This window comes from Homalodisca vitripennis, chromosome 2, assembly GCF_021130785.1.
Source record: "Homalodisca vitripennis isolate AUS2020 chromosome 2, UT_GWSS_2.1, whole genome shotgun sequence".
NCBI classification, from domain to species: Eukaryota; Metazoa; Arthropoda; class Insecta; order Hemiptera; family Cicadellidae; genus Homalodisca; species Homalodisca vitripennis.
The window spans coordinates 53,077,824-53,208,677 of NC_060208.1; the positions used below are offsets into that span (position 1 = coordinate 53,077,824).

The 130,854-nt window shown below is 32.6% G+C and overlaps 4 protein-coding genes across 10 annotated transcripts; 2 read left to right on the forward strand and 2 right to left on the reverse strand.

The window, feature by feature from the left end:
• Positions 1–8,009: 8,009 nt before the first annotated feature.
• LOC124353941 lies at positions 8,010–21,131 on the reverse strand. 3 transcript variants are annotated; one of them, XM_046804015.1, is made up of 2 exons: positions 21,065–21,131; positions 8,010–13,619 (listed from the first exon to the last, which is right to left on the reverse strand). In XM_046804015.1, the coding sequence occupies exon 2, from the start codon at positions 13,610–13,612 to the stop codon at positions 12,158–12,160; it is 1,455 nt and encodes a 484-aa protein (XP_046659971.1). In that variant the 5' UTR covers positions 13,613–13,619; positions 21,065–21,131; the 3' UTR covers positions 8,010–12,157. The 3 variants fall into 3 exon arrangements, with proteins under 3 accessions (XP_046659971.1, XP_046659969.1, XP_046659970.1); XM_046804013.1 differs by lacking the exon at positions 21,065–21,131 and adding an exon at positions 20,647–20,710; XM_046804014.1 differs by lacking the exon at positions 21,065–21,131 and adding an exon at positions 20,294–20,633.
• A 6,569-nt stretch (positions 21,132–27,700) lies between these two features.
• LOC124353942 (splicing factor U2AF 50 kDa subunit) lies at positions 27,701–69,272 on the forward strand. Its single transcript, XM_046804016.1, has 10 exons — positions 27,701–27,861; positions 41,683–41,985; positions 43,003–43,130; positions 46,571–46,687; positions 48,094–48,232; positions 52,732–52,814; positions 56,595–56,717; positions 64,170–64,328; positions 66,898–67,062; positions 68,932–69,272. The coding sequence occupies exons 1-10, from the start codon at positions 27,837–27,839 to the stop codon at positions 69,061–69,063; spliced, it is 1,374 nt and encodes a 457-aa protein (XP_046659972.1). The 5' UTR covers positions 27,701–27,836; the 3' UTR covers positions 69,064–69,272.
• A 7,814-nt stretch (positions 69,273–77,086) lies between these two features.
• On the reverse strand, positions 77,087–106,887 carry LOC124353944. 3 transcript variants are annotated; one of them, XR_006921648.1, is made up of 4 exons: positions 105,624–106,877; positions 94,574–94,737; positions 93,404–93,647; positions 77,087–79,732 (listed from the first exon to the last, which is right to left on the reverse strand). XR_006921648.1 is itself a non-coding variant. In XM_046804017.1 (3 exons), exon 3 carries the CDS (start codon positions 93,630–93,632, stop codon positions 92,280–92,282), a length of 1,353 nt encoding a protein of 450 aa, XP_046659973.1. In that variant the 5' UTR covers positions 93,633–93,647; positions 94,574–94,737; positions 105,624–106,887; the 3' UTR covers positions 90,099–92,279. The 3 variants fall into 3 exon arrangements, 2 of the variants coding, with proteins under 2 accessions (XP_046659973.1, XP_046659974.1); XM_046804017.1 differs by lacking the exon at positions 77,087–79,732 and having other exon boundaries at positions 90,099–93,647; positions 105,624–106,887; XM_046804018.1 differs by lacking the exons at positions 77,087–79,732; positions 105,624–106,877 and having other exon boundaries at positions 90,099–93,647; positions 94,574–98,448.
• LOC124353945 lies at positions 99,587–119,631 on the forward strand. 3 transcript variants are annotated; one of them, XM_046804021.1, is made up of 2 exons: positions 99,587–99,715; positions 117,318–119,631. In XM_046804021.1, the coding sequence occupies exon 2, from the start codon at positions 117,364–117,366 to the stop codon at positions 118,492–118,494; it is 1,131 nt and encodes a 376-aa protein (XP_046659977.1). In that variant the 5' UTR covers positions 99,587–99,715; positions 117,318–117,363; the 3' UTR covers positions 118,495–119,631. The 3 variants fall into 3 exon arrangements, with proteins under 3 accessions (XP_046659977.1, XP_046659978.1, XP_046659975.1); XM_046804022.1 differs by lacking the exon at positions 99,587–99,715 and adding an exon at positions 99,751–99,770; XM_046804019.1 differs by lacking the exon at positions 99,587–99,715 and adding an exon at positions 109,341–109,671.
• The last annotated feature ends 11,223 nt before the right edge of the window (positions 119,632–130,854 follow it).

A 130,854-nucleotide genomic window follows, 5' to 3' on the forward strand; every position in this document is an offset into this window, starting at 1 on the left:
AATTCCCGCTCAAGCCCCCTCCCTCCCAAAGATTAATTGTGATAACACGCGAATTACTATAAAGATACTACTAGTGCAAAAAAGTATTCCCCATCCCCCCAACGCCAACTTCGTTGCTCCCAGAGGGTATATTTCGAGACACATAACAATAAAGTCTTGACCAACTGTTATTTATTGAGGGTTTTTTATAGTTATAGGTTTTTATAGTTGTGGAACACTCCAAATAAAATATTGAAACGCTAGTCAAACCGAGTTCAAGAGCTCTCGCTAGTACTGAGCATCCATGTTGTCTTATTGTCAGATTGAAAGGAATAATTCTTAAGAACTTCTTAGGAACAATAATATTATACAAGTTTTACGTATTGATCAAAGGCGTGCAGAGCTAGTTTCTCCTAAAAACGAGAGAAAGTAAACTTTACTGTAAGGCTGGGTTATAGAGAGTTACTGCTATTCCAGAATAAGTTATACCTTAATTCATGTTTTTTAATTTACTCCTTGATTTAGGATCGTAGAAATATTAGATTGTGTAACTGCATGCTTGGAAAGGAACTGTTCTGACTAAACTATATAAAAGAAATGGGTACTATCTTTTTAGAATAAAATAGATTAAAATTGGATTTTAGCTTTTTCATAATTGACTTAAGGAACTTACAATTAATTAATTTAAATAAATTTTAGTTTCATGTGAAATATCATATGTTCTGATACATTAAATACAGTGAACCTTAAATTTACTTTATTTTTAATAATTATAATTTCTATTAATTGTAGTTCAGATATAATTTGTATACTAAACTTGAAAGATCTGTATAAGGTGAAATTGTTAGAGCGGTCGCTGTGCAGGCGCACACTGCCACTACAATCGTCGAATCGTCGTTATATTACCGTCGCTGTCCAGGCAGTGAACTGTTGATATAAAATTGATATACTCACAATCTTTTAAATCTATAGTTTATTATTAGTTAATACATATCAGGTTTCGTGAAAAGGTTGTTAGAGTAATATTAACTATTTTACGTGCTTAATTCAACGAATACGCCAATTTCGCAGCGTGAAAAGAACCTAGATTACCCTCAATGAATACATATAATATTGTATTCGGAATACCTGTTCTTAATTCTTTGTTAGTTCCGACAAATCTTTTATTAATTCAACGATAATAAACATTTTACAGCAATTTTAAACATTTTAATTCAATGTGCGAAACCTAAACCCATAGCATGACATGAAGCTTACCTACCAAGTTTTGTTCTGCCCGTTCCGATGGATCATTGTCCTGTTTGAGGAACTTATAAAACAGAATAAGGGGGAGAGACGATTCAGTACAAGGTGGATAATACTGATACAAAGTACGGTCAGAGACAGGATTTGAACCTGCACTATGCCTCACTCAAATAGAGATAGCGATGTCTTAGACCGCTCGCCATCGGCTCTATGATACAATGTGATAATAAGGTTTATGAAGTTGGTTAGGTGAGGGTGACATGCAGATTACATAAGGGAAGAACGTAATTACGTCAGGGCACAGGAAAAACCAGCTGGTCGTCATGCCACCGCCAATCAGGTCTACTGTTCCTAACAACATCACTAACAATATAACAAATCACTAATTTATTTAGGCCTATAGACCAGAAACTTCATTTGTTGTTAAATGACGTAGCTAGTATAACGAATACAATACATAATTTAAGGAAAATATAAATTAAATAAAAGAAAAATAAACCAATTTCAAGATTGAAATGAATCCATCCTTGAAATGGTGCCTTAATGAACTGTAAATATACTAAGCGGAATGGAAATTATATAGAAATCTAGTAGTGAGTTTGAAGGTCTAATTTCAGAAAATATTCTTAAAAATGACGTGAACAAACTCCAAACTGCAGTGAGTGCGGGTGAACAGTATTCACGTAGTAATCGTTTGGAAATCAAAGGGGTGTCAGAGATAAAGAACGAAATAATTATGTATTTTGTAAAATACATCGCAAACTCAATTAATTTCAATCTTAATGAGGGGAAGATAGATAGATTCTGTCTATCAGTAAGCGAAAACTAATATCCAACAAGCTTCCCATGTATAGTTATCAAATTCTGTAGAAGACTGTAGCTAGAGTATAAATATGAGGAAGAAAACGGGTGAAGACCGGGTTTAAACAGCTAAGCTGGGGTACGAAAGTGAGAACCGAATCTTCATAGCTTTGTCCATGGCGAGGGACACGCCATCGTTGTATAATCACATTCGGGACTTCAAAAGAGGTCATTGCTATAAATACGCATGTATTACCAGTATAGGCAAAATATTCATCAGGAAGGATGAAGGAATGAGAGCTGTTACATTACTGCGAAGTCCTGAAATAGGACCTATGTAGTTTATTCTTTTTTTTAACTGTCGTATGTTGACATACAGTTTTTATTTTCATGTAGAAAATGTATAATGTTAGTACCACTGATTAGCAAATAAACCAACTTTGGCCGACCAACCTCCTTTCTCCGTTATTCCCTCTCCTTTTTACATTCGTCTTATGGGTGACCTCGTTGGCAACGTGAAAATTGAAGAGCAAACAGATTTGTACACAAACTTTTTTTTCTTATTTAAGCCTCAGCGTCTTAGCTATTCCGGCTTCGATGTTCTCTGGTTTTTATTGTCAAAGTACATGATTGAACCTCTAGTAGGAGGAGGACTAAACAAACTTAGTACAACCATTTGATATTCTAACATGTGACATAGAAACATATGTAATGAGATTATTTTGTTAAATTGGTTGGTTTTGTTACATTTTTGGGTCTTTCAATACTTTGTTGAATCGGTAGACAAAATATAGTTCGATATTGATTCATTTCCCTCTATGGGATTTCGCTTAGCATTGGCAAAACCAGGGTGATATCGTGATAAAGAAATTATTGTATATATGGATTTTAAATTGTGTATCCTGTTACGTGACATTGTCTGGCATAATCCTAGACCTTGTTAGCGAAGCCACTCAGGGTGCTGGACAAATTCTTTTTCTTTCTGTCTGCATAATTTGTTCATCATAGATTTTCCCTCCTTCTAAGCATAATTGATTGATATGAAGCCTTTAATTTCAAAATTCTACAGATTAGTATTAAATATAACAATTTGCATTGCTTGAAGTATTTATTTTTCAAAGGAACACACTTGTGTATGGGATGATGTGATTATGTAAACAGTTGGCAGATTGATAACATCTGTCACTACTCGAGTGATAGTGACTCATCGTTTCTCCTTGACATTGACAGAGTGTTTGTTCAGTCAGGTGAGTGTCGTTAGATGATACTGGTGCAACTGGCGCAGGTTTTGCTTTTATAACGCATCATCAGAACGAACGAGGTTAAAGTATGTGTAGTTGTAATCGAATTGAAATTTAATTCTTTCTTACAGAACAATTTGTCTTTCAGTGAAAATGTTAAAGAATCTACCAGTGGAAGTTTTAGAATATATATTCCAGTACCTCAATGTAGAAGACTTGATGATCGCTTGTGAGGCCATGGGTATGGATTTCAATGAGACATTCTGGTCTACAATTTGCAAGAGGGAAGGACTCACCAAACTGGAAGGTGTAGACGACAGCTGGAAAAATGTCATCCATCGGGAATCAAACTGGAGATTGGGACATTTTGAGAAGCGTGAGTACATCGTAGACTGTAATGATATACCTCATCCTCTCTCGCCTCGTCCATGCAAGATATCACATGAGGTACATGGCGAAAATATACTATTATGTGACGAAACTACATCTACGTTAGAAGTCTTCAATGTGTGCGGCACACCAACTTTACTCACCACAATGTATGATGTAGATTGGTTTGAAGCGTTTGGTTCCAAGTTGCTGGTCTGTACTAAATCTGCGCACACAATTTATGAGATAAGGCAACGTCAATACCATGAGATTTTTCGAGCAAAGCATAAAGGAATTGCTATTAATGAACTCTATCTGTCTAATGAGTTCTTCACTTTTGTGAGCACTACGCCAGGGCGTATCACAGTTGCAGATTTAGTAAAACGTGACCAATTTCATTGGACTGTGCTACAATATGATAACATTTATTCATTGTCAATATCTGGGGCCGTATTGAATATGATTTATGGTGGAGGGATAAACTTTTATTTGAATCTAGGAAGATATGATTTGCATAAGAGAGAACCCATAAACAATGTAGTCTTATCTGAAGGTGCGCTACAGTCAATAATTCTACAGCTGGAACTTAGAACCACTTCCCAGCTTTTGGTGTATAAGATATTCAATGCATCAGGTAACTTGCCTGTCTATGTCAGAGGAGCCAATGGAGAATTGGTCAAAACTTTTCCGGATTGTAATTTTTTGGCTGTGGAAGGAGAGTATGTAATTTATTTCAAATCCGGGAACCAAAATGAATTGTGCATTTGGACAAACAAGAACCCAGATGATGATTCAGTCAAATTAGAGCTTGACGGGAACTTAAGCAGATGTAGCAAAAGATGTATATCTAGTTCACTGCTGGTTCTGACGTTTGGTAATAACTGTTTCAAAATAATTGATTTTCAGAAAGCAACTTTTCTGAATGAAATCAAGTTTGACGTTATGGAGGCATATGGTGAACCTATTCAGATTTTGGTAACCCAGTACTATTTTGTATTGCTTAAAGTGATTCCAAAGAAGCAACAGAAGGAACGTAAGGGTAGAACAAAACAGGCACCAAGTGGAAATTATCAGCTGGGTTGGATTATTTACGATTTTAAGGCTAAAGTTGACTCAGCTGCCCTCCAGTAGTCAAGATTGGTAAAAAATTAATATGGTATTTGTGTAGTATATAATATGGCTTATTGTTGAAGTGTACAGTGTAGATCAAATTATTTGATTAACTTTGCTGTTATGTTAACTAGGTTTTGACTGGGCTACAGTTGACTAATAACTAAACAAATAACATAGTTACTGATTTACAGTCTGTTGCAGAACTATTGATATGTTTTGATTTGCATAGAACTGAATAATAAAATCACATACATAATTCTGGTGCTTTCTTTTGCTTTACCCTCAGTTAAGTTAATGGAAACCTTTTCAAAACTCTACCTTGCATTCATGCCTAACTACTGCCAATCGAGAAATACTTTTAGTTCAATATAATTGACTTATATAAAAGTAAATCAAGAAGTAAATGTATACACTTGTTTTATGCTGTTTTACAAAAAATGGTCGAATCGATATATGTATCGATTAGTTTACAATATGTTGAAGATATAATAAATCATATCTCAATAAGGGATTAAAAATTGAAAAAAATGAATAGAAAGTTTGATTTATAAATTTTGTACAGCAAAGAGATTTTTGTTTGTGCTAGCAATTAGCAAAGTTCAATATAAACAGTTCGTCAAAATAAATAATTATTAAAATAGTAATAAAGATGATTGAAAAGGATTCCAGAACACTTTTTACTTTTCTCTAGGTTAATAAATGACGAAGTTGTGAAGAAAATAATATTTAAGTCTTCTAGGGGTTACAGCCCATTTCAACTCCTGCAGGTTGTTGATCTTCATAAAAAAATTTTTACTTTGTAAGTTCATAGCACAAGGAACGTGTGTAATATTTATAATCTTTATAGGACATCGCGAATTTGAATATACATAGTTTTTATAGGGTTGCAACCCTCTTTCAGTCCCTATGGATAATTGACAAATCATGAAGCATGAGCGCGCCAAATTTCAACTTTCTGAGATATTGGGGAGAATTAGTGATGAGTGAGAGGGTACCAAAGCTCCAAAACTCCTTTATACATACACAAAGTGTATGTGAAATAATTAAAACACAACCCTTTACCATTAAAATCCTTCACAATAACAAGTGAGCCATATTTCCAAAAAATCTACTAAATATTTTAATGAATATTAATCCTCAATCCCAGTTATGATTTTTATCTATTATCCTTACATAAAGTCCTAAAAACTGAAATATCATTCAGTCGTCCTATAATCAACTCATTATCATGTCCCACAGAAAAAAACATTAACGTTTGTAGATGTGAGCCTACAGGAGTTTGTCAAAAAAAAATAACTTGCTATTTGAAAAACAGAATGTTTTATTAAAAAGTTGACAAAGGAATTCCCTAACCTAGTAGAACAAATGTAACGTTAGTACTATATTCATGTATAATTTTAAAAGGTTAATACTACGAAAATAATAACCACCATAGCAGTCAACTAAGTTAAGTCACATGGCTTTATGCTTTTTTGGACCATTGAAGATGAGGCGTTAAAACTTAACTCATAAATACTATATATAAATATTTATTTTGTGATGCAAATATATTGTTTTCCACCGTACTGGAGGATGGGGCACAAGAAGTCAGAAGAAAATTTTAAATGAGAGCATAGGACGAATAGTATATCAAATTAAAGGTGTCTAGACTCTCAGCAGAATACAATACCGCAATTCTGACCTCACACGGTTTGTTGATTTATGGCCCGATTTCAATTAAATATAACAAAGAGGCCGAAGAATTAGGAGGGAAGCTGTCAGACATTGATAGCTTACTCTGTTCCGGGTTGACAAACATTACATTTAGAGCCAAGGGAACCGAGCCTCAATGTGAGGTGAAGATTATTTCAACTAAAATTTTCTGGAAGCTTTGTTTTTTGAAGGACCCTTTATGTAACTTGAGTAAGATTGGATTTCAAATTAAAGATCCGATTTCAAAGGATCACTGAGAGGACTAATGCATATGATGGATAAGTTTTTGTCTCTCTGAAGTTAACAAGGTAGGATTACGCCACACCAAGTGTTATTCGCTGAGGTTACATGCACAATATCAAGTCTATAGCTCATTTTATTCTCAAGGTGTCCTGCGAACAGATCTGATCATCATTTAGAAAAGAAATGTTTAAATCCCCCGGCACACAAAAAAAAATTAAATCATTTTTATCCTAAATTTCAAAGTCTACAGATGAAATCTTTCTCAAGATATCTAGGCACATAATACGTTCACATTTATGTTAATTGAGTTTGGTATCATAGCAGTTTTTAAATAATATAAGCTCATGTAAGGTAGGGATAGTAGAACAACGCAAAAGCGCACCAATATCAAATCTTGTTACCAACTTTAAACATTGACTTACCACTCTATTTCTTCTTACTGCTGAATGAATACGCTGAATGTCACATGTCATTATCTCATATGGTGGCACTCAGCTTGTTTAAAAATTTATTTATTCTGATATTTTGTTGTTGTAATCATGATTAACCATAAACACAATGTAAAAATTAGTTAATACTCAGCCAAATTAATGAACTGATAGATATATTATGATTTACATGCCAACCTTGTCAAAAAAACTCCAACTTTCACATTTCATAACTCCGATCCGATAAATACCAAACTTATATACAAGATAAGTACAAGTGCACTGTTTTTGAGTAGTAATTTTAGAATTATATGACAAAATTGTCATCTTCTATCTTGTCAGGTTGATTAAAGATTTGGTATTGGTCTCATTATGGATCTCTTAGTCATTATCTTTGGCATGTAATTTTGTTACCCACAATTCAAAATATATAATTTTTAACACAGATTTTGTTGAGCACATTTTGTTTATTTACTGCAGCAAATTGAAGTTTGAACATGCAAACCCCCAGACCTGAGCATCTTGACCTTTAATAATAACTTCTATATGCATTTTAAATATATTTAGGAATTTTTATTTTTTTTTTTTTGTAATGAGTTGCAAAATGTGACATGAAAAAGGTAGTCTGGAAAAAAGTGGTGATTATATACTTTAGGCACAATCTTAGGATTGAGAGAATCATATATACACACACATATAATATATATATATATATATATATATATATATATATATATATATATACCCTGTAAGTAAAAAGTTAATACTCATCACTTATTAATTACTATAGCTGTTGTGTCATAGCTAAATTACTACATACACCACCTTTTCACAAAATTTAATAATAAAAAAAGTTACATCACGGTATATGGTCTGGATCACAAATAATAATAGATTGTGTTGTTTAAAGCAGATTTTTAATAAAGAACACAGTGTGATGAAGTAAATTTAAATTAATTAAGAGCTATTTAATACATTAGGGGGTGTTCCAAGCTTTAAAAAGACTTTAAGAAATGCACACATAAATAAGAACAGCTTTTAAAAAAACCTCTGGCAATCAGCTGAGGTAACTTTAATTTCCTAGAAGTACTATAACATAACTATCGAAAATAATATTATTAATTCCAATTGTTTTTCTGCTTTTAAATATATTTATGTATACAAATCAGAAAAATATGTATTGATACAGTACACAGATAGATATATCTTTATCTCTCCATTTATACATTTTACGATATAGTTGTTTTCTAACTAAAAATGTCATGAACACATGCTTTTTAGTGATGGAAGCGGTTTGGAAGTATGTAATACGAGTTCAACCATATTCATAAAAATTATTTTCTAAATTAATAGACATTCACTTTAACATTCAAGATGTTATATAATTTCTTTATTTTCGTGCATTTAACGAATTTAATGTAATGTCTTCATGATGTTTGGTATCCTGTTTTATTCACTAATTTAAATTTAGTAATTGAGAATTTCATGCATAACTGTGTAACAGGTCTGAATAAAATGGGAACAAAATTATTTATTTATTTTTTGTATGGTTCCACACTTTGTGTATTAAAACACTTATGGTAAAAATTTAGCATATTTATATATATATAAAGCTTTTATACAGGTTGAGGTATTGGTGAAATTTAAAATTAACGTCTCTAACTGTTCACCATTTTGAACCTTGACGTGAAAATTTCTATTATATTTTAAGTTATAGTACCTGTATAGCATATGTATAAGTTTAACAGTTGTACATAAAACCTCTATAAGGTAAAAAACAGACAAAATATAAAATTGTAAAACTTTTATTTATAAAAACGTTTTCCTAGTTTTAATATTTTTTAACTAATTTACGAAATTTGCCGACATACTTTTAAACGATTTTGAATATACAGGGTGTCTATCTCATTATGATTGACCAATATTTCAGAAATCAGTTCAGGATATTTAAACAAGAAAATGTTTTTTGAACAAATGTCCAAAAATGTTTTATATTCCATCTGTCTAATATTTTATAGAAATGTACTTTTTATTTAAAAAACTGTTTAATTTACTGTACTAAGACTTAACATTACTGTGAGTGTCATTAAGTATAACACAAACAATGGTTATGTGTGTGACCAATCAAATTATTGTGTTGCAGTTTTAAAATTTTAATACCAAATTTCCTGTATACTGAACCTTATACTAGTACATAATATTTAATAAAATATGTACAATGTTCTACATAACCTTACTATTTAGGAATACAATAAAGTAGGTAGGTTTAAACATTTATCAAGTTTGTCAATAATGTAATCCAATGACATCATACTGTACTATAATCAATAATTAGAATTTGCTTTGGTATAAGCAAATATTTGGTACAACAATGCTTATTTTTAAATTGACTAAAGTCATAAACTTATCCCCAAGATAAATTTGCACATATGAGAGAGGCTTGAAAGCTATATGGAGGGTCGAAGAAATACAATCAAAACTTCTCCCAGTTCTAAGGTGCCCCAAGGATCTTTGCTTGGACTAGCATTCTTAATTATATTTGTTAACGACTCCCCATAATGTATGCCAATGATATAACTATACTACTAAACAGACCATCATCAGACGACATACCAATGTCATTTTATGTTATCAATACTGCAATGGAACAACCTGGTCACAAATCCAACTAAAACCAGTCGGACAGCATTTTGAAAACAAGTATCTGAAGTTCAAATCATTCATGATGTACAAATGGAGTTACAAGTTAAGTTCCTGGATCTGACTATAGATAATAATAGGATGTAGACACCACACACAGATACTCTTAACAAAAATTGAATACTAGTCTGTATATGATAAAACAAATCGCATCCCTCAGCAACAGTGACATAGCTAGATTGGCCTAATTCTCTTTTATTGAAATCCATCTAAGATACAGCATTGCTGCATGGAGAAGTACATCAGCAACAAATCTAAAAAGAGTTCTGATTATCCAGAAAAAATCTGTCAGAGTTCTAAAAAGGCTACACCACCTGGAAAGTTGCAGATTCATCCAAATCTTTGAAAAGTATGACAAAGAATTATGCATCCTAGAAGTTGTAATGTAGCCTATGCTGATGGAGAAGATCTGCTAAGAAACAGGAATATCCACCATTACGATACCAGAAATAGTAAATTATAAAATCTTCCAGTACACCATCTGAAGAAGAAATCTAAGCCATCCTAGATTAGCAGAAAATGTCCCCTATTTTTGTTTATAGAATTAACAATGGTGAAGCATCTACAGCTACTGCAGAGTACACAATGAGGTATTCAAACCATTGTCAACAATCAATAAATAAGTGTATAGTAGAACATTTTTGAATGTTAAGTGAAACTGGATCAACTACTATTGTAAATATAACATCCCACGCTAAATTACTGAAGTGGAGGAGACCCTGATTAGACTGTATGACAGATGTAGATTTCCAATAATAATACTATATTAATTTATCATTTTGTAATTTGATTTGTTATCATTATTGACTTTTTTACATGTTATATTATTGTTGGTTTATAAAGTGAGTGAACATAACAAAATATTTTTTACATTGTTTTTTTTTGGTTAGATATCTATTATATTATTGAAGACTGCTGATACTATACTAAAACTTTGTAAAATTATCTTCTTCTATTTGAAAATGGCAGCCACTAAAATACTGAAGTCCAGATATCAAGGAAACTATTTTCATTTTTTTGTTTTTTAATAATTCAAAACAGCAACATTTTAAAGTTTTGTTCAGACTAGCTGTTACCTGCCATTACATACTTTTTACTAATGAAATGTTATGTCTTGAATAAGATACAACCAAACTTTGTTAACTCATTGTTGTAGGTAATATAATTTACATAATTTACATTGTAATGAAACTAATCAAAACTAGTTATAATCAAAAAATATGAAATACTTTATGAAAAAACCATTGATACCAAAAACAATAAATCAGAATTTTATTGAGGGAGATAAATGATACAAGAAAAAGATATGATGGCATATTATGAACATTTGTATGTTTACTTACACATTTAAATAAGCTAAACTCAAGTATTTGCACCAGCATTCTTCTTGTCAATGTGACAATTGTTAGTTAATAGCTCATATCTCCTTTAATAATGATCTAATTTCAATGTTTTAAATGTATAATTTTTTTGTAAAATATATATATGTATATATATTATTAAATACCAATATTTATATTTTTATCCGTCTAAAGAGATTTAAATTTGAACATTTTCAACTTTACCATTTTGAAATGAGTACACAAAGTGTAATACAAATATGGTGCCTATGGAATTCAACAAATTTAAATCAACATTTCTTCATTAAAATTAGGTACAAAATCGTAAAGTTTCAGAGTTTTAAAAATATTAGTATTAATATTACTGATATATTATAGCAATGCCTTATAGAAAGAAATTTTAGCAACACATTTAATTGTGCAGTTATTTATTTCTTTGATACGTTTACTACTAATATTTTGCATATATGTTTTTGTTACAGTATTAATAAATATCTATTAGATATATTATTGTTGTTATTGAGTGGTTTATAATACCAGTTGTGGTACATCTACTGAAATGTTATTTATTTCTTAGTTAATACAATTTTGGATTTCTTGTCTGTTAAATCATGTTGAGTTAACATGTGAAAAATTATTAATTTTTCCTCTTGGCTGTAGAAAAATCCATTTCATAGCAATTTAAGGAAAATTCTGCTATTTATTATTTTGTTGCATAATGCAAAATTATGCTTATTTTTAGAAAATCTACAGACAAATCCTGTGTGCGCATTTTGCAGCTAATAATGTATTGCAATTTGTTATAAAATAAAAGCTCATAGTCATTCTGAGTGGTTGCACATCTATATGTATATGCTATTTTCTATTTTCGCCATAAATGAGTGATAGTTATGTAAATAATTTTTGATTAGTTGATTGATAGTTGCTTTGCTATTAGTTTTTAGCTACAGAATTAATCATGTCTAAAAATAAAATATCAAACAATATAGAAATCATGTACATCTACTCACCAAAAATTGAGTATTATGCCCATTATTCTGTGTACTTGTAAATAATATCTTGTTGATGACTGATTAATACATAACCCAGCATTTTGGAAGTCAGCAAGATAGGTAAAACTTTCTCCTAAAGACTTTAAATCTCTAATTCTAAATACGTGATTCTGAAAATTGATTTCATATATTTTAAGACCTCCATTATGGATGATGACCTGGACAAACTTCTTTGAAATAGCTCTAAACCATTTAATGCCTTCCAAACATGGATGAACAGATTTGGTCACAGGGTTAAACAGTTTCAAAACTGTGTCACTAACAAAGAGGAGGTTATCACCAAGAAATTGAGGATGGATTGCATGGTTCTGAAATTGAATATCATTAGTGGGATAACTGATAAGTAACACTGAGGTTAGGTAATCATAGACCTCAATGAAATCATAACTGTGTATTCCAATGTGTTCCTTGTGAACGACAAATTGAAATAGACCTTCTTTTACAATTCTGAATGGAAGAAAAGATAAGCTAGTTAAACTGTAAGCTACAAAGGTAGTTGAGTCTGTATCTGACCTTCTAATTGACATGATCAAATTGTTTGTACCAGAACCCTTAACACTATCGGTGACATGTAGTGTTGGACAATCCTCTACTTTTAACTTTATCCCTGTTTCTAAATTCCATATATGCAATGTTGATTCCCTAAGCAGTGCTCCAACAAAGAATTTTCCCTCAACAATTCGAAATCCTCTAAACAATGGCATTATATGCCTTGCTTCAAATTCTCTTTTCAATACAGTGACATCTTTAATGTTCAGTTTTTCTGATTCCTCAAAGAAAAACGTATGTTCAAGAGAATGAAGTCCCGTGGTGTAGTCTAAATCATAGATTTGAACATTGGATAAGGCGATCGCTACTATTTTATTGTCCATTACTTCTATTTTCCATCCACATGATGATGCATTAACTGGGAGAGATATTGGTTGAACCACTTCTTTAAAAGGGAATTCTTTTACATCAAAGATTTCCAAAACATCTGAAGAAAGGGAAAGAACAGAATCATTTGTTATAAACCGCCTTATGGGGAAAGTTGTGGGGACATTTTTCAATCCAGACAACATCTGCATCTTTTCTTTCTTGTACTTTCCTTGTCTCCAGTTGTTCCAAAGGTGGTTCTCTCTCATGAAAGCTAACCTCCAGCATCCGATAGGACTTAGTGTGCAGTCCTCAGTCTCTGGGCTGACAAATGGTGGCTCTACACTGCAAGGGGTGGTCCTTAAATACTCTGCCAGTTCTGGGTCACAGTGTTTTTTCCATAGGTTGTCACTACCAAACACTTCTCTTATTCTGCGACTGATACCACAACAAGCTACCAAATCTTCGACAGATAGAGTAGCTGCGATGATTTCTATAACTTCTTGTGGAATACACTCCAAGGAAGCAGCACATTCAAACTGTGAAGTTTCCATTATTTCCCTGAAAATAAAGAGATCAAGGTTAACCTATAATAAAAAAACATATTATTACCAGTTCTTGTTTAAAATAATACCTTTTTAGAAGAAGGCTAGCCATAAATATCAAAATCGCCCAAAATAGGAAAATTTAATTAAATAAGTAAAATATTTCCTGAAACAAATACTGGCATTCGAAATATTACGCTATGACTACCTAGTACAGCCATTTAGATAGCCTATTTGGACTGCATGTACATTAAACAGAACTCAGTATTTTGAATTAATTCATCTTAATTGTTCATGAAGACATTACTTGACAAATAGCATCTGAAAGCTTGTTCTCATCAATCTTACTATCCAGGGCCGCATTTACAAATTCGGCGCCCCTAGGCCTACAGACCAAAGAGCTCCCCCCCCCAGAGGACTCTGATTACACTGACGTAGAAATCCAGTAAATTTCTTAATTACGTAATTTTGATGAAAGATAATTACAATAGTATAAATAAATAAATAATATATATATATATATATATATATATATATATATAGGAGTGTTTTGAATAAATAAAAGCAATGAACCAATGAATGAGTCAACGTCGCACCCCGGACCTAGTTGACCTTGGCCACCCGCCCCGCCGAGCGCCAACACCACCCGCCGCCGCAACTTTCTTCTTTTGTGTACTTTAAAATTTATGCGCCCCCTAAAATTTTGCGCTCTAGGCCTGGGCCTAGTGGGCCTATAGGGAAATGCGGCACTGTTACTATCTAGATTTCAAAATCTACTGCACTAAACAGCATGCCGTCTCCCGCAATACACATTCAATTCTTTTCCTAATGTATGGTAGTTTAAATTACTTAAAACCAGCAGAGAAGTAGTAAATTATGTGTATTTCTAATGAAAACGTTTAAAATAACGCATAAACATTTTTTTGGAAATTTAATAATATTAAGAAGTCATCTTTATGGTATTTTGTCAATCATTATATATTTACATTTATTTTGTTCCATACCATACATTACACAAAAAACTTTCAGGTACTCACAGAGACAGACCCATACTTAGACTGTTTATATATATGACCGTATTAGATCATGTGATGAGGTAAGGCATCTGTTTAATGATACTTTTCCCAGATAAGGAAGGTAATAACCTAACCATGCGTCAACTGTTTTACGTCAGATTTTCGCCAAAATGTTTCAATTAAAAAGAGCTTTAATTTGATGTACGACTCGACCTATGCTTCTATTTAAGAATTTTCACCAACCCCTAGCGGGACGTCCCCCATAAGCAGGATATCATGGTGAAATACATAAAATAATAGTTTTATATGAGCAAAAGCTTGATGTAAATTTTGGTTCTTATATTGTAATTAGTTCAAAAGTTATTAGACCGTCCCGGGACTTTTCAGCACCCCTGTACATATATATATATATATATATATATATATATACTACCCATATATATACTAGAAAACTGATAAGAATGTTAAAAGAATGAGAAAAAACTAAAATTTAAAAAATGTATTAGGAAAAACATCTTAAATCGTAGTGGAATATAGAACTAGAAAAGCTTTGCAAATATACTTTCTAGAATAAAAAAGAGACTCTCGCTATGGTTTACATCCTTCTGTTGGCTACTGTATATTATAGTACAATATATACATTGTGCCACTAATGAAAATGAATCAACTCGATACCCATAAATACTTGTACAGTACAAATTTTATGAAAATTTCATAGTAAAGAAGAGATTGACATGTTTCAGCCATCTAATATCTGTACTTTCATTATAATCCCCTACACGCCAAGCGATTGCGGCAAAGATTCCATAATTTTTCTTAATCTGTGTAACAATATCAACGATGATTGCGTAGTATGTAGGAACTTTGTTTAGTTTTGTAACTAATACAATCAACTGTGGAGGAGTCCTTATTGATGTCACCAATTATTGATTGTTGTGATCATACTGATCACAGTTGTGAAAAACAATGCTTTAGCTATATTTTATGACAATAAACTTTTATATCCTGAATAATTAATATAATTTCTTTTTAAATCAGTATGGTGGCTTACATAGAATATTAAAGGAGTTATCAAAATGGTGAACTGTGCTAGAATGGGGACTATTTTAATTGTAAGCTGTTTTTTTAGTCTTGCCGGCATTGTTTACTTTTACTCGTAGTTTTATTCGTATTTTAGTGTTGTTTAAAAGTTTAGAGTGTTGTTGGATATTGTAATAGTGCAAATAAATATATTTTAGATTAAAGAAATATATTTTTACTGAAATCTGATAAATTATCGGCTTTGAGTAATATATTGTAGTTTGTTTAGCAAAAATTCATTTCAAATAGTTTTTTATTGTTTTTTCACTTTTATATTATCCACGATTATATCATTATCCATTCTAATTCAGCAGTGTTCATGCCAATGTAAATAAAGATTAGCTAATTTAGTAACACAGTGTATGTTGTGGATTTGAATTTTTGTCTAACTGGTAGGCATTATTGCATTTCATTTTACAAATTTGGTATTATTTCATACACTTAGATATAGTTTATGGTTTTCTAAAACTACAAAACATCAGTAATAAACCATACATTTTTATATAGTTCAAACTTTTAAAAATATCTTATACTTTGCCATATGAACATTTTTTTGTACAATTTTTGAATACCGTACTGAAAAAAAGTAACTTTTTTATACTTTAAAAAAAAAGAGAGTATGGAATTTATTTAATTGTTGCTGTATAGTTCATTTGATATTGAGTAAGAAAATATACGTATAACATACATTCATGTAGAATCGTAATAGCAAACTGTTACATATAAAACCGATTTTCATAATTTATGTGTATAACCGCTTTTTGTTTTATAGCTTTATAATGGTTTCATATGTGTATAAAGTTTATGTTTTCTGAAACTAGATGAATTTGACACAAAATGGCTATCTCACATTTACATTTTTCTCACAATAACTTGATTTCATACGTATGATCCTCTCCAAATTTGAAAAATTCTTTTAGCAAAATTTGCATTTTATTAAAAAATTTTTATAAAATATTCTTTGTTTAATTCTGATATATATATATATATATATATATATATATATATATATATATATATATATATATATATAGTATAAAAAAGTTACTTTTTTTCAGTACGGTATTCAAAAATTGTACAAAAAATGTTCATATGGCAAAGTATAAGATATTTTTAAAAGTTTGAACTATATAAAAATGTATGGTTTATATATATATATCAGAAATATATATATAGTAGAACAAATACAAAAACATTTATAGAATCTACTTAACAGGCATTCTAAAACTAAAAATACCGGTTTTCATGAACAAAGTGTACTTAATTTCACAAACCAAATGCAGAAAAAACAAATCTATGAATAACCGTTCCTCAAAAACATAGGTATATATATATCAAGAATACTGGTAGGAATGAAAAACACAGCTACTGTCCATCTTGTACATGTTTGAGGTACGGCCATCCATGTTTTTCTAGTATTTGACATGTAAAATCAATATATCTCCAAATAAAGAATGATGGCTGTATTGTATCATAGTAGACCATGTATTGAATGTGTAAATAAATTTTTATCAAAATCGGCTCGTACGTTTTTGAGGTACGGCCATCCATAGATTTGATTTTTTAGCACATAGCCTGTAAAATCGGTGTGGCTCCAAGAATAGTATTTCTCCAAGTATTTCTGTGTTGTTCTGTGTAAGGAAATTCTTGAAGAATGAGGCTTGTATTGTAGTATAGTAGACTGTATCTCAAATGTGTATATAAAGTTTTATCAAAATCGGCTCATACGTTTTTGAGGTATGGGACCATCTATAGGTTTCTCAGAACTTCGTCTTGTTAAAAGAGTAGCCCAGAAAAGGGCCGCTGTAAATGGTGATTATTATCATAAAAGTAGTCTTTGTTCATTTAAAATCTTTATTTGTAGTGTTTATCTTCACGTTATTACATTAATATATATTTTGTATTGGTTAAGTTGATGAACTATGTTAGGATTCAGTTGGGAACTAGGTCCGGGTACTCGTTCTTTCTATGGATAGAATCTATGGCCAGTTTCATGTCAGCGTCTAAGCACTAGATTTTGTTTGAATTTTGTAACCCTTTTAGTGCCAAGCATAATTTTTTAGTTACTGAAAGTGCCAGGCCTTTTCACCCACATCTGTACAAAGATTGCCAGCCACTTTTGGCCGCAAATTACTCATTTTCTTAAAATAAAAGCTGTAACTGAACTATTTTTTTAATAGTATAACATAAATTTCTATTTCTTTCTTTATATTACCCATAGATACTTTTATTTTTTTAATATAGTCAATTATACAACCAAAATTGTTTATTTTATAGTTAAAACACTTAGATAAAACAGAAAAATATATTTTTTAGTTGGTACTTTGGGATTATACCGACCACACCCAGACATGAATCGTTATTTCACATTTCGTTTCTACTGATTACTAGATTAGCGTAGAACAATATTTCGTCAATATAAAACAGGAATTGTCTTATCGCAAACCCCTCCCCATCCTCAGACAGAGGTCAAAGTCGAGCGTCTAGTAGATAACGTGATTGCAGAGTCTCGCCGCCGCCCGTTCAGCTGGTGCATCGCTTTGTTGTACTTCCGTGTTTTACCTCTACATTTCTCCAAACACAAAAATTCAACAAAAACAAACATTACCAAACTAAAACTAAACTCTTTATTGAAAAAACACTCAAAACTTGTTTTTATTCTTGATCACACAATGCGAGTGCCTCCGGCCATCAGCGCGGGCTTCGGCATGCCCCGTGCTGATGTCGACGAAAGAAAAACATCCCTCGAGATAGTACCTATCAGTAAAATATCAAATTCTAGAGGGGCTAATCAGAAATATAAATTGAATTGTAATGGAAAGGCAATTATGTACCGTGCAAATCACGTGATGCCGCGCGGTCTGCCGTAATCAGGATTCTCGAGAAAGATAAGATAACAGCGACAACAATAACGATCACAATACCTGGAAATGCTTGTAAGTTTGTAATTTTGTAATTGAAGAGTTGTTTTTTTTCGTTCTATCATGTTTGTTTCTATAAATTTCTATTTTTGTGTTCTTCATACTAGTGTGGTCGGTATAATCCCAAAGTACCTTTTAGTTTTACTTGAAATATAGTTGGGGAAAACCACATTGGGACATTAGGAACATGACTCAATTACTCTTTTTAATTCTGTACAAAACCTCTAAATTTCAAAATGCTATCTTAAAAAACATAAGAATTAATTTTACTTACCAGGAAAACATGACCATTTTATAAAATGAATGTCTACTGTGTTTATGCTGGTTACTATAAAAATATTAATGACCCATGTGACTCATCATATCTTTTTTATAATGAATAAAAATTTATTGTTCACTGGTTATAAACTAAAATAATAATTCAATAAAAATAACAAGTAATTATTTCCATATAATATGTATACACAATAAAAGAAAAAGACTTCACATATAATCCTTTAATATTTCAAAAAAATGTAGTTCACAAGAAGGATTAAAAAATGTGTATACAAACAAAGAATTAAGAGTAAACATAATATAATGAATTTTTAGAATCAGCTGAAATGTTCTAATCTGACTTATAGTTTAATTTTTAAACTCCTTGGTATATTATAAGAAAAGGGCTTTAGATATTAAAAATAAGATTAAAAATATAAAAACGTGTTCCAACAGCTTACAATTAAATTGAATATTAACAATTTTGTTGTTTTGCAGTTGTACATTCATACAAAAATAAATAAAATATAGATAATACATTTAGTTTTAGATTTGCTAAACTAATTTAGACTATTTTAACATATCGTTTCTTATGTAAACCAAAAGGTTATTTTGACTTAGAGAATACTATATGCAGAGTTTGTGACTATATGCAGAAAATAAATGCGCAGAGGATTCTTTAAACAATATATATATTATTATATTCTTTAAACAATATATATATTATTATATATATTGTTTAAAGAAGCCTCTGCGCATGCGCATTTATTTTCTAACTAAACATACACATATAACTAAATAAACATATATATATATATACGGGTAGGGTACGATAAACGGACCCGGTTTTTTATATCGAAGAACGTAATCATCGATACCTAATATTCGCATCTCAAATCCTAGACTATCAACTGATATAAAAGTATCTATAATAGTCCTCAATAACAATCATATGTTTTAAATTAAAATATGGATTTAATATTTACAGTGATGAAACAAATTATTATAAGCAAAATTAGGAAAACTGAAGATGACCATATTTGCTCCTCTCACAGTTACAGTTGTTTCTTTCCCACAAATTTCACATAATGGATTTTTCGGTACGAGTCCAACATGTTGAAGCCACGTAAAACACGTCTTATCATCTTTCAAAGGAATGTCTTGTAGCTTTCTAAAATTGACTGCCATTTTTAATAATCAAATGTTACTTATATGTAAAATTGAAATATTACCTTACGTGTATTATTTGAAAGTGTTTAAAGCTGTTGATATAGATTATTTAAGTTATTTGTTCAAAATAATTAATCAGTATCAATTGATTATACCGGTGGTTACGATTAAGTAATATCGTTTGCCAATCTCAATATAAAAAAACCGGGACCGCTTATTGTACCCTACCCATAAACACACACACGCACCTAGAAAAATCAAAATATAATCACTTGAGAAGTTCAGAAGATTATTTTATTGTGATTCCAAAACACTATTGATGTTTATTTTAAATACTGTAAATATTTGTAATCGTTTAAATACAAAACAACCTAAAAATAGGACGCTGGAAATCCTCATACAACTGTCCAGCGTCCTATTTTAGGATTTGGGCACTAAAAGGGATACTCCTAGTTCTAGGGTTAATTTCGTTGACAGCTAAATATAAGTTATGCATTACTTCATCACGCTAAATGATAAGTGAAGTAGTTAACTGATATAATTTTACAGTGTTTTCCAATTCATGAATATTATTCTTATTATATAATAAAGAATAACTCACAAAAATAGAATGACTATTCTACATAACCTATTATGTGCAACATACACTGTTTAGTGTTTTCCCCTTCTTTTTGTTTGTTTTGCACTTCAGCAAAATTGAAACAGGCTTTGGAATAACCCATGTAACTTTAAGGTCCGAGAGAATTTATTGTTGTTGCCCTGTTAGTTACATTAAAAGTACAAATAAAATGTTTAAACTGAATATAATTGAAGAATCTTGAAACATTTAATATCACTATTAAATAAATACACATTTTCCAAGATTAATTTTATTCTTGCAAGGTCTTTCAGGAAAAATGATTTCATCACCATGCAACTTCACAAAAAATGTGTATTCATTTACCAGTGATATTAAATTGAATATAATAAAATTGGTAATATTCATTAGTGGATATTATAAATATCTCCAAAACACTGACCTGATCTGTGATGTATTGTTATGTACTTAATAGGAAGAGAATATTTGGCGAGAATTAGGATTCCTTCTCGCCAAGAACCCATCAGGCATTCCTGTCCCAAAACATGGACCACGTTTAAAGTACCTTTTCTAGGATACATACATGTATTCCTATGAAATCAATGTTTTCCTAGTGCTGTGGCCATGCAAACCTCAAAAAAACCGGTGTGCCTATTTCAGACAGTTTACATGCCTTCACTTTAAAAGTCTTAAAAAATACAAGCTAAAACTTGTTTTTACATGTTGTTTTGTAATATGTATGAATACTGTTTCTCTATATGTAACACTTTGGCCAAAATAAACAACTATAACAAAATTTTAAATCCTTCAAAAATAACCGAGCGATGAAAAAATATGTAAATGCATATACATTGAATAAATTTCGTTTTAAATAAAAATGTATATATTGTAAAATAAAAATAAATTATTAAAACATTTGAGGAATCTTTAGATCTAATATTATGGTGCATCGTAATATTATGTAAAAGTACATATTTATTGATATTGGGCGAAATATAAATACATACAAAGAGGTTATGTGAAGTGTTACACGAACAAATTTTGGTAAAAAAAATAAAAACCCTTATTATAATTTCAGTTACTATACTAAAAGTTTTAGGATTTTTAGATATAATCTTATTTTATTATATTTATCTAACATCAAAACCAACTTGTATTACGTCAAACTGGTGAATAGCTATGATCGGTTGAAAATTACGTATTTTGTGGGCTCCGCTACACAGTGGAGTATTTTAGACAAAGCCCTGGCCAAAACGTTAACATTTTTGTTATTGTTTAATGATTATTTACTTTTATTAACATTCGAACTATTATAGCTAATAAGACTGTCTGTCATGCAAATAGAATCCCCACATCCAGATGATTCAGGTTTATTTCTAGCTTCAGCTGTTCCTTCCGACAGCTGTCCAATACGCAATAATGCATGACTAATAAAAACTGGCCCATGAATTAGTAATTTATGTACCCTGGGTGTTGTGGTACAATCCATACAAATTCACATACGCTTTGCTGTTCCATAAAATATTTCTTAAACGAGATACACTTTACTTAAGACTAATCTGAATATTGCCTATTCTTACACAAAAACCTACAGGAAACCAAATGCAACACAGAAATGCTGGAACAATGAGTGCAAAAACCTGAAGAGTGATTATATCAAAGAATTAGGACGCGAATTCTGCTCAGGCCTAACATAAGACAAAAGGATCACAGCTGAAAGGAAAAAATGACTATAACAAACTACAATTTTTACGAAAGCAACAAAATGCTAACATAAAAAAGCAGACAATAAGAAAAAAACAGTCTGGCAATTAGTTAATTAAAAAACGACAGCCACAGCTATTATTAAAAATTCTTCTTCGACTTCTTGTAAATGTAACCACTATTAATGATCCAGTAGGAATAGCTGACTATTTCAACAGTTTATTCACCTCAACAAAAGAAAAGCACTTCAAGACAACAACACCAATCCCAATATTATCAACCACCGTACAACATCAATACCAGTGAATAGATTCCAGTTTCGATTATAAACTGAAAAGGATGTACTTAAAGCAATAGACACTCCGAAACTTAAATCAACGACAGGGATATATCACATATCTGCCAAGCTTACAAACACCTTTAAAAAAGAATTGACTGCTCCACTAACAAATATTATAAATAAATCATTACAACAAGGAGTTTTCTCAGCTCACCTTAAAATCGCTCAAGTATATCCAAAGTACAAAATAGGGCCAGCTACGGAAACAAATAGTTACCGACCTATTTCTCTTATACCTATTTTCTCAAAAGTTATTGAAAAGATTGTTTTCGAACAGTTTATCTTAAGCTGCATAGCCTTCTTACTCGTCAATAGCATGAATTCTTAAAATGCAGATCAACTGCAACTGCTCTAGTACATCTTTGTAGAGCACATCATAAACAAAATAGAAGAGTGCTGTGTTGTTACCGGTCTGTTTTTAGACTTCAGTAAAGCATTTGACTGCCTCATCACAGATGTGTAATAGAATAATAATTGAAAGTACTAGGTAAGTAGGAGAATCAGCAAAGTGATTCCATAGCTATTTGGGTGTTAGAGAACAATTCATAGAACTACGGCACACACCCAATAACATAACAGAAGAAGTACAATAAAAGCCACTCTATGTAAAACGAGGAGTATCACAAGGATCAGTGTTGGGACCACTACTATTTCTTCTACTAACTAATGACCTGCCAACTTATCTATAAGGAATCTGTCAAACAATAATTTATGCAGATGACACTGTCATTATAACCACAGTTCATTTTTTAATTATAACCACAGTAAAATATAAAGAGCAAACATTAATTAACACAGACAGAGCATTTACTGCTACTAAAGAATACTGTGTTTCTAATCACTTGATCCTTAACCAAAAAAAGTCCAAGTAGTCTTTAACTCTCCGAGCGTCCACCATATTTTGTAAAATGCATACGCTTTTGCAAAATGAGTGAGGATTTGCAGACAGCCCTTGTAAAATGTATGATAAATCTAAATAGTAACTTAAATGTACAACACCTTTTTTCAAATAATTGTTTTTTTCAGACTGTGTAACTGTGAAGTTAGAAAAAACAATTTCTTAGTTTGGAAAATAAAAAAAGTTAAACAAAAAATAAAAAAATTTGCAATAAAGTATGTATGTATTTAAATATTACACAAATTCAAAATTCAGCCAAAATGTAGGAAATGTTGTACTGAAGACAGGAATGTATAATGTTAGAATGTTCATATTAATAATTTAAAAAATAAATATATATTTTTATGACTAATTGCACATTTGAAATATTTTCTTACTAGCGGTAGTTAACACGTTGATATAACAATGTTCTTACTTTTTATATTATACTGAATATCGTAGCAACAATTATAATAGCCTAGTTGTAACAAATTTTGCCATTGACACAGAAATATACATTATTTTAAGTTTTCATTTGGAAATTCACAATATTTATGTATATAAAGGAAAGTGAAAATAGTAACTATCTTTTCTGAAAAACATTAACAATATTTACATGCAATAATAACATTTCGAACATATACTGTAAACAGCATAATCCACACGTTCGTATCTGAGCAACAACAAACTATGCATAGTCCTCCCCCGTAGACTAATATTTATAGTCTCGGTTCTCTGACCGAGAGATCACGGGTTCAAATCCCGGGGAGGTCCAATCATGTACTTTGTCAATAAAAACCAGTGCACATCGAAGCCGGCATAGCTGACGTTGAGGCTAAAAGAGTTAAAAAAAAATGCATAAGTTGGAAACAACAGCTGATGAAAATGATGTAGAAATTTTTTTTATAGAATACAAGAAATCAAAAGACCGCTAAACATAAAGGAAAACTCACGGGCTTTCGAACGGTATAATTATAATGCGGTTTGATCAGTATTAGCGTCAGCAAAATGAGTTTAAAGACATGAATAAATGTTTATCATCAACATTTTTTATGATGACGTTTAGTAAAATACCGAGTCGTCAAAAATATTGATGATGGTTGCTTGGAGGGTTAAAACCAAAGGCAAGTATGTAGATATAGGAATAACTGGTAGTGACCTTAAAACTAATACAAGGCACCTTGGTATTGTGATTTACTCCAATATATCTTAGAAGCCACATGTAGACCAGCTGTGCAGAAAACTCTGCGTGGGAACCTAACTTTTCCATAGATTCAATCAAGTATGTATTCCTGACGTTCAAGAACTGACTACTTCGCCTTTTTGAGTCTCACATAAGATATGGTATAGCATCTTGGGGTAGAACAAGTTCTGAAATTTTAGAAAAATTCCTCATATGAAAAAAGCGAGACTTACCCGGATGTCTTGCAAGTCTTGAATACAGAGAAAGCGTTTGCTGAACTTAACATTCTAATGGTGGTGGTACTTTATATACAAGAAGTTATCTTACACACAATCTCTACTCGTCTGCAACCAAGATATCAACATATATACCACTATAACACGAGAAATGCCTCCAACTTCCAACTTTGTCCTACAACTCATCACTTAAGTCTGTTCAGCAAAAAAACAACGTATGCTGGAGCAACGTTGTTCAACCTGCTGCCAGAAGAACTGGAGAATACACCTGCACAACAACTAAAGAAGCGACTGACTAATAAAGTTTTTTACTAAATGGATGAGTACACGTAAAACACATAATGTTTAATAATTAACAATTATTGTAACCACATGACACATTACTAATCTCCAAGATTATGTAAATGAAGAACTTACATATTGTCTACCCCATGTCCACTGGAAATTGTTTATAAATTAACATTGAACCTTATTAATAGTCTCAAATCAATAAATGTAACTCGTGACCTATTTTCAGGGTTTGCGAAAAACACCTTAATATATTGCCGTTTTTTGTATTACACAAGCTTTTTTATATATCAACGTTTTTGTTTGTTTCAAGAACTACATCCTTTTCTTCTTCACTTCTTGCTTACCATTTTGTAATTGGTAGTTTATATGGTAGATGAAGGAGAAACTTAAATAATCTAATTCTAGTATGCAGAATTGATAGGCCACATTCTAAAGAATCCGTGTTCTCCGGAAATCTTTGCTCAAAACTATTGAATATTCTGACCATGTATTAATAATTAAACACCTTGTAGTTTAGCTCACGTATGTTAGTGCATTACACACTTTTCCGTCACATGTAGTGGGAACCAATGTGTACTTGACTTTGACTAAATAATGGTATGTTTGTATTTCAGTACGTTTAAGTTCCTTGATCTTAAAAAACAATGTATTTTCATTTGTAACGTCCACGCTTTTTTTTGATTAATCTTATTCTAATAGGTCACCAGAATCTTGTAGATGAAGGGATTGGATTTTGCCAAATGACTTTTCAATTTCGCAAAACAGCTGTAAAGGCATTAGTGAGCTATTAAATGTGTCAGAATCATTATCATCAGAACGTGTAAACGTTTTAAACTAAATTCTTGGATACCATCACAGCCCAATTAACACATAAGTTCCATATTAATTTGTTCTTCGGATGGCAGACACTCAAAAACATCATGTAAATACTTAGTAAACCTAGATGACGTGTAATCTAATAAATCTGGAAGGACAACTTCAGCCATTTTCTCTGTTATAGATATAGAGTCTTCGATCGAGTTGCATTCTTTTTTGGCTTCTTTACTCAACGTGTAACATGGATAAATAATTTTTATTTACAGAGTGTTATTTCATACTTTTTCTATTTAAATCACCATTAACAAATATGGATAATGCTTCAGGTGGACGATGCTGCTGTATTTTTATGCTGCTGTTGATATCTGTATGCTGGACATTTTCAACTTTGAAGAAAAGAGCATAATCTCCTTTGCACTAGTTGGAGTTTCTGTGATTCTTAAATAATATTAGCACCTTCCAGGATTGCCTGCTGCTCTTTGGGTCATTGAAGCAGTATAGGTTAATTCGTCAGAAGATGCTAGTTTCCTTATACGCTTTGACCTTTCACTTGATCCTGATAACGTGTTCTATGGACGATCACTAAGAGGTGGAATGCAGTTAACAATATTTACAGTTCTCTCAAGGTATTTGTTATTTTGATTAATAAAACTATCATTCATATTGTGATAATGAGGAATATCGGCTACTCTTTTTATGAAGTGCAATTTGCTATCCAAATGATTCTCAGAGAATTCCCTTATAATATCATAATAAAGTCAATTTGGAAATTGCTTCTCCATTTTTCTGCTTAGAACAAATAAAATCTTAAATAGGTAATAAATAATAGTCATTTTTGCGTAGGATGAAAAATTGTCATGTCAAAATATTATTCATATGCTTTCTCTTTCTAAAAAACTGACCTTTAATCAACCCCAAAATTAGTAAACGATACTAATTACGATAACTCGACAGTTTAACCAGATATTTAACAGGGATAAAAAGCGTTTGAGACCAGGAGACAGGGTACAAGCTAACAATTACAGTAGTAAACAAAATAATAGGAACTTTGGATAAACGAGTCAAGGGTGGACAAACAATTTAGATTACTTTGTTAGAACTGACAATGGTCAAATATAAAAAAGACACGTAGACTAACTGATCAAAACTAAGGTACAATACTTCAGTAAGAGAGTATACTTACAGTATATATTTCAATTGATATCCCAGTTTTCTCCCGGAAAATGCAACAAAATCATTTCGTTATGTTTATTTTTTATAAAGTTATACATTATTCAGTGTAACACTACATAAACACCAAAATAGTAGTTGGCACTGGCAGCGCCACTCCGTCAAAGACGCTTGGCATTCAAAGGGTTAATTGAAATAGCACATTCCTAATAGAATATATATACTACTACTACTACTACTACAGGAAACATTATAATTTAAAATAAACTATTTGTCAAGGTGCATTTTAAATAAATTAATATTAAATTATCGACTTATAGTATAGTTAATCTAACAAATAACTACCATATTGGAATGGCACTTTAATGTGTATGAAAAATTAAGAAAATATACCACCGAATGGCGTTACCTTTTCATTTTAGAGAGCGGTGGCCGGCTGGAGCGGCTTGGCTCACACCCCACTCTCCTCCAACGCCAGCTTGAGTCTCGTTTCGTCTCCTCTCGTTTCCAGTCTCCGCCATCTTTGAATTTGCGTTACAAGTATTGTCAATTCCATTTCGTTGCATTTATTCGAAGAAAACTTTATTTTGTGTGGGTATGGGCGAAGAGAATAATAAAAACGGTATGTAAAGTACATTTATGTTATAATAAGTTTTTACATTATGGAGTAGTTTTTAAAATAATGTAACAAGCTATTCAGTAGTCTATGGTTTTTGAAGTTGCATAAGGCCACTACATAGTTATAGGTGTTGCTCTTTTATAAATTAACACCCTTTAATGTCACTGAAGAATCGTTGGTCTATACCCAGCTAAAATCATTTGGTTTACCATATAAAACCAAGCCATTTTTTTACAAATTTGAAGTGGTTTAGAGAAAAACAATAACTTAAATAATTTAGGCTATACACACCCAATCTCAAATCATAATTCATACTACATTGTCCTATCATAAAAAAAGCTTTTTCAACAAAAATTTCAGATTTTTACTTGATCCCCAACAGAGATATTAATGTTAAAATAATCTTAAACCCCGAAATTTCTATTTTTAAACCCTTTTAGCCCCGGCGTCCGCTATATCGGACAGAGGTGGTCTAGCTAAAATGCCCAACGTCCGATATACTGGACGTCTCGAGAATTTAATGTAGCTGGCTAATAATATGTCCAAATGCCATCAGTTTCGGTATAGTAGTCGGTGAAGAAACGGGCTACATGCAAAAACAATAAACCTTCCAATTGGCATCGTATTTCGTCGTCATTGAGCGTAGTTTATTTGTCGATGTCAGTTGTCAGACGACTTCAGTTGCATTGTTGTTGTATGCTGACTTATAACCTCAATTAGTTTGCGTAATTGAAAGCGGTTGTTTTTCGTGTGATTTATTGTATTATTAGTAAAAAAACATGAGTAAACGTCGTAGAGAAAAGTTACCAGTGAGTGAAAACACTTTGATAAACACTGGTACTTTGGGATTATACCGACCACACCCATACATGAATCGTTATTTGACATTTTGCTTCTACTGATTACTAGATTAGCGTAGAACAATATTTCGTCAATATAAAACAGGAATTGTCTTATCGCAAACCCCTCCCCATCCTCAGACAGAGGTCAAAGTCGAGCGGTCTAGTAGATAAGTGATTGCAGAGTCCCGCCGCGCGGCCTGCCGTAATCGGGATTCTCGAGAAAGTTAAGATAACAGCGACAAAAATACTGATCACAATACCTGGAAATGCTTGTTGATTAATGGAATGTTAGTTCTGTTACTCAACTACATCGTTTTATAACGTTCTAAGTTCATTGAAAAAGGTTTAAGCGTTGGGGGCATATAACGGAATCTGACCCCATTCCCAAAGTACCATAAAATGTATATATTGTAAATATTATTTCTTTTACTTTTTTGAAAAATTAAACAAGTTTTAGTCTTACAAACCATTACAATTAGTTTGTGTTATTTTACAATTGTTATTATTTCAAAAGTGCAAAAACAAGTAAACATATCTGTATACTTCTACTGACGTGTATGTGGAAATATATGAAGAAGTGCTTATGCAGCAATACAATTAATTGGATATATCTCCTGCATTTATCAAGGAAAGTTCTTAAAATTTTGTGTGTGTAGTAAGAAATATGTGTACAACCAAATTGCTTCATTTTTCAGGGGCAACAATTTTTTTTTCTACCGTTTATGTATGTCCAAACTATAAAAAATTTAAAAAATTTTATGTATAAATACGCTAAAAAAAACTAATCATTCTGTAAAAGTACTTTTTAACTATTACATCTAATAGTACACTTATTTGTGAACAATTTAAAACAAAAACCTAAAAATTATCTTCAAAAATAAGAAAACTAGATGAATTTTCCCTCAATTCTGCACTACGGTCCCTTATCGCCATGGGCTTTCTGGCAAGTCCATGGAAAAATGGCTGGGGTTAAAAGGGTTAATACATTGAACCCTGAGCCTATAACATCGAATTTGCTCAGTATTTTTTTTGAATTTTGAAGACATTGTTTTAACCTAACATATTATATATCAAATTAAAGAGGAGAACACACAGTTTTAAAAAATGTGCATTTTTATGATAAAATAATTAGCCTATTTCAATAAAATTATTTAAAGTAAACAATATAATGGAAAAAAATAAAATTTGAAAAATTGTAACTTTGTATAGGCTAAACGTTTTATTTTTCAACCACCTAATGTTCTATAAAAGTTTTTTTTAACCACCTAATGTTCTATAAATGTGTTTTTGATATAAAATTAACATAAAAGAAAGTATTCATGTTAGTAGGTACTAATCATAATCATACTCAGCATCATTCACGTCTTGATCATTAGGCCTAACCTCAAAATCTGGATCACAGCCATTCTTTTATAACAGACACCTCAGTGTTAAAAAATGAAATAAATTTAAAGTTAGTTTTTAAGACATATTTATGTTGTAAAATACTTTAAATTTACCAAATCCAAAGAAAATAGTTTAATAGAAGATGTACATTTATTTTTATTCTAGGTTAAAGTTGCCTGTTGATGAGACAGTCTACTAATAACAATAATCTAGTTTTTTAAAAACGACTGATTTTACCTAGTGTATAAGTGTTTCTCAGATTTGAGGTTAGAGAGAGGAAGCTTGGACATTTTACATAAACTTGAGCTGAATTTAAAATAAACTTGGTAAGTAAACAAGTCCTTACTTCCAAATAATTCTGACGTAAGTCACAGTGTCACATACGTAACAAGAAACATGAAAAAGTTTAAACTGCATCTCATCTAGAATGTTGACATGGATAACATTTTGTAAAAGTAAGGTTAAGTTAATGATTGTTAATATGATATTTTTTATTTTATTTTAAATATTATTCTTTGGCAAGTAAACTGTGTTACGTATGTGACACATCAAAATGTTACGTATGTGACACATTAAGTTATGATACAAAAACTGTCAATTTGAAGAAGAATTAACTTAGGGAAGTTAGTTAACCTAGCCTATCTACCAAGTTAATCTATTTATTTGTTTATTTTAAAGCCTCCCAGACTGATTTATGTACAAAAAATAAAAGGTTGGCATAATGATAAAGTTTATAGTTTTGCTTGTGTTAGTGATGATTTGAAGCATTGTAAGAACTCTGTTTGGACATTTATAAAAGTTCTTGTAAAAGAAATTAATCAAATAGCTCCAGAAGTAAACATTTACATATATTTTCTGATAACTGTGCCGGCCAATTTTAAAAGCCGGTACACTATGTCAAATATTTGTTTTGCAGAGGAAGACTTAGGTATTGCAGTGAACTGGGATTTTTTGCTTCCAGCCATGGGAAGGGGTTGTAGATGGTATCGGAGGGATGGTAAAGAGGATTGTATGGAGAGCAGTAAAGGGTCGGAAAGCTTTTGTTAATACCCCAGAAGATTTCTACAGAGTGGCATTGGAAAAATGCAAAGAAATTCGGCTATTGTTTGTTTCAAAGGAAGAAATAGATCATAATAGAAAACATCTTGAGGAGAGATGGGGTAAAATTCATCAAATAACTGGTATTCAAGCAATGCACCACTTTCAAGCATTGATCACGAGATACTGATTAGCAGGACATCAAAATCACTCATACTTAAAGTTGACATTAAGAATGAAGAATATGACGCTAGAAAACTGTCAACCCGACGATGGCTACACTATGAAGATGGTTACAGTGATGAATCTGATGATGATAATTATGAGAGTACTGGAAAAGATGATGCACAGAAGGAGAAAAGATGAAGAGCCCATTATCAAACACTGATAGAAATGTCCAACACCCAAATCCTGGTGACTTTGTATTAGTGAAATTATTAAGTAATAAAATGAAAGAATTTCGCTACGTAGCAGTTGGCCAGAGCAAAGTAAATGAAGATATTGTAGTCACTTTCTTGAGAAAGTATGTGGAGGATACTACACTGTTTAAAATTGATGAAAATGATGAAAGGCTCGTGGCTACTAAAGACATTATTCGGGTGTTGGAACAACCTAAAATTAAAAACCGTTAAGTTTGTGTACTTTATCAGTTTTCCAAAAACTGTACATGTTAAAGAAGTGTGACTGTGTTCTGTTAGTTTTACTTAGAACAAAAGTGCACCCAACTTATTTAAAAATTGATATTGTAGAAATAGTTATAAGGAACCCTTAATATACAGTATGTGTGAATTTAGTACCTAAGTTTTATTGTAACGTTTTTCTATGTGAATTGATAACAGTTACCTATTTTGTTGGTTCAGTTCAGTTGTAAGGATATCTCTATTTAGATAGAATAAGTTGTTATTTTTATCATAAATAGTGTTCTTGTACTCTAGTTATACTTGTCACATACGTAACAAACAACCTGTCACATACGTAACAACAAATCACAATTTTTAACAAGTATTCCAAACATGTTGGTTACATTGATTAATTAAGAGTTGTACGTAAATATTAATTAGGAATGCAATTAATTTTATTTTAAATTTTATTGAAGGAAAAATTAACAGAATTTTACCATTATGTACCTAACATTCTAAGGATGAGTGCCTTTCATGTCACAAACGCAACAGCCATAAAAACATGTATTGCTTGGAAAATAATAAAAATTCTTTGTGCCCAATTTGTATACTTTTGAATTAAATCACCTTCTATACACTGAACTGTGATAAATGTATTTATATAATTTTACTTTATTTATATTTCACCATAAATGTGTCTAAGTGTCACATACGTAACAAAAGAATGGCTGATCAGGATCATTGTCGTTGAAAAACTCACCCTACGATCCAGAGTCATAAATTTGACCCAAGATTCTTTCAAACTGAATCGCAGATGATCTTTTATTTTCATTAAAAACACGATTATCCTCCTCCAAATCATGCTCAGAATCTGACATCATATCACGTATAAACGTATATCACGCAGCGTTATTTTGTCTAAATGATTACTCATTTTACACAATGATCAAGAAAAATAAAACTTATATCACTAAGAAACCAAATAAAATATATTAAACCATCACTAAACCAACATTTATCACTTTATTGAGTAACAGTGGAACTTTGTTTATAAATAACTATGCTCGCATCACTGCGTCGTCAGTCGGTTACGTAACTAAGCAGTTGTGCATAGTTGAAAATACTATTTTTACAGTTGCAAAACTGTTACTTGTCGTATAAAGACGTATAAATATAAACAATATAACATAGGAAATAGTCTGAAACAACTAGCTAAACCCGATTTTTTACCGAAAACCTAAACGTATTGAATTAAATACCGGAGCCCGAGTATAGGTCGGGTTCCGTATACAACAGCGTGCGTGCTAGCCCGACCTATACTCGGGCTCCGTATTCATTGTGTTAAAAGGTGAGTATCTCGTCATTGATACTTAGTATATAGTAACAACAGGCCTACAATGTGATGTAATAGCACAACAAATATAAATTAGGCCTACCATCTGAAATTTTAATTTTGATTTATAGGCCTAGGACGAACCATTAAACTTACTTGAACAATTATAAAAACCGTAGATGCTTGTGGACACCAAAAATAGTGGTGATTACACAGAAATGACCACCATTTCTAAGTGGTGATTAACCCTTCGACGCACCGCGACGTACGCCGTACGTCTAGTGTTTACCGCTGAACTTGGCCTGCGACGTACGCATCGCGCAGTCCGATCTTATAACGAATACATTTAGGTTATTTTCTGTGTAATACATTTGAGTTATACATCGTTGGAAAGACGATGAAATGAACTATCGGTGTATCGATACCTATGTATCGAAAGCCGTTCAACATGTAGTTTATAGTAGACGAAAAACATTGATCAAGGTGGCGCTTGCTGTCAGCTGTTTCTAACTACGCAATTGACTGTGAAACTACTTTGTCTGCTGGCATGACGATGTTATCGTTTGTGTTTAGCTGTTTATTTGTTTGGTTATGTTTGGTATTGTAGTAGAATATAATAAGAATATCGGGGGTGTGGACCTTAGAGATCAAATGCTAGAGAACTATCTACTGGAAAGGAAAAGAGGTACTAAATGGTACATGAAAGTCTTCAAGCGTATGCTAAACATTACAATTCTGAACTCATACACCATTTGGAAGTCAAAACACAACAATATTGATCACTTAACATTTAGATTAGGCCTAGTAAAAGAAATGTTGGAAAGATTTCAACAAGAGGTACCAAGAACAGTTCAAGGCAGACCATTCACTGAGCCTCCACCAATGCGCTTAACTGAAAGACATTTTATTGAAAAGATTCCACCAACTGGGAAAAAAGCAAAGCCTCAAAGGAGATGTGTGGTTTGCTACAAACATGGCAGACAAAGGGACACAATCTACTGGTGTCCCCAATGTGAGGCTGGCCTATGCCTAGTGGACTGCTTCAAAACATATCACACAGTTGCAAATTTCTAATATAAGTACAGCAAATAACTTCCAGTAAACATGTCTTAACAAATTTTGTAATGGTATTTTGTACATGTTTGTATGGGTATACTTATATTTTAGCAATTATAATTACTTTTACAAGTATAGGCTTAACAGAAAATCATTTAATGTATGTATAGGTAATGTTGTCACAAAACTGTGAAAAACAAGAAATTAAGTGGGCCACTTAGGGGGTGTTCAGTTCAAATTAAATAGTGCGTTGAAGGGTTAATACAATTTTTGGTACTTTGGGATTATACCGACCACACCAGTATGAAGAACACAAAAATATAAATTTATAGAAACAAACATGATAGAACGAAAAAACAACTGAATTACAAACTTACAAGCATTTCCAGGTATTGTGATCGGTATTGTTGTCACTGTTATCTTATCTTTCTCGAGAATCCCGATTATGGCAGGCCGCGTGGCATCACATGATTTGCACGGTACATAATTGCCTTTCCATTACAATTCAATTTATATTTCTGATCAGCCCCTCTAGAATTTGATATTTTACTGATAGGTACTATCTCGAGGGATGTTTTTCTTTCGTCGACATCAGCACGGGGCATGCCGAAGCCCGCGCTGATGGCCGGAGGCACTCGCATTGTGTGATCAAGAATAAAAACAAGTTTTGAGTGTTTTTTCAATAAAGAGTTTAGTTTTAGTTTGGTAATGTTTGTTTTTGTTGAATTTTTGTGTTTGGAGAAATGTAGAGGTAAAACACGGAAGTACAACAAAGCGACGCACCAGCTGAACGGGCGGCAAGACTCTGCAATCACGTTATCTACTAGACCGCTCGACTTTGACCTCTGTCTGAGGATGGGGAGGGGTTTGCGATAAGACAAATCCTGTTTTATATTGACGAAATACTATTCTACGCTAATCTAGTAATCAGTAGGCCTAGAAGCAAAATGTCAAATAACGATTCATGTCTGGGTGTGGTCGGTATAATCCCAAAGTACCCAATTTTTAATATTACATGACCTAAAGCAATCTACTTAAGTTATAATAAATAAATTATTATTTTTAAATGGTCAACCAACCAATTAGTTTTTTGTATGGACGCCTTGGTATGGATTGACCCATAAGGTATTCTATTATCAAACTGCACCAACACAATCAAATTATAATTGATTATAAGTATAGGTACTATCAAATACAACATTTTTTTATCTATAGATATTCATAATTAATCATTGCCAGCTGTTTTTATTTCATTTAAGTACTGTGGAGGCTAGTGAGATCGGCAAGAACAATGGCGATGAACATGCAATTATTGTCTCAAAATGTGTTTTTAAACATACAGCAATGTTTTAAATGGTTACAAGATAATAATCTTGCTCCTTTAAATTATGAACATAGTCATCAATTGTATTACATCAAAAATTTACAAGGTACCAACTATTTTGAAATTTTTATAACTATTCCAACGGTACTTTTCTTAATAAAATTTGCTAACGTATAAGCAAGCACGACCACTTTAAAGATACGCTTATATAAGGCGGTAGCTCCAAAAATGTCAACAGTTAAGAATTGTCAGTTTGTTGCTCCCTGCTTGTGCAAGCGTACTTTTAAAGTGATTGTGCTCGGTTATGCAATCACGAATGTTGTTGAAACAAGTACCGTTGGAATTGTAAAGAAATTGTTAAAATAGTTGGTGTTTAGTAAGTATTTTATAACTATACTGGTTTTTTTATTTGAATTTAAAAATTTCCAACAGTCACCATTTTGATAATATTAAAGAAAATAACACAATATTTTTCTACATTTTCTACGTATCTATTGAAACCTATGTGCCAAATTTGGTTTCTCTAGCTTAACTAGTTTTAGAGATAATGAATTTATAATAAAAAATTCAAAATGGCAGCTAGCGTCTAAACTAGACACTTGACCTATGTTTATATGTCATTTTTGTTTGAAATAATGAATACTATCAGCTAGAAAAGTTTGAGACCATTTGTGAACATCCTGAATGTATTTAACTACTTGCTTATATTGCCTAGTAATAAATAGAACAGTCATAGAGGCCTCTTTCTCTCTGGCATCGCTTCCTTTTGGTAGGCAGAAAACAGGAACCAATTTTCATAATGATATGTAATTTTCACAATAATTCAAATAAAGTCTGTTCTTTCTAAAAATCTAGTTTGTTTAGGTCATCTCTAAGAAAAACTCTTCCAATAACAGTGGCCTTTGGATAATACAAAAGTACCTTTTTTTGTCCATTCTCTTATAAATTAGTGCATTTGTTCATTTTCGTAAATGTACATGTAAAATGTGTAAATATGTATTGTTAAAGTGCTATACATTTCTGAAAAATCATCTCGAATTTTTTTATCAAATGTATATTTTAGAATTGTTTCTTTATGCACTTGAAATCAAGTACAAAACTGAATTTGAGAATTGTTCCCATTTTTTGGTCCATCATAAACTTAAAATTCCTTTGCACTTCTCTATAAAATATCGTTTTGTGTTATTTTATGAATAAAATGTTATGTGTTAGATTTGAAGCATTGATTGAGGTTGTAATATGCTTTAGAAAATTACTAAAACACTCTAGAGAAATAAATATTGGCAGGCCACAACAGAAAATTTAAATTGTCACCTTTAAGGTTACAGCAAAGCCATAGGTAGTCTAGTAAAATTTGAGGGTTTATATTATAACATGTAGTCTTGTAGTGGTTTAACTTATAAATATAAATACAGTTTAAACTTTTTTTTTTTTCTTTTTTTTTTTGTAAAAATGGGGGAAGAATGATTGTCTAAATACGGGGAAATAATTGCCTATTAACTTGAATTTTTTAATATTAAAATAGGCTGTATTACAAAATGAGTTATTACTATTCACATTTAAGACGATCATTGGTGCCAGAAAGACTAAATAAACTAAAAATATCAAGTCAGTTAACTTAGTAATCCACTGACTATATATACTATTTCTTGTTACGTGATATAGGTTGGTAAGTATTTGTGTTCGTATTATAGATAGAAATATGTTAAAGTGCTTTTAGTCCTATTTTTGCCTTAGCTTGAATTTAGGTACTATCTACAGGGGTATTTTTCTTTTTTCTTGACTCTGATGGTCAGGGGCTAATTTGCACTTTGCAATGCTAGATTTTCCAACCTAATCATGAATTCACAAAACTAACTTTTACATTGATAATTTGGAAAAATATTCACTCACTAGCATCACAAAAGAGAATGAATGTCTGTTTCTTTAAATTAACTGTGCAACCAAGCACGAAATGCCTGAAGAAGTTGCCCAATGGAAACAGGACTGAAGTAACAAAGTAAAAACTATAAATGGAGGTAGAAACTATGACTATAATCTATGACTTATCACTCAAATTCACTGCCCCTTTCTTGTGTGAATGTTGATAAATCTGGTATTCCCTCATCTTATACCTACTCTTCCTTAATTTATTTCTCCACCCAGAAACCATAATTATCCACTGTCTCCTAGATCGATGGACTAATTGAGATATAACCCAAAGATGTTGATAATTTTGTACAAATATATCATGGTTGGTCAGCACCTAACATTATTTTTTGGAAATGAAAGTATGCTATTTGAAGAACTTGTTTAAAGTGGTTTTAAATTGTTCAGGTAACGTGGCTCAAGTAAATATTATCTATAAATCGAATGATAGATGAGTTCTTAATTGTATTCTAGAACATAATGTAATAGGTTCAGAAGTGGTGTGCAAGAATTACTGTGTGCCTTGTTGTATTAAACTGCAAATCACTTAATTATAGATGCAATCATATCTTCTGTTGGGAAACAGAAAAAGAAAACATGTTATTTTAAATTGTCTGCTTAAGTAGGTACCTTCTTAAATGAAAATTTTAAATGTTGTAAGCAACACTGTTGTTGATTGGCATTCCTTTGTTTAATGAGCCTTGTAGATGATGAACACTTCAAAGCAAATTTGTGGCCAACTTACTGTGGTGCAGGTGGATGAGGCTATATTTGGCTGAAGAAGATTTAGAAAGGATGCTGTATTGAGGATAATGGGTGCTTGGAGTAAATTTTACAGTTTTTTACCTAACCTGCTTCATGAACTACTCCTGACCTAGTTCCTGAACTACCACTAACCTAGTTTCTGAACCAGTTCAATTAATACAAGTAATTTTATTTTATTATTTAAAAACAAATACCAAAAAAGAAGTCTATAGAATCAGGCATTCTAAAACAAAAAAAAAAAACCGGTTTTCATGAACAAAGTGTACTCAATTTCACAGGCCAAATGCAGAAAAAACGTAACTATAAATGACCATACCTCAAAAACGTAGGTGATGATTTCGATAAAACTGCCTATACACATTGAATACATGGTCTACTGTATTATATTACAACCCTCACTCTTAGGGATAACTTATTTTAGAAGATTTATCGATTTTACGTATCAAACACTGAAAAACTAAATATTTGGATAGCAGTATCTTAAGACTCATTCTTAGGCTACACCTATTTTTAAAGCCATACCTATTCTACAGGTTATGTGCTAAAAAATAAAATCAATGGACGGCCGTACCTCAAAAACGTATAAGGCGATTTTGATAAAACTTTCTATACACATTCATTATTAATATTGTATTATAAATTACGTGGATCATGAAATTTTTAATGGAGATCGACATGTGTTCGCAAGCTTCATCTGAGGGTTGCCTCCACTCTACTCCTGTGTCCCGGCAAGACCCCTCCCCCCAAAAGACATGTAAGAATGTATTGGATAATTTAAAATCGGCCAACTGTTCTGGACTTCGGCACAAAATGAGTGGTAAAGCAGTAGAGTGGTAGTGACCGCGATACAAATGGGTTTGATGTATTTAAATATTATTCAGTCGTCGAAGTGGGGATATAAACAGGCTTAATAGTTTGGTTCATTGAGTAATATATGTTTGAAGGTTTAACATACCCGGTTATTTTGGTACACCAGAATTTCAGTTAGATTTTTACAAGGCCTGATAGCATACCTTTTTGAAGAAGAAAATAGTGGGTAAGCTATAACAAATAACGCCAAGAAAGGCGCGTTTGCGTCCGACATGTTGTACAGCAATGACAGAATGAACTGTGGGCTGCGCGGCAAGAGAAACATTTATTGTCAAGAATTGGCAGCAGATAAGTGGCATCGTGTGGTACCGCCCTGCCGCTCACTTCTGTCGTGAGTGTTCTAGCGCTCACCGCCCACCACTCATCGCGGCCGAGACCTTGGTTGGTCTACGAATGATTGCTCCTCGCTCATGTTCCGTTTACATAGGTTTAAACAAAGAAAGTGATGTTATGATTTGATATCACAGTAACATCCAAACCTCGACTGAAGTGCATTTACACTGGCAAAAAATGCAAATGTAAAAATAATGTCTCAACGGGTGCAAGAGCTCTCGCGAGCACTGTCGCAACCAGTGTCGGTCAGTTGTTTGGAAGAACTGGAGATCAGTCTCGACCATTACAATTTCAATTATAAACATTGCTGAGACATCACTGCCGTGTGTAACAGACTTCATATTGACTTCCGGCACAACCAGCGATACAACTGTAGCTTATGACAGTTCTCGTGAGTAAAATTGTTTATCTTGTTCACATTATGTGACAGTAGTGGTGCAAATTCTCTCGCAACTTTACTTACTAGTGTAAATGCAGCTTGGCCAGCCGCCCGAATCAAACAGGCACGTTGGATGACGGCTAGAAATCGCGCAAGTTCTCCCATTAACTATTTACCTGAACGACTTCCCCCGCACATGTGACGATTCCAATACTAATAAAAGTGTTAAATATGCTTGATAAATCACAATATACTACTCATATGGGGAATATGAATCTCGAATCAAAAAAAATTCTCTTCCCGAATGACTACTGATCAGCAGTAAATTAATAATTGCTTTGAAGTTCGCCCACTACTCAATCTCTGACCAGCAATGCTGGACTGCAGTCTGTCCCACTGTAGCGCTATGTTGGTATTTATTTGTTATCTTTACTTATTTTGTATTAGATATATTTATTTTCCAAACGTCCCAGAAAGGAAGTTATTAGGTATACACGATGATTCGTTGACACAAGGATAAAAACTAAGGAGCTTGAAATAGGTGATAGCGATAAATCGTCACCAAATTTCTCGCATATCGCTAGTGACAAAATGCTAGAGCACCGTAGCTTTGTGGTATTACTTACAAATACAACTGGTGACAATAAACTGTCACCGTTGAACTCAGCGTAAGGGTTAAATACAATATTACAGTTGTTTATTTTGTTTTCAAATATACTAGAGAATCGGAAATTTTTGACAGGAAACCGAGAATTTGAAAAGGGATTTTGAGTGGCCACCCGGTTTCAACATTGGCAAGATATTCATAATGAGTAGCAGCTTTTGTAGGATTGGCCTAGTACAGATTGTATACATTTAGTAGCATCAACTAATAGGCTTAGGCCTACATCAAGTTTGTCAAGATAGGTTTTTGCTACTTTATTTATGTTCAAAGACTAAAATTTATTAATTAAAACCTTGATTGCTTCTCTCTTGCAAACTATTCATGTAAATCATATGATAAAAATATTTGTAAATGGCCTAAAAGCGGTTTCTGGTTTCTTGGCATCATTCTTGCCAAATATATATATATATATTTTAAGTTTATAGCTTTATTTTCTGATTTATAATAATAATAATGATATACAGCATTTTAATATACTACATACAACAATTTTGTATGACATTTATAAAAGGACCATGCAAAACCTACAACATTCAGTGCACACTGCACACTTTATAATTTCTGAGGCGCTTGCTTCCAGGATCAAAATATGCTTTATAAGTCATGATTTAATAGTATTACTATCAGTGATGTGCCAAAACTGAATCTCAAATCCAAATTAGCCTATGCTAGGACAATAGCTAGTCAACTATACACAATTACTAACAGCATTACTAATACGTGTTTTTGCTGTACTTTCTTTATGACAAATGTGGATAGATAACCAAATTACCATAGTTTATTAAATAGTATTGTACTTCAAGTTTGTCTATATTTGTCAATGCTTTCAATTCTTTGCTGTGTATATTGCTTTCTACATGTGAATGTCAGTTGCTCAGTTGTAAACAGACAATTGCAATTTTTTATTTTACCTTTATGTTGTACTCTTTGTAGTTGTACATAAATAGATTTTCTAAGTTATAAATTTATCTTAGTTATTTATTAAATTCATTTATTTATAGTTAAGTTGAAATAATGGTACTATAATTAATACAAATATGTACTCATTCATTTTCATATAAATGAGTTATATTGTAGAAGCTCCTTTCATAACCTCCCATTTTTATTACAGTATTTGGAAAAGTAGAAGCTAGAGGATATAATTGTGTATATATATATATATATATATATATATATATATATATATATATATATATATACATATATATTTTTAATATATATGTTTCCTTGAACCTCTGCAAATTCCTTTACGTATTCTACAATTTTTTAGAATGTGTAAATTAAATTAATAACTTATTTTTTCCAGACCATGACTCCAAAGATCGGGATCGAGATAGAGACCGTGACCGAGATAAGGATAAGGAAAGGGACCGGGATAAGGATCGCAGGCACCGCTCAAGGTCCAGAGATCGTAGGAAACGAACCAGGTCCCGCAGCAGGGATAAACGGTCGCGGTCTCGTAGTCGGGATAAGCATAGGAAACGTTCTAGGTCAGCCTCCAGGGACAAGAAACCCCCTAAGTCTCGCAGAAGGAAGGCATCACTCTACTGGGATGTCCCTCCTCCAGGCTTTGAGCACATTTCCCCACTTCAGTACAAAGCTATGCAAGGTATTTAACAATTTTTTATCACATAATGACAATATAAGTATGTTTAAAAAATACCAAAGTAGCACTATGCTGTATCAAAAAGAGGCAGGCCAAACTATTTTTTTACAGCCCTTCATGTTAAATGTTACAAATTTGTTTTGTTTGGACCAAAACTCTTGTTTAATTTGAAATTCTTATGTAAATTATATTTTAAACTAATTAAAAACTTATTTTATTGTGCATGCATTAAAAAATTATACATATATTAATACCATAGTAAACAATTATATATTAGTACTATAGTAAGGTATGACTTACGCAAAGATATAATACTTTGGCATTAATAACTCAGGGTAAATACTCAATGATAATAATAATGAAAGCAAGTAAAAAAGAATACATAATATGCCATTTTTACAAAAATGTGTAAACGCCATTTCATTAATTATTATTTAACTATGAATCCATTAGCCTCCTATTTAGAAATGTTTAGAATCACTTGCCAAAAATAATTATAGGATTTTTTCAAAAATGCACTTTTTTGAGACAATCAAAATTTTGAATTTGATTTTTTACAAAAACCTTTTATGATAAAGTATTTTGTGTTGTACATCAAAAGAATTAGTTTTTTTAAACTGAGTAAATTACTCCACTCCCATCTCTAGCTTGGTTAGGAGTAAAGCTATGGTATTTAAAAATATGTTGGTTCCGGATTTTTTATGGATTTTGTGAAACTTTGCATTCCCTCTCAATTTTGAAACCGTTGGAAATATTTTGGGGGAAATTAGCAATTACTAATCTACCTGAGGACTACCTTTGTACCAAATTTCATCAAATTCTGAGATGATTACGTAATTTTTTTTATTTTAGTTTGTTGATTTCATACAGAATGAACCACATTAAAAAAATGTTGGTGTTGCAAATTTAAATAATCATTATAATAAATACTTTATTGTTCTTGGTGATAACCAGGTTAATATTTAGTTTTCAACAATAGTGAATATTTTTCTGTTATGTAATGAAGGCTTGTTATTCCAGCTGCAGGACAAATTCCAGCCAACATAGTGGCCGACACCCCACAAGCCGCTGTGCCAGTCGTCGGATCCACTATCACTCGCCAAGCACGCCGTCTTTATGTTGGCAACATACCATTTGGCGTCACTGAGGTACTGACAAGACAATATAGAAAAGAGCCTTGGGTTAAATGTAAATCAGAAAAAGCTGAAGTCCTTTATCTATTGTTCAAATTTTAAGTGAAACCCAGTACTCAAGGACCTGGAAAATTTTATTTTCATTTATATGCATGATATCTCAAGAATAAACTAATCTATAGACTTTAAATTTTGCTTGAAGCTTTATTTCTATATAAACAATATACACAATATACAACATGGATTTTGTTGATGGTACATAACTTAATGTTGATTCAGCTGAGCATTAGTGAACATTTTTACATGGGTTTTATGGTAACCAAGATAGCAATGATGAAATCATAATATAAACAAATGTTTAAACAATCATATGACAAAAGTTGCTGAGCATGTTAGCAAAATATATATAATTCAGGGAAATATTTCAAGATTAAATAGAGCCATAAATTTCATTTTGTACATTTTGCGTAGTTATTATTAAGAGTTCTGGTAAAATTCATCTCTGTGTCTTTTTCTGCTGGATACCTCAAGAAAAAGTTGAGCCGTTGACTTGAAGATATGTTTGTAATGACATGCATACATGCAGCTGAGAAACAAGAAGGTATCACACCGTCCTTTTATCTTCAAAATAGGCTTGTGTAATATACAAGCCTTCTTAACCCTCTCCCGCTCGCATTGTTTCCAGGCACTCACGGTGCTTCTAACCTCAATTAATTCGCTCTGCCGGTCGCGCTCGGTAAAAATACACGGCGCCTCAACTTACACACGTTCTGTCATTGTAATTAACTATATTTATATATATTAATTATTTTACTATATATTGGTTCAATGAAGTTGACTGTACGAGACCAGGGAGGGGGCACACGGACAGCTGGGCGCCGGTGGCGCGGGATTGTTTGTTGCACATTTACTTGGTGAAGGTCATTGTCTGGCTCGCCGTCACTGCCACTGTGATCACACGAACTACATTCTCAATACCACCAACCATTTCACAAGGCTCTGGTACATCACTACACTCACTTGAATCGTCGCAATCACTACTAATAACGAGATCGATTTCACTATCACGAAGTGTACGACTACAACCCGCCATTGTTTCCGCACAACTAATACAAATAGCAAAATAATGGAATAAATCTACTGTAAAAGTAAAGTGAATAGCAAACAACCCGTAGTAGTACAACATATTGCTACTCAAGAGCAGCACTTATCGGCTCTAGTAGATAAAGCAGTGCGTGCCGATCTGTGCCGTTTAAGCTGCAGTGGCTATGTGGTGGCCGTGCCGATTCATGCCTTGCGAGCGGGAGAGGGTTAAAAGAAATTTGAATAACATACTGAACTTTTCCTCTTTTTATTGCCCCCACCAAACCAAAACATACAGCTTTCCCTCTTATTCGTTTTTTTGCATACACATTTTCCTGAAATAAACAGAATTTTCAAACATGAGGTATAACTTTTCAACCTTAGCATGTTTGTTGAAAATTTGAGTAAAAAGTATGCATAAATCACAATTTGTGAATTCTTCAGAAAAGGAAAATTAACTTAACTTTTTAAACAATTAAAAAACTACTAGAGCAGCACTGTTTTTAATTATGTTCTCGGAAAATCAAACATTGATGATAAAGATGACGTCAGAGATGAACATTTACAAGAAATAAAAGGCATTGTAGAAGTTTTTATTTTCAGGATTCAAGCTAAATAGATGTCACTCCAGGATGTTAAAAATCTCTTTAAATAATGAAGATGGCCAGTCAAAGTGAGAAATTATGTTTCCAGGAAAGAATATAGCATCAAATGCAACTGAAAAAAACATCAGTCACCCAGAGAAGGATTTCGAAGAAATCTCATGTTCGGCTAAAAGACCTATAGATATAACTCCATCACTGCATAATACAAGTGTGGAAGAATGAACTTTTGATGCTAGTAGCAGTCTTTATATAGTGACAAAAGAGATGCCGCTCACTTCGTTCGGAATATATCTGATTCAAAAACAGTTTTAGCTGTAAAAAACACCATGAAAACACCCAGTTCAGAACCCATAAAATATACACCCAAAGAAGCCACACATATACAGTGTGAGCTGTTTATAGACAGCCGTTTTACAAAACATTCATACGTATTAATGGTTTCCGGAGCTTTAAACCATAATTTTAGTATTTATCTTTCTTATAGGGAAATCACTATGGCAAAACAATCTTGCTATCCTCGCCAGCACAAAATTATAACTGAAACGTCTGCAGAGGTAAACTTACAGGGCTTAGTAGATCATACTGCTGAAAGACTTAATGTGAACGTTAATATTCCAGGTAATAATAATTTAGAGTTTCGAATTTATTGTAACACTTTACTCTTGGTACAGTATGCCTTCTAGCTTACATAGAATATTAGTTCATGGGACAGACATTATTGAAGCAGCAACATTGCCCATTGAAGAAAGAATTTTCAGAAGAAGCTCTTGAGGCTAGAAAAAAATATCAGAAGATTTCAGGAGCACAACACAAGGAACAAATCCCGAATATGTGATATTGCAGACCTATATGCATTGTTCTTCACATCAGATCCACTTATATCATCAATATTTTTTGTGTAAAAAAAAATATAAGAAATCAATTTTCGACAAAGATATCAAAAAGCTATTACTTGTACAAACAGGTGAACAATCGTCTGACAAATCTAATAGTGAATAAAACTTTTAAACATTCTTAAACTAAATAATTATATCTATTCTTGTGAGCATGTTGTTTAAATGGTTTAATTTTCAAAGGCATTGTAGTCAGCCTCAGAAATTTCTTGTTTTAACTTGTTTTAATAAAAGAATTCATAAGAAGAATTTAATAAAATGTGCAATAACTGAGATTATAATACAAATCACAATAGATTTAACATTAAATGTATGTATATTAAAGGGTAAATTGCTAGGTGAAAGATTTAATACCTTTCTTTGTTTATTGGCGATAGCAACACAAATAAAATTATTGATTTTGTGCTAAAACATTACTAATATTGGTATTACATCAACGTTACTTTGTAGGCTTGAAGGTTTAAATAACGTATGTACTCGTATATGTACGTAACTGAACAGTTTTCATAATAACTGTTATTTGAATTAATGATGTATTTATTATTCACAATGTAACTGTTTTATGTGCTACTTTCCAGGTAAAATATTTGTTGAATTACTTGTGTATATTATTTATGAGATAATTGTTAATTACATAAGGTGAAAAACTGAGTATAATTCACAGAAACCTTTAAAATGCACCAACATACTGAACATTTGTTAAATTTTTTAGAAGTAATCAGTAAGTAGAATTTCAGTATGTAAAACAAAATTTTATTATTTGTTATTCTTAATTATATTTCTTGACAAAAAGCGCATTATATGTGTCCTATTTTAGAATTAAGACTTGCACTGCTAGAATAACTATAACTATTTTATTGTTATTTTGTTTCAGGATGAGATGATGGAGTTTTTCAACCAACAAATGCACCTCTCCGGCCTGGCTCAAGCAGCGGGCAACCCTGTTCTTGCATGTCAAATTAACTTGGACAAGAATTTTGCGTTTTTAGAGGTAAAATTCCAATTTTTAGTTCGACTTTTTTTTAGTAAACGCTATAATTATTGGATCTAAAGCATGTGGTAAAACAAGCCGCCTGGCAAAAATCATATATTTCATGATTAATTTGTTTTACCATTGTGATTTTGGATGAACAGATGTGATTAATTCAATGTATTAAACCATTTTTATATCACAAAATGGTAAAATGTTGGCCCAAAAACCAAACAAAAGTTAATTATTTGCATTCAAGTATCATATTGTGTAAGGTATTGGTACTTATATATTAATACACAGAATCTAAAAAAAAAAGTGTGGGATCAGTATTGTATTTTTTAACTATTGCAGATATAGGAACAAAACTTTACATATAAGTACTATAATTAAAAATTTACTTTTTTAAGCAAATATTTTTTTATCATACTTTGAGACAGTCCACTAGGAGTCAGAACAAAATCTTAAATGAGAGCATAGGTTGAGTGTACATTAAATTAAAGATTAAAATATATTAGGAAAACACAATACTGCAAACCCGGTCTCAAAAGGTTTACCTTAGCCAAATCATGGCGGTTTCAAGTTACAAACTTGAGCCTGTTGAATAAATCTTAGTTGTCATTCCTTTTGTTTGATAAAATAATGAAACCCCAAAAACCTTACAGCATACGAAAAACAATTTTTGTCGAATTGTGAATGACTACACCATATTTGGAAATGGTCTAGGAGAAGGCATTTGAAAATGTTCTGTGTGTCACAAAATAATAAAACTCGAATGAGGTTATCGTTATAGCTTCCTTTTTTTTCCCCATTATATGGTCAAATTGTTTTCCCCTCATAAGTTTGACAGTGAGCAAGGCGGTTGTAGTTGCCATCCATAACTTTCCGTAGCATCTCAGCAGACATGACTGCCGCTTAATGTAGTATTCTTTGTGATGAGTCGTGTAGACTAGAGGACTTGGTCCCATTAATTTTGCTTTTTAAATTACCCCCGAAGAAGTAGGCTAAAGATGACAGGTCAGGTGACTTAGAAGGTCCATTCAAATGGACCTCTTCGACCAGTCCATCATTCTCTAAAGGAAAACATTATGTACATCTACTGCATAATGAAGGGGCACTCCATCTTGCTGGAACCAAACAGAATCCTAGTTTAATTCTTCTACATTCTTGATGGAAGGGATAATTCTATTAATGTACATGTTATGATAATTTTTTCCATTCTAATTTCCATCAGTAATAAAAAACCCAATACAGTGAGGTTCCCAATAAAACATACTTTAATTCATAATTAACCTTTATCATTGATTAGGGATGATTTGAAAGAATAACAAAATATTTTACCGTAGTACTTTTCAGTAGCTAGTGCCAAAAAGATTGATTTTTGTTTTGTTACATGAAATATTATGCAATCTGATTACCATTTCTAGTTCCGGTCCATTGATGAGACGACACAAGCCATGGCTTTTGATGGAATCAACTTCAAGGGCCAAAGTCTGAAGATCAGAAGACCACACGACTATCAACCTACGCCTGGCATCTCCGACAGTGCTGCCGTCAATGTTCCAGGTACAGATTTGTTACAACTTTTGTTGAATCTTACAATTAATGCATTTTGGTTGTCCGTTACTCTTTTAAGGGTGACTAACATAATAGGCACAATAACATTTATACTCACATCTGTAGTTTAACCCTATAAGTGGCGGTCATTTGTGGTCTCAGTGGCAGGCCGTTTTTGGGTAAATTGTCGTGATCGTTAAACTTATTTTTAGAAAATATTATCTAAGTGGTAACCTAGCCACATTATATATTTTTGTTTTCTTTATGAACTATAGAATAAGAATAAATATAATATTTGGTGCCTTACCATTATTTTCAGATTAATATCATTGTAGATGTGTAAAAAAATTTTTTTAGAAAAAATAATTTTTAAGTTCTACTGTCCGTCACTTTGAAACTACTGGAGGTACAAAATAATGTCAAATTCACAGAATATACACAATTTTATTCTAAACAAATTACTTCTTATACATTTTTTTCTATTTACAAGAACAAAAAAGTTAGATGGGAAAAACTAAATCTATGTATAAACTGGTTTTTTTTTTACTCCCGAGTCACTAGAAGGGGCTTGTCTTTTCCTCCCAGTAGTGTAGGGCCTATAATAGTATAATGGTGGCTTAGTTTGTCATAGCACAGTATATTTCGTAAATATAAAACAGGAATTGTCTTATCGCAAACCCCTCCCCATCCTTAGACAGAGGTCAAAGTCGAGCGATCTAGTAGATAACGTGACTACAGATTCTCGCCGCCCGTTCAGCTTGCGCGCCGCATTCTTGTACTTTTCGTGCCGAAGTATCTGTCGCTTTGTTGTACTTCCGTGTTTTACTGTGTGTGTAATAGATTGGTGATGGATGACACTATGAGAATTTGGGATTTACCCATTCGTTTTTTACAAGATCATGACTAGTTGCCTACATCTAAAATATGCGTTGCGGTCGGCAGTTGCTGCTGAAGGCGGAAATCCACTAGACTCACTCATCCTTGATATTGCTGCTTTCTGGGCGTCACAGGAAACCCATTAACAATTAATAATCATTGTAAGTTTGTAATTGAAGAGTTGCTTTTTCGTTCTATATTGTTTTTTTTCTATAAATTTGTTTGTGTTCCTCATACTGATGTAGTCGGTATAATCACAAAGTACCCCAACATTTTCCATGACGAACGAATAACTTAAACATTTACCGGTAACACGAACAACGCGATAAACAATAATATACTGACAATAACATTACGCAAAGTCGCCAAACAAAACAGTGACGAGACGAGTAGACAGCTGTTCTCTCGTTTGCCGCCAGGTCATACGAAAACCTTCGGAATCATTTAAGCCAGCAAACATTAGTAACACGAATACACACTATACTATATGATATGTATAGGAAATTTCATGGAGAATACGATAGTTCAAACTAGGCCTAAAAATAATGGACGGTTGCGGAGCAACGGCCTTAAATGTGAAGCGATGGCTGTGACGGCGCTTGCCACTTCGCGGCGGCGTGAATCATACGTCTCAGACGGCGCTTGCCACTTAGAGGGCCATATGTAGATTTTTAAAATGTACTGGTTTATTAGTAATTAAATTGCCAAAACAAATTTAAACTCTGCTTAATGATGTATACTATAGGGTGGCCATCTGACTGGGAATAAGCCAAGAATCTGTAGAAACGGAAAAATGTCAAAAACAAATTTTCCGTCTTTAAGAACTTATGAAATCAAGAAATAACTTGACAGCACCTTTAATCAGGACCTGATTTATCTCGAAACATTGTATTTTACATGACATGGTCCGTAAAACTGTGAATTAAATTCAACATGTGTTAGTGAGCCCCATCTGATGCCAGTTGATCCAAGGTGGCTTCCACTAATGTAGTAGATTTTATCTTGGTTAGTTCTACCCTTGTGTCGCGTCAATCCCTCCAAACACACAACAATCCATTGGACCGTTAAAGTCGACTGACTGAGTCTCAAGCCAACTATACAAGTGTTAAGCGGTAAAGTGACAGAGCAGTAGTGGCCACGATACAAGTGGTGTCTTTGTGTTTTAAGTTTTATTTAATCACCTCAATGGGATCTCCGGATGAAGTTGTCCAACTCTAATTCTTTAGTGGAAATAGCATTTTGAAAAGACGCATGTTAGATAGATTACACAGGTCTAAAATGTACAGTGTTCACCCGTACACTTTAGAGTTCGGTTTGATGTATATTATCATCGGTTTGGTGGTTTGATAAGAGATGCAACCCGTTACACCAGAATGTCAGTTAGATTTTTACCAGACCTTTTTGGAGATGAAAGTAGTGGATTTGCGACAAGTAAAACCGAGAAGAGGTATTTGAGTCCGACATGATGCACAGCAATTACAAAATTAACTAAGGACTGCACGGCAGGAGGAAAATTAAATGTTTGGAGTTAGTAGCATATCAGCGGCACCATGTATTACCGCCCTGCCATGCATTGTCTGTCATGGGTATTGTAAGGGTTCTTCTTTTGTACAATACAAACATTAGACTTATAAGTCGCCGTTCTAAGGCGTACCCCCACCACTTACCACTTGTATCGCAGCCAAGGACTCGGTTTGATCTATGAGCGATTGCAACTCACACACATATTCTGAGTGGTCAACAGACTTGTATCGCGGCCGAGGGCTCGGTTTGGTCTATGAATGATTGCTACTCACACACACACATTCCGATTGGTCATCAGATAGGGGAGACGGGGAGAATAATAGTTTCAGATCAGCCATAATAGTTTAGGAGTTCTGGTTTGTGCTGCAACTTAGTGGCTGGATGGAGTGAGTACCACATGCGCTGCCAGCGGGACGCCATTTGTCTAGTTGGACAGCAGCTTTTGCGGTTTACGTGTTTTTCATTATTTTGTTGTTAATATCTCAAGTTATTTGAAGTGTGCTTACTCAGTCATGTCACTGCAAATCAGATGATGTTCATATAAAATGAGTTGTACATATTCTTACTAATTTTCTGACGAGGACTTCGCTCCTGCAGAATTTCAAGAACCCATTGTAATGGACATTGCTAAATCTTCCTTTACAGGCATGTGCTCTGTTGCCTCACCCGTTGTTTATACTTCAACAAATTGTACTGAATTTGTACCATTCAAGGAAGTAGCTCCTCAGATAAAAATAAGAAGGACACAAAAAAAATGCACTTGGAAATACTTACCTGGACTCCCGTTAAGATGAGTTTGGAAGAAAAGAAGAAATATAATGAGGAAAAGAATCTGCAGAAAGAAGTTCGGCAAAAAAAAGAAGCTGAACAAAAAGAAGTATCTACCAAATCATGACAAAGCGAAAGTTGTGTTTTATCAAGGAAGATAGGCTGAACCATCTACACAAGAAGCAAAAAAAGCTTCAACCCTTTCTGAAACAGACGAGTCCGAGTTATCATTGAATGGAATATATGATACCAATGAGTTTGATGACATTGTTATGACATTCAGTGATAAAAATAACAAAAAAAATGCATTTTCTATGACGAATTTGGAAGAGATATTGAACAGTGGTTCCGATGCTTCAAATGTGGATTCTGGACACACTCCAAGTGTAGTGGCTGGGATAGTCCTGAAAACTATAAATGCGATATGTGCATAATAAAAAAGCGGAGACACAAACATTGTGCAAATAATTGTTATAAATTATACTTCTCAACTATAACACCAATCTAGTTTATGTTTTTGTCAAAATAAACTTATTAGCTTCTTAAATAAAACATGTCAAACTATTTTTGGTGCTTAATTTTATTTTTAACACTCAAAAATACATGGTCAAAATTACCCCAACCCCTGCACGGTATTACCCAACGACATGTGGAATGCCGTGCACATACAAGGCATTAGTTAGAAATTTTTCATTCTATAAATATAACATTTACAGCTTAGTGGAATTTTTATATAGAAGCTAATGTATATTACGCTTAAGAAAATATATTGTGGAGACTAATTCAGGTAAAATATGATCAGAAAAATGTGTCCTTCCTTAAGTGCGTGGAATTCCCCCAGTCTCCCCTACATAGGCTAAAACAAAGAAAGGGATATTAATTTTGATAGTGACGCTGAACCTCACACTGTCTTTAATCAGTGGTTAAGATCTCAGACGGAAGATTTCTAAAAAGCTGGAATAGAAAAACTTGTTTCATGTTGTGATAAATGTCACAATTTGAACGGGGATTGTGTTGAAAAATAGCCTAGCTATTTAATGTAGCTATGAGTGTAGTGTTTAAATGTATATAATAAAATGTTCTATTTCAGTTGGTTATTTACTTGGTTTATTTTTGACGATGGAAGGATTGTGAAGGAATTTTTTGTTTCACTAAACGATGGCAAATGTCTGGAAAAATCCTGTTTCCTTCTCAGTTGGTTAATTTTTTATTTCTAAACCTTTGTTACTTTCTGGATAGACCTCGTAGTAACACTTGAGCTAACTGAATTTATGGGTAATTTTGTTAAACAATAAGCCTTATGAATGATAAATGTAATAACATTCCACATTATATTTCAGCTGGTGTTATCAGCACAGTGGTCCCAGACTCTCCACACAAGATCTTTATCGGAGGTTTGCCCAACTATTTGAATGAGGATCAGGTAAGCCCCAGTTCATCTTGCTTGCCTTCTTTTTATTTAGCCCGGTCGGTCTCCCCTTCAGCTCCTGGCCTTGTGTGTTGAGATCTTTTTCTTTTAGGCTTTCTGTTGTAGTTTATTTAAACAAATTATATTCTATATGTGGCACTGTAGATTTTACTATAGTATAATTACACTTTCAGTTCAAGTAAAAGTCTTTAGGTGGTCTCGAATATTAAAATTAATTTTCTTTAAAGTACAATTTGATGAGGTATAAAAATGGTCAATCTATATTTTATAAATTCATTTGTATAAACCTTTTAAAAAATCCTCTTGGGAATTTCAGGCTGTACTTTATTACACTATCTATACTTTTGTTTATTCATTTTTGTCATCGTGAAACATAAATCAGTCTATGATAACATTTCTTGTAATCTTGGATATTATTTCTCTTGTTTCTGAAGTCACTGATAATTCTATAGCAATTAGTCTATGTGTCAAATTGAAACATTCTTTTTCTAAGAGTTTATACATTCTTTTGTAGCTAGATCTTTCAAAATATTGAAATTATATTTTTAATAATTCTGATGGTATTTAATCAGAGTATGCTTTATAAAAGAGGTTCCTTGTAGTGGTAGCTTCAATGCCATGAGATTTTCTTGGCTTTTCATTTTGGTAGTTACACTACCACTAGAAACTCTGGTTTTAGGGAAACTTGGTTTTTTAATGGTAGATTGTAACACCACAATGTACATTACCCCATTCATATTTCAAGTACAATGCAATGGGATAGCCATATTTATTAAATGAATGTAAATTTAGCATACAGAATAAAATATTCATATTTCTTCCAAAACATCCTTACATCCTCCATTTTATGTGAAAACTAAGTGTCCTTGCAGTTGTAGATATTCTGCGTGTTATTAAACTCAAAAGGATGTCAAAAATGAATTATTCATAACTAAATACTTAAAAACCTCAAATTTTGCAATATTTTCCCAAACGATTTAGTAATATTTAAATGTATGACATTTGTTCATATTTTGGAGACGCTTTGGCTTAAAGGAATGTGTTGGAAACAGATGTTACGAAAAAGAGTTCTATTTCACCTCTGGAATGTGCTTTAGAAAACATGAAAAAAAATATCTGTTACATTAAGTATTAATTGTAAATATGTTCATTGCTAGTTAATACCTCTGTGGTCACACAAGGTTGGGCTGGAGGGGGGACGATCCCAGCAGAGGCAGAGGCCAGAGGACAGTATCAGGCAGAGGCAAGGGCGGAGTGGGGGCCCTGTCTCTAGTTGTCGTTTCAGCATAGTCTTCAGTGGACCACTGTCAATACCAGACATCTGGGTGTATCTCATTTACAGGAATTACACATTTGCTTCCAAAAGGGATTTTCTCAGTCCTTTCTAAAAGAATTAATCATAAATCATTGGAAACTGTAGGGTTTGATAGTAAATTCCATGTTGGCTATATCTAACAAACATTGTATGCTATCTCATTGAATTCTAGAAGTTCTCTCTAATGTTTCAATAGCCAAAGTGTATTATCACTTTCCAGTTATTTCAGAGAGGAATTCCGTCTATTTCAACAAGATCTCCAGTGAAGAATAATAATTTTTAAAGTATTTAAATCAATTTTGTATTTTTTTCTTTTGGATGTAGGGATTTCAGCGGGTCCCCACTCTGCCCTATGATGCTCCGGTTTCATTTTTAGGTGACGCGGTCCAAAATATATATTGTTTTCAGCAATTTTTTTACAGCCCTGTCCTTTCGGTAAACTTTTTACAGCAGTACATCTTTTTCGAAGCGTCTGCTTCATGTTTTTCAGCCTATCGGTCCAGCTCACTGGGCGATTTCTCAATTTATTTCAGACCAGATTTTTTATAGCTACCAGGATCCAAAGTCGGAGTGAAATTTTCTTTACAGGAAAACGTTTCCAGTTTAACTGATGCCATTACAGGTTTTATACAGTTAGTGTAAAATATCCAGCCTTTCTCTGTCCAAGCCACATCATTTGAAAACAGTAAATTAAAGAATTTGAACAAAATAGTAATAAAGTAAGCCTATTAATTTTTTTTATAAGTCAAAAATGTGAAAAGTTAACTTTAAATTTTCATATATTGTATCTGCATTATGGCAAATTTGTTTTGATAGTATTTTGTCTTTTTAGTTTTAAGGTTATCCACAAAAATATTTATGATTAATTTGATAGGTTATCAAACTAACTGTTGTTACATTTTTCTGTTAATTCTTCAATTAAAGGTAGATCTCAGTTTTACTTTATAATTCAAATATATTTTCCTTTAAAAACAGTAATTAGAGGTTGAAACATTTTCAAAATGTGCTGGCTTGGGCCTGAGGACTTAGATATATTTTTTCTTTATATCCGTATCACAAAAGACTGATATCTGTGCCTCTGCTTTTTCCCCCGTTTTGTCATAGCCAAGGTATCGTGGGTATTATGTCAGTCAGTCGTCTTGTCGACACGTCTAAATCAATGAAAGCCTCAGGAGCTACGCCCGCTATAGGCAAGTACAATTAATTTTTACTGGACTCAGTTACGACCAGGTTCTACAGGTTTTGCAGTGCCACAAACAAAGGCGTGGGAAGTCGTTGGTTTAATGTTGTAGAAAAGAAGCAACACTACAGTTTTTTACTAGAGTATTTCTTCAGTCGAGACCATATCAAAAAAGTTGTAATGAAGTAGAGATTGTTCGACCATATAAATATACCATTGTAGATGTTTTATGTACATTGGATGGCCTGAATAGAAAGTATTGGTCGTGTGTAAATATTGCAATTTTGGTGTCAAAGTTTTTGTGTAAAAAAATCTTTAAAATAACAAATTTTTCTCAAAGAATACAAAAGATATCTAACATAACTAAACAACACATTGAAAAGCATCTATTTTTAAGCACTATTACGTAACATCCAGTAATGGCAGTGAAATGCCACCAGATGGTTAATGGTTTCATGCGTGTACAATTAACCACGTCCATCAATATTGTGACAAACCAAAGTCTGACACTAAATGGGTTGTTGACCAGGAGGAGGGTTGAGTATTCCATTGAAAATAAACTGTCCAAGTTAAGACAGTTAACTGATTAACTGAGATGTGTTAATGGACAATAAATTGAGTTTTTTCCAAACAAATAGTAAAAGTCAATCAAAGAATATCAATAATCAACACATCATTAAACCAACACCAGCACTCCTGAACGCCTTCTGACTTTTCAGGTAAGAGATTTAATTTGATTATTTTTGTTTGAGAATAGGTTGACTGTAAGTGACAGGTAAGCCATGGTTTGCCAATTAATTGTTTAATTCCTTATTATCAACCACATACGTAATATCTTGCTTATTAATTTGTATTGACTGCAGCAAAATAGATTCAGGTGAGATGAAATATAGACCTGCTCCCTCGAAACTATAATTTATTCTAGTTTAAATTTGTTTTTAATTCATAAGTAAATCTTTTATAACTAATCCATCTTAAAATATCAAGGCATAACAAAATTAATTAATTTTTTATTACAATTTACAGTGAATTATAGAATTTTTAGTTTAGCTCATCTTTTTCTGTAAAGTACAGTACATCTAAATGATTTAAAGCAATGAAATAGTTACATCTAATTTTTTTTTAATGATATCTAACTCTTAGTTTTATTTACAATCTCGCTCAACATTTGATTTAAAGTGATTTTTAATTCTTTCAAGAAATCTTATGAAGTCAAGATTTTACCGCAAATAGGCAGTAAAAAATTTTGGCTTATTTTAAACTTTTATCTGTTCTTTAGGTGAAGGAGCTTCTTATGTCATTTGGATGTCTTCGAGCCTTCAATCTTGTGAAGGACTCAGCAACTGGACTCAGCAAGGGCTATGCATTCTGCGAATATTATGATGTCATTATGACCGATCAGGTGAGTTATACTATTAACTTAGGTTTGAAATATTAGATTTTTGTTTTTCATTACAAATGCTGAAGCCAAGTCAAATGTTTCCTAAATTCTTCTTCTTCTCTTTATTCGATCATCTATTCATATTCAGTAATATTTATTTTTGCTTGCTCATTCACAATTTGTAAATGTAAGCTTATAAATAATTACTTATGTTGTCAGTTAGCTGAACTTAAAATTACTTAAGGTAAGTAAAAGTATTAAAAGCTGCTGTACTGGTAGCATTTAAATTTTAATCACATAGAATGTTAAATTTAAACACTTTACAACCGTATTTTTTGTTGTAGAAGTATGGAAGTTGTATTATTTTAATATAATTAATACTCATCCAATCACTATTGTTTTATTTTTTTTTATTTTTATTTTTTTTTTTTTTTTCAGAAATAAAAACTCAAAAGGTAATGTACTTGTTTAAATATTAGAGAAGTATAAACTTATGAAGAAGAACTTAATAGTGTAATATAATGAATGTGTATTAATTATATCTTAAATTGAAATATCTCATTATGCTCAACAAAAAATAAGGGTGTAAAATAGTTTGAGGTTTAACCTTGTTCTTTTTGTGTATAGAGAAGAATTAAAACAAAAAATAGTCAACAATTATTTTAAACAGGTTGGGGATCTCCAACTTCTGACAGTTTAAGGGGATAAGATAAAGTACAGGTTGCAGGAACATACAGAAATTTCATGGAATGTGCCAAATGAAGTCATTCATCAATGGAAGTGTTCTATCACAAGCACAGCCAAACGAGGAGTCTTTGGTTCAAGAGTAACTTCCACACTAAATGTTTGATGTGTTCTTAATAGTCTATGTTTAAGTCAAGATAATTTACTTCATCACACACACACACAATGATGCTCATCAAAGGGTAAACCACAGGAGAACGAGAGAGGTATAAAGGAGAATGATGAGAGTTGAAAATGAGGATGAGGTGGGCTGGCTAATGGAGATTTCAATCCGTGTATAAGGCACAAAAGACAAAAAGTAAGAACATGGGTAATGAAGAGAAATGGTAGATAGTGTAGATATTTTCGTAAAGTATTAACAATGAAATAATATAATGATACATATTAAATTAATTATGATAAGATTTCTACTATATCAACTATTATAATTCTTTGATTACCAATTTTATGTAGAGTTGAAAATACTATATAAACTAAGAAGCAAGACGATTAATATTTTCACGCTGACAGTCAGGCAGCGCTGATGGCTATCATGCTGTTTCCTTCCTTGCCAGAATCAACAGTGTGACCATTTGTTGGGTTCCTGGTCATGGGTGGATCCCTGGGAACGAAAGAGCTGATGCCCTGGCCAACCGAGCATAATGCTCGGAGTCAATTATGACGGGCCCTCAACCGTTCTGCGGTGTGAATCCTCTAGGGCTGTCTCGAAATGGGTTCGCGTGGAGCATGAGATAAGGTGGAGGTTGCATCCAGGCTTGAGAATGAGCAGAATGATATTACAGTCCTTCCTCCAGGGTGGCGTCAGACCTTCTCTCATTAACCTGTTGGATCCCGTAGCCGCACAGTTGCGACTGAGGCAAGTGTGCAGTCGTGGCCCGTTGCCGCACTGTTGCGGCCGCGTGCAGAGCGTTTTATTTTTGCGTTTTCTTCAACTCAATTCGCTAAATTAAATGACGTTCAATATACCGGGTTACTCGGGAGAACACTGGCTTTCTCGTGAGGTATATTTTGTTTCGCGCTACGATACTTCGCAGCCTGTTTTTACTCTAAACGTCGAGGCGTTTCAGCCGGTTGCTGTTGTTTGTACACAATAATTATGGCTTCGCGTAAGCATGAGTTGTTTGATCAAGATATTAATGAATTATTGGGCAGTGAGTTTAGTGAACTATCTGATAGTGACGACGAAAGTGATGTGGATATTTTCAGTCGTGTAAGAAGTGGTGATTTTATTTTTAGTGAACTAGTTCGTGATGCAGACTTCAACCACGATTTAGGTTATCTCGATGAACCAGTACCAGGACCATCAGGTGATACTGTTTATTCTAATAATCGTCCAAATAAGCCTACTTTGGATAGTGTTGACTTGGTAATAAACGAGGTAGTTCAAAATTATAATCCCAGAAATGACTTTACTGGTAATGAAGGAACTGAATGTAGGCCTAACCCCAAACGTAGAAAGCTACCTCCAATTACCTATCCCTGGGTGAATGATACCAACTTTATTCCGCACATATTTCCATTTGACAGCTCAAAATCTGGAATAAATGCTGATTCTGGAATAAGTAAGGAATCTACAAACCTAGATTTTTTCCTAGTTTGTTTATCCTAGTCTTATTGATTTATAAAAAATAAACTTACACTTGGAATCAAAATATATATATATATATATATATATATATATATAAATTTAAATATGTATATTTGAATTTAGAAATATCAATAATATGAAATAAATAAACATAAAAATAAAACTTATGAGTATATGATTATGCAGATGCAAAAAAATAACTATAATGCAAAGTAGTAACCAAGTGCCAGAAAAAACCCGGGCCAGCAGATGCCCCTGTGCTGCCATAACCCGGGACTCAACAGGTTAAATAGATCAATGCATTCTCGGGTTATTGGTCTTATCATGGGGTATGGTCACCTGAGGAACCATCTTCACAGAGTCTGTATCCTTCAGGAGGATCCGCTCTGTAGAATGTATGATGAGCAGGATGAAACTGCTGAGCACCTGCTATTTGACTGCCCTTCAATAGCAAGGGAGCGGTATGCCATTTTTGGTAGTTTGGACAAGGGTGGTGAATTTCTCCAGGAGGACCTGATAGGTTGTTTTCGGTGGTTTGTGGAACTGCTGAAATCATAGACTGGTAGGCCTCATGGTGTGTTTCCGGGGTGCGCAAAAAGCCCTTGAGGCTTAAGTGCATGGCAGTAGGCCGCCCCATGGGGGAAAAACCTGCTAGTAAAATAATAAAAACAGTTCCCTTCATATGAAAAAACAAATAACAAAGGTTGAACATTAATAATTTCCAGCTTTCAAGAGGTTGTTTTGCAGCTGTAATTCCTTTTGACGTGGAAGGCAAACACTAAGCCATTCATCACGAATAATGTTATGAAGTCGAACTCTGCAACAAGGCAACATTCATATAAGCATTCCACCTAATATCCAGGTCCTTTTCAGAAATAAAGTTTTCCTCCACAGGTTCTTCTCTTTCTGATTGATTTTCTAGAGACATTTCTGAGATTAGTCAGTTACTTCTCTTTCAATACTTTTTGTACGATTATTATCATTGTTTGTTGTCTTCTTCTGCTACATGCTCTACTTCTTTTTCTACCTTCTTCACACTTAGTTTATCAAGTAAACATCTCCACTCATCGTCATCCATCTATAATTAATAAAAAATCACGGCAATACAAAAATTAAAAAATTACTACAATAAGAAAAATCAAAATTTAACTGCCACAGTTGTAGTCATATGGCGTACAGACAGTTACATTTTTGGTCGAGTCGAGTACAATGGACTGCACCACTAAAACATTGACACATCTTAGCAGTGGCCTTCAGCTAAAATGGCTCTTATTTATTAAATGAGTGGAGTGAGAGATGTAGGGAGAGATGTGCTGAAAGGGGGGGGGGGGCTTGTGGGTAAAATCTAACTGTTTACGTGCATAAATATAGATATATATATATTGGCAGAGCAAGTACTTTTTGCGATTCAATGTTTATTAAAATAAATTAAATTCGGCTATTGCCATTTATACAAATTTAATGAATGTAAATAAAAGTCATTTGACAGGTATTTGGTCTTCCGATCATATGTTAGTTTGGTTATTTAAACACATATGTGAAAGAAACGGCCAAATACAAAATAATTGAATCGTAAAAAGTGAGGGCTCTGTGGTGTAATGGTAGCACATTCACCCGGCAAGTGAGAGATCCGGGTTCGAGTCCCGGCGGAGCAAGTACTTTTTGCGATTCACTGTTTATTGAAATAAACACAAATATTATATATATATATATCTCACGGTGGTTTGTACACTGCATGATCTCTGAGGGACTAAAGACACTGATATTTAATATTTGTGGTTTAAAAGATAAATAAGCAGTGATTTTTTTTTCCAAAAGAATTTTTGCAAAATCCTTATGAAGTGTCTGTCATTTTGGAAAAAATGTATTGAAAGTTTCTGAGTTAAGGCAGAAACTGTTGAAAAATGTAATCAATTTATAAAGCTAAATCTTAATTCATTTAAAGGTGACAAGTGGAGGTCATACTATTAATGATATACACAAATTTCAATAATTCTGTTGATTGTAATGTATGTTCTATAAAATGCAAGTTTACTCAATACAGCGTGTTTACAATAACGAAGGATGTAAACAATGCTAACTTTGTGATTATTTAACAACATGATAAAATATGTCATCAAATCGAGTGAAAGCTGGACCTTGTTCCACCAGTTTTAAATGAAGCTAGCAAGTTTTGAATATTTTATGTATGTAAACATTCCTCAACATCATTCGGTAGGGAAAATAACGTAATGGTACATCCTGAATATTAAGGAAACTCAATTCTTTTATGGTCGTTTGTATACTAATCAGTCTATTCCCACTTGGAATAAGACTTATTTAACTTATTAAATTGTATATTTCTACAAATATTATATATATATATATATATATATATATATATATATTATAAGAAAAGTTAACAAAATTGCTTCACATTAAATACTCATGAACTTAAAAATATAATTCTTAATAAGAGATAAAGAAAAGAAGCTAACATTTTAAAAGAGAAAATAAAATAAAAAAACAATAAAATATTCAACCACTCCAAACACATTGTCTAACCTCAGGTGCGCCGAAAGGACCACCCCCGAAACCCCCACAGGCTCCCCAGGAGCAAGTCCCTGACCCTCACCCCAAAGCACGCACGACCCTCAATACTTCTATTATTATCAGGGAGAGCATTCCAAAGGTGACAAGCTTGACAGTAAACTACCTATTAAAAATTTTTATCAACAACAATAACAGAACAAAAATTGCGAACAATGACAGATTCCACCATATATTAAGTGAGACATTCTCATGTAGATCAACTAAAACTTTATTAAAGCATTTTGTATAGGTATTAACCCTCTCCCGGTCGAATTACCGCGACGCGCTTTTGGCGCTACTGGGCTGAATTAAATCGCCCGCTCTGCCGCGAGGGCACACTTATTCGCGTTTTTACTACGTTAAGAACTTTATTTTAATAAAACTATTATTTATTGTACATTGTTACAAAGATGATTAAATCCTCTATAATAACGTGGTATTTATTTAAAAAAATAACCTTATGAGGTAAATTAAAATCAAACAAAAAGTCAAACTTACATGAAAAATCTTGTTTTAATCGTTGTATAAATTATTATTTATAAAGGGTTATAAATATAAAAATTAAGATAACACTAAGACTTTGTCTAGTGTTATCTTTGTCTAGACCAGACAGGCGGGACCCAAGTGGCGGTACCAGAGGCGCGAGGCAATGGTGGGTCGCGGTGCCGTCGGCGCGAGGCAGCGCCGGATCACGTGGCGAGTCATCAGTGTCCCTATCTTCTTGGTTAGAATGGTGAATTTCCTCATCACTAAATACATCGCTATTCATGGAACTTTTATCGTCACTGAAACCATCACCTTCATCATCCACTTCATTGTCAAAAATGCGATCAATTTCGCTATCACGCAAGCATCTTGAACCTGCCATTTATGAAGTACAGAACCAAGTGTAAAGACTGCGAAAACAATTAACGAAATGATTTCAGTAAATAAGTGGTTATAAAAAGTCCCAAATAGTTCATCAAATTATGTAAAATAGCAGCACAAGTCAGAAAGAATTGTACTACTAAACAACAAGATCACCGTCAATGAAGTAATGAATGAATCGTTTCAAATTATTAATCCTAGATAGCGTCCCTAGTCATAAAACTATGAATAAACAAGGCAACAATGATACTGCCAATAGATATTTCCAGTATTAGTTCCCCAAACAATCGTAAGACAGCAGCACAAAGCAGAGGGCGTTGATAAAGCAGTTGGAGGCGTTTGGACTTTAGCGCCAGGCGCCCTGCCGAGGCGTTTGCCCGGGAGAGGGTTAAAGGACACTGCAGTAATAGGTGTGACAGAATAAAGCCCTGTCCACACCGGTGCAGGAGCGTAACGGTCTTAAGATTTGTATTCTTAGAACTACCCACACTGGCAAGGCTTGCAGGTCAGAGGTGGAAGCGGCAAAACGCAGGAGACTGCTCCTGCGTTTTGGGAGCTGGATGTGCAGAGAATCCCTGATCTAGTTAGTCCGTCTGTCACTTGTTGCGTACACATGTATCGGTCACCATGCCATGCCTGACAGAACATCTTTTGGAAGTGGTATTTACGTACCCAGTGCTCTATTGTCTAACCAATTGTGATTACAAGAACAACAGCAAGAAGGACCAAATCTGAGAGTAAATAGAAATTTAATCAATAAAAATAAATGTAAAATCTTTTTGTCATCCCTCCTCAACTGAGACATTAGAGGGTGGTATTCCCCAACTTGAAGCCTTTTTTTGTTGATTTCATGTACCCACCTTTTTTTTGGTTGCTTTTATTGTATCACAACAAGCAATGGCAGAGCTTTCTCTGCATCCAGCAATGACATTGTAATTTGCACAACACCAACATAAAACAAAAATTTAAAAAATCTAAAAAACTAAAAAGCAACCGTAAATTAATGTAATAGCAATATGCTGGTAAATGTAATGTAACACTCACACTGTCGCAATGGCTGACACAGGTGTACTGAATCCCGCATCGGTGTGGCATATCAAGTTTCCACCTCTTATTTCTTGCTTATAAATACTACTTGTGAATTTCCAGGAACTGGATCATGACTGTCCCGCACCAGTGTAGCCGTACCTTAATACAGGTCTTTGGATGAATTATTGTATTGTGTTGTAGTGTAGAGAACCTCTAATCTCTTTACCCACTTCCGAGTTTGAGGCAACAAAAGATGTTTCTTTTAACTTACAGCCCATTTCATATTTAGTATGTGTGAGGAGTATCTTTGATTTTGAGATAAGAAAAATGGAAGCAAAGACTTATTTTATGATCACAAATTAAATTAGAGAAAATTATATACATTAGTGTAAATCTTATTTGATTTTGATGATTGTATTCAAAGATTTCTTTGAAAGTTTTGCTATTAATATTATATCAGAGTTGGTGGGCAATATTTGGTGGTATATATAAAATACAATGGCCATTGAGGAAAACAAATAACTTCGTCATTTTGGTCTTAAGGATCAGCTTGATATTTTTCTCTGTTGAAAAGGAATCCATTTGTACTTTACCAAAGCATTTGCTGACTAGTTAGTGTAGTAATCTATTTACAATTAACTGGTGATGATTGCATACAATGGTGAATGTTATAGGCAATAGCTGGATTGAATGGAATGCAGTTGGGAGACAAGAAACTGATAGTACAGCGAGCCAGTGTTGGGGCCAAGAATGCAGTGCTGGGACAACAGCTACCAGTTACTATACAGGTGCCAGGTCTCAACCTTGTAGGCACTTCCGGTCCAGCCACTGAGGTATACATAGCTATTGTATTTCATTTTGAAAAGAATGGAACTTTATAACAAATTTTGTTTCCTGTAATACTTAGAAATGTATGCAAACTCAAAAGTGTACCAAATTATATTAATTTTACCTGTGTTTGTGTTAGTGGGTTTATCCGTGTCTTAAAAGTTGCAACTTTTGTAAACTTTTATACTGATTAGAAATTGTTTTCAAATTTACAAAATAAAAAAATATTTTTTTGAGTTATAAAAATTCCAAATTTAACTGTCACTTTAACCCTTTGCACTTGAGAGTAAAATTTTTGGTCACTACCAAAAACTCGGGCTTCTATTGAACAAGTACTGGCGAAAACCTCGGAGCCCTTTTTATCAATTTTGTAAAGGTTTTGTTAAAAAGTTGTAACTTTTTTATTTTAGCAGATAGAGTTATAATTTTGGTTTTGTTTTATTTCTCATAAAATTCTATATTGTAAAAAAATATATATGTGTAATTACCTTTTTTAATACCTTTTTTTACTTATAAAAAAAACTTTTGCAAAAATTTTTACAAAAGTTAACTTTTAGCTGTTATAACTGGAAATAATATTGCATTGACATTATATAAACTATTATTATTTCTAGGTTCCTTACATAGTTTTAAACATGCACATAAAATTTCATAAACTTACCTCTATAAACAAAAATGTTGTAGCCAGTTTTGTAATTTCCGATAATTTCCCCAAATAGTGAGTTATTTGTCAATTGATTGAATGTTTACTTTTTTATACCTTTTTATGCCCGTAATACCGGTACTTTGGGATTATACCGACCACACCAGTATGAAGAACACAGAAATATAAATTTATAGAAACAAACATGATAGAACGAAAAAACAACTTTTTAATTACAAAATTACAAACTTACAACGATTATTAATGGGGTCAGATTCCGTCGCTTAAACCTTTTTCAATGAACTTAGACCGTTATAAAATGATGTAGTTGAGTAACAGAACTAACATTCCATCAATCAACAAGCATTTCCAGGTATTGTGATCGGTATTGTAGTCGCTGTTATCTTACTCAAGAATCCCGATTACAGCAGGCTGCACGGCATCACATGATTATTTAAGTTTTTTTTCACGGTACATAATTGCCTTTCCATTACAATTCAATTTATATTTCTAATCAGCCCCTCTAGATTTGATATTTGATATTTTACTGATAGGTACTATCTCGAGGGATGTTTTTCTTTCGTTGAATCAGCACGGGCTTCGGCAGCACCGAGAGGCCGGAGGCACTCGCATTTTAGGTGGCGGAGTGTGATCAAGAATAAAAACAAGTTTTGTGTGTTTTTTTCAATAAAGAGTTTAGTTTTTGTTTGGTAATGTTTGTTTTTGTTGAATTTTTGTGTTTGGAGGAATGTAGGGGTAAAACACGGAAGTATAACAAAGCGACGCACAAGTTGAACGGGCGGCGAGACTCTGCAATCACGTTATCTACTAGACCGCTCGACTTTGACCTCTGTCTGAGGATGGGGAGGGGTTTTCGATAAGACAATTCCTGTTTTATATCGACGAAATATTGTTCTACGCTAATCTAGTAATCAGTAGAAGCAAAATGTCAAATAACGATTCATGTCTGGGTGTGGCCGGTATAATACCAAAGTACCGTAATACCTCCCTCACTTTCACTTTTGGCATCGTCAGATGATTCCGAATCTGATATGTTACTGACAAAAATATCACTTAGTCAACATAACCTTATTGTAGAATCTTGGAGCATTGGAAAAACGGTGTATTGTAGTATCACTAGATCATGTAAACATTTGATAATTTGTGAAGTGCCTGATGATGGAATCTTTGATTCAGAAAGGCCTTGCACAAAATAAAAAATTATATATTGGAAAATGTTGTATTCCTTTATCTAGTGATACTACAATAACCTTATTGACTGAAATAACTTATCAAACTAAACAAAACCATGAAGAGTAACAGAACTGATACTGATCCCAGCTGTTGAAGTTGGGATCAAATCAGCTGACGAACAAAGGTGAAGTTGACAAACCTCTAGAACACAATGTAAAACTGCAAAATCACCACCAAGAAGTATAAAGGTTTACTACGTTTTTACATCCAACAACTATCCAGCTTGCGTATATCGCAAATTTACCACATTTGGATAATTTATAAAGCCAGTATAAAGGATTTAGCAAACGTCCGACATTTCGGACGTCCGAGGTTTTGGCCCAAACAACGATGTCCGATATTTCGGACGTCGGAGTGCAAAGGGTTAATAAATCATTATTGTATATTATAAAATAACCACAGACAAACAAAGAGTTTGTTTGTATGCATTTTGTTAGGACATTGATATACAGGATCTTTTTTTGTCCAAGATTAATTCCCAATTCCCATTGTATTTTACAATAAAGTAGGTAACAACAACTTATCAGTTGACTTGCATTATTTCTTGACCAGTAGAGAGAATTCTAGTTCTGTTCACTTTGCATTGCCTTGCAGTCTTGTAGAGTAACTTGTCACATAAAAGTTGTATGTTATTTCTAAATTTCTTGAAATACTACATTGGGGGGGTGATATTGCAGGTGCTGTGTCTGTTGAACATGGTTACCCCTGAAGAGCTGAAAGACGAGGAGGAGTATGAAGACATCTTAGAAGATATCAGGGAGGAGTGCAACAAATATGGAATAGTGCGCTCATTAGAGATTCCCCGGCCAATAGAAGGCGTAGACGTCCCTGGCTGTGGCAAGGTAACAGTCTCAGAGAGAATTACTTATCCATTAAAAGCTATTTTTAACTCTTCTTTTTATATCTTACATACTCTAAATATGACCATATACTAAATAACATTAAACTATTACAAAATTACAGTAAAATGCAGGTACATATTGTCTCTTGGTACTCAGTTGTGTACACTTCTTGTACCTTAAAGTGTGTTCATTTTGTGTCCATTAAAACATGTATTGGCTTTTTGTGGTTAATTTAAAATAGTTTAGATGTACATACAATGGTATTTACTAACACCTTACTATAAAATGTTATGTAGTTTAAAGTTAACATTTTTTTAGTTTTGTTGATAACAATGCATATGAAACAAAATAACATAAACTTGTATATTTTTAGATTGACTACTAGAAGATAAAAACACAAAACAATTGTCATTTATTAGACAATAGTAATTTTAATTATTTTAGTTAATTTGGCATGGTATTACATGAAGTATTAGTTCAGTTTTATGCTACATGCAAAATATTTTGTTATCAATAAACTGTTTCTACTCATTTACTTACTCAATCAGGAGTTTCCAGTTTCACAGTCTTCTTGGCTCAAAGTCCTCTCTAGCATGTTCTATCTTTCTCTTTTTCTCCGTACTTATTCCTTTACTCTCTCCAAGCAACTCTCTAGATCTTTGACTTCTTCTCTTTCCCTTCATTATATTGTCAGGTGTACTCTTTTGCAAGTCATGTATTATACAGTGTACTTGTTTTATTCATTGTATTCTTAAAATTTTCTCAAATTATCACTGTGGTATGAGAGACAGGTTAGAAATAACTAATTTTGTTAATGTTTTTTTTATGTGCATTTAAAATTTCATAGTTAGTCATTTTATTGTTTACCTTTAAGAAAGTGTAATTTTCATTAAAAAACTATTCAGTTTAGGCTTAAAGTAAGCAGCCATAGCAGGTTGTTAAGGGAAAATGTATTATATTTTGCCAAGTGTATGTCTATACAGGGTGTTCCGTAACTCTCTGGACAAAGGTACACCATGTTATTGCTCAGGTCAAGACAAACACATTTCACTATATGAACATGGGTCTCTGGTGCTTATTTTCTTGTCTGTATGTGTTTTGTTCAAAAAATTAATATCTTAAAAAGTAATAAATTAAATTATACCAAATTTGGCTCAAATGTTTATGATATCAAGGCTAGTTACTGTAAAGAATATAATTAAATTATCTGTAGTATTTTCAAAATGGTGGCCATTAAAACTTTTTAACTTTGAATATCTTAAAACCTAGCATTTTTTTCTCATGAATTGCAAGAATAATAGTTTAAAGAGGGTTTTTTCACAAATCTAATGACTTTAAAATTTAATTTAATCGAATTCATCTGATTTAGTGCAGATTTACTGTAACAAGACATGGCCCACCTTCAGAGCTGCCATTTATTTAGTTTTTGTATTGTTGGCTATTCGCTGAGAACCTCAACCTGAGCAATAATGTGGTATACCTTTGTCCAGAGATTAACGGGACACCCTGTATAAGTACGTAAGTTGGAATGAATTTTGTATTCGTCACAGAGAGGATCCTCAAGAGGTCTAGATACCTTGAGAAATTAAAAGGACATAAAACCGTGAATGATCAAATACTAACTAATTATTCTAAGAAATTATTGTTCGTGCTAGAAAATCCTTTAAAGGTACTATAATTTAATTTTTTAATATTTTTCTTCACTCTAAAAATGTTACACAACCTTTTTCATCTCACGAGTGTTCCATGCCAAAATCCTTGTTATATCCATTGGAAGTTCTTGCATTAAAACAGTATGTTTTGTTATGTTTTTATCTGAGTTAATAAAGATTTCTTTCTGTGGTTATTCTATTTTTTCTCTGTTCCCAGGTATTTGTGGAATTCAACTCTATAGTGGACTGTCAGAAAGCCCAGCAGTCCCTGACTGGCAGGAAGTTCAACAACAGAGTCGTCGTCACATCGTACTTCGACCCGGACAAATATCACCGTCGAGAGTTCTAATCATTCAAGGCAGAAGGTCTCCCAGTTGTGGCCAAACTGAGATTTTCAGTTTTAAAACAATATCACTGTTGTATATAATTTTAATTAATAGATCTTCAGTTAGTAGTTATCTCAGTGTAGTTCAGATTTTATATTATAAAAGCAGATCAAATAAGACGACTATGTGGATTCAGAGTTGTATCATCTGAAAATAAATTGACTGTAAAATATTCTTGTCTTTTTGTTATTTATGATTAAGACCTTGTTTTCCTAGCACAGTAAAGTATCATTAATCCAAACAGCCATTTGATAGTAGGTTATAAACATTACCAACACCTAAGATAGGAACGTGAGGCTTTGAACTAAGCGATTTGGAGGTGTGGCCTTCTGTTTAGTAGCAAATGAGTGTTAACAATGGTGGGAGGAAGGTTGCCATGGCAATGGTCAGCATTGCCACTCTTTGTTTTGTAGCTTTCTGTAAAGTTACATGTTCCACACATCAATAGAATCACTTCCTGTTGTTTCTTCTGATTCTAAATCTTCAATCTGGCAAAGATTCATAAAATAAACATTTGAAAGTGTTTTTAAAATGACAACCAAAATTCATTCCTTTTTGAAGACATTTAGGATAGATATTAGTAACATGCATTTGTTTTTGCTACTATAAAAGAGAATAATAATTTTATTAATGATTGTTGGTACGTATTGGAATTATGGAAGGAGCTAACATGACTAAACATTGTTTAACTTCTTTTGCTAGTATGAGTAAGTACATATTAATATTGAGTTTTCAACGTTTTCATTGATGCTACTGTAACAAGCAGTCCTTTTTTCTCCTACAGTTTAATTATTTCCAGCTGTTTATGATAACTTTTATACCTGTTTAGATTTTTTATAATGCATTTTAGCTTGGCCATTTTTAGCGTGACTGATGAGGCTTGGTTTCATCTCGGTGGTTAAGCCAAAACACAAGAATTTGGTCTCCCTGTATCCACTGTGCTGGGCAACTTAACCAGATTTGTATTTTTCCTGAGTAAGACCAATTAAATATCTGTATTTAGAACAAAACTTTGAAGATTTTATGTATAAATTGTTGATTAATAGTAAACACTTATAATTTTGAATGACATAAAATTCCAACTGCATAAGACTTGCACAATTATCTTAGATGACTTATAAAGTTAAAAATTTAAATATTAATTACCATTAATACAATTTCTAATGTTATATAAAAGTAACATTTCTGATAAACTTTAATTTTGAGTATTATAAATAGTACTATGTATAACTGAGTATTATTATAACATAAATTAATATAGTACAAGTAGCTGCAGGGACTTGCACGTGTTTGAACAAACCCTGGCAGGAATTTACTGGTGTTTGTATGTTATTACTTAACAGTTTAATACAGAATAAGTGCATTTTTATTTCATTTCAATTTAAGTTGAATTGCATTTATTTCAAATATTAAGTGGCATTACCATATAAATTAATCAAAGTGCCTTATTCATAGAAACTATCAAATTTATTACTATAGAAAATTAATAAAAGGTTATAAAGAAAATTGATCACCAAGTTTATTAAGAATTTATCTAATATAAACTGTTACCATTTACTTCTTTGTTAATTCGAATTATTTACATGTAATAAACTGTTTTTATTCTTAATTCAAACTTCATAATCATTTATGTCTTCAATTTTGTATCAGTAATTTAACTTACATTGTTTTCTAATAACATTCAGAGCACGTATCAATAAGTTTGTATAATGTACTTGATGACATATGAGACAACACAAAAAACTTAATGGATAAAAATAAAATAAAAAATGTATTAAACGTTATAAAAAAAACTGCTTGTAAAACACAACTATAGAAAACTTTACAGGCCAGGAGTGCCAAACATGTCACAGTTGAGAGTTACCAGTTGTTTGTTGCTCCTGGCTTGTTCAAGCATATCTTTAAAGTGGTCGTGTCCGCTTATGCACTGACGAATTTCATTGAAACAATAACATTGGAATTCTATTGAAATTGTTCAAATAGTTGGTTATTTGACTTTAAATATTTTCAACAGACGAAATTTAGTTAATATGTAAATTAAACTATTTTTCCTCTTATCTATTCAAATCTATGTGTCAAATTTAGTTTTCTTAGCTTACTTAAATAGTTCTAGAGATATAGATTTTTTATACAAGTACAAAAAGGCAGATAGCGGCTAAACAACACATTTTTCTATCTATATTTATGGGACTTGTTTGCTTGAAATTATGAATACTATCACCCACAGAGTTTGTGAACACCTCAAGTTTTTATCTTTATTTCATTTGTTAATCACCTCTTTTTTCAAAAACTTCATTAAAAAAATTCAAATGCTGATAAAATTACAAAGCATAAGAATTTAGATGCTTTGAAACTAACAACTTGGAATTTAAGGAGAAAGCACAGGAATTTTAATAAACAAAAGACTATTCAAAGTAATATATATTACATACTAAATAAACAACATAATTTAAATTAGTTTTCTTACAACAATAATCTCAGAATATATTAATAACGATTATTAAAAATAAAGTAAATTACTGAATAAAACACATTAAACATAATAAAACGTTGATAAATATAATAAAGGGTAGAACTAATTTATCTACAAACTTAATAAAACTTGACTAGTATCACAAGCCTTGTAGTCACCAATGGAATAAAATGTATTAATTTTGAAACCATTTAGACAATACTAACTTAATCCCGTCTGACACCAGGTATGGCACAACCACACGTTATGTGCATAATATGCAAGTGGGCAAAAAGGAGAGGATAAAAATTAAGAAGGAAGAAATAATAGTGAAATTACCCAGACATGTTAAAATTTGTTGCATCTTGAAGTGTTGAGGAATTATTTGATAATGCTATCAACTTTCTGAATGGAAATTACTCTTATTTTGGTGCTAGTCGAAAGAAGATTCCCTAACATCATGTCATAAGTGAGATTTTACTTACCTGGGTGCAATATAATATTTGTAGTTAATAAAATAAACAAAGAAGGGGATTTTTACATTACAATTGTACAGCTACGCAATAAAAAGTGTTCCAACACTTTAATTGGTTGTTGTGTTGAGCTTTATGTTTTAGCACAGACCAAAAAGAACATTATTTGAGTTATATTTTTTCATGAAAAATGCAACATTGGACTTTATAATTTTTTATAATATTCAGTTATATTGGCCAAAAATAACAAATGATATAAATATATGTTTCCCAATAAACCGTACTATTGATATCTAATCTCATAAAATGATTAAATTGTTATACTAGAAAACCACAGTTTGTATTGGTAAAAATTGGAGCGTTTATGGCCAATTTTATTCTTATTTTTCCCTATCTATTTCTTCAACTATTCATAAATATCTTTTATGTATTACGACACATATTCAAAAAATAAGTTTGGTCCAAATAACATATTAACAAGTAAAAGTATGTATTGTTTAAAGCACATACAAAAAATTACAAGTATATTCTATAGAACAAGCATGAAAACATCTTTAAAAATGGTGCTTTAGGATGAAACAAATATATTACTTTGGAAACAAGTAAATATTTTATTGTTAAGGAAGCTCTGGCTATGTTAATATTTAACTCTTACTTATGGAATAATTTGTAACTAAAAATTCCGTAGGGTGTTGTCAAATTCAGGTTAAATTTAACTAGCACATGTTACGTTTTACGAGGCTGACAAATTACGTTTTATAACTTCGCCAAAAGAGGGATAGATGTTGAAGATAGAAAAAAGGCCTACTCTGTCAAACACATCAACAACAGGATGGCCTTTGACGATTTTCTGTGGGTTCCTGGATCTGGCAATACACAACCTGAACACAAGAGACAATGCAAAGAAGACTTTTAATAGCGAAACTTGCAAGAGGGCTGGTGAAACCTCATCTTATACAAAGAGCTTCTATTCAGACCTCTAGCTCCCATTGAGAACAAGCATCAGAACTGTCGCCGGCGTGGAGCTTCCAGAGCCAAATCCATTACCAGGTAGGAATTGATATTTTTCACTAATTGTTATTTGCACATTATACATTTTAAGAGTAAAAAAATTTTGTCTGATAATAAATGTTTCACTCTTTTACGATACTTATAATATATTTACTTAGGTATAAGTTTCATACAAGTTATTATGTATATATATTTTTACAGCTGTCGAGGGACGATAACCCAGGTGTTTTACTGCCCTGTCAATTTTTTATCAACTTTCAAATATTTTATATTTAATTTATAATCTTGTGATAAATAATGTTTACTTGGTAAAGAAATTAACTTTATTTATTACCTATTGTACTTTAATAAACTAGAATTTTTAATATACATTTGTGATAATATTTATAATTTTAAAAATTATTCTAAAGAATTTTATAAATTACTTTTATTATTACTAAACAAAAAAAGTTTAGACATTCAAAACCAGATAAAATGGGTAAAATAAGTGTAAAATAGCATTTAGAAGGATAAAAAAACAGAGGTAACATACAAAAACACAATGTTAGATGGCAGCTATATAGGGAACCTGCTACGTATGTGGATAGGACGGGATCTCTCACAGGTTAAAAATAATTACCAATGTCACATATAAATATTTAATCAGTGATTTAGATGAAATAAAATACATGAAATCTGACAAAATTGGAAATACACCACTTATATTATTCAAATATATAATCAGTGTTTTAGATGGAATAAAATGCATCTTTAAAAAATTGAATTACATGTGCATGCAATTGGACAAAATTTAATTAATTTAGCATTTCAATTATTTTATTTTATTCCCAAGATCGTGTAAAATATACAATCAAAGTCTAGGTGGAGCAAAATTATTTAAATCTTACAAAATTTTGAATACAATTAACATCTTTATACCATTTATACAGTAGAGAACCATCACGTGTTAAAAGCTTAATATCAGAGATGTAAATGGAGTAAAATGCAGTAAATCTGACATTAATGTAATTACATTAAGCGTACAATAAACATTACATGACCAATACCACATGCTGAATATACAATAAAATATCTAGATAGAGTAAAATGCATCTGAGTAAAGTCTGACAAAAGTACAAATTACATTTAACATCATTATAATAAAAATTAAATTATTAATTTGGAATTGGGTTTGTCGTATCACAAAGCAGTCTTTTTAGATATTTCTAAAGATCTTATTTTCGAGTATGACAATACAAAGTTAGAGTAAAAAGACAGATTTTTTTCTAAAAAAGCTCTTTATAGTTTTAGCAGTAGATTAAAAGACACCAAGTGGAATATTTCAAATGATTTTACTTTTGCTGACAACTGTTCAAATGTCTTTAATTGCTTTCAAAATATGTTTGAAGAATCGTTTCCATAAAAATTCTCTGCTAACAAAACCAAACAGTCTAAAAATAACAAAAGGAATTTAAATTTCAAGAATTACAAAAAGGGGACTTAGTAAGCTGGTCAAACAGTCAAACAATCTAAATTTTATAATTAAGTAAATTATCATTAAAAAAATTCAAAAGTATCTGTAATAAATCCAAGCAAATGTATAATTCTAATTTCATAAAAGATTCTAAGTATAAAAATAAACCTGCTTGGCATGTAGTTAAATCCGAGCTTGGATGTAAGAAATCTGTTAACAATTTTCCTGATATTGTGTTGGATAGTGGTAGGGTAAGTAAAGATAGAAAGGAAATTGCACAGTATTTCAACAAAATATTTTCAGGATTCGCCAAATAAATTAAGGCTCAACCTTTTGAAAAAAAGGCCCTAAACTTAGGACAAACTGATCTTGAATGTCAATTTTTTAAGTTTAACTTTGGTAATAAGTCGTCAAACGATGTCAAAGTGATAAAATCAATTAAGAATATAAAATCATCTGGGTGGGATGAAATACTTCTGGATGTAATGTATTCTATACATGTTCCTTTATCAGATTTAATTAATCGATCATACAAAAACTATAGTTAAAAAAAAAAATTGTAAATAGGCTGAATTTAAACCACTTCATAAGAAAGGGCAAAAACCAAAACCAGATAATTACCGTCCAATTTCAATACTGCCATCATTTTCTAATGTGTTATAAAGTGACCAATATCACACATCCATTACACAACCAGATATCTAGTCGGAGTAAAATGCATTAAATTACACAATTTTTTAATTACATTTAACATCTGCAAAATTGAAACTGTATGACCAACATCACACATCACCTATGGAACCAGATATCTAGTCGGAGCATTAAATTAGACAATTTTGAAATAACATTTAACATCTATATAATTGAAACTGTATAACCAATATCACACATCAATTACACAACCAGATATCTAGTTGTGGAATAATATTTAACATCTATATAATTGAAACTGTATGACCAATATCACATCAACTATACAACCAGATAATGTCTAGTTGTAGCATTAAATTAGACAATTTTTAGAATAACATTTAACATCTATATAATTGAAACTGTATGACCAATATCACAACCACTATACAACCAGATATCTAGTCGGAGTAAAATGCATTAAATTAGACAATTTTGGAATAACATTTAACATCTATGTAATTGAAACTGTATGACCAATATCACATCAACTATACAACCAGATAATATCTAGTTGTAGCATTAAATTAGTCAATTTTTAGAATAACATTTAACATCTATATAATTAAAACTGTATGACCAATATCACATCAACTATACAACCAGATATCCAGTTGTAGCATTAAATTAGACAATTTTAGAATAACATTTAACATCTATGTAATTGAAACTGTATGACCAATATCACATCAACTATACAACCAGATATCTAGTAGGAGTAAAATACATTGACCCTCCAACTGGTAACTGTTAAATATACAGCAGTTAGGCTGCTCGTGTACCGGCACTTCATTTCAGAAATCAGTTATTAGTTGTGTATTTTTGATATTTCGGTTTAAAACCGAATATCAATCAATTGCCGAATAATTGAGCTATTGATTGAAGTATATTGTTACTCAACAATTCAAACTATATTCCTCTTTGTATGGTTAAAAGAAACGTGTTGTGCGAGCAACTGTTTTAACTGCGACCATCTGACTATCTTTTATTAGTTATGTCTGCTGTCGTTGCGTTTTGGTATCCGTCTAATTGATTTATTTCTAGTTTATGTTTGGTTTGGTTGTTAGTTATATGGCTGATAAAGTCACACTTAGTTTTAGGAACAAATCAAGTGATTTGAGAGAACTATTAGCTAAATTGGAACGAGCATCCTTATAAGGCTTGTTCAAGGTGAATGTTTTTGTGAATAAAATAACTATAGCAACAATAATAAGCGAGTATTATTAATCCTTTAGTTATCCTAAAAACAATGATATATAATAAGTCATATATATTTGAATTTCAGTGTTGAAAAGCCATTGTACAAAAATGCTAAAAATACAATGTTAGTGGATTTTGCACTAAAGTTCAAAAATTGCTACAAAAGTAAACATTTTTTAAGTAAAAGCGCTCAAATTATATATATATATATATATATATTTTTTAGTAAGTATAAAATTGTGTTTCTTTAGTATGATTTGGAATTTAAATAATCCTTTCTCACATATATGACAAGATAGTGCAAAGTTTTAAAAAATTCAAAAGAATTCTCATCAAGAATATTCAAAGACCAAAATTGTTGAATATTCAAAAACCGAAATTGTTTTAAAAGTAAAAAAATGTTAATTTAGATAATTTATTATTATTATTTGGAATATTCCGAAAACAATATAATAAGCTGTATATAGATTAAATGTCCTTTGTTGTAAAGCCAGTGTTGTAAAAATGGCTAAAAATACATTCTTAGTGGATTTTGCACTTAAGTTCCAAAATTGCTAAAAATGTTTAAAAACCTTTACTTAAAAATCATTTTTTAAATAAAGCCACTAAAACTATATATATATATATTTTGGGCAAGGATAAAATTGTGTTTCTTTTGTATATTTTGGAATTTTTATGAATCTCATACATATATAATAAGAGTGCAGAGTTATAAAATATTTTTTTAAATTCATATCAAGCGCATTCAAACACAGAAACCTTTTTTTTAATAAGACAATATTAATGATTATAACTTTTTATTATTTTGAATATTCTAAAATCAGTGATATATAATAAGTTGTATATTTGAAGATTTTTGAGAGGTATATAACAGTTTAACGTAATTCTTACAAACAGCAAAAAAAAGGTGCCAGTAGAGGAGCAGACACCACCAGTACGAGGGTTGAATTACACAATTTGGAATTACATTATCATCTATATAATTGAAACTGTATGACTAATATCACACATGAACTATACAACCAGACATCTAGACAGAGTAAAATGCATTAAATTAGACAATTTTGGAATAACATTTAACATTTATATAATTGAAACTGTATGACTAATATCACATATCAACTATACAACCAGATATCTAGACGGAGTAAAATGCATTAAATTAGACAATTTTGGAATTAAATGTAACATCTATATAATTGAAACTGTATAACCAATATCACACATCAATTACACAACCAGATATCTAGACAGTTGTGGAATAACATTTAAAGTCTATATAATTGAAACTGTATGAACAATATCACATCAACTATACAACCAGATATCTAGACGGAGTAAAATGCATTAAATTAGACAATTTTTAAATTAAATGTAACATCTATATAATTGAAACTGTATGACCAATATCACACATCAATTACACAACCAGATATATAGTCGGAGTAAAATGCATTAAATTAGACAGTTTTGGAGTAACATTTAACATCTACATAATTGAAACAGTATGACCAATATCACAGCCACTATACAACCAGATATCTAGTTGGAGTAAAATGCATTAAATTAGACAATTTTGGAATAACATTTAACATCTATATAATTGAAACTGTATGAACAATATCAAACATCTTTTACGGTTTATCTAATACGGTTACTAGGAGAATTAGGCAAACTAAGCTTCAGTATTATTTTGCTCTGGTAGGCAAATGTAATGGTGACTCAAAAAAATATTGGAATGTTATTAAGAAAATTGTGACTAAATGTAAGTCAATTAGCAGTGTTTTAGTAGACGGTATGTTGGTCAAGGTTACTGGCAATGAAAAACATAGCAGATGCATTTAACCCTTCCAAGGTCAACTTACTGTACCCTTAGATTGCATATTATTCATCTGTTGGGGTAAAAAAGTTTTTTTGACAAAAACTACTCAATTTGATTTTAAATTGCTTACCTGTCATGGAAAAATGGAAATCTATCCATAAATAATTTTCCCCACCTTTTTTTGTGTGATAGACCAGTTATATAAGCGTCATTGACCCTTCCACGAATTGACATGCGTATATAAATATAATTGATGTTTAGGTTTAGCGTAATAAAAACATTTTATGATTAAAAATAAGTATGTACTACATGATTAGGGTTAACGTACAAAACAAATAAAGTAAAAACTAGTCATATAACAAAGGAGATTGATCACTGTCCACTCACATAGTCCCCCATGTTATGATAAGCTTCGAAACAGCTATGTGGGTGAAGGAACGGTTTGTTGACACACGTTTTACAAAAATAGATTGTTTCTTTTCGCAGATATTTTTTATAGCAGACATGGCATCGATGACCCTTTGCGTCTCTTCCCATGAGATGAAGTTTTCCGTCTAGCCGTGGTGCATAGGGTGCAGAGCGACTGAGAAACAAAGAGGCAGGCAGCCGACAATGACCTTGACTTGCCGATAAAACCCCTCCCCCACCAAGCAGCCCGAGCTATTCCGGCGCACCTTACTGCCACCAAACTACTTCACTCAATAATTACAGAACTGATTGCGAATTTACTTTTTAGAGTACAACTGGGTGGGATGTAGGAATAAAATATTCATGACTTATTCCAAGGCAACGTACATTATAAATTTCATCTACATCAATTCAATAGGTATAATCGAGTATGAAACAACCTAACAACTTCAGTTCAGTACGCCGAGTGGAGAGCGACTCAGTAAACAAAGAAGCAACCGACAATGACCTTCATTCAGTTGCCGCTAAAGGTCCTCCCCCCCCAAGCAACTCCGGCACCCCCCCCCCCTAACCATACTGCCGCCAAACTACTTATATTATGTTCCTGATTAGCTGGAATAGCTGACAACTGCAAACAATAAGGATATTCATGAACATGATTATGCGTATATACATGCATTTGACACTTGGCCAAAATAAGTGTATGCGTAAATATACGCATATGACCCTCGGGAAATGTTAAGTTAGGCGTATATAACCGTCATTGACCCGGGAAGGGTTAACACGTACTACACTAATATCATTTCAACTCTTAGAGTAGAGGCTTTTGGTAGCGACATGTTTTTAATAGATAATTTACAGCATAATGTTTTTTTCAGCAAGTTTGCAAGTGATTATAATGACGTTATTAAAACTATTACTTTGTTAAAGAATAAACCTAGTTGCGGCATTGATGGCATTAGTATAACTACTATTAAGGAAAATATTGAAGTGTTTGCTCCTTTGTTGTTTGATACTTTTAGTAAGTCTTTTGCTCAAGGTGTGGTTCCACATCAATTTAAAGTTGCCTCGGTTGTACCCATTTTTAAGGCAGGATATGATGCTCTGGTCTCTTCATATCGTCCTGTTTCAGTAATTAACGTTGTAGCAAAGATTTTTGAAACTTATGTTAAAAGTCAATTAATGTCATACTTCAACTCAATATTATTTTTTTCTCAGTCTGGGTTTTTACCTGATAAATGCACAGATTTAGCTGTAAGAAGGCATGTTAGTAGTATAGCTGCGGGTGTAGATAAACACAAATATACTGTATCAGTGTATCTAGATTTTAAAAAGGCTTTCGACACTCTGGACATTGATGTTTTAATTCAAAAATTTAAAAATGCTGGCATAGGTAGTGATGCTTTAAAATGGTTAAGCTCTTTTTGTAAGGGGAGGAAACAAGTTGTTAAAATCAATAGGGTTTTAAGTGGCACCCAGGAGTTACAATATCGTACAGCGCAAGGAGAAGTTTTGGGGCCCTTGATGTTCATGGTTTATATTAATGATTTATTAAATGCTGATTTGTGTTCTTCTATATATGTGTATGCTGATCACACTGCCTTAGTGTGTTCATCGTATAACAAAGAGACCCTAAACTTACAAATAAATACTGATCTTGAAAAAGTCTCACAATGGTTAATTAGAAACAAGTTATTGATTAATTCATCGAAATCTAAGTGCTTATTGTTTTTTGAACATAATACGCCAAATGAGGTTTTAACGCATGAATTTAAATTGTTGTGTCATATGCATCAGTGCGTGTATCAATGCTGGTGTTTGCCTATAGAAGTAGTTGATGCTGTAAAGTACCTGAGCCTTTATATTGATAAGTATCTCAAATGGGATCACTATGTCAAATTTTTGGTGCAGAAATTAAGGAAAATTAACTATGCATTGTACCACACAAAAGGTTATTTAGTTGGTGATTATTTAAAAAATGTTTACTTGTCTTGGTTTGAGAGTACGTTAAGGTATGGTATTGCTCATTTTGGGGGGCTAATCCTACAATTAATTGTTTCACCTTTAGTAATGTGTCAGAGACAGGCTGTACGTATAATTTATAATATTAAAAAAATGGAAAGAATGAGTTATTTATTTTGTCAGAAAAATATTCTTACTTTGAAACAGTTATACCAGTATTCTCTATTAATGCATATTCATAAATATTTACCAGAATTTAAAATAAAAAGTGTAATGAGAACAACTCGTTCTGCACAAAACATTCTGTTAGAAGTTCCTTTTTGTCATAGAGAAATAAGCCGGCATCAGTTTTATTATCTAGGTCCCAAGATATTTAATGATCTCATTGATTACTGTAGTAATGATATTCTGTTTGAAAAGAAAAATAAAGTTAAAATAAAGGTTTTAAATTTTATATGTGAGCATTTTTTTGTAATTGTATTGATTAATTAATTTATTTGTTTAAAAAAGTATAAATGCATTGTGAATTTTTGTTCCCTGTCTATTTAGGTTAAGGATTCAGATGATAATAGTTTTTACTGCCATAATTATTAGCTAGTTATTAAATGATACATTTTTCCATTTCTTTATATGTAGCTATTGGTTGAATGTTTAGTTGTTTGGTATCTTTACAATATTTCTATTTATATTAATTAAATTATTTTTTTAAACTTATTTAATATTAAATTTATTGTAATTGTTGAGACTAAATAATTTATTTACTTGTACCATAGTATAAATGTATTGTGAATATTTGTTGCTTGTATATGACGTAGTTTAAGGACCTGAATTGAATAAATTTACTGTCATAGCACGTATCTGGTATCAGATATTTATTAAATGGTAAATTTTGTTATTCTTTTATATGGCTACTGTTTAAATATTTATTTGATTGTAATTATATCTTGCCATATTTAAAATATATATTTATTAAATTAACTATTAAAACCTTTTTTATATTATAGATTTTTGATGCTAAATAGTTTATTAACTTGTAATATATAGTATCGCAGAGATTTATTTAACGCTAACTTGAAGAACTTTTGTGATTTTTTTCTAAAACGATTTAGGTTAAGAAGTGCCTAAAGTAATTAATTATAAGTTAAAAATAGCTGGGACTGCACATCTGTAAAAAGCATAATGTTAAAACACAAACGAGTTCCCGCACGCGCTCGTTTAGAGGTGCATGGGATGTATCTTGTAAAACTTGCATGTTTACTGAATAAAGATTTTTTTGTAAACTTTGTAAACACATCAATTACACAACCAGATATTTAGTCGGAGTAAAATGCATTAAATTAGACAGTTTTGGAGTAACATTTAACATCTACTTAATTGAAACTGTATGACCGATATCACAGCCACTATACAACCAGATATCTAGTCGGAGTAAAATGCATTAAATTAGACAATTATGGAATAAAATTTAACATCTATATAATTGAAACTGTATGACCAATATCACAACCACTATACAACCAGATATCTAGTCGGAGTAAAATGCATTAAATTAGACAATTATGGAATAAAATTTAACATCTATATAATTGAAACTGTATGACCAATATCACAACCACTATACAACCAGATATCTAGTCGGAGTAAAATGCATTAAATTAGACAATTTTGGAATAAAATTTAACATTTATATAATTGAAACTGTATGACCAATATCACAACCACTATACAACCAGATATCTAGTCGGAGTAAAATGCATTAAATTAGACAATTTTGGAATAAAATTTAACATTTATATAATTGAAACTGTATGACCAATATCACAACCACTATACAACCAGATATCTAGTTGGAGTAAGCAGTTTAGCAACATTAACAAATCGATTAGTGTATTATATATATATATATATATATATTATATATATATATATTATTTCACTTATTGAAATGAAAAACGAAGATTACAAGGCTTCTATATATTTCGTGGGATTTAATACCCACATCTTCAGGAAGCATAATATAAAAAAAAATATATATATATATATTGTTCTCTAGTGAGAGATAACACTCCCTAAAACTGTTACTATTTGGTTTATTATTGGTCTTAACAAATAAACTTGGTATTAAATTATTATCTAAAAGGAACCAATATTTCACTATTCTTATACATGTTTATAAAATCTCTCATTTTTGAGATATTACAGTTAAAAAATTTAGCATGGCTGCCATTTTGAGACCTCATTGTACCTAAAGGTATAATTTTTTCCTAAAAAACCAACAGGCAGCCAGATGGTAAACTGGGAAAGATAGGACTATACTTATAGAACATATGTTACTTATTTTGACTTGGAAAATAAAAAGGGGAAATGTTGATAGAGTAATTTATGAATACCTTGTATCCCATGTCAGAAATAATATTCAAAGGGTGATAGTCCAGCCAATGACTAATCCTAAACTAAACTACTATAAGTACTAAAAGTAGTTTAATATTCGAGATATTGACATTTTATGAATACTACAAAAGCCGCATATTGAGATTAAGCGACAAAAGAATATTTCTGACGAAGAATGCTAGAGAAAACATAGAGAAGATCCAAGGTTTTTAATAATATCTTATGGTTAGATAAAAGCATATTATTTAAGACATATGGTTTTGTAAGCATACACAACCTGCACTGAATTGGGCAACTAATTGCTTGACCATAAGTTTAAAGTAACTTTGTGAATGGGCATTTTATATAGCCACATAAATTGTGAAGATTATTTGCATATTCTGCAAAACGAGTTTCAAAATCTTTTGGACGATATCCTTTGGCAACAGATGTGGTTTCAGAACGATGGTTGTCCAGCTCATTACACAGTGCCACTGTGTGATTTCTAGATGTGACCTACACGGGCAGGTGGATCGGCCAACTAGGTCCCATTCTGTCTGTGGCTTCCCAGGTCCCCTGACTTAAATCTGCTGTATTTTACTACTGGGGTTATCTTAAAGTGGATGTGTATGCAAACCCGTACGTAAAATTAACAAACTGCAGCAATGTATTCACCACACTGCTTAAGAATGCAATTCTTTCAGAAGTGTGTGAACAAACTGCTTGAGATCCTTTACGTTACAAAAGTTATATTACAGTCAGTTTCAGACTAAACCACTTAGTAGTAACAAACAACTTTCATCTTCGACCCCTACATTATCTCTTAATATTTTGAATACCAGTAGCAATTATAAGCGTTGATTTTGTAATAAAATTGAAAAATATACTTATTTCTGGCAGATAATATTATAACATTTTGAAATATCAATAAAATGAATGTTTTTAAAAGAACGTGTCAGTTTAGTAAAATATTTTTTTTAAATCGCAAATTATTGAATCAGAAGATTAATCATTTTAAGTATTTCAAAATTGAAATTATTATTATTTATACTACAAGAAAACAACGCTTGCAGTCACCTTTTTCAGTTGAACCAAATTTACTTGTACTATGACTTTTAATATGAAAGAAAAAATTATAATAAAACGCCTAGTTTTGTAGTAGAAGTGCACGAAATATGTATCAAAAGTAGCTATTTTTATGTATAACACAATATGAATAAACCTTTTAACACTTTTTTTAAACTTTTACTTTTCATACAATGTACATTTCGAAATCTGGGATTTCATCTTCAGGTACTAACTAAGGCTAGTTGCACACACACCGATTTTGGACGACCGATTTTTACCGGCCGTCCAAATTCCAATGTGAACCGGCGCCGATCAGCTGTCGGCGTGTGTGCCAGGTTCCGTTCCCTCATTCAGTTCACTATTGGAATTTGGACGGCCGGTAAAAAATCGGTCGTCCAAAATCGGTGTGTGTGCAACTAGCCTTAGGTTAAGTTAATTATGAAAATAAATAATTAAAACCAATTTGCCATGTGTTTTTTCACTACCTTGGTGGCTAAATTTGTTGTATTTAATTTCATGTGTGATCAATGTATATTGTTTAAAAGTCTATCAAATAATAAATTTGTTGTTAGAAAATCTTTGTCATTTAATAATATATTATGATTAATTTTGGCACTTTTGTAAATTTCAAAATGTTCTGAAGTGTATAATATGTGACTTTTTTGCTTGTGTGTAAAATTTCAAGATTGTTTTCGATGTTAGTGTATGTATGGCCGGTGTTGTTTAAATGGTCTGCATATTTTGAATTTGATGATGTCTTCAATGCTTTTATGTGTTCATTAAATATAATTTTGAAGGATCGGCCGGTTTGTCCAATATAGTAGGATTGACAAATTAAATTAAATCGTTGCAATTTAATTTGTATACTCCACTATTGTTCAATTTTGATTTTGGTTTGTTGAATTGCTTTTGTTTTTGATTAAAATTCCGAGGTTGTTCGAGGTTTTGAAAGCCAATTGATATCCTTGTTTATAAAATGATTTGTTAATTTTGTGACAATGTTTACCAAGGTAGTCTGATTGAATGTATTATCTCTTTCTTCTTATTTTCTTTCTTTGTGTAGTTCTCCGATAATACATCAATCATGCTTGGTTTATATCCATTATTTTGGGCTATGTATTTAATAATATTTAATTATTTATAAACATCTTCAGTTTTCGTTGGAATGTTGTGTAATCTGTCGATCTTTGATTTGAATGCAGCCATTTTTTGGTGATGTGGGTGATTTGATGAGGAAGGAATAACTAAATCTGTATATGTCGGTTTTCTGTAAATTTTGAAATTGTGCTTTCTGTTGATCTTGGTTATAGTCAAATCAAGGTAGTTTAGTGCATTATTTTCTTCAATTTCACTGGTAAAATGTAGATTATGATGGATTTGGTTTAAGTAGTTTTTGAACATGTCTATTTGTCTTTCATTTCCTTTGAATAGACATATTATATCATCAACATATGTGTAATAATAAATTATTTGTGTTATATGTTTGTTTTTATCGCTTAGTATGAATTTGTCTTCTATGTTGTCAAGGAATATATCAGTCAATAATCCGGATAGTGGTGATCCCATTGGTAATCCTTCAAGTTGTAAGTAGTAATTGTTGTTAAATGTAAAGTAATTTTGTCTTAGAGTTACTTTAGTGAGTTCAAGTATTTCTTCAATTTCTTGTGTATTTAGAATGTTCTGTTCTGTTAAATTATTTTTAATTTATAAGCATTGTTCCTTGGATCGGAACATTTGTGTATAAATTTGTTATATCGAAGGATACAAACTTACTGTTGTTGGGTATATCTATATCATTAATTTTGTTTACTAGGTCAATGCTGTTTTTCAGTCTTATGTCAGTTTTAAATTTTTAATGTTCTTTAATTTTGCTGTCCAAGTATTTTGCTATATTATAAGAAGGAGCATTTTGAAAATTTACTAATGGTCTTATTGGGTAGTTTTCTTTGTGAATTTTTGGCAAACCCTTGAGGATTGGTGCAGAAGGCTTCATTATTTTTAATTTTTGTTTTTTGTTATTCGGAAAAATATGATTAATTTTGTTTATGCATTGCTTGATATCTTTTTGAAAAGATTATGTAGGATCATGATTTAGTTTTTTCATATTGTTATTAGAAATAAAGTGGGCTATTTTATCTGTATAATCAGTTTTGTTTAAAATTACAATTGAGTTACCTTTGTCAGCTTTACATATAACCAAATTATCATTTTCAATTTTGTTGTTTATTGATTTTATGCTTTGCCAATCATGTTTGTCTTGTATTTTGTTCTCTATGTAAAGGTTATGACTTTTCTCAATTTTTTTCTATTGTTTGATCGACTAACACTCTTGATTGATTTTGTACGTCTGCCAGGCCCGTTTTACACCCTGCCAGCGCCCTAGGCACAACGAAGAGTTGCGCCCCTCTTTATATCCCTGCCAGCTGACTACGCCCCCCGCCACCAGCCCTACCATAACGCCTATACCCCGTAAATTTAGATTTATTCTGAAATACCAGTTTTGGTTCGGGAGGGACTTTAGACTTAATGTCCCTTAACTCTCCTTTACAAATTATCCTGAGTCTTTTCGAGAACCTTCCCATTATCCACCACCTATGGACCCGCCGTGTCCCGGACTGGCAACCGGTAGCCGTGAGGTATCTACTGGCCTCCGGTGGGAATACGTGTAATACCTCACGGCATCACGGATGTTTTCTTTAAATTATTTTGGGTTTGTTGGCTTACCACTAGACTTACTAGAGATTCATATCATAGCTTTTTTCTGGTTTTCCGTGTTGCAAAGTCGTCAATAATGTTTGTTAGTCTAATTTTAAAGTATGTCGTTTTGGGTGCACAGCAACAATAAGCCATTAAGCTTTTCATCAATCAGGTTAGAAATATCCTGAAAGCGACCTTCAAATTGGGGAAAATGTTCTCTAATCTGTTTGATTTTATGTAGGCGTACATATCTTTGATCTTAGAAAGGTTCTCCAAAACCATGTATTGTTTGAAATGGTTACATTCCTGGGCAAAGTCTTGTCCATCAATATCGTTCTTGTATACTTCTCCTAACAGTTTAGCTTCACAAGCCACCTCTCTGGAATTTTTCTCTTCTAGATTTTGTAAGATCTTAAATATTGTGTCGAGATTTGTATAGGCCTCCCTTCTTTTGAGCTGCGAAGCTATGTTGTCAACAATGGCAATAAACACCCCGGTGAGAAATCTTTCTCGAGATGTTTCTTCCATGCTTCTGTCCTTCTTTTCATCGGGCAATAACTTTCTTTTCTAACTTTGTAGTATACAGCTTTTTCTTTTTTTGCAAGTTTTAATGCTTTGGACATCATCAAATAAATATCTCTTTTCACTCAAAAACGAGGATAGTGTTTCAAGTTCCTTTGTAGCACCAAATATTGTAGGTCTAAATCTTGAATTTGAAGAGTCAAACTTGTTCCTTGTTTTATCAACACTGTCTCGAGAATTTCGTCCCAGATCACAGTTAATAACGTGGTTTGGAAATTTCCAAGTGTTTTTAGAAACCCAGTGGCTGTGCATTGTGTTCCTGGTGTCTGAGTATCGTCTTTATTTAGCTCTTCAAGAGCATCTTTTAATTCATGTCGACTTATTTTTAAAGCTCGAAGGGCGTCTGCCCTAGCAGACCATCTTGTGTCACGCAGGGGGTTTTATCATTCTTTCTTTGATTTTCCTTCGTTACTCTTTTCAATATGCCTTTTTAGGATGTTCCACCTGTAAGTGGATGCAGAGAAAAAATCATACAGCCCTTGTACGAATGTAAAAAATATTGTGTGTTATCTGGACACGCCTGCTTGGCAGCAAATCACCAGCAAGGTTTAGTGAATGAGCTGCACATGGTCCATAGTCAGCAAGATAATTTTTGCTGTTAATCCTTGCCTGAAGACCAGAGTATATGCCCGACACGTTTGATGCATTGTCGTAACTATGTCCACGACAGTTATCGACATCCAGCTCAAGTTTCTCAAGTAAACTGAGGGTTGCTTATTCTAAACTTCAAGATTCGTGGCATACACTTGATAAGAGTTGTATCAGGTGTTCGTTGGCGCAAGCATTGGGCAATGAAACATAACGAAGTACTACAGCCAATTGGTCTGTGTGCGACACGTCAGGTGTGGAGTCTATGATTATAGAGAGATAGCGTACTTGCTTCATTTCGTTTGATTTGTTTCAGTACTCCTTTGCTCATAATCTCAATAAATTCACTGCAAATGTTAGACAAAAGGCATGGTACACTACCTTTGTCTTTGTTACCATATGTTGGTATGTTTTTCGCGATAAATAGATCAAATTCACTTATCAGCACAAGACAGCCTAGAAAAAGTCCGTTTGATGATTATGCATGCAGATACGACCATAGCAATTTGTTTTTCCATTTTTTGCGCCCACCCAAAAATGCCAATTGTCTAGCGCCCTAGGTATGTGCCTACCGTGCCTATTGGGTAAAACGGGCCTGATGTCTGCAGGTAAACTTGTAATTACTGTTTCACTATTCAGTATCAGTTTGCTTATATAATCTTTCCTATTTGTTTGGTGTAAATTATATTTCAGTCCCTTGTTAAGAAGTTCTGTTTCATTTTCTGTAAATGTAGTATTTGATTTGTTAATAATACGTGGGTGGAATTTTGTATCAGGGGGTAAATCAATTACTGGTTCTGTGGGATATTGAATACATTTGAGTTGATTAATTTTTCTTCTTAATTCTTTCTTTATTAATTTTTTATTTTCTATTCTTTGATCAATATTGTCAAATAATTCAAAAAGTTGTTGAGGGTATAAGAGATTTGCAAGATTGAGATGAGTATCATATAACAGCTTATTTAATGTATGTTTTTTCTTGTAAAGTTCATCTATTTCTGTATTTAGCCACGATCCCTCAGCAGCAATTTTGGCTTTGGTAGCTGCTTTCGATTTACAATTTATTTTGACATTTACGAATTTTGGAATAAGATGGTGTTTTAAGCATTGTTTGTTGAAATGAATGTCCAATGATATGTTGTGTATTTTTAACTTTACTTCTTTGTATTTGTAGGCTAATCTAGCTTGGTGTGCATATGTTAGAGATGTAGCCTCGAAAAGTGTTTTATAAATATGTATAACACAATATGAATAAACCTTTTAACACTTTTATTAAAAATTTATTTATCTTACAATGTACATTTCGAAATCTGGGATTTCATCTTCAGGTACTAAGGTTAAGTTAATTATGAAAATAAATAATTAAAACCAATTTGTCGTGTGTTTTTTCACTACCTTGGTGGCTAAATTTGTTGGACCAAAACAATGGATATAAACCAAGCATGATTGATGTATTATCGGAGAACTACACAAAGAAAGAAAATAAGAAGAAAGAGATAATACATTCAATCAGACTACCTTGTTAAACATTGTCACAAAATTAACAAATCATTTTATAAACAAGGATATCAATTAATTGGCTTTCAAAACCTTCAACAACCTCGGACTTTTAATCAAAAACAAAAGCAATTCAACAAACCAACAATAGTGGAGTATACAAATTAAATTGCAACGATTTAATTTAATTTGTCAATCCCACTATATTGGACAAACCGGCCGATCCTTCAAAATTAGATTTAATGAACACACAAAAGCATTGAAAACATCATCAAATTCAAAATATGCAGACCATTTAAATAACACCGGCCATACATACACTAACATAGAAAACAATCTTGAAATTTTACACATAAGCAAAAGAAGTCGCATATTATATACTTCAGAACATTTTGAAATTTACAAAAGTGCCAAAATTAATCATAATATATTATTAAATGACAAAGATTTTCTAACAACAAATTTATTATTCGATAGACTTTTAAACAATATACATTGATCACACATAAAAGTAAATACAACAAATTTAGCCACCAAGGTAGTGAAAAAACACATGGCAAATTGGTTTTAATTATTTATTTTCATAATTAACTTAACCTTAGTTAGTACCTGAAGATGAAATCCCAGATTTCGAAATGTACATCGTATGAAAAATAAAAGTTTAAAAAAAGTGTTAAAAGGTTTATTCATATTGTGTTATACATATTTATAAAACACTTTTCGAGGCTACATCTCTAACATAGCTACTTTTGTGGTTTCCAAAAAATTGTCAATTCTTGAAAACTAAGCAACTTTTACTAGGGTCATGTTTGGTTATTTTGGTTAGTCATTGGCTAACCTATCACTTCGATATTTATATATAGTAAAACCTTGTTTATCCAGATTACTTGGGACCAGGAGTGGTCTGGATGAACTGGGAATACAGTAGAAACACAATAGATTACAGATAAAATAGAACCTCACTAAAATGCCCACAGTAACTGATGCTGTTGCTTGCTGTGAGTTCATCCTCTTTTTCTTTATTTCTGTATAAAACTTGAGAGCATTCTCCTTCAGAATAGGCCCTGATATAGATGACCCGTCTCCACTTTTCATCCAGTACCAAGTCTGATATAAAGCCTCAATAACTTTCTCGTAATTTGCACGTATATTATATTTCATTTTATATGTTTTCAAGAATTTCTCGATTTGAGGGATGAATTGCTGAAAAAACTAATACTCAATATTCACTCCTCCATCCATGCATTACACTGGTTGTACAAGATTTTATGTACATTCTTTTCAAAAATAAAGATTAAACTTCTGTATTTAATCTAAATTTTTGTTCTTTCACCTAAGTACAGTTGACAGCCCAACATTTAAGTCCAACACACTATATTATTTGTACTTTCAAGTCTCTTTAAACCATCTATTTTCATATCCATCGACACAGTCACTTGCTTACATTTTTCTCTGTTATTATTAAAATCTATAACACAAACTACTTTTTAAAACCCCAATATCTTATATACAACACCAACGAAGCTTTTGAGCACAGCTGTTCACTAACGCTATACTGAAGTAACTCAGAACGTGAATGAACAACTAAAGTGAAAGTAAATTTAGCAGAGTGGGGTGTCGACATGATGAATTAGAACAATGCGTGTGGTTTATAGAATGCTGTCTAGAGACATAAAAGTAAAAAGTAAAGAATGTCTTATTTTACCAGGCGAAGTTAGGGCTAAGAAGCCCTCTCTAACACTTAACCTAACATACATCACATCAAGAAATTAACAGATATACTGCTGTTGAAAAACATCAACCACTGACATAAAACCGATAGCTTTAATTTGCTGGTTTGGTATAGAAACCAGTGTAATGCATGGATGGAGGAATAAATATTGAGGATTAGTTTTTTCAGTAATTCATCCCTCAAATCGAGAATTTCTTGAAACCCTAGAATCTTTCAAGAAAAGCACTTCTCATCTTGGATCATGCTGAAACCCACCTTGATGCTGAATATTTGGTGGACGGGAATATAATAGCACTCTTTCTTCCAAAAAATGTTACCACACTTTGTCAACCAATGGATCAAGGTGTGTAGGCTCCTACAAAGAAGAGACATAGAAGCAAGCTTCTTTTGTCTTAAGTCCTTTCCTTGGATGAAAGTTGTGAATCTCAGTAGTAAGTTGCTTGATGAACTTGACTTAATCTATGATCATGAGATTAATTACAGCACCCTTGTGAGCTCGTGGAGAAAAATTTTGAACCATTTATGAAACGAGTTTCCTGATGTATTACAAGAAGCTGACAGTAATTTTGAATTTATCAGCATTATGAAAAAATACATGGATACCAAGATATTCCACACAACGATATTGAAGTATGGATTGATCTTAATGGAGCCAGTGACCATTTGAATAAGAATATATAGTCACCGTTACAAAGATTAAAGGAGAGATGACGAAAAGCCAACTCTGACATTGACAAGGAAATCAATCCATTAGCAGCAAAAAGTATGACATAAGATACTTTGAGGGAATTTTGCAGTTGAACAGGGTTCATCTGCAATAGAGATTTATCTCTTTCATCGCATTAACAATGAATCTTCCAGACATTGAGTTCTATGTGAGAAACAGACATCTATCAAGAAGTTATACATGAGGTTAATTCTAAGGTTTACATGGTTAGTGTCATATCAATGTCAAAGGCAACTACTGTAGTTCACACCACGTCGAAACATTGCTTACACAGTCATCGGATGCTAAACTGAAACACTGAGTCACGTTGAAGTTGTTTCTATTTGATGGCCTATACTTATATGGTTTGTTAGCATAGTCTCACTGTACACACAATTCCAAGTGTGTTCATGATGTTTTTGACAAAAAGTCTATCAACACTGCAAAGCAATTATTCTTATTAAATATTTATGTTTCTTTGTAAATCTCAGCTCTAAAGTCATAAATGGACATAATGTACTTGTTTTCTTTGTTTTTACAGGCTTTATCTACATTCACAATAGTGGTATCAAGAAGACCAATGTAGAACTTTTTACTGACAAAGAATGGCTGAGGCAGGAAAAGCTTGTCAAGCTCAATTCCTGGAGTTTCAAACCGAACTTCATACAAATATACTACCTGTTTGAAGTCTACAACCTTAAAACCAAACGAATAAGATAGGACTAACAGTGAACTCGAAACAATGCTCTGACCATTATAGAACTGAGTGCCTCTTTCCATTACCTTGAAGTTGTTAGGATCAATTGAATGCCAAATGTAGAAATTTTTCTCTTTAACAGAAAGTATTACATACTTTTCTGTTGCAACAACCCAAAAGAAGTGAGGGACTTCTCTGTTGCTGAAAGTGGTTCTTATCTCGTTCTGGGTGCTTCTGTCCCAGAATCTGATGCATCCAGAGTGTCCTATGTTGTACCATGCCACTATGATATTATCAGTCATGATTTTCGAAACATCTTCCAAAAACACACTGTCAAACAACAACAAATCAAAAAGCCAATGTTTAAGGTGCAGGTTAAAACTTTTCAGAACAAGATTATGTGTGGGTAGAAGCAACACTATGTTCAAAATCTCACCATAAAATGAAAAATCATATATATCAATATGAGGAAAACATAGATTCTCACTGAATTCCTCTTGGTTTCTCAGATTGATAATTTTCAACAGGTGGTATATTTCACCCTTAGTTGTGATCACAGCAAAGAACTCATCTGACAAACAGTACACCCTTTTTTCACAGTAGAATTTTTTACAGTCAGGGAAAGTCTTAACGATCTCATAAAACTCTCTATTTTCTAGTGAATATATCACTGTGTCTGAACCAGTCTTCAATAACAAGTTTGAATTGCTTGTTTTCAAAACTGTACCTGGTAAAGTTTGGATCAACTTTGGCCCATCATCAATGTTCCAAACCGATACCTCACATCCGTCGTCCAATATTAAGTTTTCCCCACACAGTGTTCCCCTTAATGGCTTTGCACACATCATATGTGCAAAAACTTGCATTTTTGTTTTTGTAATAAATTCATACTCACGTTTTACACAATTCTTATAACTAAGCCAGTTGGTCCTTATCACAAAAACATCTCTCCAGGATTCATCCTCTTCTAAATCTTTTTTATAGCCTTCTCTCTCACACATTTTCCTCCAAAAGGTTTCACTGCTGTCAAAGCCTACAGACTTCCATACATTGACCAGATCGGTTGCATCAACATACATCATTATTGCTTCTAGAACTTCCAATGGCAATGATGTCAAAGACATGATTAATGTTTGATTCTGAAAAAAGTTATGCAAATTTACTTTAACATGTCTCATTTTTTACCCATGTACCTAATATGATCATAAAATTATGTAAAGGTTAGTTTTTAAGTACTAAACTACATTATGAGTAGGTTTTAATAGCCCACTTCTTGAAATAGAATTGAGAGGATAGAATTTTTTTTATTTTCACATCAAATCCTACATTGAATGTAATAACAATGAAAAGACCCAATTAATGGTAGTAAGTAGATTCTTCAAAATTATTTTTGACAACATGGAAGATTTTGATAGTACGTACACATGACACATAAGAAATTGAACCCACTTTCTTTGTTTTTAAAAACATCAAAAATTGAATTGTTCCTGTATCAACACAAAATGTATGTTTCTGGTGGAATTTAGGATTACTCAATCTATTTTGTGGTTAAAAATATTTTATATGTTAAATTCAGAGCTCTTCCCTAATACAAAAAAAGCACAACATTTTTTATCATTCCACTTGAAATTACAGGCATTTAAAGTATAAAATTTAAGCAATTTTCTAATCAGGCCCGAACAAAAATGACTAAATATAAAAGTAAGTTATTTTACATTACGTACATGACTTATAGCTTCACGAAGTGACATGTTTTTAATTACAAAAGGATTGAATTTTGTTACGAAACAAAAAAAGCATGTCATTTTGATGTATTATATTTTGTTATGAAATATAAATTCCTTAAGTATGAATAAAAACGTTACTCTCTGAAGCTATAACTCAGTATATACTGTGAAAATTTCACAATTTTGTCTTCAGCCATTTTTATACATCCTGAATGAATCCCTGCAGTTACAATATCTTGGTACTATCATATCTCCAAGTACTTATACCAACAATAGGTTTCACAAACAACGAACAAACAAAAGTTCATTTTATGAAGAAAGTAAGGAAATATACTTACAGAACAAAAATTAGCACATGCTGATCGAATATGATCACTCTCGAGATCTCTCTAAGTCACCAGGACAAGAGTTACCTGATTCTCTCCCAGCATCATTCAACTAAAATATCAAGTTTCAAGTAGTCCATCTAAGTTCTGTCCATGCATGGGTCCAGAAACAGAACCTAAATCAGAAAAACTTTTTGGCAGTTTCTAAATTAACATGGCCTACTCATAAAAATACTGTACAGTAGACTCTAACTAATCCAGCAGATATCAAATCACGTATTGCCAAATTAGTGAAAATGCCATATTATTCTATGATCATCGATAAAAATGCTAAAAATGTACAAAATATGTGTTTTATTATACCAAACACTATTCAAAATCACTATTACAGTACTGGTCTACTAAATCTAAATTAAAGGCATTACAAAATCTCCTTTAAACATTCGTTTTACGTATGTAATAGTTGGTTTTTATCAGTGCTGTACCACACTAGAAGTAAACATAACCTTAACTTACGATGCGGTAGATCTATTCCATTGGAATACAAAAACCTTAGATTTTCTTTTGTTTCTTGGTTTGGAAATACACTTTTAATACTTTCTCTTGAAACTTCTTTAAAACAAGAACATCACTAGCAGACACATCATATTCCTCTGCCCACTTTAGAGAAGTTGAAAAGACATTCATCGCAGCATTTGGCAAAAGCAGGTAAACTAAACCACTCTCATCTGCGTTACAGCCTTGATTGGGAGTTAGGTCTAGTTTCTCAATGATTTGCTTAATATTTTCCTTGAATGGTTCAACTGCAGCATCATATCATAGTTTTTCACCTAACATACTTAACTGAATTCCGAAAAGCTTTTTGAATTACTCTAATCATCCTTAACTTGCTTCGGAATTGTTTTTCTCCGTTATTTTCTCTTAGAATACCTTTGCCTTCTTTGTAAGAATCTCCCCTGAATTTGGTATATGGCTTTTTTGTTTTTTAAGAAACCAAGCATATAGGATATTCTCAACCTGATACTTGATGGATAACACTGGCTCTGTAAACATGAACAGCGGGTAAACCACGAGACAACTGAGTGATCATAGTTTGTTTGTTAACACAGGTGCCGAACTGGCGCAGTGCCAAGATTATAGTGGGCCCACTGTATCTAAAAATATGATATTGCTAAACTAATTGCTCTATAAATAAAGAGAACTATGACTGAAAAGTAGGAGTCAGCTACAATAGAGGGCAATAGTCTAACAACAGGTGGTTCCCAAATCACCAGCCATGCTGCAAATAAACTTCCCAATAACAATCCAGTATTTCTTTGTTAATGCCATAGCGTTCTCCACATCTAGCCAAGCTGAAAGAACTGCATTGAGTAAGAGTTGGTAATAGCATGAAGCTTTCCAATTTACAAGTCAGCTTTCAAAAGCCTCTGTGGACATCCCAAGCTCCTCTCCACCCAACCAAAACAATAATGCTGTTAATATGCAGACCATCCAAGAGCAGTTGAAGAACCAAGGATGAGAATGGATATACAGAAAAGCTCAATTGGGACCCGACCCCGTTAAGATTTTTGAAATGAACCAAATAAAGAGGTAATGCCAAAGAGCTAATGAAAAGTTATGTGCAATTAAGCATAATTCACGTTATTGTTTACAGAAGTGGAGCAGATAAATAAAACTATTCGTTACTCTATTAATAAAAGCTTTAAATGTTTAACTTACATAAAATACAGTAGTCATATTTTGTGTAGAGTACATCTAGGCCATATAAATCTGAAGCTTATACTGTGATTTATAAGTAACTTAAATTACGAAATATCCGAAGTTAAAAAAATCTGTTATGGATTTGTGAACCACTGTAATGGTTTGTTTTTTTGCAGCAAAGTTCGAACAAGCTGAGTTAGTGTGTTTTCAGTCTGTTTTTCAAAACATGCCATCAAAGTCTGCTGCCATAAAAACTTCAGAATATGTGGACCCAGCTTCTTCAATTTTCATTTTCACTATTATCCTCCACCTCCTCCAATTCTTCTGTTTCTGTGTCTCCTTAAAACGATAAAGACGCCTAATTAATCAATCTGATACTGTACAGTAAGTTTTTATTGTTTTATACAAGTACTGAATATGTTCAAAAAAATAATTTTCACCTGAATTGAATCCGGATTATCAAAGGTCCGGACGTCTGAATCTTTGACGCTCTACTATATTATCACTGGATAATTACGAAGCTACCAAACTATGGTTCATCATATTGTACTGAACTTAACGCGAGTTACTTGGATAGATAAAAACTAGACAGGATCACGCTGCAAAAAGGTAGATTTTGTTAAATTTCATATTGTTTCTGTTATATTATTTAATAAACTGTCTATAAATTCTGGATACAAAGTTCTTATCATATTGGAATTTTCAAAATAAAATTATATAGATGACTTATGCTTAATAAGTTTGTGTAAGATAAAAACTGATATAAAATTATAAGATATGATTTTGATGTCTTAAATTACATTTATACCAAATGCTTGATTCTGTATGTACTAACAATGTCTGTACAATCTCATTATATGTAAAAAAAAGTACATTTTATTTTCATATTAGTAGTGGCCAATAAAATAATTATACGATACACGGTTATTTGATCAGGGTTGTGGCCTAGCTACAAAATAAATTAGATTCTTTTCTAACACACTAGTGTAATTTATTTAAAATTCATTATCAAATACATGGATGTTTTGAAAGAATCACAGCTTTACACATACTTACCATTTCTACTGTGTGACTCTGAAAAACGATGTACATTTTTTAGGATAGTTGTGGTTATGGAAAGGGACATATTATTAGCATACTTGTCGTCATAAATATTGTTATGGACAAAATTTAAGTTTTATGCTTGCAGGAAGGCAATTTATTTCTACGCACTATGTTTTACATGAAATGTCTGTGTTTTCGTTGCCTCCACACTGGCTTCATTGCAGCCCATTTCCATCCTGTTTAATACAGTTCTCTTGTGCACTTTTTCTATGGGCTTCTGGTTACATCTTTTCCTATCGTCTTTCTCATGTTTAAACATTTATGTTTCAATGAATATCCATGCCATGCAGATTTTCTCAACCAAGACAATGGATTAGAGGAGAAAGGGCTCCATCCACTGGTCTGAAGGATCTTCTGATCTTACCCTGTTGGACTTTTTGCTTTGAGGCTATCTAAAAGATTTAATTAACGAGACACTGGTAGACAATGTAGAAAAACTGACTGCACGTAGAACAACACTACAGCATTAGAAGTGGGGGAAAACCGTAAATCCTTGCAAATTCTATACAATGAATGTTTAACGCACACAGCTTTACATCGATGCGAACAGAAGGAATTTTGAAAACTTCTTGTAATTATTAACCTTATTTTCATTTTTTCCCTTGAGATGAGTAATGGTATAATTATAAGCAATTGTATATGCACATATTAAGCTGCTTGCAACTCCTTGACCTACAACACCAGTTACAAAGACATATTCAATACTACAAAAGGTCTTAGTGGCAATCTTTGTGTCTCAATCAGCCAATGCGTACTAAAATCTTCTGCCTAACACCCCTGTAGGGCTTACAAGATATTTATCATTTTTTACTATTAAATATTATCACTATTGAAATGGCTGTGTGGACTATATGTAAATAAACACTGATATACTGCTAGTTCTAATGTTAAAACTAGATTAGTCTAATTTTTCCAGAAACAAATTTCTCTGCAGTTCAGTTAGACTATAGTATGTTTGAATTGACACACACACCAACAGGTGGGGCCTATGTGTCAGCTGATTCAATATGACAGATTGAAATAATAAATACAATCATCCAAGCATACCGATATCAACGAACTATACTACTGGAACGCGCACTGCCCATAAGCAGCATGTTGTGTTTTCCGGTCGCACACAGCTGTGCGTTACTGGTGTATCCATGGATTTGCAGGCGCTTAAAGTGGGCAAGAACTCACCAAGTTCTGTACTCCTTGCCAATGATGCTGATCTTAGAACACATTAACTTTTTATTGATTTTAAATCTAAGGGTAAATTAAGTAGATCAAGTGATGATGTACGGTATTGAAAATTGTAAAATATTATTATTTACTCTAGTTATCTCAAACAAATGCGACCACTTCTAAATTGACAGGAAGCCACGAGTTACTTTGAATTAAAACTGTGACTAAACTATTTTTTTTAAATAATATCTCATCACATCGAAAAAACAAAAACTTTTGACATTAAAAAAGAAACCAACTTAGAAATAAGGCAAAAATATTGGTCAAAATAATTTTATTTTCTAACACGTAGATTAAGTGTGTCATGTTTGTAAATTTTTTGTAGTTTATTTTGAAATAAAATACTGTCAATAAAAAGTTGTTTTTTTTTCATCTGGGTAATATTTTAATGCCTGTAATATTTGTTTCCGACTTTGTAAGAAAAATAAAAGTCAAAATCTCAGTTATTTTGATATTGCACAAAAATCAGTTTTTTTAACAGAAAATAAAAATCCACGGTAAAAAGCAGCTACTAACATTTGTAATAATAAATAAATTGTAGTATCTAACAATTGTATTAAGTCTACAAGGCGTTTTAAAGTGATATTAGATCATTACTATAATGCCTGCCATATGGGCGGAGTTAGTTCTTGCCCATTTCCAGCGCCTGCAGACTCGGAACGCAGCCCAGGATTTCGGCTCGGTTTTCTCCGGCCCAGAGCGCGTTCCATTATTATAATTCGTTGACCGATATTAACTGATGTGATTTTCATTACAACAAAAGTAAAATTTGAAAAAAGTTGTTATATTATACACAAAACACTAGTCTATTCTATGCATATTTCTGCTGTTGCTGTATTGAGTATTTGTTTAGAGTGGTATATACATGACGTTGATTTACAGCTTTACAGCATCAAAATCTTCTCATAAACCCAGTATATTATTATATGAGCCAATACTTATTCTTGTTTACTTACGTTTGGTTTTTAGGGAGATTGAATTAAAATAGAATACTTTTTTCAGGAAAATTATAATGAGTTGACAAATGAAGATTTATCATCATCATTCTTACGGCCTATTGGTAGGATTTCGAAGAGCCTTACATCAGGCAACCCATCACTGGACTCAAGACAAGCCCAAGACAAGGTAGTCCTTTGTTAGGACCTCCATGAGTAGCAGCATACTTCTTTCTCCTTTCTAGGTGAGTTGCTTCTGATGTCCCATAACTTGGAATAGGGATCATTTTGGGACACTGTCATACGAGCAGCTTCAATCTTAGGTCGGTTGAGCATATCAGACTACTTAACACATTCTGTATAACTGATTGGATAAGAACAAGCGATAAAAACGTCTCTTCGTATTTTGGCTAGAGGACATTTGCCATCATTATTGTTTACAATAAATACTTTGAGAATTGGTGTGAACTCTACGACATAACAAAAATTAGCATGCAAAAATGTAAACAATTCAAGAAAAATATGAAAGACCCACATCAGTCTGAAAATCATCAAATAAAGTGGGCAAACATAGTAAATCATGAAGAAAACTTTTTCAAAAGATAATCCCCTAGAAGTGATTGAAGCACCCAGGGTGGCGTACTGGAGACTAGACTGAACACCACCTTTCAATCACTCACACATGTCGCCAACACAAAAACAATATACTCTTGCCCCAGGATCTTCTTCACCATCCAATTCAGATTAAAAAATTACTAATTTGTTAGACTTTAATCTTTATAAATTAACACTTTCAGTGTTATGTAAAATTATTTTCTGTCACAAACATTATCCACATCAAATAATGTGTATCATGATGTAAGGTTTCTGTAAAGAAAGGTACTATACAGTCCTTTACTTTAAAAAATTAATAAATGAAGTTACACTTAAGGCCGCCATACATGTACCGGCAAACCGGACAGTCCGCCAGGGCGGACTGTTGGACTGATCACACCATACACCTTCAGTTGAATCCAGTCCGGCAAGCGGTATTTTTGTGTAGTGAATTACTTGCGGTGCGTGTTATGTAATTGAAATCTCCTCCAAGATGAAGATGTGAATGCCATTTTGGCTTAATTGGTAACAGGAAATGGCGGGGAAAAAACACGAGTTGTGGTGTAAACAGTGACTGCCTTGGTACATATATCTCGTCTCGAGAAGAACCGAAACTCGAAAAATTCCTCACTTTCTTCAGTTCTTTTCTGTTAGCTGCTCCTAAAATTATTTATTTTTTTAAGAGTAGATTTTGTACAGTTGGAATCTACCTGTTTCCACACTTCAACAAGCCATATGTAAGCCGCTTTTCTCTTTATCCTATCGTGATACTCTGATGATTTTATTTTGCATGAACACGGTTCACTTTCATAAACACTAATAAATTCCTCAAGACACTGATTTACTTTTTCTTGTTGTCTGAACAACCCACAAGAACTGTGTAAACTACGCTGGTTCGCAGTCAGGTGGCCGGAAATCCCCACACACGGACCGGCTCATTTGAATCATCTTCCGGCCAGCCAGATAGATTTTCATTCGATCACCAGCTGCCTGTACAGTCCAAACTGACTGTTCAGGCAGGGTTGTCCGGCTTGCCGGTACGTGTATGACGGCCTTTATGGTGTTATAACCTGCCTCCCTACACACTTCTGCATGATCAGGGGTGGACACAATACAATTGCACATATAAGGAGGAGCAGACAAAATTAAAAGTTGTAACTTAAGATATTATCTAGTGTCAAAATTTTGCAAGAGTCGTAAAGTATAAAATCAACATAGACAATGTTGACAAACCACGACAGCATTGCAAAAAACAATAAAACCGAACGTTATAACTCCAGAAATACACGGTGACAACAGATACCATTGTGGCATTTCTTGCATTGACTTCTAGTGGCAGCATTTTATGCATTTAATGTTGATGATGACAAATAAATTGTTACTGTGGTACTCAAAAGGGTTAAAAAAATTGTTAGTGTGGAAAATATTTTTTATTTCAAATTAAACTTTAGAAAGTAGGTAATACTCCACCTGCCTTTATAGTACCTTATGTTGAGTGAACCAAGAGCGACTTTAAATAAGTAGCTTTGAGATAGAGGGATAAAAATACTGTAATTTCACTATTATTTTGTTCATTATTATTGTTTCTTACATTTAATCTTTTCCACTCCTTATCTGTGAAGTTGCAAGGTATCAGAATCAGAATCAAACCCCTTTATTTTGTGTTGTACATACATACAAATAAGCTTCAAAATATAAATTTAAATAATACTTTCAATTATACAATTCCAATGACACAAAGTAACTGCTATTTAACAATAACAATTGTCTATTATGTAGTGAAAACGGACTAAAACATTTTCCCTCTTAATTCAAATCTAATGAATTTTGTTATTGTTCTTTTCAGATCTACCAAGATATTTACTATGAAATTGTTTATATTTCATTATAATATTTTTTTTTATTTAAACAGGGAAACTCTCCCAACGAATTAGGGATGCTAAGTTAAAGATACTTTTTAACCATTTTTCTAAAACGTATTTTATGAATATTGCTTGTTTTGCTTATTTTAAATGGTAAATTATTTAAAAATTTTGAACCTATGTGGACTGCTTTTTTATTGTCACAATTAATTTGTGTTAGGCTAAATTTATTTCTTTACAATATTTAACATTATAGGAATGGGCATTGCACCGCAGATTAATGTTTTCAAGTTGTGTTATTACACAAACTATAAACTCTAGGATGTACAGTCATATACTTTTAAAATACCCATCTTTGGAAAGTGCTGCTTCACTCAATGCAGCCTGTTTAAATTTGGTATGATTCTTATTGTGTTCTTTTGAACCAATAAGATTCTTTGATGTTCCTCATACGGTCCTAAACCGTAAGCTATATTAGAATGCACATGAGGGAAATAGATGGATTGTAATGTATCTAACCTACACACAAGCACCCTTCATAATCCTGAATAAATTTGTTTTTCTATTTTTTCTGCATGAAAATTCCAATTAAGATTATTATAAATTTCTAGTCCTAAAAATTTTGGTACAATATTGGTTTTTAGAATGTTGTTTTTTTTTAATAGAAATTGTTATTTCTGATGGTTTTCTATTTTGCTTTATAGAAAAGTTATATAATTTGTTATGTTAGCATTTAAATGCAAGTTGTTACTGAAAAAATATTTATGAATCTCTTTTTAATTGTTCATAACACGTTATATCTAGATCATGATAATTTTTAGCAGAAACCACTAAGTTTCAGTCACATGCATATAAGATCAATTGACCTTTATTTTTAAATTCTGATGACACATAAACAACAAAGGCCCAAGTATTAAATGTTAAGGTACGAAATATTTAACTTTTAAATATTTTTATTTGTGTTTAATTACTTGACTTCTATTTGAGTACATTTGTAAAGTTTATTCTCAGTTAACTGATTTAATGAAATTTTTAATGAAGATTGCATACCAATACAAGGCTTGATTCTCATGTCTCAAGTATATGGACAAATTATATCATTTATTTATAGTAGAGAGTTCATAAATTGGTTATATTAACCGGAAAATATGTCTCCTACATAGTGCACTAATGAGTTTATTATTTGTAATAAGTAACTTGTGTACTGAGGATTGGGTATAAGACATAATCCTATACTTTATAATCATTAAATCTGTTGTAACATTTCCTTGTACATCTTCTATAGACACTAACCGAGTTCACTTATAACTACAAAACCATGAATATAAATACTGCATTATCCAGCAACAAGCATCTATTTAGTTTCAGGTGGCAGAAGGTACTCTCCCTATTTTAAGGGCATTATCCTAGGCATATGCTAACACTCATATGAGTATATACTAGTTTAAGAAAGTAAGTCAGTAAAAATTTTTGAAATACCGTACATAACATCAATACTCCGCACATCCCATTTTTATCAATAATAAACAGTAAAAACTCCTTTGGCTGTTTTGCTTGCTATGAAGATGACATTGCAGCTAAAAACTAATCCAAAAAAATAACTTCATTGCATATGTTGATAAGTTACTGATAGACGTTACCTGATTAACCTTCACAATATATTCATTCTGTTTTTCTTGTTGCCAACATGGTTACCATAAGACCAATGTAACCATGGAGTCATTTTCTTGACAGACAGAAATCTGCACTCCCAAATATATTTCCCATTTTCAATACAGGCGTAAATGTAGTAAAAGTAAAGTTTCACCTCAAATTTCAACCTTCTAGATTAACTCATTTAAAGTTAATGTGCGTTCAGACAGACAGAAATCAGATTTCATTCATCAGCAAATGGCGGGTGACTGAGCATTTAGCGAAGATTAGAGGCCAATCCTGACATCCAAAAAATGTCTACCTTGTGACAATTTGTTCTATACTCTCCTAGTAATAAGTGGTAAAACTAGCTTGAGAATTATAAGGACTGGCACAAACAGTGTAAGATAAAATTAATTTGTATTAAAATTGGAACAAAAAAAGGTCCAATGCTTTTTTGCTGTGACAAAGTGTTAAAGAGATAGTTTATTACAATGATATATCATTGTTTTTACTTTTCTTCTAAGTTCTTGAGCTTGCTTTAAAACGAGTAAACAAAAGTTTAAATAGAGACTAAGCAATATTGTTAATATTTTCAGTGTCACATACTATTGTTCTTGTGTGGAGTATATTACCAATCAGTCACCAGATCTTTCACTGAACATATGTTTGCACTGTAAGTAGTAAAATTTTTCATTTTAATTTTTAAAGTGGATCTCAAATATGAGAAGCATAACTAAGGCTAATGACAGATTGCAGATTTATTCAGGAAATGTTTCTAAAATCTGCTGAAATCTGTCAGATACTTCCTCTTTCTGAATGTTATCTTCATGGTTGCAACAAAGGAGGATCAGTATTAGTGCACACATTTCCTAAGGAAATCCACATATTTGAGCATTATTAACAGTTTCTTTAGCATTTATCTTCATATTCTTTGAAACTTCATACTCTATGCAAATGCGAACATAAGGGAGAGTGTCTATTCAGAGGGTGTGAGTAACTAGCAGCAAATGTCAATCAATATTTTCCTACCCCATTTTAGTGTATCATTTTTACATCGAGCCATTGCTGCATAACCATCCTGAGCATTGAGTGTAAAGGTTGCACTGTGATGCGTACAAGAAATTGTTATGGCTTAGATTATCTAAATCATCAGCAACATGTTTTAATGCATACAACAAAAGGAATAATAGTTTCCTGCTTCAACTACATACATTTACAAGAGCAGGGACTGCCAACGTAGAAACTTAACCTGTCCAAGACCATGTTTAGTCATCCTCCAAAACACCAACCCTCCACCTCCCTTCCATTTTTATGTCCCCTACATAATATTCATTTTGTAAATATAAATTTGTTGTAATAAATATCTGCTCCATAACAACTACACCTCCACCATCATCATGATAAAATATCTCTACTGACAAGTTTCCATGAAGGTTTAATCTTTTACTTAGATAGAGATGGTTTTGGGGAGAATCTGTCATCATCCTGAGGATGATGGGCATCCCTGTGTGTGAGATTATTATTTATGATTAATTTATTTTAAATGACAGATAAAAATTATACAAATATGGTTATTGTATGGAGATTCTAAACAGTCACAAACAAGCCCTGATACAGTAAACTTACAGTAATAAAGAAATTTGGACAAACAACATTTTAAAGGGGTGTTTAACATGTTTTTATTTTAATAACAAAATATGAGTTACTCAATATTTACATGTTGAGAGGATTGGAAATAAAACATTAAATAGTAAATTGAGATGAAAATGTGATATGAAGGTAATATTATAAAAAAAAATTTATTTTCGTCTATTTTAGATAAGGTTTTCCTTGTGAAAGAAGGATATTGATCTCGGGTTTACACCATACATTTACTTTGTTGTAAAATGAGGGATTGCTGTTTTAGAATATATCGACCATTGTTTGATTAATACTTACTCAACAAAGAATGACTAACTAGAAAAACAAAAGTCATTTAATAGATGTCTACGCGTTAGTATAACTCACTTGTTTACGAGGATATATCGAAGAGTGCTTAATGTATGGACTAGTGGACCGGTCCCACTCCCACTCTCAACAGGTGTGTTTATTATTGTTGTCTCCCACCAATCAATAAAGATGGTACTAAAATAACATAACTGTTACTTTATAACAGTTAACCAAAATCACGGGTAGGCCCCTTAATTGCATGCGACGTAGAACCTTTAAACTATTACATTGTCAAATATAGAATCTTTTAACCACGTAAACTTAAATTTCAAAAGCGATGAATGCGATTTATAACCTCAGACCACTAAAATATTCGGTTCGCAGAGCACACGGTATTTGCCATAGACTACGGAATAAAACTAGAATGGTGAGTCATGTAAAAAGTCTATTTAACTAGGACTACCACGCATTCGCGTTATATAAATCTCTTCTTCAACTCACCGGAATAATGATAATGATATCTGATTACTCACGGGAATAAGAAACAGTATATAGAATTTCCTGGAGAGGTCTTGGTTTCAGACGTCGATCAAAGGTTGTCTCTCCAATATGGAATGTAATTGCTCCGGGAACACTGTGTAAATTAGCTAACACTTAGATGTTCTCTCAATAAACTTCCAAATCTAATCAAGTCTTCACGGAGGTGGGTATTTCGAATGTACCAGGGATAATTAGCTGCTATCCTCAATACTTAACATTTATTTTAAAAGTCTGAATTTTTTCATATTACCAGAAGAAATGTGTAGTCCCCAAACTGGACAGGCATAAATTATTAAGGGTTTCAGTATACTTGTATAAATCATTAGTGTGCAGGCCGGCTTTAAACTAGAATTCCCATTAAGTAAACTGAAGAGATAAACGTGCATAAGGTTGCGTTAATTTTGTATTCATTAGTAACTTCCACGATAATTTCTTATGGAGATACAGACCTAAGTACTTGATGTCTCGACCATCAACATTCCATGAGATGAAGGAATTTTCTATTACAATGTATGGTGGAGTAACGTATTTTTTTTTTTTAAATATAATGGCTTATTCTCACTTTTTATTGGATTTAGAACGAGTAGGCTATCTAATTTTAAACTAATTTGTCAAAATTGTAACACCAGTTTGTAATAGGGTTGCTGCTTCATTTGGGGAAGACCTTATATGTTAAACAGGGAAATGTTAAAAAGCATAGGCCCCAGTATCGAGTCCTATGGAGTCCCTACTCTTACTGGGCAAACTGTTGAAAGCGTACACTGAAGATTGATGGAAAATGGTGAGGTATATAAAAAAAAAATTGAAATGGACCTTTAGGTACAAATAAAATCTTAACTGGCATAGTCAAAAAACCGTTAACGGTAAAATACGGTTAATCCGGGAGAGATTAAAAGAGAAATGCAAACCATAATAACAGACATCACTATATATAATTTTAATTATTATAATTCTATATAATTACGATTTTAAATAAGTGGATTTTTTTAAGGAGAGGCCGATCCCCTTTTAAGCCTTATTCTGTCCGTCCTCATGGGCCTGTGCGAGGATCTTATCAAAGAGAATAAGGAGGAGAGTCGATACAGTACAAGATCAATGGTACTGATAAAAAGTGCAATGGTCACAAACAGGATTTGAACCTGCGTTATCTCTAACTCAGACCCAAAGTCCAGCGACTTAGACCGCTCGGCCATCGGCACTCCCATTATGTATGTTATTTACTGTATGTTTAGTAATACATTTAAATATGTTAAATTAATTTTTATGAGGTTAAGTGATAGAGAGGACTTATAGTCCCAAACTACGCCTCTAATAAATACATGTTTCCATTTCATTTAATCTATTACCAATATTTCTTAGTGCATTAATATATATTTAATTTAGTACTGAATAAAACTTATTAAACTGAATAAACACACTAAAACTATTAAACTAAAAAGACTTAACTATAATTTGTTTTTACAGAATTCAGGAATGATGCATATACGTCATTTGCCGTGTGTGACAAATTACAGTAATGGCATTACATAATAAGTTAGACTGTTGAATTATTAAGAGACAGAAGAAGAACTAGTTACTATACAATGCTGTTGGAACGTATAGCGGCAAAATTGTGAACAGAAGAACTCTATATGGTTATTAGGAACTGAGAAACTACAAAAAACTTCTAGTTCTTGAGAATGGTTCTGGGACGGAGCAACTATCGGCATACAACGGTTGCATTTCCAACAGAACGGTTCCGTTCTTTCTTACCCATCCCTAGTAGGCATTGTCTGCAACAGTTGCAATAGTTTCAATTGCAGCCAGCCAACGGTTTCAAAGAACCGTTGCGCCGCAACTGCTCCATAAAGCGACGGGTCGCAACTGTGGGGAAGAAGCAGCTCTTTGCAGCGATAAACTTTCATAGGCTAGTGTCTCAAACGTTCTCGTGGGCCACCCACATGGGCTGATCAGAAACCTCGGAGAGAAAGCACCCCTCCTGCCAACTATAGCCCGTGTAATGCAATATTGGAATGAGCTGTCCCACGCGTTCTCGCTTCATACTCATTTGGATTTAATGTAGTTCAGTACCTGGCAAACCAATTAAAATGTACCACTGTATTTTTGGTTTTACTCAGATATATATATATATATATATATATATATATATATATATATATATATATATATAGGTATATATAAATTACATTTTCTACCTGGATGTTAAGGATGCAGCACAATTAAGTTGATTTCATTAAATCTTGATTGTACAACGTATTTAATTACAGTACATGCAATTAATCTTGTCTACATACAAATAAACCAATACAACAGAGTATCGAAAGACCCAACAAGACATAAGGAAGTCTAATGTAACAAATTAGCCTCGTTACATGCAAAGGCGTTGCCAGAAAATATTCTAGAGTGGATTAAACATCTAGGGAGATTTAAAAGAGCCATACTCGCAAAATTTAGAAAATATTTGGTTTAAAAGTGTATTCTTAAGCAAATTGTACTTTTTTAAATCTGCTTACTCACTCATATTTGATTACGGCCCACGAGGAGCTCGTGTTTCACAAGACCGCACGACTTGTTCAGTAGCAGGAATCGTCTGTAAAGAATTTTTGAAACTGCAGTAAAATAGTTTAAGTGGAACTAAAAGTATTGTGTAGTACTCAAGATTCTACAAGCCGGTTATAATAGTGGTGGGTACATCAGTTGCTAGTATCATTATAAAGAGTGCCTTAATAAACAAATATTTATTTACTGATATTTTAACCTATTATCATAAAATATTTTTGGTTTATTTCAGGCTGAGGCAATTTAAATAATTGTTGTTAATAATATTTATTTTTTAAGTAATTCTTGTTATATTATATAAAGCTACTTAATGTAAAAAAGTACATTTGTAGAAATAAAACTAAAATAACTTAAAACGAGTATTGAGTAATGAGTTTTAATTATTTGGGATTTTAGGTTAACACACTCGTAAATAAATAATCCTTACTAATATAACTATAGGTCCATGTTGGGTAACATAGTGAATCAGTCTTGAACTAACACAGCAATTTGATTTTTCTGTCTGTAGGTAACGATCATTGACGACGGTATTGAGTATAGTTTCAGTTAATGTGCAGCGCAACAACGGCAGTAAAGTTGACAGCACCACCTACCATCATTGAGGTTGCAACTATCAATATCAGACAACCGTTACGTCGCCTAAGCGCAACCGTTCCAAAACAACTGTTCCGTGGTATTTTACCAATACCTATTCCATAGTCATGGCAGTTGTAGAACGAAACATCATTCTCTATTATTGTGATTGCATTGCGTCAATAAACAGGAAAACTATGTTGATTTCGATATCTCTGGGAAGTCCCAATCGTCACCGCAATAACAGTCATGTGACGGGCGGGAGTAGCTAAGGGTTAGAGACTTACATATATTATAAAAGACCACAAAGTTGATAAGACAATGCTGTAGACTGAGACAGCGAACACCACAGTGTGAGGTTACGGCAAAGGTTATAAACATACAGCCTAAGATACACAATAGGCTTACATACTTTGTAGTTAACATTATCAGAGGAGTACAGCTTTAACCCGAGGTATGAGATATGTTACTTGAGAGAACTCTACTAAAAGATTAGGAATCAAGTTTATTGATCAATCATTAATTAAGAACTTCAGTATTGCAACTGAACCGTGAACTCTACTAGTCCATATCACATAAAAATATATGGTATTTATTTACAATACCGTGACCATGAAAAATGGACTTTTTTTCATGGGTTGGGCATTTATAGCCAAGTATTATTATCACAGGTGCATATAAACTGGGGGGAAAGTATATTATTGTATTATATTGATGCCTTTCGGGCATTATTACGTTAAAAATGGAAAATAACCGACAAAATTTTGTCGAACAACACTTGGAGGGTTAAGGATCAGGGGCATCACGTGATCTGGGATTCGACTTTTGCAAGCTCGAGTTAATTTTTTTTCTAAAAGAGCAAGCAGTGCGCAGCACTGCGCAGCGGGCAGGCATCGTTGACAGAATTAACGTACTTGTCAGCATCATTTCAGTAAAATTGCCAGAGATACTGTCAAAAACAGAGTTTTCAAAAAATCGTAACTCCTTTGATTTTCGTTGCCGACGAATTTTTTCTTCACTATTGTTTTCAGGAAAAATTGTAGTTTTCAGGGGAAAAAAATGAACATACCTTTCCATGGTCACGTTATTGTAAATTGATACCAAATATATTTATCTAAAGTTAATTTATCATGATTATTGTTATTTACTATGCCCACGTTACCTAAAACAGTAAGAAATAACCGTTGAACATTTTCAGTGAATTGCTCTTTGCTATAAAATAATTAAATGCAGTTTAATAAGCGGCCACCAACACAATGGAATCTATATATTATTAACATTCATGTCAATCTAAAAATACAGAAATCAAAATAAGGACCAAATTATGGAATAGTTATTTCAAATAACAATATACTTCTGATAGTTTTAAATCTTAAAAATAAATATATTGATGATAAATATAAAAAACTATACCTGTAAGATGTTACAAACAAAAACATTTACTATCGTAAAGGATAAACGTGTGATTTAAACTCTGTTTGAGCAGCGTAAGATTACTTTAGCCAATCTGAAATGGTATTTCTGCATGTACTGATGTTGTAAAATCTACATTCATTATTTAAAAGTCATAGTTTGTTTGATTTCAACTAAAATAGTAGCCTACATGATTTTTTGTATATATTCATAATACCAAATTTAGAATATTCAAAAAGTCTTCTCAAGTGTTTTTTTTTTTTTTTTTCAACTTTGTGTTCTGACTTTTCTTGCAGCAAATCATTATTAGATTTCCACTTTTAATTCTAGTTTTCATCTCCTCACAACAAACAGAATACCTCGGATTTGAAGGAGCAACTTGTAACCATTTAAAACATTGTTCAATTGTTAAAATACATTTAGAGGCAATAACTGCATGTTTATTTGCTTTTGTTCTTGCCGATGTCACTAACCTGCTCAGTACGTAAATGAAATAAAAACATTTCAAACTGAAAATTAAAAAATAATGTGAGGAGGATTTTTTAATAATAATGAAAATTAAAATATAAATATTTACCCTGATATTATTTTTGTTAAATAAATTTGGTAATTGTATACTCATGTTTTCATCTTTTGACACTGAGATATGTTATTTGCGAAAAAAAAAAGAAAATAGTCATTAGGAATGCCTTATGTGTCGGAAAGTCATGTAAGCCAAGATAGCCATTTAAGCAGTCACATGTAAATATATTGTATGCCTTACTGTAAGGTTATTTGTAACCTGGCCAGCCAGTCTGCTTTTAGTTGAGTCAGTGGTTAATAATGGTACTGCCGGTTTGAGGCATTCATAGTCTGTTACACAAGGTAAATATTCTAGATATTCATGATCAGATCAAATATAATTGATCTTCAGCCAGCAGTGGGGCTAGCGTAGTTGCTGCCCCCATACTGCTGATAAGAACGAAAAAAATCCCTTTAGATAGTACCTGTCAGGAATTCCAGAGGGTCAAATCGTCAATTTATATAATAAAGTGGGGTTAATGCATTTATATCTGAAATTTAGACACTAAGCAGTCGTATGTATCAAATGTTTCCTTATTATGCTTGGTTAGTTTATATAATAATATTCAATAATAATTTTCTTTCTGGGTATTAAGCACTTTTCTATTTTTTATAATTCAACACCAGTGTAGTTTTGTAAACATTGACCTAACACCATCAATATCAAGAAAGTTTCCTCATTGGTGAATGGCATATTTGACGGACAACAATACTCCGTGCTCTCAGAATGCTCCGTAAAATTTCTTGGCCTTATTATTGACTGCAATTTGTCTTTCCATCTCCATATAGAGCATGTATGTAGGAAGCTGAGTCAGGGTATTTTTATGCTCAGAAATCTGGCTCGTTTCGCATCAACTGAAATTCTTACTGCTACTTATTATGGCATCATTTATCCATTCATATCTTACGGGGTTTCCATTTGGGGTTCCGAAAGCACCAAAACTAAGTCTGTGTTTAGGTTTCAAAAGAAAGCTTTAAGAATAATTTGTCATGTCCCATCCAGAACCTCATGTGCTAACCTTTTTTCCTCCAACAAACTTTTAACTTTTCCTTCCATTTATATTCTGGAAACCTTATCATTTCTTCATAAAAACTTTCAATTACTACTTTTAAGCAAAATTAATCAGGTTGGGCCAACCGTACGCACCTTTTTTATAATAGATGTTCGAAAATGAGGCCATCATTATCAATACATTTTTGCAGCACGTTTGTGTATTGCTTTTGTTGCGTTTCTTAATTTTTCAGGACTTCCCTGTATCTGCACAGCCGAATCCATAATACGGGCAATTAATTCATCACGAGAATTCACTTTTGTCTTGTATACAATGTCTTTCATCCATCCCCAGATGCAATAATCCAATGGAGATAGATCTGGTGATCTTGGTGGCCAAGGATGAGGCCCTCCACGACCAATCCAGTGTCCAGGAAATTGATGATTTAAGTAAGCAGAAACGGCACGTGAAAAGTGGGGAGGTGCTCCGTCATGCTGGAAGTACAAATTTTGTCTGAGATGTAAAGGAACATTCTCTAACAGCTGCGGCAACTCTTCTTGAAGGAAATGCAAATAGAAACTCAGCATTTAGGCGTCCAGGTAATATGAAAGGTCCAATCAGCCGATTGTGCAAAAGGCCACACCAGACATTGACGCTAAATCGGTGTTGAAAGTTCTGTTCCACTACCTCATGTGGATTTTCTTCTGCCCATGAGTGTTCATTGTGCAAGTTATTGACACCATCCCCGAGTGAATTGTGCCTCATCCGTAAACAAAATACGCTTGTAGAGTTGATTATTAATATTCAAAAAGTTGCAAAACTCCAAGCGAAGCGGACCATCCCCTAGCTGCAGATGTTGAACCTTTTGTTTATGAAAACGGATAAAATTTGTTTCGATTAAGTGACCTCCACACCGTTGACTGCGAAACTCCTATCCGCCTAGAAATACGTCGTGTACTTACACCTGGACTGCGATGAACAGCATTTAATAACAATATCATCATCAAGTTGGACAGCTCGTTCATAATTGGTTCTAGTACTTGGTAGTGATCCTGTTTCCCGAAGAGTACGAAAAAGTTCCTGAAATTGTTTTGGTATATGGAATCCTCCTATTAGGGTAACGTAGTTCATATTCTTCTACAGCAGCGCTCTAGCATTACCATTACAGTAACCCAAAATAAAAACCATATCAGCGTATTCCTCTGATGTAAATAAGTAAGGCATTTTTTCGCTGAATAAACAATCGAATTATAACTCACTGAAAAATTGCATTTAATAACACGATTCACAGAACCGATTTCCTGCTGTAGCTTGCAAAACACCACTAATACACAGTTCTAACGTAACAGTACAGAATACCATTGTTGATCAGCTGTTATTCGTGCGTTACCAAACTTAGAAATTAATAAAACAAAAAACTGCATTTCAATGATGTAGTAAACAATAATGGGAAAATGTTTGCTTCATTTATTTTTCGAACATTTGATGTAAATGTTTATTAAAAAATAAAATACAACGTAATAAAACATGATATTTTTATTTACAAAACAAATTTATTTAACAGTTAATCTTGTTTTCTCAATTTATCTCATCATTAAGGAACAAACATTTTGTTTTTGTTTTATTTTAAACTAAATACCGTACGGTATTTCTTTACAGCTAGTACTGTATTATACTGAATAAAATCGATTTTTTGGTACTTATTTCTGTTTTATTTTAGACTTTGATTATATCAATTTTCTCAGAATTAAATTCTCTACAATTAATGTTTGTTGATTTTATGTATTTATTACCAATTTAACAAAGTTATTGTACATCAAACTTAAAAAAAACATTGTTTCGTTGCCCCAATTTTTTGCATTTAACCCTGAATCCCTCAAAAACTACTACAGGTACAGTTCTGAAACCTATTTTATTAGCTTTATCAGGTAAAAATACATAAAGAATCCACGATATTTCTTACTTAATTAACCTTTCCAAAAGTTCAGTATGGCTTTATTTTACTCTTTACCCAGGAATTTAGGTGAAATCTTTCGCTAGCTGTAACTCGCTAACGAAGCGTTTTCGGACCTATGTTTGTATAACATTTTTTCATTATTTTTACTAGTACAATGTGCTGTAGAAGTGGGGGGAGAACTTCATGAATCACCCTGTATATGGAACAAGAAGTAAACCCAGATGCATTATGAATATCCCGCCACACTCCACCTCATTTTTTGAAAATCATTTAAAATATTCAGCAGTAATTCTTTTTAACAGTCTTCCATTAAGCTTAAGATTAGTCCAAGATTACACAGTTTTTAGAAAAAAATTGAAATGGTTGTTGATCGAGAAGGCTTACTATTCTGTTAAGGACTTTTTAGCTGATAAGATAGTGTAAACTTGAAAAAGTAAAATTATTTTATTGAGAGACATTATTATATTTTGTTATGATTTGTTGACTTGGCATATACATTGTTAACTCTGTCTACATGCTGAATAAAGAATTTGAATTTGATACTTGTGACTTCATGGACACAGCACAAAACTGACTTGACTAATTAAAGGAAATAATATCTGATAAAACAAAATTATTATTTATCATTTCTCGTCATTTATCCTAAACTTGTTCGAAAAGGTTCAATAGTTGTTACAGATAAGCTTGTCCATACTGGTAGAAAGTAACTGAAGGTACACACGCGTTTAGATTAATTAAAAACATAGCAGGCATTGCCATTTGGTTTGTTATCAAACAAGCCCATCACAGGTCGCTAATAGATATATTGTTATCAGCATTTAAATTTGATATGAATTTGGACTTTTAGTACATGGTACCTCTCATTATACGGAAAGTGTTTTAAAAACAAGTTGTAAACATTTTTTTGGGATACCCTTACGCAAAGGTAAGAGAACACATTGGTGTACTTAATGCAACAAAACATCATGGTAATTGTATTTTTGCGCTATTTCTCAACCATCCAAGATAACAGAAAATTTTAAATACAAAAATTGTTAGTTTTAAGAGAGCAATTTATAGGTATAATGAAAGTCATGTCTTGCTGTTTTACATTGTTTAAAGTTTGTAATTTCCTAAATTTTAATTATTTTTAAAAATTGAAAATTTCCTGAAAAGTGACATCTGTCACGTATTTTTAGAGAGTACTCTGTGGTAACCTTGGATTTGCTAACATGTTAACAAGGTAATTGTAATAACATCTGTGAAAACAGATATTATTTGACATTTTGGATCACCTTTGTACAAGAAGCGAATAAATTAAATTTTTTTTAATGACCATTGAAAAGAGACCTTTAAAATGTGGTACAACCTACCTATTTGAAAATCTTTAAAAAATTCCAGCTGTCCCCTTCCCCCCCAAAAGTGCTATTTTGGAGGTTTTTTTGTGTTAAAAATTATTTTTCCAAACTTTTAGGAATGAAATATGGAGGTTTTCATTAAAATGAAAAAGGTTGGTTTCTTGGTTCAGCCACTATGTATTGCAGACGGCTGGTCTTTATCATCCTGCATTTATGTGGTATGCAATAGATATAAATACAATATGTGTTATCAGATTTAAATTGCAAGTTACAATTATTGTACAACTGATAAGACAATCCCATTATGTATTTTGAGTTTTTACTGTATATCTGTATGTAGAGTGAGCAAATTACATGTCAAATATTATTGAAGTCCAAAAAATCTGCCAGTTTTTAGAGCGCTTTAAAATTAATTCAATGTTTTTCTATGACAATGTTGGAAGTTCCCCCCCCCCCCAAACATGTCCCTAAAAGAAATTTGAGAATCTAAAACTTATTTGTAAATCTATAACCAAAAGGCTTTAATTTGACATGGTGATCGTTGATTTTGATACAATATTAAGGGCGGCGGACTGTTCACAAAAATCGTCTTCGTAATATACATAGTTTTCATGGTTTTTGCTTCATTCATTCTCGAGATATTACACTGAGCTTTGGTCACTGTCAACTAAATCCATGAAGGGACATGCACAATAATTGATCTCTTATCTATATACTAATAAATTGATGCAGCGGAGTATAGAAGAACCCTATATGGAACTCTTACTAAATATAACATAATTAATCTCAGTTTGTTTAAAATTTTGTTTACTCTTGGATTTTCTTTTTGCCATCATGGTTATCCATAAGATCAATGTAAAGTTTGATTGGTTAATTTTCCAAGTGACATTTCGACTACGTTATTTATCAGAGTAAATGTTCTGGGATGGATTTGCTGTTATCTTAAAGTACTGATAATATTAATACAACACCATATTATGAGTAGTGTGACCTTTGCACAACATATTGTATAATCTATGTGAAGAGGTATTATCATTGTCTCATTAGGTCACAACTGAGTGCACTGCAATATTTCAGACAATCTCTAAGTACGGTTGTGCAACCGAGTTTTATACACGTAATGTAGCTATGGTGGGAAGGGTTGATTCAATGTAAATGTTGAGTTTGTTCCAGTTCACCTTCATCTTAGTGCAGTGTCTGAAATCTGATGATGTCATAGACTTGACTTCTGACATCCGAGACATGTTCGCTTGAAGAAATCAAAAGAAAGTCGGTGATGAAGAAGCTAAAATACATTACTAATTAATACATCACATGTCATTATTTATCAGTACTTTCAACATATATAAAACTGTATTACTATGACTTGCAATCTGATTCAGAATACATCTTTGCTCAGTCTATGTATATTTTCTCCTATGTGAGGTTAATACCATAAAAACCTAATTTTATACTCATTATATAGACTTTCAACACAATTATTACCTCAGGAAAATTTCTCCTAGGTGGATGTCTTCTTTGTTCTAACAAAAGAAGAAGCATCCCTTGAATCTTTAGAGATGCTTTCATTTTTTGCCCTGAAGACATGTAGTGTATTGCATTTTTGGACAATATTATACTAAATTTCATTAGTCAAACTGATTTTATATCTTTTTAAGGAAAATAAATTAGCATTTACTGGTAACATTTGGAGTTTCAGATCAGGAGTTACTCTATTGATATGATATGCATCCGTCTTTGTGTAATTTTGATTGCCTTCATCAGGTTTAAATAATTATTTTATTTTATGTGTTTCAAAGTTGTTGTATGGATACTCTCAATATTGAAACTATTGTTTCAGAACTTGAACTGATTACAGTCACCAGGAAAAAATATCTGCTTACAAGATGCCACAGTACCTGATTCTCCTTAGTCTAACAACGTTGCAGAACCTGATCCAATACAAACAGGAATTGCAATCAAACTCCATGAAGCCTGGTCATTACTTGAAGAAGAATTTAGATTTACTACTTCAGAAAGGAATAGATATTAAAAACACCACAGTTGAGCAGTTTCTACAACTTTTACTGTCAACTAAGAAGACTATTTGCTTTGCAGAGTCCGAAGTCGTAGGTGACGGTTCAGACTGGAATTACTCTGAGTTAAAGATTCTGGGTGAGATCAGTATTGCTATGGCAACAGAGGTGTATGACAATGGAGTTTGGGGCATCTATGAAAAAACATTTAGAACTCACGAGCCGCCAATTTCAGCCACTTTGGTTTTCACACCTGGTCCTTTGCTGTATGGATATAACTTCCGGGGAACAACTCCAGACCTAGATGATATTTATGAAAGAGGACAAATAGATCAAAACAAGTACACAAAATTGATTGAACGGAGACTGTTGCCTGTCTTACTATACATAAACGAAAGTGCAAAAACCCAAGGAAAGAAAGCTATTGTGGTGCTTCCTGGTATTGGTTGTGGAGCTTTTGCAGGAAACTTTAAAGGGTCAATGGGTGAATTCCTTAACAAAGCTCTCCAGACAATATTGGAGGAGTTTGGAATACATTTTAAAAATATTGTTTGTGTTCGATTTGACCCTTTTGATGAATGCACGGACTTCGAACGAATTATACAAGGTGTGAAATATCGAGTAAGAAGGAACATCGGACCAATGGGTAAATCACAATTATGCTGCGTCACTGATTATGAAGAAACTGAGGGCGAATTCACTGATTGCACCTTCTACAAAGTTGTCGCCTGGGACCATGTCTCACTTCCCGGCAATGACTACTTTAAAGGAAGTCGTAATACAGACGATGGCGTGACGGGAGCTGCCACTAACTCAATGGAACTCATTACAAATGTCAAGGGAAGATATGTCAATGGTTACTACTTGCCTCCAGAAGGTTATCGCACATGGGAAGGTGTTGCAAAGAAGCATAAAACTAAACTTACTGCAGATGGAAATGTGAAAGTTGCCACACACAATGGAATTTTGGTTGATTTGAAGGACATCTCCGAAAACAAATGAGATAACTTTTTAACATTTGTTATATGTACTTAAGAACTAAATATTGAATTTAGAGAATATACTTTATTGTTGAATAGATAAGGAACAACTGGATTTGTCATCACAAGAAATCACCTTAATGTCTTGGAGATAATATTTTCAATCTGGAAAAAGTCCTTGTGATTTTAATTAAACAGATGCTAATAGACAGTTATCTTTATGATACCTCAGTAATTTCAATGAAAACAACTGTTTTGAGTATTAGGGTGGTTTAAACATAGAAGGAATGAGCAGGGCAGATGTAAAAATCTCCTTAATATCTAAACTTGTACTAGAGGAAACTATATTTCAGATTTTTAAAATTGAGTGACAGACAATATGAGAGAAATTGGTAAACAATCCATATATAGAGTTTGTACAACTTCAAAAAATGACTGTAGACACAAACATAATGACTGTTCACATGTATATCCTGAATGCCCTATTTCACTTTTTTAAGCGTCTGTTAAATCTTTCTGTTAATTAAAATGCAACAGTATCCAATTTGTATGAAATGGTTGAAAAATGAATGAGTTACGGCTATTTTAGTGGTTATGTGTTCAGGTTTTCTTGCATGTAGAAAAAGAATGGTCTTACACTTGGTGCAGATTTTTTCTTTTAATTATTGGTCTTTCATCATTCAATAACAGTAAGTAGTTTTTAATACAAATAAAAAAAATTTAAACAACTAAAATAGGTATGACTTTATTCTTCAACCAATTTATACAAAAATAGAATTGTTGATTTGTTAATAAATTTCCAACAAAACTCTTATTCTTAAAAACCTTTATAAGATCTAAGGTTTTTAAGATATTTGATTTTGAAAACCGTTAACGCTACATCTGCCAGGTGCAGTGTTATTTGAGAATTTTTAAAACATAAATAAAACCCTGTTCCCCAAATACCATTGTGTTTAGTATTGTTTCTGAGTAGAATAAATCAATACATAATATAATTAAAGTCACTTTTGTGCATAAGTAGGTCTGTTTGTGCATAAGTAATTTCTAAGTTACTCGACAGATTTTGGTACGTTTTCACTGTCGGCTTTGTTATGAACTAGGGCATATTTTGTGAGTGCTAAAGGTGTAATGTAAATAAAATGTAACCATTTACAATAGATGTTGATTTTGATATCTTGAATAACACTACCTGAAATAATACTGTACACTAAATAGGTTAGCAGACCTCCGCTTGTTATGACAAGAAAACAAACTAACAGATAATGCTGGCGCATCGCTCAGCTGAAAGATGTGAATGGATGACCTATGCCAGATAATCGAGATGCTAGACCTATCATATTATTTTTTCAGAAGTTATTCAATAAGAACTGAGTTTAAAAATAAATTTGAGTAGAATTAGCTAGCCGTTCTGAACAAAAATATTATAATTATTGAAGTTTTTATATCCAACAGTTGTATAATAAAACATTCAGAGTAATAGTTATTACTGTTCATTTTCAAATTATTTCAGTCATTAAAGCTTATCCCAGAATTTACTCTAACCAAGAATGTTGAACTCTATTTCAGTTTTCTCTAATGTAAAAATTAGCATATTTGAAATGTTCAATATTATTTAATAAAATATACATTTTCTTCTGAAAGCCAGTGTTCATTTAAGCAAATTATACAGGTTTTTATCCCAAATTGTATGCAGTAAGTTAAATTCGTCCAGTTTGTTTTTAATTATCTGAATATATTAATTTAGAAAAACAACTAGAGTTAATTACTCATTAAACTACTTTCACTAAAACTTAAATCTATGCTATCAGTGGAAGTGTCATCTTCTATGGGCTGGTTCCTAATGGGGACGGCTGACCTTTTCCTTCAGGAGTCATCAGTTCTCTACTTCACAGACTGAAATAAACCTGTCTAAACACCACTGATAGTCTTTAGACAACTATTAGGCTAAGCAATTCCAAAACTGAATATGTCTTTGGGACATACTCTTACACTTACGAACATATAGATGGAAATCAGCATTTTTGTACCACTTAGTTCATGCAATTCTCTTTTCCTTTCACTAGACATTTTTAGACCTTTAATCATCCAGGCTTTTATGATGTGTTCTTTATGTACAGTTCAGGTAGCTCAAAAAGGAAAAATACAAAAGAAAAATTACCAAATCCCATAAATTTCTTAAATTTATCATTAACATTTGCACTTGGAAATTCAGAGAAAGTTGGTTTCTAAGGCACTGACTCTAAGTTAAAATTGAAACTTTCTACATTAGGTTCAGAAAAACATCGACTAAAACCAAGAGGATCCGGAGTCAGTAGTCAGGGGTGGAAAATTCTCCAGAATCGATTTTGGGTGGAGCCATTGTCACGGAACCGGAAACAATACTGCTGGACACTTGAGTCTGCTGCTGGTCATGCACGTCACCAGGAACAGAGTTAAGGCCGAGACCAGCCCCCAAGGATAGCAACCCCAACACCGTCTTATTAATACTAATGCAGATGTTTTTTTTTCCTGAGGGAAAAGGACGGTTTGTCCCCGCGCTTAGTCCTAAAAGGACCTTAATGCAGAGTTGTTCAGGCTCTGTCCATGATTTTTAAAGTACAGTCTTTACAGCATAGATATCTTTAATAACTCACAAACTCTTGAGTCGTCAACAAAACTGGATTTCACAATTAATATGTATTACGGCTTTGTTTATGTACCTTTCTGGATAATTAACGAATTGAGGGAATTTCGGACAGATAACTCAGTTGGTAGAACAGTCTTTGTTGATAACTGATTTCTGTGTTAGTGTTATTTAAGTCTTGAGCCGGAAGATTGTTTGCTCCAGCAACGATAGGACAAATATTGGTCCTTTATTGGTCATGTGATCTACAATGCTATCCATGTTTCTAGCTGCTGCCTCAACTGTGGCACCACAACGAACACATGATAAGTTAGGGGAAATCTTCTGTGGTTTTATTTCTTGATACAGGATTTTAAAGTGCTTTAATATGCTTTTTACTTCTTTAATAATTTTACTGCATTTGTTATGAGGTATTACACATTTCGAATGATTCAAAGTCTTTTGAGAAGAGCCGTCATTAGAATCAAGTTTTGTCAGAGCAGAAAATCATTTGAAAGAGGCGGTGATAAAACAATCATCACTCATCTCGCCAAGTCGTTTGAGACGATGAAGCATATGATTCCTTATGTTTCTGTGAAATCAAAGTTCAATCATGTTCTTCGATTCTTTTTGAAGAAACACAAGGTTGTTGAAGCAATTTTATTTTTTTATGAAGGACAAGCATATTCTTATTTGCTGTTTTAAGTTCTTCTTTCAGTATTTTAATTTCCTAACTTCATTATTTTCGCTGACTTTCCGATTTGTATGTTAGCTTGCTCAGATTGTTTTTCCAAGCTGCAATTATTCTTCATTTTATGAATTGAATTGAATTTTTTGAATTGAATCATAATTTATTTCCAATTTCAGTACATGAAATAGTATACAAACTAAAACTTAAACTCCTTAAAACATAAACAAAAAGTAACAATGTAAAAATTAAGCAGTAATTATAAGTTATTTAATAATATACAATTAAGGAATCTATTTATATAACTAGTTGTACATTCGTTAGTAGTAGCAGTTAATTTCTTTTAAGAAGTTGAACTCATTAATAGAAAATATTAGTGACCTAGGAAATAAGCCTACATGGGCCTGTAGAAAGCCTGTGCGTAGGCTCGAGTTGCTGCCATGAAACCGTGGACGGATTGTAATTTGCTGTCTTTATTCAATATAAATCATGCGAACTACGTGGTGCGCTCGTCGCGCGCCCACACACACACACACACACACACACTTCATGAAATATTGTTCTAATGTCAATCTTAGCGAATAATATTAAAAGTATTAAAATTTAGGATGGTGTATTTCCAGAATCAAGAAGAAACGACAGAGTATTAACTTATATACAGTAGTTGGTTGAGAGGATTAAAGTGAAGCAGTAAAGTTAAATATATAAATTATACTACGAGCTACCATGAATCCATTCATAATTGTCGGTAGTGGAGTAACAGGTTAGATAAGGAGGGGGGGAGCAATGTTAGAAGTAGTTCCGTCTGTATTCAGCCGTAATAATTGATTCAGCCTCGTCAATACTGATAAGAGACAACCATTCATTTGAACGTTTTTTACACATAAATAACGATGATGAATCAAAAATGTGGTGATCAGGAAAATATCGACAAAGATTTCTAAATAGAAGATGGGGTATGTAGAAAGAGTTAGTTGATGATATGGATTTACTAATTTGCATTGGGACAACAGCAATATTCCGTGCATATCGAGTATTATGAGAGTGTGAAGTTGTTGAAAAGATTGTTGTAAAGTTGTTATAAATATGGATGAGGATTGTTTTTATGAAAATTTTATGGATTGACAGAATAGCGGTTTCTTTGTATAAGGTATCAGTATGATATCTCCTACATTTTTTATACCCGGCCTTTAAAATTGCGTTCTGAACTACCTGCAGTGGCTGCAGAAGTGTTTTGTACGCTCCGCCCCAGGCTATTATTCCGAATGAAAACAATGACTGGGCGTAGGCAAAATAGGCAAGTTTAATTTCCTTTTCATTTAAAATTTCCCTTAATTGTTTGAATGCAAATATGTATTTCCTTGTTCTTCTCTTCACATATTCAATATGACAAGACCATTTCAAACGCTTATCAAAGATAACGCCCAGATATTTGTAAGACGAGACATTTTCAATACTTTCACAAGAGCAAAATACATTATTATAACTGCCACAACTGTGAACAACCAGTCCGTCCAGGGAATAGTCTGTAGACTCCCTGAGAGAAATGGGCATAAATTTAGTTTTCGAGGTGTTTAGTGAAAGAACATTTTGATCAAACCAATTCTTTAGGACCATAAGGTCATATAGTGCTTTTGAACGAGCATCAACCCAATCGTTGCCCTTAATTAAAATAAGGCTATCATCGGCAAATAAAACAAGTTTGCCGTTCAGATTTAATTTAGAAATATTGTTTATGTAAATCAAAAACAGAATTGGGCCCAACGTACTCCCCTGGACCACTCCGTAATCCACAGGAAGCGCATCACTCTCAGTCCCACAGATAGACACGGTCTGTAGCCTATCCGTGAGGTAGCTTGTGAACCAAGAAAGAGCATTACCATTTACTCCAATATACTCTAATTTTAGAATCAACTTATTTCTATCGATGCTATCAAACGCTTTTCTTAGATCAAGAAATATTAGAATAACACGTAAGTTGTTGGATATTGCGTCATTAATTTGCCTATTGACATCGAACAGAGCATCAGAAATGTTCCTGTCCTCTCTGAACCCATACTGGCAGTCACACAGGATTTGATTATTATAAAGATAATTTACAAGTTGTTCTTTAACCACTCGTTCAAGAATCTTAGAGAATACACTCAAAAGGCTAATTGGACGGAAATTATTTTTTTCTAAAAAGCTCTCACCTTTATGCAAAGGAATTACTTTTGCAATTTTAAAAATATCTGGAAAAATCCCAGAAGAAAGACTTAGATTAATTAATTGCAGAAGAGGTTTCGAAAATACATGAATGTTATCTCTTAACGTAGTGGCCGAGATACCGTCACGTCCAGGGGCAGATCCCCCGCGCAGTCCAGTCACATGTCGTATTACATCGAATTCAGTTATAGTGTGTAATGTAAACACGGTATCCAGCCTGTAGTCCGCATCACTCAAAACCGGGTCCCTACTTAAATGAATGGCACTAGCTAAGCTATGTCCCACCGCGGAGAAAAATATGTTAAAATCATCTGCTACTTGTTTACACATACTATGAGTTATATAAGGGGTATCTGGAAAAATATTTTGGATAGGAAATGGATCTTTCTTTTTTACGTTACCTGCAAGTTCGTTTATAATAGTCCAGAACATTTTTGGGTTATTTTGAGAATTGTTAAGTTTTGATCTGTAATATTGTTTTTTATACTTTTTAAGAGACTTACTTAAATTTTGTCTGAGCGTGCGGAAAACTTGATAAAGATCGTTATTGAAACGTTGTTTTTTAAATTTTTTGCTTATTTTGTCTCTGATTCGAATTAATTTTATCAAATCAGGTGAAATCCATGGTTTTAATTTTTTTTTTTTTTGCGGGTGGAATGCCTTATTAGTGGTTTGGAAGAGGCTTTAATAAGACAGGAAATTGTTCTTGCAAATTGCTCTGCACATGGTGCGATATCCTGGCAACTCATGACAGGTTCCCAGTTTAAGTGAGCGAGGTTACGGCTGAGTAAATGCATGTCCGTGTAGTACTGTGTAGTGGAGTCGCCAGCGAGGTTGTCAGCATGAGGTACAGTGGCAGTGGCAGTGGCAGTGATAGTCAGGCCAGTACTGTAGTGGTCGCTCACGCCAGTCTGGAGCACAGCTGATTGTACTTTGTTCATGTCATAGTAACGTATAAAAATGTGATCCAGACATGACGAGCAGTTATTAGTCACTCTTGTTGGTTTATCAATGCACTGAACAAATCCTGAACCCAGTAAAATATTTAAATATCTATCGCTCGTTGCAGTACTTTTAAGTAAGTCAATATTTATGTCACCCAATATTATTCCCATCTTTTTCTTATCTAAATGATTACAAAACGTTTCCAACTCAGATAAAAACAAGTTTAAATCACTGTCAAATGTACGATAAAGTGCAAGTATGTAAAAGTGTTTATTGTAGTAATTAAATTCCATATAAATACCGTAAACGTCACAGAGTGTTATTTGTGAAGCAGTGGCTAGTAAACAATAACACCGTCATTTCTGTTACGTTGCTTGTCCGTCAGTACAATGTCAAACCCCTCCAATGCCTCCCCCTCCCTCAACCAACATTCGGTCAATACAATTATATCTAAGCTTGGCATATCATTTAGGTAAACTAGAAGTTCGTTAAAATTTTTATAGTAGCTCCTAATATTGCAATGAAATATTTTTAAACAATCATTGCTCTCCTGACCTAGAAAAAAATTTGACAAATGTTGAGTACCAGAAATTTTTAAGCACTTGTGAAAGTTAAAAGAGCCGTCATCGTCCCTATTCGTGAGCAGGACCCCCGACACAGACTACCCCCCAGCTGAGGACTCATCATCCTTTACAGTTAAATATAACCATGGAATAAAGAAACGAAATAATCATCAATACATTTAAAAAGACAGGTTTTCTATAACACTAGTACTTGAATATAATATATCTAATATTAGTCTATATACTATTATGGTTATAATTATAGCATTGTATGGTTTAGCTATAGTACATAAATATAGATTTAATTGGACTAAGAACTTGAGTGTTTTACATATGATATTTAAAAAAAAAAAACAAATATACCCTTAGGTATACACTAATTAAAGCTGTAGATAAAATTATTAAAGGATATTAAAAAATAGTCACAATGGTACTAGTATTACTTATTAAATAAAATAGGATGAAATGCCAACAAAATATACATATAAACATTCATGAATTATTAATAACTTAATTATGATTTTTGTTTGAGATTATTTAATTTGAAGGATGAAATTAATTGAAATTAAAAAAATTCTATTTATATGCCATTTACTCAAATATTTTAACCCTAAACGAGTACGATTGATATAAATTAATAAAACTATGGATTTGCCAATATAAACTGAAACATGGACACAAGATAAATGAACACATGGTTAAAAAGACTGACAATAAACTATTTATACTATGCTATTGATGAAAGAATAATAACACAAAATGTACTCTTATTTATACAGATATGTATTCTTATCAAAAATAAATCGATTAATTCTTGTAAAAAAAAAATAATAAAATCTTTCTTTAAGCTAAAAGAAACAAATAGAATAAAAATTGTGTTTACCAGATATTTAAATTAACAATAACTAAAATACAATAACATAACTAAAATGTGTACCTTGTGCGGAATAGAGTTTTTTACTGGTCAAACTTGTCGAGATCAGAGAGAGAAGTAATTCTTTCAGTCTCAGCACCCTCCGACACCTTGACGAGAATCTTTCCGTTGAAGAACCCCGCGAAACTGATCTTCTCTCGCTGGAGTCTCCGTGCTCGCCCGAGAATCGCCTTGTTGTGGGGGGTTAGGTGCTCATTAATAAACACCGGACTGTTGATCAGCGCTGGGTCGACATCAGAGGCGTTGATGTTCTTCCTCCCTCTTGCAGCCGTCAACCATTCTTCTCTCACCTTCCTGGAGATAAACTGCGCAATTTTTGGCGGATGGACGTGCTTTTTGGAGAAGAGACGCAGCCTGTGAGCGATAGAGAAATCCTCTTTCCTGAAGGGGACATTGATGGTGCGAGCGACTTTTTGGAGACAGAAGTATATATCCTCTCCATGTGTACTTGGCAGTCCGACAATCTCGATGTTGGCCGAGCGCGAATGCTGCTCGATGTCTTGCAGCTGATTGTTTAGATTACGCACCTCTTCATTTAGCTTGGTGTTTATTTGTTCTAAGTCACTGCAGCGGGCTTCCAACTTCTGCTGAGAATTTTGCAGCTCGAACACCCTGGACTGCAAGTTTTTCACCTCTGCCGACAAGCAATTGACAGATTCTAAAACCGTGTTGATTTTTTCGTCTGTGTTCTTGTTGATGTCTTTTTTGAAAGATTGAAGAAGTTCTGCAATGAATTTTTTCATATTGTTATCCTCGTTGCTACAAACTGATGAAACCGATGCAGTTTCCTCCACACATTTGTCACACTTCCAGGACCTATGCTTGCCCTTCGTAAAATTTTGCGTCGAACCGGCACGTGAGCACGCGGGGTGAAAGCAGCGTTTACACTCAACACACTTTGCCACGACATCAGAAGCAACGAAATTTGTATCGCACTTTTCACACTTTTCTGACATTTTAAAATAATAAATATAATAAACGACTCAAATAAAATAACACTAGAACGGCAGGTAATAACCTCAGCTGGACAGGTAGAATCTTGCAATCAGATAAGGCTGGACGTCGAAGATAAGAGGTCCGGACTCATCGGCGATCTGATAACAACTGACCATATGAGAAACATACTTTGTTTTAGTTCATGCAACTTATTTTTGGCCTGCTCCAACTGCCTTGTTAATATTTGAGAATGATCAACAAGACAAGACTATTGGTGCACTAATTGGGTATTTTATTAATTCATCGTTTTATTTCATGTGATAATCTTCCATTTGAGATAATGTGTCTGTCATTTTAGGACACAAAAAGACGAAAGTGGTGGTAGCATAAGACTTGAGTGACTCGAATTTGGGTTACAATCTGAGGTATTATGCAAAATGAGTGACGTGAGAGATGAATACCAGTATGTTAATTATTAACAAATGCTACCTTCACCCTCTGTGCATAAGTTTTCAGCGAAGCATTGCAAGTAGGTCCCAGGCATCGCCAAGAGATTTCTCCATCTGACATAGTCCTAGATTCTCTGTATTTATGATCATCAAAGATCAAACATGGTTTACTCTTTTTTTTTCAATAATAAAATTAATTTTTTATAGTTACACTAAAATTATAGGATGCAGAAAGACACAGAAAAAATATAAATATTATATAGCTTAGGTTAGAAAGCTAATTATTAATTAGCCGACATCTTTTCTCTTGATTATATATATATATATATATATACTACTTATTTAGAGACCTGGTTATGGTCTCTAAGACATATAAACCGAACACTGTCATGATAACCAATTCTGAAAATAAATTCTTAATGGATTCCTTTTCACGTAGATTCATAATTATACATTGCAACTCCAAAATATATAAATGGCCAAAATAAATAAATGTTATTATTTCTGGAGAACAGAGTATGACCATTGACCTGTGTGCATTCAAGCCTGCGGATATCTTCTCAAGGAAAGTATGGATGTGCTTATCCCTCAATACATTTATCATTCAACACCAAGCATAAAAGTGTTTTCTAATTGTTCAATTTTATGGTTATTTACTTTTAAGTAAATTTGTAATTTACTTTGATTGTCTAGTATAAAAAGAAATAAAATTAACTCTTTAGAAGTTAAGCAGATAATTTTAATATTAAAATAGCTTAAAATGTTAAGAATATTGTTTTGTTTAATTTTTTTTAATATTTGCATGTGTATATGTGCATGAATCATCAGTATTTAGACAAAGTTTATTGTTTTTATGTAGTGTGTGTGTAGTGTCAACCCTTTCAGATAGCAAAGAAACTAATAATTTACCCTTGCGGTACTCCATAATTAACAGTTATTCTAATAATTTAACACGGAACACTCAATCAAAAGCTTGAAGATACTACTATCATTATCACCCCTATTTATTACATCAACAAGATCAATGCCTGCTGTAGAAACTGAACTACTAGCTCTAAATCCTTATTGTTTACTGTCAAACATTTGTTACTTTATAAATCAATCAAATCTTTATTTACATTCGTAAAGAATATAAATGGCTCAAATTTGTTATGTACAGAGTACCAGTTTTGTTACTGAAGTGTCGCTGTTTATCAGGAATTATCAGTCCCTTTATCACTTTGATTTCTATAAATACCTTTAAGGTTTACATAGGTTCCTTGAGAAGCCATTTCTTCAACTCTTTTTGCAGTCTTTTCCAGTGAGGTTTGGGATGTTGGTTGTGAGGAGGTTTCGTAGTTTTCGTCCGGCATGAAGTCTATTTTCAGACAGTATGGTTCGGTGTTTTGGGAGGATATAACATTAATCATGTCCAGTATATTATAATGGTGGATGTTTCTTCCTCGAAGGGGGGACAGTTTGTCCACGTACAAAATAACTTCCTGATTGTAGAAGGCCATTATTTCCAAAGATTTCGATGATTGGTGGCATGATTGTGGGTGGAGATCTGCTAGGGTTCTAATTGCTTTTCTGGATGTCAAGGACAAGTTAGATGCTGAAATTACTCACCATGCAGGTAGATTGTATTTTATGTGATTCTACAAGATCATTGTAAACAGTTTTAGTTGCTTTTACTCCACTGATCTATCTTATTCACCACACTGCATAGACACCAGTGCTGATTTTTTTACAGACATCAGTATGTGTGTTCCATGACAAGTCCTTGTCTATTGTTAGCCCCAAGAATTTTGTTTGATTTTCTAATAGGGTATCTAGTTTTCCTGGGAATTCATCTTTTTTTTTCTAAAATGTACATGGGTTGTTTTTTTTCCCAGGACTATATCAGCATCTTCTTGTAGGCCAAGTGCTGAGCTGTTTTTACTAGCAAGGCTGTGTCATCTGCATACATTACTGGAGTATTTTAAATTATTTCAGTTGTCTCCAAATAGCTTTCATATCATGAGAATTTGTTCATTTTTGGTTCCTTTATTCATTCTTAACTTGCACAATTGTGTGCTATGGTTAGAAATTCCAATCTGTATTCTTTTTAAATTTAGCATTTTTGGATGTTGATTTAAAAAAACTCAATCAATATACAGTACCCTTTCAAATAAATTAGGAATTATTGATTAAGATCTGTAATTAGATCTAATTCTCCTTTCTTCAAAACAGTTTTAATCTTAGAAACTTTTATTTTATCAAGAAACATACCTGAAATAATAGAATTCATCACATGTGTCAATCACTTAATAAGGTAACTTAAAGATTGCTTAATAACAGGCATCGGAATTTCATCATATCCAGCTGAGTATTTATTAGAAAATTATGTGATTTTCTTCAACTCTTCTTTGCCCTCAGGTTTCGTATAGAATTTAATGTTATTGGTTACATGAGATATTTAAATTACTACTTTGTGACAGTTTGGGAATTACAATAATGTACACATTTATAAAATATTCATTACAATTTTCACACAAAGCCTTTGGTTCCCTATGTAACACTCATTCATGTGTTAATTTAACTTCTTCATTTGTGATTTTTTAAATTTATGATTTGATTTTCCTCATTGATATACAAATCATACAAATGGCTACAACACAAGGCACAATATTAATTTTAATCTTTCTATTCATACAACTTTTATTTTCTTAAAAAAAAGCCCTTACATGCTGGAGCAAAGCTATTCAATGTTTCCACTATCAAAGGAAGACTCACCCTTCACATTGAAGAGGATCCAGAGGATCTGGCTTGCTGTCACCTCATTATACAGTCTAGATGAATTCATCACTCTTGCAAGACCTCATGTCAACAATGGCTTTTGATATTAAGTTACATTTAAAATAAATTGTATTTATTAACGGTTTGACAACATTTTTTTTCTTTTCATTCTTGAATCTAATTGTAGAATTAAGTTGTTTTTACTATAAGCTCTCTGTCATCATTCAGTAATCAACTGTTCCATTAGCATATCCTTTATCAATCACAGATTTTGTGCTAAATCAAATAAATTTGACCAGTTCA

Coding starts and splice junctions, on each gene's coding strand:
- LOC124353941 (XM_046804015.1), bottom strand. CDS start 13,612: ATGGAAACTTCACAGTTTGAATGTGCTGCTTCCTTGGAGTGTATTCCA.
- LOC124353942 (XM_046804016.1), top strand. CDS start 27,837: ATGGGCGAAGAGAATAATAAAAACG. Junction 43,131..46,570: donor TACCATTTGGCGTCACTGAG/GTACTGACAAGA, acceptor ATTTTGTTTCAG/GATGAGATGATGGAGTTTTT. Junction 46,688..48,093: donor AGAATTTTGCGTTTTTAGAG/GTAAAATTCCAA, acceptor TACCATTTCTAG/TTCCGGTCCATTGATGAGAC.
- LOC124353944 (XM_046804017.1), bottom strand. CDS start 93,632: ATGTCTTTGACATCATTGCCATTGGAAGTTCTAGAAGCAATAATGATG.
- LOC124353945 (XM_046804021.1), top strand. CDS start 117,364: ATGCCACAGTACCTGATTCTCCTTAGTCTAACAACGTTGCAGAACCTG.